A 138,859-nucleotide genomic window follows, 5' to 3' on the forward strand; every position below is an offset into this window, starting at 1 on the left:
TTCCAGTCTGCTGGGACAAGTTTAATGATGTTTAATAAAGGCTGGTGGTGCCTGATCTTCACAGTGGAGTTCTTTTGCAGATTCCCTGGTGAAGGGAGTGTGGAAGAGCTTGTCCCCACTATGTCTTCTTCACTTGACTTGTCAGCAAGAAGAACATGCTGTTGTGAGCCACGTGGCCTTTGTGCTTACACGGCAGCAGAGAAAACATCATGCACTTGTATTTTGTGTAAAGGAGTCAGCATGATCAAAATATACTTTCTAGGTATTAAAACTGAATACCATTTGCCTTCATTCTGAACCAAGGTAGTCTGGGTTCGACAGTTCAGCCAGGAAAATGCTCTTACTCAGAGAAAACATCCTGAGGTAGCTGGTCTGAGCAGATGTGGGTAAGGCCAACGTAACTGGCCAGGACATGACCCAGCACAATCTTGCAACAGCCTCTGTCAGTGCGTGCCTGAAAGACCAAACGATTGAACCGCTCCTACAGATTTGTTCAGCACCCTTGGGACTGCCTGGGTAGAGCTTCCAGCACAGCCATGGCAGGACCCCCGTCTGAGCCTTGCCTGCAGTTCTGTGCTGTAAGCCCACCTAGCCCAGCCTGGAGCCAAACGCATCAACAAACCACCTAAGTCTTTAAGAGGGGCTTACACCATTAAGAGAGCCAGCTCACATCAACTCCGTGTCAAGTACTATCCATATGTAAATGCTCCATAAGGACCCAAAGGTTGTTCCTAGCAGATCCATAGTGCTTCTGGAGACTACCCCAGAACATTAGTCTGAAGGGCTGGACTGCTTTTTTGACTAACGCATGGAAGACTCCCAGTTTGACAGGATCTAAGGAGACAAGCCTTTCTGGCACCACAAGTTTGAGATCTGAGAGGCACCAGTCTGAGATCTAAGAGCCAAATGGGATCTCAGACCTTGCATGCTCAGGAGACTGGAAGCCACTGGGATAACAAATCTCACCCAGGGCTCTCTTATGACACCAAGCTTGTTATTTTCGAATTCAGATGGATCAAGCCAGATAGCAGGATGTTGAGGAAGGGTCAAGGCAATAATTTCCCTTCCATGGCTGGAATCACAGCCCAAGCTGGGGGACAAACCCAGGACCACTGCATCACTTGTCAGTACCCACCAGGACACAAATGAACAGGAGTCAGCTTTGTGCACTGTCAAGGGAGCAAAGAGACCAGCAGTTAATCACGGGCACACATTCTAGTGGGCTTATCTCCTTAGAGGAAAGGTGGAAGGATGCCTGTCACTCCTCACTGTAATATAGTAAGCGAATAAATGAAATATCCTAATGGAGTTATAAATCCTGAATCCAGAGTTCTTGGCTTTGAAAAACATAAATGGTGAATGCCTCTGGGCCGCAGTACCAAAAGGCATCCTTGAGAAACACACAAGGCAATGAACCAGAGAGACACCTCTTTGTCAAGGGCAGTCATGCCGGGGACTTTTCCATTATCTCCCAGACAGACTCTTCTCAAAGGGCGTCTCTTCCAGTCTCAGCTAGAGACATGCATAGGAGGTCCCTGCTGAAGAATGATCAACCACTGCTTCACTTGGTACCACTCAGAGGCCCCGGCCCACGATGGGGATACACACACTGTGTGTGCAGAGCCGGTGCTTTTGTTACAGCAAACCCGACGTGCGTGTGCAGGAAGGTCGCTGCCCAGAGGTGCGCATTGCCGTCAGCGCATGCAGGCTGCTCCCCCAGCAGCCGCAGGGCTGGAGCGACTTCCCCACCTCCCCGAGCTCTAGGATGTGCAGGGCACCGCACAAGAGTCTGCTGCACTGGCAGCTCTGTCCCTCAGAAATCAGATGGGAAATAATCTCAGCCCAGACAGCAAAACCATTGTCTGCTGTGACACTGTGACACGAGTAGTTCCTGGAGTCCAGGGGGCCAAGCTCGCCCTGGCAGCAGCACCAGCACGCCTCCAGCACAGCACCCACAGGCAGGACTGTGGACCCACATGGCTCTTGTGGTCCTTTGCATCCTCTCCTGGGGCAGGAGCTGGCAGCATCAGTTCGAGCCTGGCACTTCTACTCCAGAGACCTGAAAGGAGCCTTCAGACACTAGTCAAGACCACTGGGAGCCACAGGTCCACCCTGTCCTACATTCAGAGGCCCAGCACCACCTGGTTATTTGGGGTTGACCACCTGCCTCTTCCCTTCGGTAAACTGCATCTTTGCCAAGAGATTGCAATGGAAGGGCTGCAGGTAGGAGGCACCCAGCCAGCACCTCAGCGGAGCAGTGTGCTCAGCGCCCAGGCCAGCGCTGCCCTTGGCCTCCTGTCCCTCCACCTCTGGCTCTGCCCCACCTGCACACTGTGGCACCCCTGAGAGTAGGATGGTGCCCAGGCCTGGGGCAGCAGCTTGTCCTCTGCTGGGGACACCAGGAACTCCAGCCAGAGAGCTAGATCCTGGCAGCACACAGCAGCACAAAGAAACAGAACAGTCATCAGCAGCTTGGACAGCCCTGGGCACTGCACAGACACAGTGCTGGCTAGGACATCAGGATTATCTTTCTCCATTAACTAAAAGCACAATGGGAGTGCTGGCACCCACCTGGAAAGCCATCAGGGACAGGCACAGGGAAACTTCTCATCAAGGGCTGCTGCTGCTCAGCATTTGCTGCTGGGAGGCTCTGCCATAGACCCCTGTTTCCCCTTGAAGTAACAAACCTGTTTATATTCGGTACCTTTATGCCTGGAAGGAGGGCAGAGGACTTTCAGGCTTGGATTGCTCCCAAGGAAGTTCATTTGTGCACTTTGCCTTGGCTCGGTCGGGCTGGAGTGGTGACGGTGCGGACCACGGAGGGCTTAGGCGCTCAGACGGCAGTGTCTAGCAGCAACAAAAGGAAGAGAAAGGTGCAATAAAATGGACTCGGGCATCCTGACACGGATGACCCCTTCCAGACAGCACCCTTGGATGCCACTCTAGCACCTTGCAAGAACACTTGAGCATGCCCATCGGATGCTGGCCTGCAAGGCATCAATTCTACAGACACTCGCTGGGCTGCTGGCATGTCAGTTCCCCCACCAGCTCACACCACAGAGGAATAAAGCTGTCAGTAGTGCTGGCAGTGCCAGGAGGAGCAAGCAAGCCCAGTGGTGAGCAAGAAGAATGTTTCCCGCTTCTGTGGGAACAAAATTCCACCTGCAGTGGCTCGTGCTGGGCCAGGAGTCACTGCAAATCCAACCACCCAAGTTCCACTGCTCTGGAGACACCCAGGCAGGACTGGGCATCCCTCCTGCAAGGTGAGCAGCATGACTTTGGCAGGGCATGAAGGGACAGCTGGCACTACAGCTGAAGGAGAGGGTGTAGGAGACGTGCAATGCGAAGCAGCCTGCTACAGAGCAGCAGTGGCACAGGTGGGTGCCAGCTCCAGCCCTTTGGCCACCAGCCCAGTGCTGCCCTGCCTGGGTGCCGAGGTGGCACTAGAGCCAGGACACCAACTGGCACCCTTGCTGCTGCCCAGCCCACCCAGGGGGCACACACGGCATTGCTGGTACTGCATCCCTGTGGGGCAGCTCTCAGCACCTGCAGGCAGTATGTCTGCAAGGCTGTCACCGAGCACCACGGCACAACCGCACGGGGCTGTGATTGCTGCGTGGGGAGGGAAGGGTGACCTTGGCCTATATTTTAAAGGCCGTTTTTCATCTACAAAAAGCAGCCAAATGAGGGCAGCAGCAGGGAGGAGGAGAGATGAGCAATGCAACACAGCCACGAGGCAAAGGCAATGCCTCTGCACTCAGCAGCGCTCTCTCCCCTCCTGGCACAGCAGGTGGCTACAAAGGGGGTGCCCTGCTGACCCCATCTCTGCTCCCCATCCTGTCCTTCCCTGCTCCATGGCAGTGAGGGACATGTGGGGAATGGGAGCTGTGGGGTGCAGGGAGAAGGGCAGCAGGGCTGTGCCCAAAGGGGCAGAGCAGAGGTGCTGGAGCGCAGACCCACGGCTCTGAGACAGGTTCCCTGAGTTGCTTCAGCCAGGGATCCGTGCAGCCCCCCTGGCACCCCAGCACACCCTGCCAGGCTGCCAGCAGCCACAGCCTCCCCAGGTCCTGGGCCAGCCTGTCAGACCTGCGCTGTGTCCCTGACATCTGAACAGTTTCAACCACCACCAGAAATGTGAACCAGGACCCATGCATCCCATAAGCATCCTGCATGTGGCAATCCTTATTTTCTCAACAAACAGTAAGAATTCTCTGCCAGATCACCAGGTTGGACCATCACAGTCCAAACGTGTCCCCCATCCTGCTTCAATACTTCACAAGACAAATGGAGAAACCCAAGTATGTGGTCAGCTTTGCCAGGGAAACACAAACCTGACTGCAACACAGAGACCTCCCCATGCGCTTCCCAAGGGTCCTGTGGGGACATGTCCTGCCCCTGTGAGCAGCAGAAGCCCTGGGGGGGCTGGACTTTGGCCGAGGCTGCCCGGGCCCCAGAGGGGAGGCATCCCGGCTGCGGGTGCAGAGCTGGGGAAGTTGGGCTCCTCTAAGCATCTGGTGGGGCTCAGCCTTGCACTGCAGCTGTGAGATTTCACTCCAGGCTCTGGAAAGCACTCTGAAGACATTCTCAAGCATTTTGCTGCTTCAGAGCTTTAATGATAGTGCATTACTTGGTTGGCAGGAGCTGAGAGCTTCTCTCCTCACCAGTGACGGAGCATTAGCAGAAGGAAGGAAGGCTGCATTATGGGTTGATGCTCTCCATTCAGTCTTCCATTTTCTGGGAGGAAAGATTGCTCGAGTGCAGCCATTAAAGAAGGCAGTTCCTGCACTCCAACCCCCAAACTGGAAGGCTTACTCAGGTTTAAACAAATCAAGAGTTTCTAGAAAAAAAGGTTAAGGTATCTGCAGAGAGGAAAGGACAGGGAAGGTCAGAGCAGTAGTGCCGAGGGGACACGACTGCTTCATGTTCAATCCCGCTGACAGAGGCAAAACACACCTCTGTGCACAAGGACCTGCTGACACCCAACCTCACACACTGTAGAGCCCAGTCCGTGCCTTCCTACCAGCTTACATGCAGGTACGTAAATACACTGGAAGAGGCATCTGAGCATTAGTCTTGGCTGGCCTCCTGCCTTCTTGGTGTGAGGGCAGGCTGGAAAGAAGCTGGTGCATTATCCCTCCCTCAATCCCTCTCTCCCATCCATCTCCATCCACACTGCCAACTGCTCCTAAACTTTGATGGTGCCACAACTTGAGACATTTTCACCCAGGCTGCCCAGGAGCCCGCTAGGAACAAGGGAGCCAGAAGTAGGGGAATGTTTCCAGAACATCGGGATGCTGCTCAACAGGCATAGGCAGGGAGGTCAGCCCACGAGGCTGTGACTATTCAGTGGACCTGTCTCCCTGGAGATGCTCTTAGAGTAGTTCTCAGATGCTTTTGCTTCCAGGAGTAACCACAAGTGGAAGCAATTTCCAGAAGGGTATTGTCCCCTTGGCGGCACACGCACTGGCTCTGGGGTCAGACCTGGGCTCCGCTTTCTTGGAACCATTCCCTTTGGAATGGGCTTTCAGCAACCCATGAAAATCTGAATGGAGCTGAACACGGGAACGGAGGTTCATTACAGGAGACATCAACCTACTCTTAGTGCCACAGCACCGACTCAAACACCGTATCATGCCAGCTGAGACAATCTGAACGGTGACTCTAAAGTAACATACAACCGCTACACAGCAACAGGGTGGAAAAAGAGGCATCAGGGTAAGCTGGGCCCAAATTGAAGGGGAAAAAAACCCCAAACTTAAGTCACAGAGCCGCCACTTTGAAAATCTATCCTGTGTCTGGAAGGAAAGGTAGAGCAAGGAGTCCTGAGGCTGCCCTGAGCTCCATGGGTATAGGACAAGCTCCTGCATGGCCCTGGAGAGCACAAGGATCTGTTAAAAGCTGCCTTTTATCGCTTCACCCGGTGCTGAGGGGGGAGCTGGGAACCCAAGTGAGTGCAAGACAGAAGCAGGAAGAAAGCCCCGCTGCTGCCAGTGGAAAAATGAGACCTCTACACAGCTGCAGGAGCAGTTTTGATGCTGACTGTTTTACAAGGGGTTAGGCTAGGTTGATCATTAATATTAATGTCTTGGTGAATTATGCATATTTTGCATTTGCATAAAGATCCCCTAGTCATGCTTCCTGCTTTGTTAGCCAGCCTCCCCCAGAGCACCAGCAGCCTGCTCATAGAATCGGTGGCTGCATGTTGAAATGTTTTAAGTCTATTAAGAAAACAAAGCAAAAATGCAAACAGCCTGGCATGGGGAGCTGACCCCTTCCTGCCAACAGAGAGCAGACTTCAGTCAAGAGCGGCAAAACAACACCGTCACCCTCCTGCACCTGTGACAGCGCAGCCCAAGGGCCACCTTCTGGCCATCCATCCTCTTCCCAGGACGGATAGATCGGTAGCCCTAATCTAGAGGCAACAATCCTATTGCAGCCTAGATCTAGTCTTCCCTATCTCCTTCCCACATCTCCCTCTTCAGTTCTTTTCTCACAAGGTGCTTGGCTCCTTGAATTCTGCTCCTGTCTCTTGTTACTGCTTGTATGAGCCTAAATTGTATTATTATCAAGCCATGCACCTGATTTTCTGGTACGCTGTGTCCTCATCAGGAGGTAGCTCCTTGCAGCTCAGCGCTTCGCTCAGTACAAGCCAGACAAATCGCGTTGCAGTGAGCACGGCAGCACTAACGCTCATCTGTCATGTGCCACGTGCTTTCCAGTTCCCCACACCGCACCACGCACACGTGCGGGTGGCTGTATGGGCTGGCCACTTCGAGCCTTCACTTTGAAGTCACGAACACAGATACTGCAGTTAGCAGCTCTGGGCAAGCTGCCGAGTGCTGCTCCTCTGCTGCGTCTCCCGCACACCACTGCAAAGCCTTGTCCAGAGCTACCAGGGCCATGCTGCTGAGCTTGCCCAGCACTGGGAGCAGCAAAGGGAGCTCCACACCTTCCCCTTCCCACCACTGCTGTGACTGTGCCCCTGAGGGGCACCTGCAAGGGACCAGAACCAGGACAAGCCATACGAAGAACAAACCACTGCTGGGGCACCCCACTGGCCCCCTGACCACGTGGGGCCACCCTGCCTCACGCGGTCAGGATGCCACATGAGGGCCCTGGAGCTCCCTCCTTGCTTGACCTGCAGCAAGGATGGAGGCACAGACAGAAAGGACTTCACAGCTGAGGAGCAGCACAAGGACAAGCACCAGCCTCTCAGGGGCCGTGACAGTGCTGAGCAGGGAGGGACCATGCCAAGAGCCACAGCCTGTCCCCCACCACTCACCCGAATCTCCGAGTCAGCGCCAAACACCACACTTTGAGACAAGCCACAAGTCAGTCTCCAACCTCAGCACCATGTTTCCAGATGTTTCACGCAGGTGTCTGCAGCCAAGGATATCAAGACATGATTAAGAAGCGAAAAATGCAAAGAGGAAAGAGGAGATACTTGTGTGGGACTGAGGCATCTAAAAGAACCTACCTGCTTAGTCCATAGTGGACAGGCCGCCTTTCAGAAATGGCCCTCCTGTTCCACCAGCTCCATGAGTACATCCAGTAGGGAAGGAGAAGAACCCATCCCTGAGGGGTCTCACAGCTCTGTGGAGGCTGTCCTGGGTCCCACTTCTCCCCGTCCCCCTCTAGTTTCTCAGAGAGGGTGTTCAGCAGGGGCCGTTGTACCTGAGACACAGGCACACCCTCACCATCCCCAAACATCATCCCATCACCACCCACAGCTCTGTCACTGCAGAGTGGGTGCACGGACACTGACACCCATCAGGTCCCCTGGGATTACGAGGACGTGCTGGCTGAGGAGGCAGGAGGACTGACAGCACTGAGCAGGGGCAAACACCGGCAGGGCCACGTGGACTGCATCGCCATGTGCAGTCCGAGAGCTCCTGGAGGACCACAGTCACCCAGAGCTGAAATCCTCCAAGCACTGGGGTCCCTTGAAGGCCCCATGGAGGACAGCCATCCCAGCTGCCCAGCCCGCAGCCCAGCACAAGGGTAAGAGGGGAAGGGGGAAAGGCCAGGGGAGCACCCCCAGCAGCGGGCTCTGAGAGCCCTGCCCACCCTGCCTGGGGAGGAAGGGATGAGTCAGTGCATGAGGGCCACTCATGCATGGCGTGGGTGGAGCAGAGCAGCAATTTCTTCCCCAGGAGATTATATTCTTTGCAGAAGTCCTTTTTATTTATTTCTTCTTACAGAGCACAGCAATTAGCTGCTCCTCAACTCCTCCGCACCCGGGGCTGCTACTCGTGGGAAGGGGACGCTTGCCGCTCCTGCTGCCGTGCCAGGCAGGCACAAACACCATGCAGCCAGGGCTGGCAGCTCCTCCCCGGCTCTGACGTGACACTGAGGGGTCAGGGCTTGACCACCCAGCCTCACCCCTTGGCCACGAGCTGCTCCCATCTGTGCCCCCAATGCCACCACAGTGCCGAGCACGCATGGGTGCTCTCGCCCTGCCTGTGCATTGTATCTCGGCGCTGTCACCCATCGTACTGGCTGTGGCAGACAGCCGGGCACCAGTGTTGCCCCAACAGCCAGACGAAGCCTTGGCTGGGCTGTACGGTGGCAGAGAAGCTGGAGGAGCCAAGAAGGATGTTTGAAGAAGCCTTGGGTCTCCTCCCAGCTCTGCCACACTCTCACTGGGCAAGCTGGGATCATGCCACCCAGCTTCCCCGGGTGAAACACCAGCACAACTCTGCCAGCTGCAGACAGACAGTACTTTTTAGTGCTTGGGCCACTTCAATGCCCCAGTGAGCATCTTCAGGCCCTGCCTCTGCTGCAAGCAAACAGAAAATCTGACAGACGTTGCCCAGGCAGGATCAGAAGGAAAGCAGAACCACTCCAGGAAAGGTGACCTTAAAGAAAAGCTCCTTCTGTTGTCCTCTACAGTAGGTTCCCTTGTTTGGAAGGACACAGAGAGAAGGATTATTTCCTGAAGCCTTCACAGCACATCAGCTGCATGGGTTACTGACAGGCAGAGCACTGCCTGGGGGGACTTTGCTACCCAGCAAAAGGGTGATTCAACTGAAAGAAGGGCATAGGGAAGCATCGATGCCCCCCCTGTGCTAACAGGAGGTGCTCACCCCATGGAAGACCGCAACCCTCGGATGGATCCAGCACAGCCGTTAGCCTGCAGGACTGATGCTTTTGCATCCATCTCCTCCACAGTATATAGCAGCATTCAGGTAACACCGAGGTGCCCGGTGCTAGCCTTGGGCAGGTCGCTCCTCACACACGTGTTGCTCCAGCCAGGCAGCTCAGGGGCGCACCAAGATGCAGGCACTGCCCGAGCAATCTCCCTGCAGCTCTGCCCCAGCTCTGGGCAGGGCTGCACATGCAGCAGCACAGCTTCCCAACCAGCCTGCACCCTGCTGTCCTTCGGAGGTGATCCTGCTATCCACTCATCTTCCCACTAGCACATTTCCAATGCATGTCAAGCAGGGACTGTCTCAGGCTGGCTGCGCCACTCGCTGTGGCACCTCCCATGGGCACCCATGCTCTTCATCCCTGCCATGATCTTCTCCTGGGCCTGACCCCGCTGAGGACCCCCAGGGAAGCCCCGCTGGTGGGGCCCTGCCAGAGACCTGCCTGCACGGCCATGCGGCCAGGGAGCACTCGCAGCCCTGGGGGCTGAGCTCCTCACCACCTGGGCCCCATTTCCCCAACCCTCCAGCTCTGTCAGATTTTGCTCTCCTTCCTCATCACACCAGACACAACCTGTCTCACTTCCCCCCCATCAGCTATCCATCTTACCTGCAGCACCCCTCACCTTATTCTATTGTCTCCCAAAACTGTGTTCCTAGCATTTTCCTGCCAAATCTAAGGAAGCATTCAAATTTCCACCTCCCAAAACCTGCTATTGACTCATGTCCCGGGGACACAGGTCACCATCCACAAAGGGGAAGGGCTGCAAAGCAAAACACTTCTCTCCTCCCTGTACCTGCAGGAGTTCAGCCAACACAGTGCTCTCATGCAGATCCCACTACATCTTTTCTCAGACCCAGCAAGGCTGCTGGTACCACACAGGGACTCCAAAGACGGGAGGGAGTGGGATACTTCCAGAACCTTCTCATCCCAGCCCATGGTCCCTCCGGTCTTCAGCCCCACACGCCTCGCCTGACCAGCAGCCTGCTCAGCATCTCCACATCGTCACACCTCCAACGAGCCACGTCTCACCAGATTGCATTGATGCCCTCATCACCAGCAAAACAGCTCAGGCACATTCTCCATTCCTGCCTTTGATTCTGCTGGTTTTCCAGGGCAAAGAGCTCTTCCACTGCATGCTGTGTCACTGTAGGACCAGCCCCACCACCCCAGGCACTTCACTTACCCATCTGATGTCCAGTCAGTCGAGGGCAGGTGCCTCACTCAGCCACACTTCCTTCGGGAAGCAACCAGGTCAGGGAGGCAGGAAAGGCATGCCGAGCTCTCCTCCACTGCATTTTCCCATCAATTCACAACAGAATCAGGAGAGACCAGGATAAACAGTAAAGAGGAAAATCAGTGGGGTGGAGAGGAGGAGAAACAGCTTTGAAACCCGGGGCACAGACACAGGACTACTGATGAACAGCAGTTGTCAGGCAGCAGCTGAGCAGGTTCCTGCTCCTGGGCTCTGCCCTCACCTCCACTGACTGCAGAACGAGCATAGATGCTGCTGGCTTAATTTCGCAGTAACAAGCCTCCAACATGGGCACCACAGCCAAGGCTGTGCAGGTCCTGCCCCAGCAGCAGGCTGGATGCCTCTGCTCACATGCCCAACAAACTGATTTCATTGCCTTGCAACAGTGCTTTGATTACCAAGACATCTTCAGGACATCCCAGGCCTCAGTCTTTGCTGACTTACTTGTTCCTTACTCCATGGAGCACTTTACACCTGATTTGCGCTGGTGCACACTCAGCACGTTCGGTGTGGGTTCAGGGGACTGAGGGCTGGCTGCAGACCCTGAGCCCTCTCCCAGGCATGCCTCTCTTCAGCATCTCCTGTCCTGCCCTGCAAGAGCAGAAAGAACACAGGCTTGAGTCCTCCCATCACCCACCAGGTGACAAGAGAGAGAGAGAAGGTTTTTAGAGGCACTGGCAGTAACCAGAGGAAGGAGCAGAGCTGTTACTCAAGTGCCCAAACCCACCCAAGTGCTCAGTGACTGGTACTGTGTGCATCCACACACCTATGGCTCTGTGTACACAGGCTGGTCCAGCAGCTCTGAGAGACCTGGCCTGGTGGCACTGGTAAAGCCAACCAGAAGATGCTTTTACTGAGTGGGGACGTGAGAAGAAAAGGGGTGGGGGCGGTAGACAAAACCTGCCATCTCCTTTCAGTACTGAAGCTTGAGAAGACTGGGGGAGTTAAGTCACATTGGAATTGGACGAAGACCCCTGACACAATAAGAGAAGTTGTGTGGTTTTTTGAAGTAGCAATAAATGTTTTGTCACGGAAGAAGCAAAGGGAGAGAGAGAAAAAATGCAAATCAAAGCTAACATTTTCTTTGGGAGCTTAAAAGAATCTTTGCAGGGAATGGTGGATAATAAGGAAGGTGGAACATCATCTTGCTGATGCAGGAGAGCTCTTGACCTGCCTGCTTCTGCTGAGGAATAAAGTGAATGAGAGCCCCAGAAGGCATGTTAGCTCACACTGGTTATTGGTCTAGTTAAGAAAATAAGTCCATTAAATGAACACGTTTGGGCAGCGTGAACTTCCAGCAACAACAAACATGCACAGCCCTCCCCAGTGAACTCCTGCTAATGAAGTAAACCCTGGGTGACCACACACCACAGCTGGGTGATGTGTTTAACAGGTTCCTGCTGGATTGCACATGGAAGGTCTCTCAGAAGTCTGTAAAGCTCACAGCAATGATCAGCAGACTCTCAAGTGATGCTTTTTAAATCCTGAAGTGGCTGTTTGAAAAACAAAACAAAAATACCACCAGACAAGAGGCTGTGCTTAGCACAAATGGAAGAATTGAGCCCAAGGGGCCACCCAGCACTTCTGCCTGAATCGCCTCCTCTCCCCAGTTGCTGCAAGGTCTGCCAGCTCATCCTTGCTCCATCATCTCCTGCCCAGATGCCAGGAATTCACTTCAGCAAGATTCTGAGTCTCATGGATGCAGTCAGGTGTGCATGGTGCAAACAGGCAGTCCCGCGGCAGGAGCTGGGCTGTACCCCACATCCCCACTCGGGACCCACTCACCATCAGTCTCCCTGGAGATAGCCATCCCCATTGGCAAAGCAGCTGACTGTGGCCTGGCACAGGGTCCCCTTGGTGCACACGTGGGTTTGGTCACCTGCCATTTAACCTGTTTGAGCAGCTCACAGCAGTCTGAAGGGCACAAGAACTTACACAGAGAAGGAATAGCAGCATTGCATGAACACTTACTGATGTAGTACATAAAATCCTCCAGCAAACCTTATTGGAACAACAGTTCACCTTCCTGTTACTGGAAACAGTCAACCTCTGCTTGGAGGGGACAACCATCCCTGAAATGCAGGTTATTGCAGAACTACATGGTGCAGACTGCCTTGTTGCTCCATGGAGTAGGCAATACTGGGTGCTGGAGCAGCCTGTCACTTTCCAGACCAATACATGACTGCAGGGTCTCAGCATGTGTGTGAAGCTCCCAGCTTCCCAGATGGGATGTCCAGCACAGACTCAGGATACATCACCAGTGCTCAGTGATGAGGCAGTGCTCCCAGGGATAACTGTCTGCTATAAACGGTCTCTTGGACTGACTGGAGTAAGACTGTCTCCAGCTAGCTGCATTCACCAGGCGTGAACATTCACTGCTGCTGAGTAGTTAAAACATAAGGATGGATCAGGAAAATAAAGTCGTTCACGTAGTACGCATGCAGAAATTACAACATCCGATGCCAAACCTGTGAAGATGGAGCCACCCAGAGGTCCTTCTCCTCCACTGAAAATCCCTTCTCTGCAAAGGAGCAGCTTTCTCAATCCAAACAAATTTTAATGGAGAAGTTTGTTTTAAAACACGTGATGAAGCCTGTGCTCCTGCCAGTAACGCTCTCCTCACGGAACCTTTGCAGAAAAGGTAGGGCAAGTGGCCCCTCCCTCCCAGGCCACAAGGTATTTGGGGGGGAAGCTGTAGAAACTCATCATTAACAGGACTGCACTTGTAACATAAACACACTTCTTACCAGTTCAGTAAAGAACTGTCACAGCAAGGGAAGAGTCCCACCGGTAACTTGCGCCACTGCTAACCTTCCAGCTACAGAATTACTTGGGGTACCCAACACAGGCTCCTGAAAAAGAATTCACAGGGACTTCCATTGTTTAAATAAAGATAGCTTCATTAAAAAGAACCAGGCCGCAGCTCCAACTAAGCATCCCATTTGATCCCAGGCAGGACGGGAGTTACCACCTGCCAGCCAGGCCACTGGCACAGCCCTCTCGATGGCTGCATGAGACGAGAACTTCACCCTCTTGTTTCCTTCTCCCTCTTGCTTCGTGCCTGCTCAAAGCCGAGTGCTGGCAAGGGCTGCTTGGCGCACAGCCATGCCACCAGGAGCACGAGCACAGCCTTTTTGTTTCAAACCTGCGGAGCCCCTCAGGCTGAGGTGCCAAGTGCCACTGCAGCACGAGCCCCTGAGCAAGGGGCAGACCTGGCACCTCAGAGGTTGGGCTGCAGCTGTGCAACCCCCTTCTGCTGCTGCCCCTGACAGCGGCCCCTTCCTCGGGACAACACGAAGCCCTCTGAGCAAGTGAAGCCAGGCCCACCGAGGCAGGCAGGGCAGCAAGTTCGACCAACACACCCAAAGCAGCAGCTCTGACAGTCTGTGTATATGGATTTTTCCTCCTATTGATTAACCCATTTGGAGTTTATTTGTATTAAGGCTGCCTTGCAGCTCATTTACACTCTCTTAATGAGGCCCCTGCAGAATGGATGCCTCCTGTGCATTAATTACAGGCTCCAGCACAGCCCATGCTTTATAGAGCATCCTCCCACCCATGCTCCAGCTCCACTCTGCTGTTTGTACAGCACTTGCCTCCCGGGGAAGTGCTCCTGCACTGCCAGATCTCACACTGCTCTGCCCGGCAGCCCCAGCAGGACAGGAGGGGCACGTTCTCAGACGGGGAGCAGAAATAGCTCTGAAATATCTGCGCGCATTGGGAAGGAATGACCATTCTCCAGCACAGCCCTTTTATAGTAACAGGGCTGCAGAGTAAGCCACTGTCGTAGCTTCGTTCGACAATGAACAGCGCTACCAGGAGAAGATTATTTCCTTTTTCAGAGTAAGGAATCGAGATGTCCCTTTTCATCTTTTTTCATACCCCAGGAGCTCAGTGCCAGCCATTCCATCTGCAGCAGCTGGCATGGTCTATGTCCAGCTATCAAAGCAGGAGTAAACATTGCTCCAAACAAACGTGGTGTAAGTTTAAGAGACCCTGAAAAATCTCTTGCTCCTGTGAGTTGTTAGAGGCCCAAATGCCAAATGGATATCTATTGTTTGTTTTTTCTGGATTAGAAGAATAACAGTAGAATACTAACATTAGAAAAGCCTAATAAGAATTAAAAAAGACTTTAACTGAAACAAGATGCACACAGAATGACTAGGGTTACCGTAAGAAAACATTGAGCAAATAACCAAAAATTCAACTTACCCTTAAGCAGTAAAAGTGAAACCACCAAGGGAGCTGCTGGTTCACATAATAAACCCTGGGCTCACTTCAGATTTAAAACCACAGCACTAACAAGCTGCAGAGTCACTGACAGCTTTCTACAGCTTCCCTCACCTGCTTCCTTTCACCTTTAGTTTGCATTTAGAGTACCAGAGCTGCGGAACAGGACCACCACCTCTGCATGTCTGGGTAACATCCAACACTGTGTGAACTTGGTGATGTTCAAGGTCTGCAAGCCTTGCTGCCACAGGAGTTAAAGCATTGCTGAGACAGCTGCCACACAAAACCACAATCTGAACTGCAAAACTACACTGCGGATGTTCATCAGTGACATGTTGAAATCATCGGCAGCAATCCACCTGAAAAAAGACAGAAGTGGTCTGTCTGCTTTTTTGGCAGCTGGATGGTGGAAACTGCAAAGGAAGCTGCGTGACCTGACAGAGCAAGATGTGCCATTTCTCTTCCCAATAAAAAAAACCAGGTGTGCTACAATAGTGGGACAGGAAGGTGGCTTCCTACAGCCTCAGGCAACATATCCCGCATCTTTGAATTTGCAAGGTCGATGAAACAAGAAGCAATGTGGTGCAGGACAACACAGAGGCCCCGCACAGAGCACGTATCACCCAATCTCAAAACTCTGGTTTGGCTAACCTTACTGAACCTATGGGGAAAGCGGGGGTGGGGGGATAAGAAAAAAAAAAAAAAAAAAGAATAGCAGCTCTCAGGGTTGAATACACTCCCACTGGGCTTTACATTGCAAATGCCGTGTGCAGTGCATCTTTGGGGGTATCCACTGGTGAGCTCATGCCACTGCTGATTCACAAGTGATTAGCCTCACCTAGGGCTAAGCAGGGCCCATGCTCCAGCAGAATTTGCAGTGAAAGCACATGTTACAGGAGAGGAATGATGCCAATTTGCCTCACTTGCACAATTCTGGCAGCTGGACAACTCTCCACATAAGCAGGAGGCCAATGTACCTCATGCTTCAGTGCCACTTCACAACGCACCAAAAGCCGCTTGTCCTGACCCTAATTCATTGCTGAATCAGTGTTGCAAACACATCACATATTACACTTCATTAGCTGGCAGTAATGCGTATTTACACACACACAATCTTGCTTTTGCTTTCAGATCATTATATTCATCTTAGCTGCAAGAAGGGGTAGTGTTATCATAGTGATAGCTGGCCTAAGGCTACGTAAGGGCAAGAAAATATTCCTTCTGTTACATGTTACCACTTTCCTTTTATAGCCTCCTTCCTGCTGACTTCAACAGGAACAGCAGCACTCTTTTCCCTCCCAAATTTGTAACTCCACCCTTGCAAGCATCCAACATACATTGATTCTTATGCACCAGCTTCCCTTTTCCCTCAAAGGGTGTAATTGAGTCCTATAATAGTTAAATTCTGAACACCTCACCTTGTATTTAGCTGAAAGTTTGCTGCTTCTGTTTCATACCTAACAAAGGGACTGCGTCCCCTAAGGCCTGTTTCTTCCTCATCTATTTTGTGCGTCTAATAATAGATATTACCTCTCCCTATTACAACCTTGCAAAATGAAAAAAAGCACAATGGAAGTACAATTACATTCTTTTTTCTCAGTTGCTATAAATGTCAGTCATTATGGGAACCTGACTACTACATACTTTGGAACTGAATTTTCCATTATTGTTTTTGAGATTTAACAAAGACGCACTCAAATGAACCTACCCATCAAACAACTGGGAGCATTGCCAGGACAGCCTGGAAAGCACTGACACTGCCTGGCCAGCCTGGTCTGCAGCCTCTGCAGACCCAGAGCACTGTTCCTCTCCCTTCCAGACAGGCAGGTCCCCAGGCTCTCTGCTACCTTCGCTGCTTACATCAGTGATCAGTGTTCTGCTCCAAAACAACAAAACCTGTCATCAGGTTGGTGCAAAGAGCCAACAAACCAAAAAGGTATCTTTCATCAAAGTTGGGACCATTCATTACAAATGATTTGTCCAACAGGCAACTGGAAAGACAGCACTGCCTGTGAATACAAAGGGCAAGACAACAAGAGGAGAGCACAAACCACTGTACAAAAGACCTCTAGGGTCTTCAGGACAAGAAAGCATGGTAAGAAAGACTTAAGAACAAAACACTTGCCTAAGGGCCTGTGCTCAATACGGAGTCTGTTTAAACTGGACAAACCAAGCCACTGGAGTAATGGAGCGCAGAGCCCTTGAGGAAAGGGAGGAAACAGCACTGAGCAGCAGACAGGGCTTCTGACAGCCGATTCCCGTGGCAAGTTCCAGATTATCTGGAAACACCACATCACATACCTTCTTCCCAGAACACACTGAGCTTCCTGCCGTGCCATGTACCATTTCACTTGGATGTCACAGATACCACTGTGGTGTTACTTCTGAGGACACTGAACATTCCAATAAGAAAGAGAGGGCAGTGTCACTGTACTGTAAACTTTGGCTAAATAACTAAAAACCACATTCATACAAAAGTTTTCTGTAGACAAGGTTCTCGAGATTTATTTTGAACTATAAAAGACTAAAAACCAGCATTATCTTGTTAGACATGCATACAAATTCCTGAAGGACTCTAACAGCCAAGAAAGTAACAAGCAAGTGGTAGGACTAAGTCCCTGTGCAGCTCTGAACAAGCACTACAAGTTTTCTTAGAGCTTACTCATGGGAAATGGGGAGGAAGAAGAGACTGCCACCAGTGAAAATACTATTTCCAATTATAACAAAACAGAGGATCCAGTTCATGTGGAAGTCTGACCTTTAATCTTACGCTGGCTCTCTTCTTTAAGACCTGGGTGACTGCTGCCCAATAATTCTATTTCTTGTTAGCAAACGGTTAACTTTCTTTTACGTCAGGCTAAACAGAGTGTCAGCAGTAAATACAAAAGGCTTTAACAGAATGGGAGGAATAAGATACCTCAGGATTAGGGGCATGAAATAGGAGGAGTTTTGCTGTGGCTTTGAGTCCTCCTCCACAACAGATTATTGCAATAAATTACAGTGACCAGCAGAAGCATCCAACACAGTTTTGAAACAGCTGTGCTTACACCCCTGTAATGCAGGAGGTCACAGCCTGGGTTTGGGCTGTCAAAAGCTGCAGTGACCAGTCATGTGGGCTTACACTCCTCGCTCAGGAAGCATCAAATCAGAGCAGCAAAGGCTTCAAGTGTAAACCACAGATGCTCTCCAAACAGGGGTCACCTCCAGCCCAGGAGGACAGAAGGGACCAGGGATCTAGAGGTGAGCAGAGTACAGAACGAGGAGATGCTGCAGAAGAGCTAGGGGAAAAAAACCCAGGTGTCCAAAGCAGCCATATGACAAACTCCTCCAATAATTCTGGTCTTCTCACAAAGTTAGGAATCTTCCTGGGTTTTCCACATCTGCTTCTACAGCAGAAAGCAGAGACAACTTCAGAAACAGACTTTAGGAATCTGGCATGGTTGGAAAAGATATGGAGAAAGAGTGACTTTAAAAAGCTGTTTGTTTCCAAGCAAGCATTGTGCTTAGTCCACCTGCACACCCTCAGGAAGTTCTACCACTATGGGAGCACAATCATCAGGCTCGGCCTCAAAGTCCCATTTAAATTTCTTTGTTAGGTGAGCCTTGAATTTTTCAGCCTTCTTCCTTAGGGTCCCATCAACAGCAGCACTGCACGTGAAGGAAAAAAACACCTAAAAGAAAAGAGCAGAGGTCAGTAAAAACTCAGCCATGGCACAAGCTGTGCGTCTCTTTCCTACAGAGGTGTCATCAACCAGGAAACGTTTCAGGTTAGGCCGCTGGTAAGGGATCTACCACCCTGGAAACCCTCCAGCTTTGGGGCTATGTAAACAAAGCCTACACACTTCTCCTCTCACCCCACAGCCAAGACAGACATCCTGCCTTCACTCCACTGAGTCGGCGTTAGAAATATTTGCACTAAGGTAATAACTTTGTTAATATGTACTATGGAATTCCGAAATACGTGAAGTGTAAACAGAGAAAAATGTCTAAGCAGAAGGAAAAAAAAAAACCCCAACAAAAAAAGGACTGTCAGTTTTCATTTGCCACAAAGCCGATTTTACAGCATGTGTCCAAAAGGCCAACAGGTAATTATATCCATCTTTTTCATGGTTGCATGGACCAGGAGATCCCTCAAAGTATTTTGGTAATATGGTAACACCAACACCTTAGGATACAGAGGAAACTTACTAAAATGACCTTGAAGGTAAGAGACAAATGGGAGCTCTCTGGAAAAGATCCAGTTACCCCCAGCACAGCCATTCCCTTGAACACAGGGCACTGAAATCTGGACTAACCTTTAAGGGTGGCTCCCCTCCATCACCTAAACACACAGAGATCCATTAACTTTTCACAAAATGTACAGCTTCTGTTAGCACTTTGGAGTTAAAGCACCTGTATATCAACAAACAAGGCTCAGCCACAGAGTCCATCTCTCATCAGCCTGCTTCTGCTCCTCTTCAGAACTTGTGATCCAGAATTCATTTCCACAGGAAGAAAATCAAAGGCCAAAAAAAATGACTGCACAATGGAAGTGAAGGGAAAGCACTCCAGGGGAAAAAGCAGGCGCTAACTTGGGAGAGACTTACTGACAGCTGGATAAAACACTGACAATGAGAAGCAAAGTTCATTGCTTTATAATCATTTGCCTTTTCCTTGTTCATTCTACCATGAAACTGTCTCTTTATAACAGAATTCTAACACAGCAAGGCTGCTATTAAAAAAAAAGATTATACTTCCCACTTCTCCTCAATGAATTTCACATTAAATTAGTAATTTAATCAATTTTTTTTTCTTTAAGCATTGTTAGGGCTGCATATTCAGTGGAGGTTATGCTGTACTCTTCGTGCCTTGGATCAAACTCCAAAAATAAAGTTGCTGCATTCAAAGCTGAGCAAAAGCTAACAGAGATAATACACTCCCCCCACACACACCGTTTTGTACCTGCCCACACCCAGTCAAGACAATGTTAAGTCTGATGGCTGTGTACCTAAACTGACTGGGTAAGGTAAGTCCCAGAGGTTCCCTGGCACTATTTCAGCACATCAGGGAAATCCCACAGGAACAGAGAAAAGAGCTTTTAGCAAGGAGAGGCTCAGTTCAACCGTAAGACAAATTTCTTCTTTGTTACTAGGAATGTGGTGACTCTTGCTAGGGCTTAACAGTTATCGCTGAAGACAGCACAGCCACCTAAAGGCATTGGCTTCTTAAGTCAAAAACACAGACTGATGAATTCCAAGGGCATACAAGACTCAGGTATCCAAAAAGGAAAGATAACCATCAAGGCGGGGTGCTCCCAAAATTCCCATCAGATGGAAAGAAGGGCCATTTGACACATTCATTGTACTGCTGTAAATTGGCACTTGCAAAGTGTTGCTCTGCAAGCGTGCTGCAAATAGAGGTAGGCTCTCCAGTCCTGTAATGACGAAAAAAACCCAGCAACTAAAATGAAGATTTAAAAAAATTGAGACTTTTATGAATCCAAATTCCAGAAAAGAGAAGAAAGTGATTTTGTTAAAATTTGTTAAAAGCAATGCTTCCCATAAAATTTTACCCAGCAAACTAAAAACAAACACCTCCACCCTCCCCAAATCTACAGCAAGAACTTGGGAGTTACAAGCAGAGAAATGTAACCACTCCCTGAGAATGGAGAAGATACTACCAATTTGCATCAAGCACCTGCAACATAACTTAATACTGGTTTTGCTGGGATTAAGTTTCCACTGCTGAGCATCACCAGTGTATCTGGTTTGGGCCTTTTTTTTTTTTTTTTTTAAACCAAGTTTTGCTTAGTCTGTTTGCTGAAATGTTAGCATGGTTACAATCAGTGGGAGTAACTGGTTTCACTAGTGCTGAACTACAGATTTGCCTATGCCTGTCTCAGTAGGAGCAGTGTTTTCTGCAGTATGGATTAACCATAAATTCCCTCTGCGTAACAACTTGATTATAGGAAGTCTTCAGCTTTGCTTAAGGCTAACAGGAATGGAAAAGCTTCTTAAATACTACCAATGCCCTAAGCTCAATAAGGTTTCACTGCAACTTCCCGGCACACTAAGCGTACTATTCAAGCTGACCAAAAATCAGCATCATCAGTCTCTTATGCCAAAGTTTTGGGGTTTTTATTTACAGGATGAATGGTGATTGGGAGAAAATAAACAAATATTATCTTGCACTTTCTCAGCCTCTTTTACAGCTGTACAGCTTTATGTAGTCAAAGGCCTCAAAAAATTTTAGAAAAAGTATGCCAGTACAGTTCAGTCACATTAGAGGTACTACTCCAGAACTCTAGGACTCATGCCAGTGTAGCAGGCTACTTTCAGCACTACTTGCAAGGAAAACATAACAAAAAAGACATAGTCCTCATTCTCTGTTGCAGCCATCTTCAATAGCCTTTCTTCTTGTTGCCTCACTTTTCTGGCCTCTTTGCATGCAGACTAACTCAATTTTATACTGCATTAGACTCTTCTAGGCATAGCTGGAACAGGTCACACTCTGAGATAACAAGCAAATGGCATTTCTTTGTAACTAACACAGGGAAAAAGTAAAAGAAAAAAACAAGCTTAGATACGTGCTTAGTCTCGCTATCTCCCATGCAGCTCAACAGTAACTTAATTCCTTTTGCAGCTTCTCCTAAAATATTGCTCAAATACGGCCTCTCCTCCCACTCCCATTTTTCAAGAGATAGTTGCAAACATACCTGTAAGGTGCTGGTTAAAAAGTTGTCCTGGGAGACAATATCCACAAAAAAGTCAGCTGGGATTTCATTGAGCTGGTGATACAGCACAGAAATTAGGTTGATGTAAAGGTCTTGATACTTCCCTATGGCATCTTCAGATCGGCACAGGATGTTTAACAGCCTTTTCCAGTGCTCAAATGCATCATATACATTCCCAATCAGGAAACAGATGAAAGCAAACTGCAACTCAGCTGTGCATATTCAGCAAAGGAAAACAAAACAAAACACACATAAGACTGAAAACATATCCAAGGTATGTGTCCTCTCAAAAATGCTGCAAATGACTGCATAGAATTCCAGGTTTGCCTTTTGCACACGCATTCTGCCCTTCCAGTGATTCTGCTAACAGCAAGCAATACTCCGAACACTATTTCCTAATGCTCTGCTCTCCAGCTGGATAAAATGCAAAGGATCATCAGGTAGGTCCACCTGTAACTGTAATTAGTCTGCCTGTAAAATCACTCCCCAAAGATGATAAACAGCCACCTGAGGCCTTCCACCGTCATCCATGTTCTCAAAATGATACCCAAATAAGAAATCAGACATTGCTGTTATTCTGCAAGCATTCAGTCCACCTGTGCCTGGATTTCCAGAGCCACACAGGAGTGCAAATGCTACCGCCCTTGAACGCAAGGGCTGTGGGAACACTGGGAGAGGTGAGCAGTACATTAATAGATGTTTTTATCTTGTTGAATTAAGAGCCAGGGTTCACCTCACTGGACGCTTAGCATCAGGTACTTTGCCAGAATGATGGCATCGTCATTTCCTATGATAATTCATTCCTTGTATATCCTAGAACTGTCTTTGTTAATTTCAATAAAGAATAAATTTTACAACATTAATGCAGGGAAAATGGAAGAAAGGAAAACCAAAGGCAATACAATTTCAAACCTCAGCAGCCTCAAGGCTCTAGCTCAGCTGGGTTCCCAAGTCCTCCCTCCAACCTGCCACAAACACAACCACACTCCAGGACCTCCATAGATTTCATATTTATCCATACCACAAGTTGTCAGAAAAGGCTAGTGGGTAACTCAGACCTGCGACTGGGAGCCACAGCCCTCGGGCTGGCAAAGCCCAAATTCTGCCACAGAGTCACCAGCAGCACATAGCTGAGCTCCAGCCAGGGAAAGGACCAGCTACTGCCGTGGGAGCTGCCTGCTGGGAGGCCCAATACCACCTCACTACCCGAAAGGGAACGAGAATCTGAAAATCGTGATGTTCAGCCCACTCAATGCTCCCAGGGCTCCATAAGTGAGAACTCTGGATGACAGAGCTTAACAGGCTGGTGCCAGATGACAGGCCCCCTCTACACAACCTGCGGCCACTTGTAATTGCTACTTTTGACTGAATTTGAGGCGACCTGGGCTGCAAGAGCAGCACCCTGGAGCGAGAGAGGCAGATGTGACAGGCTGGTGTTCGGTGTCCGGAGCCAAAGGGCCCTGCAGCTGCTAAAACCCCACAGACATCCGAGCGGCAGCCCAGAGAGCTGCCGAGGGCGCAGGGCACACGGAGCAGGGGCGGGTTTCGTCCCGGGGCTCTCCCTTCGCAGAGAAATGACTTCATTCTCCACGGGGGCGGTGCGGGGCGACGGCGGTACTCACCGAGCAGCTCCAGAGCCTGGCCGGCGTACCGCTGGCGGATCACCCTCTCTAGGGCGTAGCTGAGGTCCATGCTGTGCCTGGTTATCTCCTCCGGAGTAGCTCCGTCGGGGTACGTCTGCTTCGGCAGCTCCGTGAACCTGATCTCGGTGCCGGCCCTGGGCTCCATGCGGGGCAGCCGCGCCAGCCCCTCGGCGTAGCTGCGGCACTCGGCGTCAAAGCGGGGCCGGCGCTGCTCCGCCCGCTCGCTGGCGTGCCGCCCCGCCGCCACCGGCAGCACCTCCGAGAAGGCGCAGATCCGCCCGCTCTCCGGTTGCAGCCGCTCCACCGCCGCCTCGCTGATGTAGCTGGTGAGGGAGACCCACTTCCTCAGGGTCTCGTACGGGTAGGGCCCGAGGAACCGGTCCATCTCCTGCAGGTTCTCCGCCAAGGCCTCGGCCTCGCCCGCGGCCGGCGCCGCCAGCCCCACTGCCTCGCTGCAGGTGTCCCAGCGCAGCACCCGCCGCTCCCGCCGCTGCAGGCTGAGGAAGCAGCCGGTACGCGGGCCCGTCTCCCGGCTGCCGCCCGCCCGCCCCGCGCTGCAGTGCAGGAAGTGGATGCCCGGCGGGATCATCTTGACGCCGCGGAACCGGGGCCCCACGGTCCAGGCGCTGTAGTCGATGCCGAACTCGGCTCCCTCGGGCAAGCCCAACACCACGACCGCGGCGCCCTCGAAGAAGAGCTGCCGGGCCAGCTCGGGCTCCAGCCGCGGGCCCGCCATGGGCAGCGCAGGCCGCTCCCACCGGCCCGGAAACCGCCGCGCCGCCGCCGCCGAGCCCGCACGGTCCGCTCTGGAAAGCGCCCGGGCGCACGGCCGCTCCGGGCACATTCGTTCCGGGGGCACAGCCCTTCCGGGCCGTTCCGAGCGGTGCCGGGCCCCGCACTGCAGGAGGTCCCGCCCGCGGCCCGCAGTTCCCGCTCAGCCCCGGATCCCGAGGCCCAGCCCCGGCTGTCCTTCCCCTGGGCCCCCCGCGGCCGGCGGCTGCTCCCCTTAGCCTCAGTGTCCCCCCGAGGCGGCCGCGCTGCCCCCGGCACCCCGCTGGCAGCCACTCCCCGAGGCCCTATCCTCCCAGCCGGGGATGAGAGCCCTGCCATGGGACAGGGGGACCAAAAGCCCTGCCATGGGACAAAGGGACCGAGAGCCCCGCAGCAGGACGGACGCATGGAGACCCTCTCAGCAGGAAAGACACAGCAGGCCCTGCAGCAGGACAGATGCTCTCACAGCACCGCGTCCTCCCTTCTGGAACAGCCAGGTTCAGGGACAGCTGCCACCTCCTCTGTGTTTTGAGCATCCTGACAACCACCTCCAACTACCACACACTTGCATATGAGGGTCGCAGCCACCACATGAAGCCACTGCCAGCTCCACCAGCTGCAATACTTAGCCTGGCAGCATCTTCACTTTAGGCAGAGCAGAGTCCAGTATATCCGTGTGCAGAGACCCTGGCTGCAAGATTCCCCCTTCACTTGTCTGTCCCCTTGGTAGGAAAGAGTCCACTGAAGCCCCAAGCTGATTTAGCATCAAACACATTTATTTCACTTTCATTGAATACAAGAACAGTGAGCACACACGCATACACCACCAAGCACTTAAAAGGAGTATGACTGAAGGGGGGAGAGGGAGAACAAAGGAAGAGAAAAGGAAAGTTAGTGAAGGAACAACAGAGGCATTGCAGTTGGTTGGTAAGGTGCTTCTCAAATAAAAATAAATATTATTGTTACTGTTATTATTACTCAGGCAATCGCAGGCCAGGTTTGGAATGAATTTGTGGGATCAGGTAAAAACAGGCACTCGGGTCTCCCACCCCTTTCAACAGAAAGGCCCCTGGAAGAAAACAAGCAGTGATCAGCTGTCTGAAACGGAGGCAAGGTGATGAGCAGGCTGGGGGAGCTGAGCCCACAGGGGCCTCAGTTGTTGCTGAGCAGCAGAAACCCACACCTCCCCAGGCAAACAAGCAGTGAGCTTTTTTCTTTCCTTTTTTTTCTTTTTTTTTTCTTTTTTTTTTTTTTTTTTTTAAGTTTTTTAAACACCACCACCCATCAAACACACTGCGGAAGCCAGGGACTGGATCTGCTCACTCCAAACGGAACTCATTTCAGTCCAAGCGCACATCAAGTCTAACTCTGTAAGGCCACTGATTTTAACAGTAACCATCAAATTTATAACTGTACACAATGTCAAAAGCAAGTATCTAGTTTCATAGTAGCTTCTGGTAGGTTGTAAAGGCATCAAAGCCAGGTGGGCTCCTCCAAGTATGAAACACACAGTGTGCTGATGAACACCAGCACCATGTGCAGACCACAACTCCTCCACCACCACCTCTCTCTGAAAGTGCCACTGCTGATTACAGCTGGTTTGGGTGAATTGAAAAAAGGAAAGAGAGAAAATTAGCCTCTTTGCAACTGCCTTAACTCTTTTTTGGTTGGGGGCCTAGTCTTTAAAAGTAGCTGAAGGCGCTTGGATGTAAGCTGGGGAGATGCTCACGACCTGGCAGCACTGGCGCCAGCCAGCAGCTCTGTCTGCTTCCCGAGCAGCCTGTGCTCATGCCTTTTATGCTTGCAGAAGAAACCTCTCTGCCAGAAGAACAGACTTTACGGAGCCGTACTAGCAAGCAACTGGTGCACCCTGGCTGCCAGGGAGCAGGCTTTCTCCTGGGACATCAAAGGCAGTGAGCGGGGTCTGCCCACAACATCCTCACGGTACAGGCTCTCCTGCTCGCTGTCATCCTCCGAGCCGTTGCAGGACCTGACAAAACACACCTATTTCTGGGCACAGTCTGTGTGAGGGGTGGGAGACTAAAGGCAAAATGGTGCAGAATTGTGGGCCCTTCTGTTTCCACAGGAGCCAGAGATGATTCCAAGAAGGAAACCCATTTATTTCCTTTCCTTTCTGATTTTGGTTCCAGGTCTACCCTAACCGCCTGGTTCACAGTGTACGAGGCCCTGGGCTTGGCCCAAGATCCCCTTCCAAAGGCAGCTGTAGAGGAAGCCTGTGGCTAAATGCTGAGCTGGGATGAGCCGGGGGAAAGCAGCTCCACTGACACCTCCTCAACATGCACCTTCTTATGCAGAGGGCCTGGGCTCTCTGGTCCAGCCTGGCATGCTGGGGATGCTCTGCAGTGATGGAGACAGCACAGTCTCTCCACTGCCCACCCCTAGGCAGGCTGGTGGAAGGACTGCCATCGCTGTCACCAGCCCACAGTGCCTCAGGCAGCCCTTACCATCACAACCCAGGCAGTGGGGCAGGCAGGGCTGAAACAACCCCTCTGCCTTCAACCCTGCTACAAAGCTCAAGTAACTTCATTACTGGGATCCAGAAACAAAGCAAACCCACTCCAACCACCAGCACAGTTCAGTGGGCTGGAAAGGAGCAATGGGTGCAACCTTGCAGCTGCCACCTTGCTCCCAGCTGACTCACATGGCTCTGGCTAGGGGCTGGGGAGATGATTCTGCCTGCAGCTGCCAGAGCTGCAGCCTCAACCTCCTTCCCTGCCCCTCCAAGTCCACCACTGACCCTCCAAATCCAACCACCATACACTGCAGATCAGCTGGTGGGACATCTCCCATCTCTTGCCCTCTCCCCTTTCCCTCGCAAACAGCAGTGGCTGAAACCTTCCCCATTCTCTTCTTGCGGGAGTGAGAGTCCCATGTGTGATCTAAGAGTCTCAAAATACACCAACCATAGTCAAAGAGTTAATAATTTAAAAATGTTGTCAAATTTACCAGTACTGTTGAATTATTTCAGTATTGTTCCCTCCCTCCCCCCTTGTTATATATATATAATAATATACATAACTTAAATGCACATCCATATGAAACCCCTACAGGCTGCTTTTTTATAAATGAGAAACCATATACGTATCATTTGTTTTGTTTGAAATGAAATCCATTCTTAAATAACCTTCAGAGAACAAGAGGCTGGACAAGTGCACAGAGAAGAAGATAAGAAAGGGAAGGGAAGAGTTAACAGAACCCCAAAAGATGCAAAAGAACCAGCATGGAATGAGGAGAAGGGCAAAACGACACTTGTGAATCGGAAAATAACTCTAAGGTAATAAATCCAATGTTTTTCTCTCTTCTTTCAGAGTGGGGAATGGTTTTGCTTCTGCTTGTGGGTTTTTATTTCAGTTTGCTTATTTCTTGCTTTGTTGCAAAGCAGTTTTCCTTTCCATTCAGTGTGCAACAAATGATCTCATGATTGTGTATCCTTTAATGTAACATGCAAGATGGTGGCTTATTGTATTATTAACAATATTACTGTTATTATTAGGATTTTTTAAATCTTATTTTATCACCAATCCAGTAAATTCTTCAATTTATCTGCAAAGGGTTGGCTTTGTTTGTTGGTGTTGTTGTTTGCTATTCATTTCCAGCATATAGCAGCAGTGCAAGGATGCATTTTGTTTCCTGTTTTTATATATATATATATATATATGTATGTATGTATGTATATATATATATAATATATTTGCTATTCCTTTTTTAAAAATTTTTGTCTCTCGCCATGAACATTGCAGCCAGGATGTCTATGTCTTGCTGACAAATCCAGCATGAAGGCTCCTTCTCCGCTGTTCTACGGGTTTGAATACAGATGCCGACTTCTGTGAACTTGTTGGTCAGGATTCCTGTACAAGGCAGATGGAAATGACCAGTCACGGGGTGCTGATTTCTTTGGCTATAAAAGGGTTCCTCTTCATAGGAGGGCACCGGACAGTAAATCTGCAAACACTTGGGGCCACAGTTTGCACTTAATTATCAGTACCTCTGGTAATTAGCAGGCACTCTTAATTCACTGGGCTGGTGTTGGAGCGTGGGGGAGATAACAGCGAGTCACCACTCCCTTACTGTAAGCCATTCAGTTAAAACTGGGTGGCTCCCTAAGTGATGCAGAAGTGTCTGGGCTTGCTTGTTTGTACTGTTCGATAGGAGGTAAGATTAGGCAGATGCAAGAGCCTCTTCTGACCTTTCAAGGAGCTGGTCACTTTTCCAGGCTTAAAAGCTGCCAGTCAAAATCTTCATATGATAAAGAAACATGAAATCCCATTTCCAAAGAGGCCTCTCGAAACACACCTGCAGCCTGGCTGGTGACAGAGCTCCTCAAACATTTTTCAGCAGTGAAGCTGCCTTTCAGAAGTTCCCCCTCTCCTTTCCACTGTGCTCCTCTGTCCCTCAGCTGCTCTGACACAGAGGTCTGTCAGGCTGTGCCACCACCGAGGAGCTGCAGCAACGCAGCTGATGGGTGACCATCAGAGTCAGAGCAGGGGGCTAAAAGTGGAGTAGGACTCCTCAAGCCAGCTTTGCCTTTAGGAAAAATGTCTGGGGCTGGGACTGCTTTGGGGCATCTGCAGGGAGGTGCAAACCTTGTGTGCTGCTGCCTCCACCTGCATGTGTATAAAAAGACAGCCTGGGGACCTGAATGGGACTAAAGAACACCACCACCACTCTTTTTTTTTTTTTTTTTTTCCCCACAAACGCTTGTCTGATACTTTGGACCGGCTTTGCAGAACCTGTAGCCAAGTTTCTTGGCCCGTCCACAAAACTGGTATGATCTCTTTCCCTCCCCACCCCAGGGGGACAAGCAGGTCCTTTCTTCTTTACATGCAAATGACTCTGACCCCTCTGCTGAGCAGGACAGCAAGGTGACATCTGCAGAACTGCTTCTGGTGGCATGGCACCGGCTTTCTAAGCACAACCAGGTAGCCATGCCAGGAGCCACCATAGCGCTGGAAGTGCTGGCGGGAGCTGCCACTCTTAGTGCTGAGGAGCAGCAACGCCAACCAGCATGTGCAGCTGGTGGGGGTCCAAGACACTTGCCCAGTTACATCCAGCCCTTACACAGCAGGTATAAATCACACCTGGTGACTTCTCCACCTACCTGAGGCTTCTTGTCCCTTTCCTCTGGAGAAGGTTCTGTTTCTCTGTATACCACAGCTTTGGTTACCAGCATGTCAGGATGCTGTAGTTTTGCCTCTTTGATTGCTAAAGCCAGTGCCTAGAAACCAGAAGGATGAAGGCATTTATCATCACTTCCCTGACATGTAGTGCATTGCTGTCAACCAGTGAGAACCTGCAGACAGAAAGCAGCTGGAGCCATGTGGGATTCCAGGAGGACACGGATGCAGAGGTTCAAAGCTGAACCTACAGTAGCCTGGCAGAAGAGGCTGGAGTCCACCGCTGATCAGGGATTTGTACACCACTGGGATGCCTCATGCACTGCCTTTCTTTTGCTGTTTTTTTTCTGAAGGGATGTGCTATGTCCCAGGTTCCCTACTGAAACCCAAGCAAAGTAACAGCAGCACTTTTCCTTGCAGCAAAACCCTAGAAGAATCTACAATAGTAATCTAATTAGATTTATTATTATGGTCTTAAAAGATCTAAATTTTTTTTGAGCCTTTTAAATATTTTAGCACTTTGACTTTTCTTCTTAAGCAACAAATCTCAAAGGGTTAGGCACAGGAAAATGACCCTATAGTCTTAGAGATTTGTGTCAGTCTGTTACTTCACCAAAAGAGTTTGTCATTTTTTGTTCCTCCATCATGGAGGCAGGTGCAAAACACCATCACTTGGAGTGAGTCAACCTGTAGTGAGACTGTGCTGGAAAGAGAGGAAGAACCTGGGTCACTTTGGAGTATTCCAACAGAGAAAGGGCAACTAGAAATGCGTTTTAAGGAAATAAAAAGCTGACCCCATCACTGGGCTCTGTGCTGAGATGTAACCTTCACCGCTGCTTCACTGCTGCAGTGGGCGCTGATGGGAGCTGGGCAGAGCTGATAGATTGGGGGCCTCAAGGGTCAGTTTTTGGAGAGAAGGAGTAAACAGGTAAAAGCCAGAACTAGAAGCATGCAGTGCTGCAGCCAAGGGCAGCCAGAGCTGGGCAAAGCCAGGGCATCCTGCTCCTACCTGGTCCTGGTCCACATCTTCATCTCCTGTGATAATGATGCGCTTCTCTATTCGGGTCTCGGAAAACCCTCCTTTCACAGTCTGCACAACAAGAAGGAAAAGCACTCACCCACAGCTGTCTGACAGGCCAGCTCCTGGGGAACGTAGCTCAGCCCACAGGAGGAGGGACAATGCCAGCATCACCTTAGGAACTCCCCCCATAATTTAGTGTATCTCCCAACACCCTTGACTTGGTGCACGGTTAGAACCGGCAAGGCACAGCTGCTCGCAGGTGGGGAGGAAAGGAAAAGGGCCAGGTGGCAAGTACTGAGCAGCCCTCCTTCCTGCTCAAGTCCCTCACTGAGCTTCTGCTTTCATTTATGTGCACTTAATTTGGGAATGAAACGGCCGTGGGTAAGGTCCTCTGATGCAGTCTCATCTCCTTTGTTTTCTACCATCACTCCCCCTTGCCTGCACCACTCCGGCTCTAATGAACCCGATACAGCCCATGCTACCAAGGTTCCTGTAGGTGACACAAGGCAAGGTGCTCCAGCACCAGTGCTGTGGGTTCTTGGGCCAGGGGGACCTGTCATCTGGCTCTAGGTACATCTGGGAACACTCACCCAGTTGCACGGGCAGGGGCTTGCATGCATGCTGCTGGCAGCCCAAACTGGGGTCCCTTCCACCCCTGCAGTGGGCTTCAAGAGGTCAGCGACACTGCGTGCTGCTCTCCCCTCACCCCAACGACTCCCTGCCCTCCTGCTCTACCAGTGAGCAGAGGTGGGCACAGTACGTATTCACTGTCCCCGTGGGTGGCACGCAGGTGACGAACAGCCGGTGCCTGGCTGTCCACGCCTGCAGCCCCTGCAGTCAGGCCTGGCTGGATGGGACAGGCAGCGCCGTGGGGCTGAATGGAGCATGGGGTGCTCAGAGCTGGCCATGGGGCGCTGCGCTGGCTTGCCGTCCCCCACAGGACAGCATGCACTTTTTCCATCTGTAAGGAGGAGAGGGGCATTTTCTGCTGTATGAAACACAATATAAATCCACCCATCCTCAAATGCCTTACATCAGGACCCCCCTGGCTGCCCTCTTTGGAGCTGCTCTTACCTTGGTAACATGGGTAGTGGTAGAAGTGGAGAGGGTTTCCGCAGTGGCACTGAATATGCTGGTGAGCACCTCCTTCCCAGTGGAGCCACTGGTGATCTGCAGGACAGACAGCATCAGCATCAGCGGGGCAGCCACGGGGGAGCCCTCAGTGCCAGCTCCCAAAGAGCTGGGACCTTCCCACCGGGATGTACCCACTCAGCCAAGCACAGGAGGTCAGACAGTGGCAAAGGGGGAAAAAACCCAAAAAGATACTGCACTGTGCTTCCAACTGGATGTAGCTGGGGGGCGGGGGGGCAGAGAGAGGTTTCCACAGAGCTGCAAGAAAGGGCCTCTGCAGCAGGGAGATGATTTCATGGCTGCATTTTGCTCATCCCCATCCATCCTCAGGGCCACCCTAAGTGCAGAGCTCTCAGGCTGCCTCTAGCTCTGTCTGTCCTGCTCTGCGTGGCGAGGGCTGGGAAGGCTACGCTGGTGCCCCAGCCACGCAGCACCAGGTACGTTCTCCCTGCTGCACAAAGTGATGAGCCTGGGGCAGCGCATGGTGTTTGGCCAGGCTTGACTCCATCGAAATGAGGCAGCTGAGTAGGTAAACACTTTACACAGTAAGGCCTGCTGCTGGGCAGGGCTGCTGATCGCCATCACCTCCACTGGGAGTCAGAAGACTGTGTGGCCTTGGGTGTCCTGCCTGGCTAAAGATATCTCAGCCCACTGTGAGACTTCACCAGGGACTGGGCTATTTTTTAGGGATCATCCTCCTCCAGCAGCTGCTCAAGATGTGTATCTGGCACAGGAGAAAGGCCACGGGCAGGGCGTCCCCTGCCATCTCACTCTCCAACCTTCTGAGCATCCTTCTGCTCTTCCTAGTACCAACACACCAGCTGAGGGTACCAGCACTGGGAACATGGGAGGGGGGCCCTGTGGGACCAACCCCAGGCTGCCCCAGTCCCACAGGGATGCCTTCCTCCCTCCCCACCACTCTGCCTGGTTGGTGGTGCCACATCCCCCACTCACCGGTGAGAGGGAGCGAAGGTCTGTCGTGGGAACAGCCCCCTTCCCAGCCCTGGTGCTGTGATCCTGAAAGAAGAGCAGATGGGCATGTTGGCTTGGACGTAACGCGGGGGCAAACACGGCAGGTCACCCTCCGCAGACATCCACGGTGGGGCAGGGTCCCCCCCCAGCACAGCTGGCCCCAGTTGCCCTCACTGGAGCAGAGGGACTGCAAGGGACAGCAGCTCCCCCACCTCTTGTGGGGCCAGCCCCGCTTACTGAGGTCGCCAGTGCTGTCTCTGCCGTGCCAGTGTGAGCAGTGGCTGTGGTGTCCCTGTTGCCCGGGGTGCCTTCTTCCACCTGCCAGGGCAAAGGAAACCTGGTGAGCCAGGAGGTGCCAGGGAGGGGGTGACACTTGCAGGGATGGTGCGGCTGTTCTGGCTGCCAGAGGAAGCCAGTGAGGGCCACGACGCTGCATGTATGGTGGATGTCACCCTCTGCAGACATCTCCATGTGCCAGTGCTGCCCAGCGGCATGGTGGATGGGGCCAGGGACACACACAGAATCTCTCTGGGTGGCCTTTGGTTTGATGTTTTGGGGACTCCAGCGTGACAAGGGCGAGCAGAGACCCCCGTCTCCCCCACTCAGCCACCTGCCTTCCCAGTGCTACTGCCCAAGGACAGGTTTTGCTGGACTGAGGCATGGCAGAGCCATTGGGGAGCAGGGCCACAGGAGGACAGAGCCACCAGGTCACCTGGGCTGTGTCTGTGGTGCTGACCTGCTGGGGAGCAGAGTCATCTGCTTCGGGCTTCTTCATGCCCAGCCCCAGGCTGACGGTCACAGCATCTGTTTTCGGGGCTGATGACTGCAGAAGAAACACAGCAAGTCAGGCACTGGGGCACGATGCCAACAGCCTCGAGTGCTCCTTGTGCGCCGACCCCCACAAGCAGAGCATCCCTGCCCCACTCTGCAAGTGCCACACATGTATGATGTCATGTCAAGCCCTGCCTGGGCAAAGAGCAGAGGCCAGGCTGCTGCCCTGGGCAGACGGCCACCACGCAAAGTGCCCCGTGTGACTGACATGCCCCACATCAGACCTGATGCTCTGTCCCTGGGGTGAAAACCCAGGGAAATCCCAGGGATTTTTTGGATAGACTTCTTACAGACACCATGGGTTAGGTCAAATTGGTCTTCAAAAGGCAAGTGAGACGCACCAAATCCATTTCACTCATGCCCCACAGCAGGTTTGTGACCTGCACCAGCTGCCGGTGGCTGTGGTTACACCCAGGGCATCAGAACCTCAGGGGAATGGAGACAGGCTTCCAGCGCTCCCCCACTACAGGAAACCAGAGCTGCCGATGGCTCTGGCACAGGGACGTGGGATGTGGGATGCTTAGCCAGTGTTCAGCGCTCCCGAGCCAACGGCCTCCCCTGCCCAGCACAGCCACGGGGCACTGCAGAGCTGATCACCCCTGCCCATGGCCACACTGGGACCCAGGAGCCCACGGCATCAGATACTCCGCACAAGGGTTTCCAGGCTGGCTCAGAAAAAGCTCCCTCTCCTTCTGCAGCTTTTTCCTGGCTCCAGGTCTGGACTTACCCTGGCAGCTCCAGGCAGCACTGGGGACTTACCTGCCAGGGCTGGAGGGCTGCCCCGATGCTGAGCGGGCAGGAGATGGCCCTGGCCTGATGCAGAGGCAAGGCTACGTTTCGGCTGTGCTGGAGCTGGCTCTAGCCTCCTCTCCCTGTAGCGTTCACTCAACTTCCACGCATGCCGCATGCATTTTTCTTAGCCCCGTTATAAGCACTCCTGGCAGAGGAGTGACCCTCCACAAGCTTTGGAGCAGCTCCCAAAGCTACTCTGTAAATCCCTCCCAGCCCTGGCATGACTGGAGATGTTAGTTGGCAGCACATTTCACTACACAAACTGGTCACTGACTTCATGCAAAACACAAGGACAGAGCCGCTGGTTAGTGACATGTGCCCTGCTCAGCTGCTGACATGCTGGAGCCATATGAGGGACGGGGTAGGCAGCCAAACGCAAGGGCTTATGAGAAGACGAGGACTTCTCCTGGTTGGCAGATGCACAAAACACACAGCAGAGCCATGCGACACAGGCGACAGCGTGCATCAGGGGAAAATAGGTACACCAGACATGCTCTTCCAAACCAACATGGGAGCGCACACCAGTGAGGAAATACCAGGCAGCAGGACAAGGAACATGGATGCATGATGGCACTGAGACAGTCCTGGGAGGGATTGCATCCCTGTGTACCTCTAGCTGGGAGACATCTGGGCTGGGCTGGGAGACCTTCTCCCCGCCTTTGACATCCTCTTCCAGCCTGGGAACTACTTTGTCAGTGTGCTGGAAGGAAACCAGGCCTTCGTCTTCTGTTTCACTCTTGTCCTTGTCCAGCTCGGGCAGGCTGCGGGAGATGTCCTCAAAGGCTGTGCCGTGGAAGTCACCGATCACTGTGAAGTCCACCTCTGCTTCCAGGCTGGAGGTTGAACTGACCGTGATGCTGGAGCACTTGCGCTCGATGGCCAGGTGGTTGTCCTTCAGAAAGACCGAGTCCTTCTCCTGGTCCTGCTCCTCATCACCGGTGTCACTCTCGGGAGCCCGGTGCCGAGGTGGCTTAGCTTTCTCCTCGGTGCCCTCCCTCAAGCCCGCTCTCTGAATGAGACACAATGGCGGAGAGAGATGGAGACAGTGAGCACCACACGGCGCCGCAGTGCCGACAGGGGAGAAGGGAGGAGGAGGAGAAAGAAGGCTGCAGCAAACATCACAGAGTAGAATCAAACACAGCTCAAGCATGGAGACTGAAACCTTTCTGACAGCAGCAACTTTGTAGGGGTTGGGTGGGGGAGAAGGGTTATTCAATCTGATTTTGCCAAAAGCCTATTGGTAATTAATCATCTCAAAAAAGGATCAGTCACACAGAAAAGCTTGGCGAGCTTGGAGGCATGTCAGCACACCCGGTGGAAGCGGATGTACGCAAAACAACAGGTCTGTTAAGAGACATTCAGAAACAGCTCAGACACCAGTGGTATCTATGCCAGTAAGGTTGGGCACTCAAAAAAACAAACAAACAAAACAAACCACAAACAAAGGGAAAGAAAGAGCAAAGAGTTTGAAAGAAAAGGGCCCCATCAGCCACGCACGGTGAAGGAGAAGCGAAGGAGTGTGCCAATTCCACTGAGCAGCCATGTGGGCCCTGCAGAGCATCACCCCGGGGGAGGAGGACCATCCCCACGGGGCTGCCCCCAGCCCTGCACCAGGGGCTAAGCCTGCCCCACCAGCACAGCACTCCCCTCCCGCAGCCCCACACAGCCGGCGGTGAGCTAAGGAATGACCTGGTTGAGTGTGTGGTCAGTGTAATTGACAGCATGATCAGAGCCAAGGGGCGACCCCCCTCCATCAGCTCTTCTCCCGATATGGACATACCTCTCAACTCCGCCGTCAGAGGGTACACTTCCCCTCACCATGCTTTGCCATGAAGCCATGGGAAGTCTACACCCATGCTGGACTTTGGGACATCTAGACCCATTGCTGAACTTTGCACCTTGCTCTCAGCAGATCTCCCTTAGGAATGGTTCGAAGCCCAAGTGATGCCAGAGGAAACCCACCACCTGGACTCTGGTCCAAGCGTTCACAGCCAGAGCCATCCACCCCACCGGCCAGGCTGTGCCAGCACCACCCTCCCCTGGCGCTGCTGGGAGGTTGAGAGGTATGAGAAACAGAGTGTCAAACAAACTCCAGAGGAACACGCCTGCATACGTGTTCTCGTGTGTGTGTGTGTGTATGTATAAATACATACATAACAGCTCTGCAACGGGGAGAGGAGCTGGAAGCACACAGCCCTCAGCTGCTTAAGGTGAGCTTTCATACTACAGTAAGAAGCAGTTAGTAAAACAGCACTGAGACCTGGAAGACCACTGGAACAGCAGTCTTTAGATTCTCTTCTTTCAGGCTGGATATTACTGATGGGTCAGATAAATCCTTTTCTTCCCCGTTTGGTTCCTGAGATTTGCTCTGGATTAGAGAAAATGGTTAGTTGTAAGGAAACGAACTCTACAGGAGCTCATCTAGCACTTAGGAGAACGAAGAAAGCTATTTCATCACCAGCCACCAGCTTGCCGAAGACAGGGGAGGGTGGGTGAGGCTGGCGAGCTAAGCAAGAAGGGGTATCAACGTAAGAAATGCAAGGGTGAAGCTGGAAGCGTGGGCACACTGCTGCGAGGTGTGTGTGCGTGTCCGTGACAGAGTCACAGCTCCTTCAGCCACCCCCCATCTCCCTTTCTTGCTCCTGGACATGAAGCTTGGGTGCCCGCTCTTGGGTTCAGCGAGTGGCATTCTCCAGGGAGCCGAAATGTCGGAGGGGGTCACAAAACAAAAGCTGATGAACCAACTGGCCAGCGGGTCTGCATTCAGCAAATAAGCCCGACCACACACACATACAGAAAAGGACAGGGGATGCAAAGCCACTGCTGTCAGTCAATGGATGTGTGAGGAGCCACTGAACATGATAATAAAGAGCCACACAACATGCGCATGAACTTTCCATCCGGACAGTTCATTGGAAGAGTTACCACCGCTTCTGCCAGTGTGAGCTCGCAGCCAGAGTCAGGGGAGGCCAGGTCAGCACTGTCTTCTCCTTCATGCTCCAGGTCAACAGAAACATCTTCCTTCAGAGAGAGGGGCTGGGAGGTGTCTCCTGAACCAGCCCCTTGCTCAAGGGCCAAGGAGACCACACTGGACATGGATGCCGCTGAAGTAACTGGCACTGCCAGCGGGGAGGTGAGGCCCGTGTTCAAAAGCATCTCCTGTGCCAGACCTGTCCTTCCCTTTGCTTTTGCTGACGTCTCAGCTTCAGTCACACACTCTTGTCCCTCCTGGGCTGCCCTTCGCTCCGTTTCGCTTTGCTCAAACATCTTAATCTTAGAGGCCACCGAGGTTTTCCTGTAGGTCTCGCTGCCCTGCAAGCTACCTGTGGCCACAGTGACATCTCCATGCTCCTGGGACACAGCTCCTGTCCTCCCAGCCACACACATCGATGACCCAGACTGTGTTTGATGTGCCCCATTGTTTGCTTGCAGCTCTTCCTTGCCTTCATAGATCAAGTTAGAAAACCAGAATGGCTCGCTTCCTTGACACAATCCTGCTACAGGGGTGTGGGAGTGCGGGACATCAGCAGCTTCTCTGGGAGGAGACTTATCCTGTGGTGGCTGCCCTGGAGCAAGGTCCCTGTCCCTGGTGGTTTCTCTTGTGGTAGAACTCCTGCCCTGCAAATCTTGTCCCACATTAAACTCCAAGTCCCAGGGTGGCTCTTTTGCGTTGGGATCTGCACTGTGGGGCAGCCCTCCAGCCCTGGGACCCTCTTGGGGCAGGTCTCCTTTCATGGCCTCAGTCTGTTGTTCTGCTGGTTCTGCCTGGAGAGGCAGTTCTTCCATGCAAGGACTTTTGTCTTCAACTCTGGTCAGCTTCCCTGATGTGGGCCCCAAGTCCTGGGAGAGCTCTTCTGTCGTGCGCTTCTCCTCCCTGAGCAGCTCTTCTGGGGCAGGAACTTTGCTTGGGGCTGCCCTCGCTGCAACAGGGTCCATCTCCCCTGTGGCTGGGTCTCTGACTGTAGCATCTGTGTTTTGGAGTGGTCCTCCTGCAACCTCCTGCAACCTCCTGCAACCTCCTGCAACAGGACTTGCACCTTGCTGTGGTTTCCATGTGGCAAAGCCCACATCTTGGGGTTGTTCTTCAGATTCAGGACCAGTGCCCCTAAGTACTGCCACCTCTGCTGCAGGGCTCATGTCCTTGGGTGCTCCTTTGCTCACTGCAGGGCTTGTCTCCTCGTGTGCCACCTCCGCTGAGGGGTTCACGTCCTTGGGTGTGCCCACAGCTCTTACAGGACCACTGCCCTGGGACAGGTTTCTGCCCTCAGGCTCAGTGCCTGGGGCTGGCTCTGCAGGGACAGGGCTGGATGGCTGGGGAAAGGGCGAAGGGGCAGGAGCGCTGGGCTTATCCCCCTCTGACCCCACGGTGGTGTGAGGGTGGCCCTGACAAGGCACAGCTGACAGAGATGACTTGGTCTCTATCTCTTCCATCTGAAGAACCACTCTGGCACTTTCCTCCTCATTGCTGTCTGCCCCAATCCTTCCTGAGAGCTCCCCCACTGCGGTGCAGATGTCCGGGCTCTGTACTGGGCTGCCTCTGTGCTCCTCAGCCCTGCGGCCATCCCCTGCCAGGTCACACAACTTCAAGCCTCCCACTGAGCTTTGCCGATGTGTCTCCTCTGGTCCCGCCCCTCGGGACCACAGTAGGGCTTCACCTCCCTCGGGTGCTTCGCAGCCTGCCAGCCCAGCAGATGCTTCCTCTCGCTGCAGGGGCAGCCCTTCCTCCTGCCTCATGGTGGGACGTCCCGCCAGGCTGGTCCCATCACAGCCTGTCCCAGGCATCTCCGGTGCTTCAGCAGGTTCTCCAAACACTGCCCTGTGTTGCTGACTGGCTGAGGAAGAGGGAGGGAACCCTTCTGCTTCAGGTGCTACGTGCTCGGATCCCTCCCCAGACATGTTCACAGTGGCTTCTGGTCTCTCCTCCAAGCCAAGCCGTCCACCAGCCCCTGTGAGCAGGTGTGCATTACTGTCCTCCTCTCCCTCTGGATCTCCTAAGTAGATGATCCTCTGGCTCGCAGAAGTCTCTGAGCTGTCGTCGCCAGCCTTCACTTTAATTTTAACAAGCTCTGTGGTTGTGGACGGCACTCTGGCCTCCTGCTTCCTGGAGGCTGCAGAAGCACGCTCCTTGGAGAACACCTCACTCTCTCCCTGAGGAGGCTCTGGCCCCAAAATCTTGGCCCTTTGCCTCTCTTCAGGCTGCTGACGTGACTTGGGCAGACCTGGCTCACTGGTGGTTGCTTCCTCGCCCTGCCCTTGGGGCTCCTCCTCTGCGCTTGCAGCTGGCAGGCACTCTGCCTCCTGGCTGGGCTCCCCCCTGCTTTCCTTCTCATAGATCTCATCCTCCCAGACGGACTCAAAATCCTCTGGACTAGCAATCATTTTTGCTCTTGTCCGGGTATCCAGGGCTGCATCTGCTGGCTCTTCCTGGCCTGCCAGTTCCTTGGCTTTGCCTCCTGCCATCTCCACTCTCAATATGCTCACACTCGTTTTCACCTTTGAGGTACCTGCATGTGCTTCTTCTTTCTTGACTCCCAGAGCTTTCTTTAGAGCTACCGCTTCCAGCCTAGGAGTTTCTCTCTCTATAAATACCCAATGCTCCGAGCCCTGCATTGCAATTGGAGCAAGAAGAGTTAGCATTCAAACATACTATACCTAACTGCTGATGATTGCTGTCATGAGTAACAGAAAGCTGATCTGCATCAGACAGGGCTGACTACATCATTTATTATTATTATTATTATTATTATTATTTTATTCATGCAACAGTTGAGGCAGAGTCTATACAAAGAGCCTGGCAACACGCTGATGGAGAGAAGGGACTGAAAATAAGGGGCTGATGCAGTGACGGAGCCCCTCTGTTCTCTGCAGGGACCATGTTCTGCTCAGGACAGTGGCTGACTCACACACCTGCAATAGCTGCAGCTTTGCTGGAAGTACAGAGGTGGGAGCAATGCTCCCAGCAGACACATTAACAGCCATTGGGGCATCTCTCATGAGGCAGGGGAATGCAGCTGGTTAAACCCACTGGGGCTCCCCATCTGACTCCTGTTTTCAGCTGGCTCTAGCAATCTCCATGAACAAAGGGTGAGATTTCATTGTAGGCAACAGTCTGTGTTTTGAGTAGTTTCACTCTCAGCTTCATGAACGTGCCCTAAGACTACGTCAAGATTTCCAGGAGCATGAGCAAGTAAAGAAAACATCTTTAGGCATCAGATAGGCCCTTTCCCCTTCCTACCAGATGCTGCATCTCAGGGTCACTCCAAAGTCCATCCTTCCTTTTCAGATCTCCAGGGAAATTTCATCAGAAGCAATTACTTCAGAGAGGTTTCTAGATATGCTGAAACCAAGCGGTTCAGGAAATGCAACGCATGAAAGGTTAGCTGTGAAATGTAAAAGACCAGCACGGGCTTGGCAGCTGAGACAGCTACGGGTACTGCAGCAAGGACCAAGTAAAGGTTGCGGAGCATCCCACAGCAAGGACACGGTGGTATGTGATCCACCAGCTGGTGAATCTTTGCTGCTGTGCAGGGGAGGATGCTAGATTCCTGTTACTACAGACACTTTGTACACTCACATATTTGTCCTTCAAGACAGCTAAAGACTTCACAAGTGCCAAGAACAAAGCACTGCTAAAATTTAACCACTTCTGGAACAGAAGGTAGAAAATAACCCACAAGAAGACAGCAGCAGGAAGACACTTGCACCGATGAGGAAGCCCAGCAGCCTCCATAGCCACCCCAGGCAATGCAGGCGTAAAGGGCAATGCTGCGGGCACGGTCCTGCGGAGCTCACCACGGGGCTGGCTGTGCCCGTGGCACGGGCTGCCCAACACCAGCCCGCGGGCAGAGCCAGCAGCACTCCTGCAGGCTGCGCAAGGCTGACCTGCGGCACCAGGATGTGCTCCACCCACGTGCGGGGGCTGGCTGTCCGCTCCCCACAAACTATGAAAAACAATCCATGAAAACGTGAGCCATGCCCCACGCGGGGAGGTCGGGGTGAATGTTTGGAGCCCTTGCACCCGAAATGGAAACTTAATATTGGGTAAGGGGAAACAGGGGGGTAGAGGGAAGCAGAGCGAGAAGGAAGGGAAAAGAAGATGAGATTAGAGGAGAGAAAGAAGGAAGAATAATTACTAGCGGAAGGGCTTCCACAAGGAGGGGAATCAGAAACTGATGAATGTCCCTGGCAGAAAAATGCCGCTTCCTGCCTTCTTTGCCAGATGCCAAAGAAAGCGGAGCTCCCTGGGCATGCTGCCCCAGGCCCTGCCCTGGTAGCACCCGGGCAAGCGGCAGCCCTCACGCCTGCCCCCCCGCCATGGGCTCTGGCACAAGTGCAGCTGCCCCCCTGAGAATCCCACCTGAGTGCCAGCAGGGCTGTGCCTGGGCAGGCGGCACCGTGGAGGCTGCAGGCACAGCCCGCTGCCGGCCCCTGCCGCAACGCCGAGCCACCCGAGGCAGGGGCACCCGAGGCAGGGGTGCCCGGCACAGGCTCTTCGCACTGCCAGGGCAGCTGCTGGGGCGGCACACGCGCATCGCAAGCCGTACTGCACACAGGGTGGTAGGGGCACCCTCCGCTGATGGAAGACGGATCCTTGCCAGGGACTGTGCCATAGCACCTGCACCCTGCCACAGCCAGGCAGCCCTGTGCACTCGTGGTGGAGGAGCTAGGTCTTCAGCAGACCTGTGCCATGGCAGCTCCCTACAGCATTGCTCACACAAGCCTCTCCGACATCCTTTCACCCTGCGCTCCCATGCACCACCTGCTCTCGTCCACACCTGCCTCCAGTGCAGGTTCTACTTCTCAGACCATGGAAACAGCAACAGAGGCAGTCAGTGACTGCCAGGGGCACCAGGTTGCACCCAGATCTTTCAGAGTTGGGTTTGAACCATGAAAGCAACATTATCACTAACTCGGCAGCTGTGCCGGGCCTGCTGGGAAGCCCAGGTTGGTCCCTGGCATTCCCTCAGCACCAGTCTTCCTGTTCAGTACTGATGCTCCGGTGCAATTCAACCAGAACGCTGCTTCCCTGAGGGTACAGAGCTTCTCTTCTGTTCCTGCACTGTGGTCTCATTGCTGAACCTTTTCTGCAGCCAAGGCAAGGATGGACAGGTTGCGAACACATGTACAAACCTCTTCAGTGAGGTCCTCTCAATTCCCTTCTCTGGCTGCAAACCAGAGTCCTTCAGAGACCTTCCCTGGACAAAGATGATGAGTTTCTTCAGGCTCCTTCTCTGAGTTAAGGCTTGAGATATATGTTGTAGATCAAAAAGCCTTGAGACAAGTCTTCTGAAGCCTGGAACAACGTGTTCATCCATGACAGCACCTCTTAACCAGTAAGGAAAATCCAAAAGCTCCAGATTTATTTCCAAGTTTTCTCAAATTTTGTTGGGATGAGCACAGCCCACTCCAAGGGAACAGCCAACTACTCTGTGGTGTGATCTGAGCTCTGCTCCAGAGTGCTCAGTGCCAGGTCCAGCCACAGCTCTGGTTCCACTGCTCACAGCAGCCCTTGTGTCTCCAGAGCCTGAGGACTCTCAGGGATGTTTGGAGCAAATATCTGGATACTTGGGTATGTCCTCCAGGAAAGATAAATTCTGGAGCTTTAGAGGTCAGTAGGCTGGCAGGACAGAGCATGTCCCAAGGCAGGAGCTGAGTCTAAGAAGTGATGATGCTGGGAAGGGTCTGTCCGTAGAGCAACCCTGATTTCCCAAGGGATAATTTACTTTCACACTTCCCCCCCTGACACGTACTGCATCTGCTCTAGGAACAGGAGCATTTGGGAAGTCCATTCTCACCGTGGCTTGCACATCACAAGAGACAGCAAGTTGGTAGAAACAAAGGAAATGACAGCATGGAGCAGACACCGCATTCTGCCCCTGCCAACAAGGTCCATGACCTCAGCAAAGCCCAGGACAGGCAGGAGGCTTCTCCCTTTGGCATCTCTCAGTGTCCCTGCCACCTTTCCTTTCTGCTCAGGCAGACCCAGCTCACCCAAGGGGAAAGCAGGAGCCTCACAACAAGCAGAGGAGAATGAGTGAGCCTGAGACACAGAGATGACACACTGGGTTGCTTTGTCACACAAAGCTGAAGAGACTGCTGGAACCCCCCAGCCCATTCCGGTCCTCCAGCAGAAGCAAGGACTGAGGGATGGATGGAGAGGAGGGTGGAGACGCGGGTAGCTGCGGGTAACAGACAACCCAGTCTCAGTGGATCTAGAGCCCACAGGCACCAAAAAACTTTCTAGCTGAGTATGATGAGAGCTCCAAGAGCTGCAGATGTGCCGTCCTCATGTCATCACCCTCTCGGGGTCACAGATTCCTCATGGTGACCACAGGCTGGTAGAGGACACGTTCTCACATATCAGTTCCTGATCTCAGCCACTAATGCCTGGAGAGAAATCATCAGTGAGCAACCTTGGCACCTGCACCCCCGCCCAGCCCCAGCACCCCGAGGGTCTCTGGAGGGTGGAGGAGAAGACTCTTTGAATCAAAAGATGTGAGCACACCTCCCTTCTGCGGTTTCTGCCCACCGGCTCCTAAATACTGGCACCTAGAGGGTCCCAGCGTGGACCAGGGGGTGCTGCTGCAGAGCGCAAGCCTCACTGAAGGTGCCGGTGCCCATGCTCCAGCCTGAGGCTGTGCCCGGGCCCTCGCTCGCACCCACACCGCCTGCTCCAGCCAGCCCAGGCTCGGGCTCAGGCTCCAGCTCTGCTGCTGGGGCACAGCCTGCTGACACTGGCAACTCCTGCGCTACGGGAGATGCCAGGGAGCGAGAGTGGGACCAGCTCGCTCCTGCCCCACCTGCCCCCTGCCTGGTGCTGCTCCTGCTCTGCTGCCTTCCCCAGGGCCCTCGGCAGGATGTGCAGCCCAGCACTGCTGGCGGGACCCAACCACACCACAACCAAGTCTCAAAGACCAATTTTCTTCTGCTCAGTGGCATCTTCTCTTGGCTGTCCTGGGAAACAACCACCATCACGCGAGATAAATCCTGCAGGCAAGCAGTGCCAAGAGACCACAATCCTCACCCGTGGGCACTGTGCGAGGACATCAGTCATGCTGCCTAGCAGAGGCTTAAGTCTGACACTTCTGATGCCTCCAGAGATGCCCTGTTTCAGAGTGCCTGGGCCCCAGGAACTGTAACTAGCCAAAATGAAAGGAAAGCACAAGGGATTGCTAAAGACAGCTTGTAGCTGCCTGCCTGCTTGCACCTGGGGCAGGCCCCTGTGGAGCGCCTGTGCCATGGGGTCAGCACTGCCTTGGGACCCCCAGCACTGGCCTCCAGCATGGCCCCCTCACCCAGGGCGCAGCCAGACCCGGGGGTGCGCAGCAGGGCTCCACTGGAAGGTCTCTCCCAGGATCCTGTCTCACAGCCCAGAAGAAACAGTCAGGGGGGCAGATTTCACCGACAGCCCTGTCCTGGCAAGGGATCCTGCCCGTCACTGGAGGGGGGACCCACCCGGGGGGGCAGCGAACAGCTCAAGCTCTGCTCAGAGGGCAGAAACCCCCTTGGCAGGCTGGAGGGCCCCACGGTGGGGGGTCACACTGTGAGAGCGAGGGGTGGGGAGAGAAGGAAGATGGTGACAACCTCAGGAGAGGAGACAAGGCTTTTCTGCGTGAAAGACTCCATGCTTAGGGAAGCTCCGTGCTCAGATGCAAAACCGTCTAGGGTGTCCTCTTCAATCGTCTGTGCCAGCACGGGAACCCCAGCACCCACGGGGAAAGAGAGAGAGACAGAGACAGAGAGAGAGAGGGAGAGGGAGAGGGGGAGAGAGAGAGAGAAAGCACATGAGAAGGAATGAAAGAAACAAATGGTGGGTAGGTGGGTGGATGGAAGGGTAGATGGATGGATGAGTGGATAGATAGAACAGAGGCCACAGCTATGCCAGCTCTAGATGCTCCATTTACATCTCTGCACTTTATATATTTGCTTGTAAAAGAGATGTGGGCTGAAGTCCCTATTCCTCTTCCAAGCTTGGTGCTTTGATGAGGGGCTGTGACCTCACTCTGCCCGGGTTACCCTGCAGCCCCTACTCTCTGGTCAGCACTGGGGACTAGCAGGCATGCATGCACATCACGAATCCCCTGCAAAGAGCCCCTGGCCCAGCCGCCCCACAGCGTCCCGCATGCTCCGCACAGCCCAGCCCCACCTCACTTGCTCTGCACGACTGTCCTGGGAGGGAGCCGGGGCAAAGCAGGTCCCATGTGTGGCATCCACCCTGCCTGGAGCCACGGCCACTGGCACGGGCACAGCACTGGCTCCAGAGCCCCCACGGGGGACAGAACATGACAGAAGGGAGAGCAAGCAGGGAGGGTCCCTGACAGAGAGAGGGCATCCAGGCTGGCAGCGGGCATGTCCTTGCCACGTATTGCCTGTACCGAGCCAACCAAGAGCCCAGCGCCACAGAGCACCCAGCCGCACCACATCTGCGCCCCTCACACAGCACTGGGGGTTCTGCACGTCCTAGCACCCCCAGTTCCAGTTCCCCAGGTGTTTTCCTTTCACACTCACAGGTCCCACCACAAAGCCAACAGGCAAAACACCCGGAGGGGAGGACATGCGTGCAGTCTGCATGAGAGCAGTGGCACCGTTCATGCCTGCACCTGCTCCCACCACCTGGGTCCCAGCTGGTGAGAGCATCGTGGGGCACCTCGCCGCCGGTGCCTGGTCCTGCTCTGCTGAGGACACCCCTCAGGCAAGAGCTGCACTGGGTGCTGCCACGCAGCAGCCCTGACAGTACGAGGGCTGAGGCCAGCCCCATCTTGTGGGCCAACAAAAGCCACAGCCCAACCCTCAGGCACCCCCAAAACACAGCCCTCCAGAGAAGGGTGCAAAGTTCAGCCCCACGCAGTGCCCAGGCACAAGGGCAGATCACCACCAGCAGTGTGATAACGGTTAGCTCATCCAAAACTTCAGAGCCAGCAGCCTGGCCAGAGGCCCCCTCCCTCCACCCTGTGTCCCCACAAGGTCATTTCCACCCTGTTCCCGCAGGGTAGCACTGGAGGCAGAGACTCAGAGCCCAACAGCTGAGGAACACCTCCCCGCAAACAGCGTGTTCCCCTCCATAAGAGAAGCAGCAGAACAAACCTCGCTGGCCTTTTCTGGGGTTCCCTTTGGTGTTTCATCCTCATGCTTGGGTGAGGAAGAGGCTGGTGAGGAAGGCAGCCTCCTGTCCCGGTCCCTGTGAACTAGCTTGCTGTTGGGCTCCTTCAGGGTCCGTTTCAGCTCATTGATGCTGGCCTGATGCTTCAGCAAAACATCTTCTGGCTTGTCTAAAAACTTGGGGAAGGAAAGAAGAAGATAACTGTGATAAAGCACCAGCCAAGGCAGAAGAGATGAGCAGGGGCACTGGGATGGTTTGCTTCACACCAGGCTTGAATTCAGGGTCTCGAGAGCCAAACGAGCAGCGTGGCAGAGCACCCTGGTCTGCAGCTCCCACTAAGACCGTTGCAAGGAGCAGCAAAAAGGCAGCACGAGGGCGAATACGTGTGGCCAGCTGCCCCCTGCGAAGGGCACAGCGCGCCCCTCGGCATCGCTGGCACGGCCTGCTGAGGACAAGCTGAGCCAGCTGGAAGAAGAGCGGGCTCTCCATTGGGACCAGCAAGGGATTGGGCCCCGCTGGCAATACCAGTGGCCGCCTCTGCTGCTCTCTTGTGCCAGGCACGAAGGGAGCCCGTGCCTCTGCCCCAGCAAGGCAGGAAACCGGCATTCCCAATGGAGCTCCTTCAAAGTGGGCTTCTGCCAAAGGGCAGGAGGTCAAGGGCTGGTCAGAGATGTCCAGCACAGATCCAAGCCTGGATCACCATGGACCAGCCTGGGCCCAATGGCAGCCTGCGGTGGGCTGGGGTCTCACCTGATGCAGAGAGGACGGCTCAGTGCACTCAAGTGCAAGGTGGGGTTTAGGCATTAGAGCATCATTTTGCGACCGTACAGGCACCGGGTGGCTCCCCTCGTCCTGCCGCAGAGGTGGGCAAACTGGCTCAGAGCAAGAACCAGCAAGAGCAAGAACCCAGGCTTCTGCTTCAAACTCAAACCTCTTTTGAGGTTCAAAAGGCGTCACCTAAAATACCTCCCTGGTTTTCCTCCTCTGCAACAGCCCAGAGACCCAAGGAAGTCCCATGAAAAACTCTTAACAAATTTTCCAGATCCTGAAGGTTCAGCGCAACTCGTGAAAAAGCTGCCCCCAGGGACCCGCATGCCTGAGCTGTGAAGTGCTTTGTGTTTGCCCACCTCTGGGCTCGGGGTACACCGGGGGAGCAGCACATGCACATGCAGCGGGGTAAGCAATGAGGCGGGCAGGGGAGGGACCAGGACTGGTGCCCACCGCCCCAGCGGGGTCTGCCCTGCGGTGCCAAGCAGGATGGTGAGGGCTGTGTGGTACCAGCGTGGCAAACCCCACCGCTTGGCTGCGTTCGCCCCCCTCGACACTTCCAGCAAGGGTCTGCTTCCCACTGCCAGCTGAGGGAAAATCCCGGGGGAGCAGCTTTGGATTTTTGGCTGGGATGAACCGCTCCTGATGGGGACCACCACGCACACGGGAGTTTGTGCAGGGGAGGGCACAGCCTCCCTTTTCCCTGCGACAGCCCGCTTGCTGGCCGGGCAGAGGCAGGCAGCTGCCCTGGGCACAGGGGGTGGGTGCCAGTGCCTGCTGCGGCCGGCACCGAAGGCAGCTCAGAGACCCATTTGCCCCTGGCGCAGCGGGACAGCAGCTGCAGTGCTGCGGGGAGCTCCAGCCTGGCTCTCTGTGGGGGCACCGCGCTGCAGGAGTGGGGGCTGTGGGAGCAGGGCCACCAGGCAGGGCAGGGGATGAAGGCAGCTGAGGTCAGGCAAAAGCGGAGCGCAGGTCAGGGCGCCAGCGGGAGTGATGGGACTAGCCTCCATGGGAGAGCTGGGGCTGCGGGGCTGGACGGAGAAGAGACACGAGGCAAGGACATGGCGGAGTCAGTAACATGAGCAGAAGCCAGGTCTTCGCAACAGGCCAGGGACTCAGCACGGGGGCCTGGCCCTTGCGCCTTGGGAGGGCTCCTGCTCACACAGACAATTAGATGATTAGGACTACCTTACTTAGTGGGATAGAAGATGCCATGTGTGCGCTGGGGCAGGTCCCCAGCTATCTGCTCATCGGGCTTCTCTAGCATCCAACCCCCCGCCCCAGTGCATCTTGTATTCCAGTAAATAGGGTGACACAGAGTGTTGCTTTGGAAAGGATGGACAATATGATGCACCGATGAGGACTAAGATACTCCAGAGACAGAATACCTCCTGCTTGTGCCTGGGGGTTGTTTCGTGCTCCGGCTGGCAGCAAAGAGAGGGTTAAAAGTAACCAGCAGGGTCAGTCGAGGGAACTTGTCACAAATATCACAGTTAAGTTGATGGGCTTGTAGGGTGCAGAAGGACCAGACCCCCCCTCCCCTTGCACTGTGGGGCTGAAATGGGCTGGAGTGTTCCTGGGCCAGCCTGGGGGCCAGGACAGGGAGTGGGTGGGCTGTGCCCAGGCAGTGGTGGGTACTGGTGTGCCTGGTCTGTCCTCATCCCCATCCCTGTCCCAGAGCAGGGCTGCTCTTGGGTCCAGCCCTGTCTGGGGACAAGCTTTGAGACCACCTGGAGGGTGCTGGGGAATCAGAGTCAAGCCAAGCCCCTGCGACAGCCCCATTTCCACCGGTGAGGCCATGAGCTGTGTCCTAGGGGTCCCACCAGCCTGAGGCACTGTTGGCAGAGAAGGGGCTGCGGGGAACCATGCCCTGGGGCGATCCTACCTGCAGCCCAGCCCTGCTGCCTGTGCCAGGTCCCCTGTCTGCCCTCTCCAGATGTGATCCAGCCTACCCCTCCACGGCCACCCTCCTCTCTCCGCCTTGTCTGTACCTTCAGCTCCTTGATTTTCGTTGGGGTGGTCACCTCCTCGTCCTCCATCTCAGACCTTCTCCTGCTGCCAAACTCACCGTCCTCGTCCTGCTTCTCACCCTCCGCCCTGGCGTCGTGGTTCTCGCTGACAGAGGCTGGGCGCGAGAACTCTGCCCGTGGGGGAGAGCCTGGGTCACCACAGCCCTGCCACCCCCAACCTCCCCCATCCCCTGCCCCCCGCCCTGCCTGCTCAGACCCGGGGACCGAGGAGCCCTGCACGCCCTGCAGCAGGGATGGCTCATCCCAGGGGTCCCCAGGGATGGGGAGCCAGGCGCAGCCCCTTCCCCAAGCTGCCTGACCCCAGCCCTGCCACGGCCCCCGGCTCATGTGCAGCCTGAGCCATCACTTGGGGTGGGGACAGACCCTCTGCCACAGGGATGTGGTTGGGGACAGCCTCCAGAAGGAAGCCTGATGGTTGCTGTGACCCTGCCAAATGAGCCAAACAGCTCGCAGAGATGAGCTGAACAGCATCCCCCTCGCTCCCGCCAGCGGACCAATCTCCCTCCCCCTCCCCAATTTGGGGCATACCTCCGTCAAGGCTGCGAGACATGGTGTACCGTTTGCTGGAGGAGCGCTCGAAGAAGGGAGCCGGGCGGTCAATGAGGGCGCTGGCCTGCCGTGTCTGCGCCTGCGTCCGCCCGCTGTAGCGGAACTTGGAGCCCATCACCAGGAAGCCCTTGGGGGGTGGCTCCGGGGACACCAGCCTAGGGGTGAGAGAGGCGCAGTGCCGTCAGCGAGCCCCAGCCATGCCCCCCCAGAGCTGCCCCCAACATGTACCCACTGTGGCAGGGGCAGAGCCTGTCTGCCTCCAAGAAGGGAAGTCTGGCAAAGGTCTCCTCACCTGAAGAAGGTGTGATGCTCTATGCAGACCTTCCAGAGACGCTTGGCGGAGCGGTGGTTGGGCAGCTTGAAGCCAATGGTGCTCTCAAACTGTTCGTACTTGGGGAAGACAGAGGCACACCATTACAGGCAGATCCTGCTCTAGAGGACATGATGGGATGGGACCTTGCAGAGGCACTCAGGTTGCCTTGGCAGAAGCCATGACCATACAAAAAACCAGTTGTCTTCAAAGCAGTGCTGGAAAGGTCCATGCCCAGCCCCACTAGGTGGTGGGATCACGCCCCCACACTTTTGGCCTAAGCACTTTCCTCAACTGTAGATGGCTTTTCAGTGCAAGATAAATTCCCTCAAGAAACAAAAACCTTTTACAGCTCGGTTTGGTGAGAGGGCATCTCTGTTTCAGATTTACTGTCCTTTCCCTCCTGCCTGCTGGAAAATGTGGGTGGAAATGCATTCTCCTAACCGTTCACTTTGAGTGAAAATAAAATTGGAAAGCAAACGAAACAGCCTCCTGATGGTTTTCTGTGAAGCACGGAAGACACCAAAAATGGCCCTCAACCCCCCTTCCTGGGTGACTTCCCCATGCTAGCCGAATCATGGCATCTGGCTGGTGGGGAAAGGAGCCTAGGGTGCCCTCAGCCTGATGAAGTCACTTTGCCCATGAGAATGAACAGGAAAGCACCTTTGGAAAGCCTCCATATGCCACAGGAGATGTGCTCTCATGGTCAGCATGGTCATTAACTTGGGACCCCGGAGCAGAGGCTGGAGCCAGGCGAGGACCTCCCCACCAGGCAGCCCCAGTTCAGCAGAGCAGGCAGCCTGCCGTGCCCTGGGGCTGCACTGGTGCATGGCACCCACCTCACCCGGGCGGATCTTGATGTAGAAGTTGCTCCTCTTGTAGGAAATTTTGAGGATCTTGGGCCAGGCAAAGCGGTTGATCCTCAGCCGGTCCCTGTAGATGAGGAGGCCATTGGCGCAGACACCCAGCATGATGTCAATACCCTCTGAGTCCTGGAGGAGGCAAGAGGGACAGGAGGGGACTGCTCAGCTGCCCAGTAACAACCAGTCCAGCCAGCAGTGCCACGCTCCTTCCTGCTCTGTGCTCTGCCACAGGGGACCTGCTGACAGTGAGGTCACGGAATCACAGACTGGATGAGGTTGGATCTCTGGAGGTCCTCTGGTCCAGCGCAGGGCCACCCCGAGCCAGCTGCCCAGGACCATGTCCTTGTTGCACCTTCACTGTGGAAGGCAGGGGCTGGGTGGGGAGGGGTGCGCAGTCAGGGCTGGGTGGTGGCACTGGCCATTCTTCTGGCAGCCCCATGGCCCCGTACCTTGGCATGGTGCAGGTCCACCCCGTACATGGAGAGCTTCTTGGCATTCTCCAGAAAGTGGATCTCCGCTTCCCCGGGGGTCATTCCCCTGCAGGAAGACAGAGAGGGAGACACATGGCTGGGCGCCCCACCACGCATGGACCAGCTGTCTAGTGCCTTCCTCCTTCCTGGCCACCAGCCTGTCCTCTTCTGGGGCTCACCGGTAGGTCTTGTGCAACTCCATGATGCGCTCCTCCAGCTCCCGCGTCTGGTTGGGGGCAAAGCGCAGCTCGCTGACATAGTTACCCACATGCTCCTCAGCATCATAGTCACCCAGCTCAGCCTGCACAGCATAGGAGCCCAGCAGGGCATGTGTGACGAAGGAGCAGGGCAGGCGCCCTGTGATGATGTCCGCACGGAGCTGCAGGCACAGGTAGTATCTGCAGGAGGGGGCAAAGGGTGAGAGCAGGGCACAGTCACATGCCCTCCGGAGCAGGCTGGGGCTCCCTGGGAAGCGGCGATACACACCCCACCTTGTAATGCTCCCTGTGGGGACTGCCACCTCCCACAGCCACCTTCCCAGCCCGCTCTGCATGATTTCGGCAGGGCAGCAAGCTCCCAGACATCCCCCAGCCACCCACATCCTGCCTGAGCTCTGTCCCTCCACACGCTCCCAGATGGTCCCCTGGGAGCTGCCGCCAGCTGTGCCCATGCAGGGATGGTTCTCACCTTGTGATGTCCTCCGTGAGCTGGGCAGGGTCTGGAGGGTAAAACTTCACGGTGAAGGCGAAGTTCCAGGGCCCGCCTAGGGAGGGGAGAGAGCAGTAAGGGCAGCATCCATGCTGGCTGCACACAGGTGTGCAGGAGCATCCCGACATCCACTAAGGGTCCCAACTACTCCCCCCAGGCCTGGCACAGGGCAGGGACAAGGGGGCTCCAGAACAGCCCTCAAGACACCAGCACAACTTGGTTAATCCTCCCCAAACAGCTAGGGAGAGAAAAGCATCACAACTTCAGGAGCCATCAGCTCAGTGGGACTACCAGTGTCACAGCAAAAGCCTCATATGCCCCAGAAGGTGAGACCTTGGGCAACAGCCCTTCTGCCACCGCAGCAAGGCAACATCATGGGCAAAGGAACCCCAGGACCTGTCCCAGCAAGCCCCCCACTCTTCTCCCCCATTCCCATCCTCCCTGTGCAGGGCAGGTGGGGATGGCACCCAGAAAGAGACCAGGTCTCAGCCAGCTCTCCAGTGGCATAGACGGGGTCCTTTGCTCCCCAACACCTGTCACAGCTAAGAGAGGTGGGTAACAGGCAGCCAAACGAGCAACAGCATCTGGGTCCTCAGGGCAGCTGCCAAAGGTCCCCTCCAGGGCAGGTGGGGAGGGTCCTGCCAGAGGACAGTCACAACTGAGCCACCCAGGGGCCCCGGGACACCCCAGGGCTGGGGAGGATGGACCCTTCCCAGGCACTTACTGCGGATCTGCTTCTTGATCTCCTTGGAGGGGTCCAGCCAGTTCTGCAATGAGGGGACAGCAGGTCAGGGGGGCCCCCCCCACCATGGCGGCAGCAGCGGCCACAGAGGGACCCCCCATGCTCACCTTCTGGCTGTCTGAGTCACAGAAGGTGAGTCCAAAGTAGTCCTTCTCCAGGAGGTTGAGGTGCTCGCACACCATATCAAAGAGGACCTGCCCTCGGGCATGCTTCTGTTGGAGACACGGAGAGGCTGATGGTGAGCTGACTCCCTTGTGCTCCTGCAGACCCAGCAGGCACAGGCAGCACCCACTGGGTGCAGGCAGGCAGCACTGGGGAGAGTCAGGGCAGCTCTAGCTCTGCAGGTGACCACTGACACATGCTGGGCTGCCTTTAAAAGCAGCCCTCTCACCCGGCAGCACCATTCTGGGGACACCCAGGTGGTCCTGGGGCTGCGGGGATGGGACACAGTCAAGCTGAGCTGGTGCAGTGCAGACAGCAGGTCCCATGGACCAGGGAGACCCAGTGCCCACCCAGCACATCCCTCATCACACCAGGAGACAGTGATGCTGAACCAGCAAGGAGTCCAGCCAGCCCAGGCGCCTCTGCTTCAGAGCAGGAAGCTGGGACAAATATGCCCCAGAGTTTGTGGCAGCCGGTGCTGCCTGTGGGACAAGCTCCTTCCCAACACCCTCCTCGTGGTGGCAGCTGGGTCCCAAAGCATGGTGTGACAAAAAAGAGCCACGAAGAGCCCATGCCATGGGCAGGGATGGAGGGCACCCTGCCCATTATCTGGTCCTTTGAGTACCCTTGCATTTCCCTTCATTACTGGTGGCAGTGAGGCTCAGACTGGCTCATGCAGATGGAAGAACAACCCCTCCCACGTGTGTTTCTCCCCTGCTTACAGCCTCCCAGCCCAGCAGCTCCCATCTCCCCTCTCCAAGGCATCCATTTACCACAGCACCCTCATCATGCGCCCCAGGGACGGCAGCCCAGGGCACCAAGTGGCACAGCCCCCGCAGCTCACTGCCCCCAGCTGCAACCAGGGGCTCCTGCTGACAGGCTCTGACACACCTCGCCGTGCGGTCCCTGGCCTGCTGGCTTTATGGGGAAGGACAGCAAGGGTTGGGAATATGAACACAGAGAGGATGGACACAAACCTGCCTAGGACAGCCGTAAGGTTCCATGTGTGTCAGCCTCTTTCCGCCAACACATGCACACACATGTCTGTCCAGATTTTTTCCTTATTTTGCAATTTCAACTTAAACAGCTATTTATGTGGATCCTTTCCCCTAGGAGAGAGGTGCTACAAAGCTGTCCTTGGAAGAGCCCTGACATCGGGGACTCGCTGGGCTGGGCAGGGTCCCTGGGCTGAGACATGTCCCCCTCCTTGGTGCCCATGCAGCCCCCTGAAGCTGGGACTCACCTCCACCTCACATTCATACTCGGAGGCATCGAGCAGAGTCACTCTGCAGAGGGCACTCTTCACTTTCTTGGTGGTTTTCTGGGGTGACTTCTGGGTCTTGCTGGGGGTTGTTTTGTCAGAGAGCCCATCAGTCTCACTGTAGTCCTTCTCCTCCATCTCTGTTCCCTGGAGAAGGGAGACGCGCAGGGTTACTGGCACCACTGCCAGGATGGACAGGCAGACAGATAGGGAAAGCCCTCCAAGAGCAGGCAGAAGAGGGCAGCTGACGGGGGCTGACGACCCCCTGCCCTGGCCAGCAGCCACAGCAGTGCCATTTCCAGCACAGTCAGTGCTTGCGGCTGCCATGCTGCTCCTTCTGCCCGTCCTGCCTGCAGGGACCTGTGCAGGAAGCTGGGAGGCAGCCGGCAGAGCCCACCCTCATCCCCTCCGGGATGTTCCCCCAGGGCTGACAGCACAGGGGAGGTGCCCACCTCACTGGGCTCCCTGCAGCCCCCACGCTGCAGCAAGGACATGGCGATGGGCAGTAGAGAGTGGTGGCACGTTCCCTTCCTCCGCTGCGCCCTCCTCTCTGCCACATTTCACAGCACCCAGCTGTCACCCACTCACCGGCTCCATGTTTCGGGCATCGGACTGTGCCCCGGGCTTCTCATTGCCCTCGGCGGGGCTGGCTGCGGCGGTGGGGCCCTGCGCGGCTGCCTCCAGCTGCTGCTGCGGAGCCTCCTCCTGCACGTTCTTCACCTCCAAACCGGGGCCCGTCTCCGTGGTCATGGCCGCTGGTCACCTTGCTCTGCCCCCGCCAACCACAAGGAGAGACAGGAGGTGTCACCCAGGCATGCAGGGATGGAGGATGCTGGCAAGGCAGCCCGGGATGCCCTGGCCACAGGGGCAGGGGACCTGCCCAGCCCTGCCCTGCTGCCAGGCGCCCGCTCCCCCTCCGTGCCCAGAGCTGGCTTTGCAAACGGCCGGTGGCAGCAGCACAGGACATCAGGATTTCGTACTTAGTTGAGCCAGAGAAGAAGAGCCAGTGGTGTGGGGAAGGACACCAGTGGCAGGGACCCCCCATCGTCACGCCCCAACTCTGCACTCACAGCAGGGAGTGGAGCTGGCCATAACCCCCTGCTCCCCCCAGCCCTGGGGTCTTCAGTACCTTCACTAGTATTTTTCACGAATGGGAGGGCTGATCCTGGGAGGAAAAAACGGGCTGTGAGTCAAGGTAAAGGCTGCACTGAGACAGGAAATTGCAGACACGAACGACTCCACATATTGCATCCGGGATGGCTGGGGTTTTTTCCCCTCTGGACTTCCCAGCAGCAGCAGCACACTGGGTTCCCACGGCTGGCGTGGCCGGACCCTGTGTGGTGGTGGGACAAAACCTGCCTCTGGCTCCAGCTGCTTGTCCCATGCAAGATGCAAAAATAAACTTGGGGCCAGGCACAGGGGAGGTGAAGGCACTTTCCGTGCTGGGGTGCTCAGAAACATGTTTCCTGCAACCTTTAAGTTTTTGAAACTTTTATGCAAATACAGCGTGGGGCTGGTGACGGCTCCTGGGATGGTCCATGTGCATGCAGGTCATCAAGCGCCCTTTGTGACCATCACCCATCTGCCACTCGGGCTGCTCAGGCCCCACCAGCTCCCCAGACCATGTCCAGCTGTGCAGGACCAGCTGGGATCACCGCCATCAGCGTGCCTGGGGGTTGTGACTGGATGAGCTGGCTCAACCAGCAACATCTGTCCAAGGTCACATCACCCACCTTGCCCACACAGCAGCCACAGGAGCAGCCCTGAGTAGTGCCTGCAACACCAGAAAAACTGCACTTTTTTGGAGTGTGGAAGCCCATATGGGATATTTCTGGTCCCTGTTTCTGGAATGACAGCCCACATGGCACAGGCAGGGAGCCAGCTCCTCCCTGAGCTGCCAAACCCCAGGCTTTGCCCCAGGCCCAGCAGCATTAATACAGGGATGAGGTCTCAGAACAGCTCCAGGTCACAAACTCTGCCACCCTGGGGCTCGAGGAGTTACTTGGTGACATGACATCCCACCACCATCACCTCCTGTAAGTCCCAACTACCTAAATGCTGTTCTAGCAAGTATGGGAGAGCAAGACTCCAGCCAAGACCATGACCTAAGTCAGGCAGGGAAAGGCAACTTTTGCTGCCACCCACAAACTTACTGACTACAAAGAGAACATCTCACACTGTAGCTCTTGTCCCACTTCTGCCTTTCAGGTGCCCTCAGCCCAATGGGGAGATGTGAAACCTTACCCAGAATAACTGCTAAAACGGGCTCCCAGGGCAGAAAGGGACAGACAGGAGGCAAGGGGGTGGCACTGGTCAGCCTGCACTCCCACAGCCGGGCTCAGCCTGCCCCAGAGCTGCTGCGGCCGTGCTGGCTGTGCTGGCCATGCAGCCGCCACGGAGGGACTTGGCTCACACCAGAAGAGCCAGGACTTCACCCCCTGCCCCAGGGCCGTGCTCTCCTGGCCAGAACAGGCAGGACAACCTGCCACCAGCCCCTGAGAAACATCAGCTCAGCTTCTCCTAACAGACACCAGTGCCTGGCCAAGAGCATGAGAAGATTTCAAAGGTCACCAGCAGTTTATTTTTTCAGCAGAGGAAACGGGGCTGCTGTTTTTCCACTGCAAATTCAAGCAGTTGCCAGCTCCCAGCTCCAGTCCCTGCGTGGATCATTCTCAACCGCTTCCATTTGGTTCTCAGCGTGTGAATTTTTTAATCGATGTGAAACCTCTGAAATGACAACCATCACTTTGGGCCAAAACTGCTGCATTTTTTACTTGAGGTTTCTAAGCATTCTTCCAAACTATTTTTTCCCTGCACCAGCAAACACTGATCCCTGAGGAAATTATGGGGGCTGTTTAAGGGTAGCAAGCTGGGAATTCATCCTGCCCTTCCCAGACAGCCCTAGTTTTGCATATTAAGCTCCAGCTCAAACCTTCTGACAGTGGGCAAGGAGTCCAATGCAGGGACCCTAAACATCCAGCTGAAGCTGATGGCAGCATGATGCAGAGGTGGCAGAGCCCTGGCAAAGGGGCCTGGCAAGCCCCCAGGGACCATCTCCCTGCTCCCATTGTGGCCTGGCTTCTCTGCCACCCTGCTTTGGGATCCTGGCCACTGCCCCTTTTCCCTGGACCCAGCACAACTTGGCCCCACCGCACACCAGGGATTGACTTTCCTGTAGCACTCAAGAGCTTCAAAAGCAGAAGATGCTTATGTGGGAGCATCTCTGCCTTAAGCAGGAACCACCCCGATTTAAAGGCAGAAAGCACGCTTTCAGACAGCATGAAGCTGGTCACGCGGCACTTTCTGGATGCAAAATGCAGCTTCTGCTGCCCCACCTCACAGGACAGCCCCTACAGAGACCCCGAGGTGGGGGGCCATGGGTTGAAAAAGGACATGGGTGCCAGCATGCTGCCAAAGGGACAGTTTAACTGACATATTTCCCATCACAAATCTTTAGCAGAGGTTGAGACCACAGCTGCAGCAAACTTGACCAAGACCAGTGGAAATGCTGTCCCAAATAATCTGATTTGTTTCTGTTATTAACCACAGCAGGGGCAGGACTCAATCCTGCAGGGCAGGCAGCCTACCCGGGCCACCCCAGCCCTTCCCCAGCACCTGGCCTTGCTCACACACGTTCCCTGCGAGCTCCTGCGCCGAGGCCGGCAGCTGCCCGGGCAGTGGTGGCAGAGGTGCCCGAGGTGCCCGGAGCCTTCCCCAGCAGGGCGCTGGCCAGGGGGGCTCCTCTGCACCTGCAGCCCCTGGTGCCCAGAGCGAAGCACAAGCCTGGTTTATAGCAAGGGCTGGCTCGCTTCTGCTGCAGCCAGACCCAAACCGGGCTGGGGGCACCTCCTCAGGGCAAACACCAGGAGAAACGGCTGGAGCCAGCCGGAGCTCCGGGCTACCAAAACAGGCGCGTGGGAACGGTGACTGCAAAAAAAGCCTTAGCAGGATCACAAGTAGACCTGCTTGTCATGCCAACAATCTCCACCCATCATCTCCCTGCCTGCTCCTCCCTCCCTTGGTGTTTTCCTCTTCTCCCCTTTCAAGTTGGAGTGTGGATTCACGGCTTTCCCAGACGCTCTGCCCCCGCACTTCCCCAGCATATCCTGGCTCCAGCCTCCACAGCGCTCCCCCCAGAGCCTTTCCCTTCCCTGCCACCTGCAAACAGGGTTTCGCCCAAGCTTGCTTTCCCCTTCCCCCTGCCCATTCACTCCCTATTGCTGGGCTGTTTTCAAGGCTGAGCATCCCCCCTTCTCGCCTGGGCTCTGCTTTCCCCCGTTGCTCCCTGCGCTTCTGAAGCATCACGGACACGGGCAGGCACGTCTCTGTCCACAGCCCCATGCTGAGTGCCCAAACAGGTCTCCACGAGCTCCAGCGCAACTGGGGTGCACAGAGCTGGGTAGCAACGAAGCACCCTCCTCCCTTGCCACTGCGTTCGGCAGCTGCTGAGGGTCCGAGGGTGGCTGATCCTGGCAGCAAAGCCCACCACCACAGTGCAGGACAGGCAGCTGCCGTGGAGAGAGCCAGAGATGGGGAGCAAGCGGGGCACAGGCAGGTGACAGTGGCTGCGTGACACTGGGCAGGGGGTCCAGGTACTTGCCAGCCCCCAAGAACAATGGAGGAGCTCACCAGGGCCGCAGCACCCAGCACCCCTGCCATGGAGCAGAGGCTGAGCTGGCAAGGGATGGGCAGGATGAGTGCACAGGCACCACAAGCAGTGCCTTCCAGCCATCCTTGAAACACAGAGGAGTCCCAGCAGGGAGTCCTGGGTATCCTCCAGGGACACATACAAAGTGAACAGGGAGAGCGGTCCCCAAAGCCCCAGCAACATGCGGCACCCCTAAGCCCCGCTGCCACCCAGTCCTCACCCCCTGGCACTGGGGGACATGCAAATCCCCAAACCGCTCCGCAGTGCAGCAGGCAGCCCGGAGAGCAACCCTGCGCTGTTCTGCAGCAAGGCCAAAAAACCATATGAGCTGCCCTGTTTATGGTGAGGGGGGTGGGGGGAGGGAGGCATCAAAAACACAGGGTGTCCCCAGCTCCTGGAGACTGCACACTGCTCCTCACATTGCACTGGCAGGGGCAGAGATATGCACTGCCTCGAAACGTTCCCCAGCTGGAAAAGTGCCCTGTTCCCCTCACCCGAGCTCCAGAACCCACATCCCACCCAGGATGGTGCTCCCCATGCTGGGCACCCGCTGCTGGCTAAAGTCCAGAGCATTCCATGGGCAGTCAGCCGCACGGCAGAGCATCCCGCGTAACTGCCTTTCCTGTGGCGGTGCCAGCCCTACCTTGGTGCCAGCTTCCCATGCCTCCAGCGCAGCTCACTGCTGCCAGGCTGCTGCCGCGTCCGAGGCAGCGCTTTCTGCAGAGCTGTCTCTTCCCCAGCCCCAACACCCCCGCACAGTGATTGATGTGTACCGCAGCCGCAGCCGAGCTGGGAACTGGGCTGCCTTCCCATCCCACTGCTGGGCTCCCCCCTCGCCAGGAGCTCTGTGCCTGCACTGCAGCCCCTTGGCATGGTGGGAGGGTCCCACGTGGATGCTGGTGCCAGTCCCATCCGCCCCCCTGGCTTGCAAACACCTGACTCATCCCAGGCCAGGCACCAGAGAGCTGGCACAGGCTGTAGTCCTGCCAGGATCCTTCCCCATGCACACACCGGCAGGGAAGGAGAGCTTAGCTCCTGCACTGGCTGCTTGGCAGGGAGCTGGACCCGCTACATGTCTTCATCCCAAGTTAATCCGGCACTTCCCTGCATCACCCTCCCCCCCCCATCCCTTACATGGGTCCTGGGGCAGCAAACACTGCACTGCCTCCAAAACACGTACCCAAGCACCCCACTTGCACGAGTCAGCTTGGAGATGTACCAGCAGCGAGAGCTGAACAGAAGCTCTTTCATCGCGCCCGTACACACTGAAGTGCAGAGCGTGACACCCGGCACATCCCTGCCTGCAGGGCACGTGGCTCCTTGCCCCGCCCCCAGGAGGGACATCACCACAGAGCAAGCACTGGGGCCTGGAACCACTCCATAGAGGTGCCTCGCACCCCTGCAACGCAACAGCACGAAGCGCCGCCAAGTGCAGTGCTGACACCGCTGCAGCAGAGGCCGGATCCTGCCTTCAGTGGGCGAGGGAAGCCCCAGTGCACAGGCAGGGGGACAGGCAGAGCAGCCACCATGGCACATCCCCGAGCACCCACAACTGCAAAACCTCCATGTCCAGAGCCACTGCATGAACAAGGAGGAGGAGACAGAGCAGGGGAAAGAGCCAGCCCAGAGCCGAGAGAGGAGGCGAAAAACAGACAGGAAAAGGAGGGGGAAAGGGAGAGAGAGCGGCAGACAAAGACCAGAGACCCAAGCCATGCCTCAGGTTGGACCTGACACGTGATGGGAAAAAAACTCATTTATCATGTTGTGCACAGCCCCCAGCTCAGCCAGACCCCCCGGCCCTGGGGAGCGCTGCCCGGCAGGAGGGAGGCACGGCATGCCTGACAGCCTTTCCAACACTCCACTTGAACCACTCGTCCCTGCCACGTCTGCCCAGCTTGGTACTCACAAGCAAAAAGGAGTTCAGCACCTACCTTGGAGGTTCACACAGGCCGAAGCAAGTGCTGGAGGGGCTGTTATTAGAGTATTTGTGGGTTTTAACCCAATCCTCTGCTTACAGGATGCCTGTTTCATGTCTTTTGAATGCCTAAAGGCACCTGTGTCTCTCCCCATCTGACCCTCTCCCAACCACGAGGAACTTATGTCCAGGAGAAGGGAACAACAGCATCCCTGTGGCTGTACAGCCACAAACCACATCCCCACCAGTGATGAGACTGAAGCGGGATCAGGGCCCTAAGAAACCCCAGAGCATCACCAAATAACACTGAATAACAAGAGCACGGGCAGCACGGCCCCCTGTCCATCTCTGGGATCAACATCCCACTAAGAAGCTGGGCTGGGGGCACTGACCCACTGGACAAGGCCAGCTCTGCTGGGCAGCGCCTGCAGCCAGGGCAGGAGCAACCCTGGAGCAGCCCATCTGCTGGTGAAGACCTGCAGCTCCAACGAGGAGCAGGAGGGCAGAGGAGGAGGAACCCTCCCCTGTGCAGGGAGATATCCGCCCCCCCCGCTGCTGCCCAGAGGGATGTACACCTTCTGCGGGTGCCCAGGCACAGGAGAAAGAGCTTTTTAGCTTTTTCCAAGGCAAGGATAGTTCTGAGCCCTTGGAGATGTTCAAGCCTTGCAGGCAATTATCAAAGATAAGAGACAAACGTTTTAAAGGCCAGAAGGGACGGAAGAGGGATAACAGAGGGTGGGGAGAAGAAAAAGCAAGTCTGCTCAGAGGCGCGGCAGGGTGGGGAGCAGCACACAGGCTTCCTTCATCAGCTCTGACCTTCCACACAGAGGACACCATGGGACAGTGGGACACAGCAGGGACTCAGGTCACATGGGCAGATCTGGGGCTACTGCAGAGAAAAAAAAAATGGTGCCAAGGAGAAGGTACTTGGTCCTGCCCCAGGACTGCAACTGCACTGTGTGGTGCACCCCAACCCAAGCCAGACCCCCGCTAGTGCTGCCCACAGCGGGGTCCTGCCACCTCCCACCACCCCCGAGGGCAGGACACGCTGCACCATGCCCCTGGTCCTGCGGGGCTGTGCAGTGCCCTGCTTGCCAGGCAAGCCTCCAGAGGCTCGCTCCCGCCTGTCCTCACATTTTCCAGTTTACCTGGGAAAGTGCTCCAGCATCCAGGGTCCCCAGAGATGCCCCTAGGCACACCCGGACCTGATGCAAAGCTTGCCAGGAGATGTGCTGGCCGGATCTGGGGCTCTGGCAGGCAGACACTGGGGGGAGCACCCCACTTCACTGGACTGGGGCTTGGCTGTGCAGGGTAAGCCTCAAGGGCAAGGAGGAAAGAGGCCCCCAGCCGTCCCCACCTGCCACAGAGACGACAGGGAGGGGACAGGCCACGCCATGCCACCAAGCCTGGTGGAGCAGAAGCATAGCTGCCCCAGCCCCTGGCACTGCCCCACACCCACCTTCACAAGTCCCACATGCTCCCGGCCCCGCTCTCCTCTCCCATCGGCTCCCCCACCAGGTCACATCCTCCAGGCACTGGGATGCCACCTCCCCCCAGCACTGCTCTGGCTTCATGGCAGCATGACATGAGAAGTGCCTGCACACCAGCCAGCCAGTTCTTGGGAACAGATTCCCTCCTGCTTAATATCCTTTTTCCATCCCCTGTCTGTCTTTCAGCAGCAATTAGCTCTGCCCAGGCTGCTTTCCCTGCCTGTTTTATATTCAGAACATATACATAACATATATATAATATACATTAATGCAGTGTTATCACCACACAGTCAAATGCACCATGCACAATCACTTCAGAAGGTCTGCGTCCCAGAGCCACCATGACACTGGTTGCCAGCTGTGCCCACAGCGACCAGCACTGCAGTGTCCGCCCTACATCCGAGTCCTAAAATATATGTGCGGCATAGCTGGATTCCAGCTGCTGTGGGGAAAACGGTAACTTGGAAATTTCCATGCTCTGAAGCATTTCAGATACGTGAAAGGACCAACAAGGTGTCAAAGGAGCTTGAAGGAGTCACAGGGCTGAGCAGGAGCCAGAAATAGCAACCAGGAGCCTGGGTTCGGCTGCGCTGGGAAGGTCCATGGCGTGGGCAGCCAGACACCCCCCCCCCCATCAGAAAACAACCTTCAAATAGGTGCCTCAGTGGAGATGGATGGCAAGAGGTTCACAGCCTTGCACAACCTTCCTTTCCCAGCTCTGACTCTGCTTTGCTAAGAAAATACTTCACTAGTCTCACTTCAATACATATTTGCAAGCAACAGCATTTGCGTCCCCGCAGAGCTGGGGAGAATCCGTCCTTTGGCATTGGAGCGCTCAGACACTACAGACACCCAAACCAGGGACAAATGGAAAAATCCTCAATGACTTGCAAAATACAACCAAAAAAACCACTGACATCAGGCTCCAGCTTGCTGCAGGGCACCTGGTCTGCAAAAATCCTTCAGAAGGAAATGAGAGGCTGGAAAGCACCGGCCTGGACACGTGCGCACTGAGGATGCAGTACTTCAGCCTCCAACCCAGCTGTGAGCTACAGCATCCAGGATGGGGCCGAGCCTCCTGCGAGGATTACACCCATGGGCAGTTCTGACAATTTACATCTCAGGCTGCGGGTATCCGAGCCCAGAAAGGACCTGGAAAGATACCCAAATATTTTTGAAGCATAACAACAGTACTTGTCCATTATCCTTGAGTTGGTTCAGAATAGCCCAACGGACTTAGAGTTATGCCAGATGTCCCTTTTCCTGGTGGGAGGCACGTGACCCCAACTTTTAACCTGAATTACAGAAACACCTGCTCAGCAAGGAGCCCCGCAGTGCGGTTTGCAGGGACCAGAGATGCGTCCCCATGCAGGCACAGGGAGGAGAGAGGTCATCTCATCCTCCCCACTAGCTCGCAGGAGGGCAGGAGCTGCCTGTGACCAAAGCAGCACGCCAGGAGGTCCAGCCAACAGGGGACTGTGCTCTCAGGTTAGGACAATGATGGCTGGATGCAGCCACCAGCTTGCCAAGGTGCCAGGGCACCAATCTCTGTGCCCCAGCTGCTGCCAGGGAGGGGACTGAACGGTGGAGCTCCCTTTGCAGGCAGAGCACAATCTCTCTCCATCTCGGTGCTGGTGTACCTCGCAGCGAGGCTTGGGAAACGCTGATAAGATGAGAGAAAACATCTTCTCTCCCTACTCTTGCACTGCTCTCCTTCCAGACAATTAATTTTAGCCCTGCGCCAGCCCGTGGCTGTCTTGCAGTGCTGCTGTGAATCATCGGCAGCGAAACGCTGACTCACAGAGGTGACGCTCTGGATGCGACTGACGTGGGAGCCCTGGTCCCCGCAGCCCCCCACGAGCCCGCTCCTGGCAGCCCTCTTCCAGGTCCCCACACCGCCTCCACAAGCCCCAGGGGGCCGCACCAGCCCTCCACCCCAGCAGGAGATGATGCTTCAAGAGGTCATTTAATCCCATCTGGCTCAAGGCAGGGAGCAGCTCTATCCACATCGGCCCCACAAGCCTTTCATAGTCTCCTGTGGTGGAAACTCCTGCACTACCGCCTGGGCCAGGGCTTTACCCTCATCACATCAGAAAGGTATTCTCCAGCATCTCATCAAACCTCCCTCCCTGTAGTTTTGGGCTGTGGTTGTCCTTGTCCCGAGGAGCCAGGGCAGAGCTCCTTCTGCCTTTCCACTACATCAAGCTCTGCAGCTCCCCACTGTCCCCAGGCTACAGCAACCCCTCCATGGGAGCAGCCCCACAGAGAGCCACTGGCAGCAGCTCAGCCCTGCATGGAGGAGAAGGCAACGCCGGTGGTAGCTCGCTCAGCCCAGGGACAGCAACGACCTGTAGCCACCATTCAACCAGCAGGACCTGCGTCCACCCCGTTCTCAGGTCCATCAGATTCCAGCCTTGGCCCTTCCCAGAGGCCATCTGGAGACCCTCAGAGAGCAACAGGTCTACAGTGCCACTGAGCCAAGGCAGAGATCGCTGCCCAGGGAGGTCCCTGCAGGACCAGCCCCAGGAGCTCCTCTCTGTTCAACCCCGGAAGAGCAGAAAACAGCTGGCAGAGGCACGGGCAGCTGGGCACCGAGTGCTGCTGGGTCCAAACCAAAAGGACTTGAGTCCTGCTGTTGCCACCAGGGTCTTGGATGTGCCACGAAGGTCTAGTCCACATGCAGCTGGATGGACTTGGGGTTCACTTCTCATCTCTGGCTGGCTCCTGCAGATCCTTGTTAGCTGGGAGAGCAAGGCTTTGTGATCACAGCACTGAGGCTTGCCGTCTGGTGCGTAACCACAGCTTTCTAACCCCCTCATGCCCGCACAGTTGTCTTAAGCCCTCCCTCTACATTCCCTCCTCATGTCCCAATATTTTCTCTCTGTTCAGATCAGTCACACAGATGGATGTTTTAGCATCCAAGTCTTTTTCCAGACAATCACAATCTTCTGATGTTTTCCATCAATAGTAAAGCAGTTCCCCCCTTGCCTCACACCAAAGGCATCCTCCAGTTCCCAATGACTTGGCTCCTCCACCCAGCAAGCACTTAGACGTGCACACAACAGGCAGGACTAAAGCACGAGAGCACAGGCACTGCTCCCCACAGGCACCCTGTGCAGCAGGGCTCTATTACTGCAGAAGCAGCTGGGCACTGGGGTGCTGGGAGACACTTCTACTGCTCACCCATCCACCTCAACCAGTTCTCCCTGCAACCATGAGGTGCTTGCAGACATCACCCCTCCATCCATCCATGAGCCTTGCATCACATGTGCAATCATGGCATTGCATACAGGCATGGTCTCACAGCCACGCTGCCCGTAACTCACCCCTTTGCCATCACACCCCCTCCAGGCCTGCTCCCTCCCACCCGCGTGCCAAGAGCATTTGGAAAGGAAACATCAGACCAACACAGCACGACGTTCTCCTGCCCAGCAGGATGGTGTGAGCTCAAGTAGGTCACTCTAGGAACACGAAGGATAGTGTGAGCATTCCCTCTTCGCCCCAGCCTGTGAGCAGACCTCACACTGGCCCAGCCGAGCTCTTCTGCACTGTCCTGCTCACTGGACCAAGGCTGGCCCACCACACAACCACACAGCACCAGGACCCAGCCCTGCCACAGCTCCTGCCTTCAGGCAGGGAAGACCAATGAGGTTTGAACCAGCTGGCTGCAGAGATCACCACCAACTGACCACAACAGACTGCTCCCAGCAGCTCCCGCCGCTCCAGCAGAGGTGACTGGTCCAGCCCAGAGCCTGCTCGGTGATGGAGGGCAGAAGATCTCACTGAGGCTGGCTGGACCTGTCCCTTCCTGAAGACAGGACCAAGCCTGTCTTCTCAGCAGGCTTTAAATCAATGCAGGGCTTTGATGGCTACTGCAGGCACCTTTGTCAGGAGAGGTGGTTGCCTTCCAGCCCCAGGCAAGCCTGGCAAGCTTGGGCTGTTGAGCTGGTGTGCCCTGCAACCACTGACCTGATCTGCAGTTCCAGAGGGATGCTGAGCTGGGGAAAAGGAGTCAAACCCAGGGCTGAAGCAGCTGCTGAGCACCATGATGAGACACGGATGGTGGCTCTTCATCGACAGGGTACACGACAGCCAGGCTGGAGCTGCCAAGCAATGAACTGGGTCAAGCATGGAAAAATATGAGAGTAAACAACACCTGTGGCAACACACTCATGTGAGGGCAGTGATGCTGTATAGCACCTCCACAGGCCTTGGGATCCACCAGGGGGGAGGAGCTCATGGCATGGGGCTCTCACCTCTCCGAATGGGGCTGGCAAAGCTGCTCTCCTGCAGCAAGCTCAGACTTAATTGACACGTGTTGAATCTGTGTTTGAGCAATTATAGATTTATATTATGTCAGCAGTTGTCAAGGCCTGGACATCTGCTCACTCATCATGCAGGAGCCAGGCAGCGTGGTGACATCTGACCCCAGAGCAGGATGCTGGGCTTTTGCTAATACAGCTGACAGGCAGAAAAGTGCCTCCCCCACCACAAATCACACTGTCCTCCACTGGCATGGCCCCGGGGAGGTGGGCAGTAACCTGCTTTAGGGTTAAAGCAGGAGCCTGAGCTTACTTCACCAAACTACACGCTGGGGGCTGGGCTCAGCTCCCCTGCAGCTCCAAAGGCATTGTGCTATGGGTCAAAAATGAATCATGAGAAAGCTGGGGGGGGAGTTAAAAAGCCACCGAGTTCACAGGGAGAAGGCAGGGCTGTCCCCCAAGTCAGCCAAGTTAGGCACCGATGGCAACTCACTGCCTCCCCAGCTCCGCTGCCAGTGTCGAGAGCAGCCAGGGCAGAGTCCACTCCAAGAGACCAAACCTTCCCCCCAGCACGCTACCTCTGTGCTTTGGCCCCAACCATTTTGACACCAGGAAAAACCAGGGAAGAGGAGCATGACCTCTGCTGCATCCCTGGCAGGGGCACAGGACAGGCCTGAAGCACCACCTCCTCCAAGCCTGCCAGGATGCAAAGGCAGCATGTCCTCTCCCTGCTGCCCTGCTCCTGCCACACACGGCACCACGTGGTTGTTTTCCAAGACCTGGGCAATTTCAGGCCATTTTAAACAAGGTTTCACTCCTACCCTTTTGAGTGACACCTCCCAGCTGAATAAATAAGTTCAGGAATAAATTGCTGTGACCCCTTGCAGCAGACAGCTCAGCTCAGAAAGCCAAGAAACACCTTCCACACAACTTCATTAACATGCAAATGAAGCTTTCTCAACCGGTGGGTCAGGAGAGCAGTGATTCAGCCCTTGCAAAAACACCCTGTACTTCTCCAGATGAAAGTGCAGCCCAGACACCACCCATCACTGAGATGAAAGAGCTGGCACAGACCACAACCCCCAGCCACCCCTAGTCCCCATCCCTGCTCCCAGAGTCCCCCGTGAGCACGTGGGATGGGACCAGCACCACCAGCCATGGCATGCCGTGTGCCATCGCTGAGCCCAGCTGGACACCACAGCATCATCTTCTTGGCAGACCACAACCCACCCACTTAGCAACACTGGGGACTTCTTTGCTTTCCGTGGCACCTAAGGGTCCCTCCGGTCTCACCTGTTTTCCCCTCCAAAAGCCAAGTCCAGTCGATGCCCTCAGCCACGCCAGGGCCCTGCCTGCCCCTGCCCAGTCCAGGGCAGCCCCTCAGCCTTCGGAGGTGCCAAAGGGCTGATGCTATTCCAGAGCCCTCCGATTTCAGCCTGACTCCCTCACACTTCAGCTCCCTCCCCCTGATGACAGCTACTCGGAGCACAAGCAGAAATGCCTGTGTGCCACCAACCAGCTGAAAACGAGCCCCTGCTCCCAGGCAGAGCCACTGCTGCTGCTCCCCAGGAGCCATCCCTGCCGGCCACCCACCCCAAGGCATCCGCGAAGCAGCTCAGCAGGCAGGTGCAGGCAGGCAGGCAGCACTGCCTCCTCAGGAAGGGAGCCTGGCAGCAAGGCTGCACCCTGCCAGCACCGCCGCTGGCTCTCAGGGACAGGAGCATGTCTCGGCAGGGAACAGCTTGCCAGTCCCCTCCCTGACCGCGACGGCCACATGGCCATGCAGCACCTTCATGCTGGTACAGCCACACCAGCCCACAGGCTTACAGGGACCCCAAAGCACAGGCTCCCAGCGGCAGGGTGGCAGCTCAGCCACTCCGGAGCAAAGGGTGCATCGAGGACAGACCCTCACACCAGGATCCAGCAGCAAACCAGGCAGACCCTGTGCCAGAAACCACACAGCCACCAGAACCCTGCCCCGCACCACCCTCCACTGGCTGCCCGCACCCTGCCCGCTGCTCCAGGCAAAGCCAAAGGCTGCTCGGCTTGTCCCTCTCGCACTGCAGACAGCTCTGTAAAGCCAGGAATGTGCCTCTTCCAGGCAAACGCATACCTTTTAAAAGGCATGCTTGCACTGTCAGCAGAGCTCAGAGCACACTAGCAGTGGGGAGACAGATTTATGACATGATGGTGCACCCAGGGCATTCAGCTCTTCCGGCAAAGTTCCAGCAAGAAGCACTGGCTGCGGGCAGGAATATTACTGGAGAGGGCAGGGAGAAAGCAGGTGGGTTAACATGCAGCACACATCCTCCAATGCACACGGTGGACCAGCACTGTGGGTGCGCTGAAGGGTTTAAGCCACCACCCAAAGCAACCTCCGCATCCTCCAGCCCCTGAGCAGTCATTGGCACAGCTCCATCCCACGCTGCAGGATGTCATTTGACGCAAAGACTTTCCAACACCAGGCTTCAGGAAGGTCATAAAGAAAAGGGACCCAGGCAGAGTTACAGTCGCCTCAAGGAACACCCCTGAGTAGGGACACCTGAACAGTACAGCCACCGACATGTCCCCTAAGCCTTTCTGTACCACCCAGCCTTCCCGTACCGCCCTGACTGCCCCTGTCTCCCTGCAGCCACCACCTAAGGAGGACCGAAGGCACCCAGGCTCCACTGGGACAACTGTCTCAGAGGCAAAACATACTCCCCCAGCATTTCGCAGCCAGCCCACCCTGCATCCACAGTCCCCAGCCCAGCCAAGGAGCTGCATGTGAGCCAGGGGGTGCAGGAGTCCTGGGCTCCCCACTTTTTGCCTTGCTTCAGTGCCAAATGGCAGAACCAGGCAGGGAAGCAGCACTGAGGTAGAAGCCCCAAACAAGAGGGTCAACAGAGTTTCAAGACAACCTCCTTCCCCAGGGTGCTGGTGTTGGTCATCTTGGGCAGAGGAACCCCAAACCAGGGTTCAGCAATTCCCAGAGACGCGCTGGGGTGCCCCAGGACAGGGTGGTGCAGGCAGGGCTGCGCTGCCTGGGGATGGAGGGGCAATGCCAGAGCAGACAGGCAGCAACACAGGCAGAGGTGCTGGGGATGGTACACAGAAAGCTCCACCTCTGCCAGTTGCTTAGCGACCAGCATCCCTCAGGAGCTACCTCACCTGCGTGTCCCTGGCAGCGCCAGCTCTGCTGGAATGGCTCTGGCAGCAGCGGTGAGACCAGAAACCTCCACCTGGTACCCACCAGCGTCCCCCCTTCCAGCTGAAGCACAAGGGTCTGGCCATGCCAGGCACATGCACTGCAGCAGTCTGTCTGTGCACCCCACCAGCCCCCCCATCTCAGCCGGAAGCCCTGCCTCAGAGCCACGGCCTACAGGAAAGGGAGCAGCACTTTTACATGAGACAGACCCACCTCAAGTCCAGCTGCTGCCTCTGGAAGCTGACAAATCCTAGATAGGGAAAGGAAAAGGATAAATGGAAACCATTTCGTGCCGTCTGAGGCCATCTCAAGCAGTTAGCCTGGCTGACCAGGAACGAGCATCTCCCACAGCACCACACAACCTGCCTTCCCAGGGACACCGGTGTGCCTGAGCCCACCCTGCCCCTGGCCCAGCATCAGCCCTCACAGCTTGGCTCTCCCCTAGCTAGTCCCCAAGCTGCAAAGGGTAAGTCACAAGCCTCAGCGTCACTGTTGCTTCCCAACCGATGAGGCAAATGTACTTGGGAAAAATCCCTCCAAACACCTCAAAACTCCTTTGCAGGGAAGAAAAAGCTTCAGGTTCACAGGAAGAAAAGCAGCAGATCAGTAAGTGAAACAGGCAGGAGCTGGAGCTCACAGAAGAAAATTGTTCTTGCAGCACCTTTTTGAACACTGCCTGCAGTTTATGCTGCTGTTCATCTCACTTCTGAGTGAAGACAGATTAGCTGGCTGGAAAGAGGAGGAAATTGCTATCCTAACCATGGAAAATCAAAACCGGAAAATAGACTTTCTGGGGCTTCCTTAAACTATCCCTGGCACTGGTGCTCTAGCGGAGGTCCAACCTCAAGAGCAAACCAAGCTTCTCCTTTGACTCGGCACCTGAAAAGCTGATTAATCATCAGCGCTGCAAGAAATTGACGTGACAACAAGCACACTGCCCCAAAGTCTCGTTAAAAAAGCTGGGGGGCTTCCACGAGCTTTCAACCCTGCAGTAACAGCCTCCTTGCAGCTGGGTAATGGTTGCCAGCCTGCAGCAGCCAAAGGCCTCGGGCATTAAAGTTGCCCAAAATACTGGCAGTTGGGTCTCCACAGGTTGCTCTCCCAAAGGCCCCCACCTTCCCTTGCACCCCCACCCAGGGCCATGCCAGGGGGCAGGGGAGATGCTACTGGCTGACGTGGCCCAGCATCCCATGCCCAGCTTGCTCACCAGCATCATCAAAACCAAAGGTGTTTCAGTGAACAGAGTAGCTTAGCTGGGTTGCTCTTTGGGGTTTTAAGATATGGCAAGGCGATGCAACAAAATGACTACTATAGGTTTTCTTGAAACAAATTAAAAAAAAACATTCTTCTTCAAAGGAAGGTTTAATAAGGCACAGAGGACTGGTCAAAGGCATCAGCAAGGCCAGGGTAGCAACCAGGAGCCGCAGGAGGCTGGTCGGCTGAGCTCCACACCGTGTTCCCCCCATGCTCCCCCGTGCACGACGGCAGCTGGCTGCTACCGGAGACCCAGCCACTGACACCTCTCCAAGCGCTGCCTTGATCTGCTCCCCAGAATACAAACAACGCCACCACTTGGGATTTATTCCATTTGATTTGTATTATTTTCAAATACGAAGTTTAAAATTCCCTTCTCCCTCCCCCCCACTCAACTGTGAGTGGAAGCCTGCCTCAGCCCCCTCAGGTGCGGGCAGGTCTCTGCCAGCCGCAGGCAGCTGGGTGGGTGCAGGTCTGCTCCTGCTGCCTGGGCTCACTGCCCACGCTGCGCCTGCTGTGCCTGCAGACCCCGCAGGTATCCAGCCCAGGTATAACACCAAGTTTGCCACTTCGTTTTAACCCTTTTCATCCCTGGCACTGCTCCTCCACTTCCACACAACCAGATGCCAACCCTGTCAGAGGGGTGGCAGGAACCAGAGTCATTTAGATGACGCACAGATATAACCCTGACAAACAGCTGTGCAAACCCATGTCAGGGTCAAAATTGAGAGAGATGCACAGAGACCCCCAGCTCCCACTGCGGAACTCCTCCAGCCTGGTGTTCCTCCATCCAGCATCCTCCAGACCTCACCCCAGGAGGGACCCACTACGCCAGCTGGCCTCCCAGGCAGGAGGCAGACATTTTCTGGTAAGCAAATAATGCCGGGTTTTGCTTTCTTTCCCCCAGTCCTTCCATTTTACCTCTTGGACAATCGTGAGCAGTTGTTTTTCTCGGCTGTTTAACCTCTCTCCAGCTCCCAGAGGATGTATGCTTAGCACCTGCAGAAGCTCATCTGGCTTTGATGTGTCTCAAATTCTACCCCCAGGCAGGTGACGGGTATTCAGGGAACTTGGACAATTAAGCAACAACAGAAGGAAAGGCTGGAGAGGAAGTTTAAAAATAAATAAATAAATAAATAAATAAATAAATAAAGGGGGGTGGTAAGCAAACCTGAAGGAAGCCTCTCTTCCCCACCACACCCAAGGCAGAGCCCCAAGGTGGGCAGAGCCCATAATAACCACCAATGCCTCCTGCTCTAGTGCTTGGAGAGGAAGGTCCCAATCCAGGCACCCTGGACACAAACTCTGCTCCTGGCACAGGAGGGTGCTGCAGCCAGCCTGAACACAGGGAGCAGGGATCCCATCTCCGCAGCCAAGCTGGCACCCCCCCAGCACAACCCAAGAGAGAAATTTGTCTCCAGGAGGTCCTGGACACAAGCGGCTGGCAGAGGCAGCAGCACTCCCCAGCATACGGGTTGTGCCAAGCAGTCCTGGGCACAGGCTGCCACGGCTCCTGCCCTCCCAGCTACACTGGGACAGCCTCAGCCCGGACCAGGGATGCAAAGCCAGTGGCAGCTCCCAGGCACCTCTAGCAGCCCAGTCCTTCCCAGCCTGACCCCTCTGTCCTGCAGAGCCCAGCCTGGTAGCAGGGTGGCCGGGCATGGAGCAGTGACACCACGACTGCCACAAGCACGAGGCTCCAGTGCTCGCACTGCAGCATCAGGGGAACAAGACAGAGAGGCTTCTCATACCTGGCAGCCATCCCTGACGGGTTTGCTGCTTCCCAGCATGGCCTCTGGACAGTAGGCAGGACCTTCCTTCTGGAAGAGAAGTCTAGACTTTCCAAGAGAAGGGGCTGCCAGTCTCAGTCACCACACGGATGAGACAAGCAATAGCAAAGACACCTGCCACCCCAGCCAGCCTCGCACCCCACACCAGCATCACCCCACAGGGGCCAGCACAAGGGACCCACTTAGAGATGGCCCTGGCGCATGGGTCCCTGATCCGTATCGGGCACACTCACATTTGGCCAGCCCTTCCCAGCCTGCCCCAACTTGGGGCATCCATCCAGGGCACTGGTACAGCCACAGCCACCAGTAGCCACTGGTGTGGGGGCTCCATCGCCAGTGCCTCCCGGGACAAGGCAGCACACACTGACCGCTCAGCACTGCATCCCCTGCAACAGCATCAGGGACAGCCACTGGGGCTGTCACTGGTGGCAGCGAAGGGGTGAGACGGCAATCCGCCTGGCACGGTCGCAGCATCTGCCACGTCTGAACATCTCCGTCTCCCCGGCAACCTGGGTACCAGTGCCTTCTTACTTGCAGCTTAGCAGTCTTGTACAGCAAAAGCCATGCTGAATCCGTAGCAGGATGACAGCAGCCCTCTCCTTTCCTTGCCCTCCTGCCTTTTCCATCCAAAATTTATCATTAAAACATAACCTTGTGGTGAGAACAAGCAGTAGCATGCCAGGGTCACAGGGAGTGCCAGCACTCCTGCTCATCCCACCAGCCACCACCACCATGGGGTTTACTGGGCACTGCTGGGCTTTTGGCTGGAGGGAAGTGGGACCTGTGCAGCAGCCACATGTGGAGTGACAGATGCGGTCTTAACGCTGGCTACCTTGAACGGCCTGGGCCATTACGTGCATGTGGGAGCAGGATGAGCATCCTCCAGGTGACACCAGTGGCAGGGAGACCCAGCCTCACCTTCCATCCAGCACATTTGGTGGCCTCAGAGGCTCCGAAAACTCCTCACCGCAGCACAAAGCTCCCACTGGTGCCCTGCCAGCTTCCCCATCACCAAGTGTTCTGCCTTCTTTTCAGGTGGGGAAGGACACAAGCCAAGATCTGAGTCGCAGGGCAGCACACAGCTCCATGAAGAACTGGCCCTTTCCCAGAGGTCCCTGAGCAATGTCACAGTAGAGGAAATATCAGCTGTGCTGAGGAGCCTATCAGCAGGCTGAGATGCCGTAAGCAGAGGCACGACAAGCCCCCAGTCCCCATGGAAGGGCCATTCCCTGAGGAGGCACCAAGAAGGCAGGCAAGCCCTGGCACCCCAGACCTGCACCCTGGATGGGGCTGAGCCTGGCAAGCTGCAACGAGGGGAGCAGACTGTGCCCCACAGAACCTGTTAGCCTCCCACTCAGCAGCTCTGAGCACCTGCTCTTGTAGCTGCTGAAGATGGGAAGTGGCCCAAACACTGTTTAACCCCTTCAGCAACAGGGAAGAAAGCCAAGAAAGGAAAATTGAAAGCTTCCATCCCAGACTAAAGGAGAGAGCACAAGGGCCGTGGGGGAGCCAGGCTGGAAGAAGCCCAAAGAGGTGCCACTACCTGCACCCATCTGTTGGAAGATGACGCCCTGGAACATACACATGCCAGGGTTGGGTGCTCTCCTGGACATGGTCCAACCTCTGCATTCACCCTTAGGAGCAAGTCCTGCAGATCCCTGCCCTGCGCCTGCTCAGGCGCTGCCTACAGCTTCCCATCCCTTGGTTCCTGCTGTGTCGACAAAGCTGCTGAAACACCAGTCCCAAGGGGCAAGTCCTCCTCCACAGGGATCTGAGAACAGACAGCTCTTCCTTTCCACCCAGGCCTGATGGTATCACCAGCTTAGAAAGGCAGGAGCCCATCCTAGCCTTTCACACCCTCATCCAGAATCAGTGGTGAGGGTAGTACATCGTGTGGGAACGGAGCGCACTCTGCCACGCTGAGTCCTGCTGAGGACTTGGGCGAGCACACGGCCATCGGAGCGGCAAAGCTGCATCTTCCAAGGAAAGCCCCATCTCCTCTGCCCGAGCAGACAGTGCCACATGTCAAAGGTGGGGCAAGACCACAGCCCCAGCACAGCTTTCGGGCAGAGGGCTTGGAGATGGGTGGGTGTCCCAGCCCACCCCAGCTGTAACACAACACGGGGGAAGCCCAGCTCTTAACTGATATGATGCAGAAGAGGTTAAAAGCATCAGCCACAGTGAGCAGGGTGTCTGGCCAGAAGCCAGCCTTTCCCAAGCTGAGTTTAAGGGAACTGGCAACACTCACCAGCCTTCAGGGTGCGCATTGCCACATACCACAAACCTGTTTGCACAGCCCAGGCCAAAGCAGCTGGGATGGCACAGCACGGAGTAAGCTTCATTGACCAAGGCATGTCTTGCAGTGAGGATGGGCCCCAAATCAAGAGGAAAGTGCACCAGCAGCCCTAAGCCAGGGCGGGGGGAGCAGGCACAGCACTGCCACTGAGCCAGCACCTGCCCTGCAGCAGCGCTGTGCCAGGGGCTGGCAGCGCTGCCTGCCCAGCCAGAGTCCCACTGCTGAGCAGGGTGAAGGGCAGGGGGGAAAGAACAGCTTCACCTTCCTAACTACTCCATAAAACTGTCAGCGTTTCTCAGGCAGAAGGTGATCTGTGCAGCATCCTGGACCAATTCTTATAATGAGCTAATCCTGCCCAGGGGTGCTGGGGAGGCACCTCAGCAGCTGCTCTGTGCTCATCTGTGCCTTGCAGCCATTGGAAACCACCTGCAAGCAGAGTTATGGGGCTAAACCATCTCAGTGCTGCATCCAGACAGTGCAGAGGGCTCTACCTGGGGGACGGGGCTGCCCTGCTGCAAAGCTGGCTGTGCCCTGCTGGCCCCTGCACGTGTTTTTGGATGGGAAAGAGCTGCCCAGGAGGTGCTGTGGCCAAACAGAGCAGTCTGTCTGGTAGGGACCAGGCTCTCCAGGGAGACACCGGCACCACCAGCACTGCAGCCATCTCTCCCCTCCTACGCCAAGCTTCAAGCAGCCATGGCACCAGAGTGGAGCCTGGGGCTGGGCTGGTGGAGCAGATGGAGGGAGACTGAACCAAAGGCTGTTATGGCAACAGCCATAACTTTTGAACCCTCTTTGAACCCAGCTCAGGTAGCTGCAGATATGCCCTGTGGCTGACCACTGCAGAGCACCAGCAAGGCACCTCAGACACACACCAGAAGCAGGCAGGGGTGTTGCAAACCATGTGGACCACCCATCACCAAGGAACGCTCTTCCTCCACCGGTGACAATGAAGAGCAGCTCCTGTCCCTACTCCAGGTCACCCGCTGTCTCTGCAACAATCTCTGCTTGCAGACAAGAAGGTAGAGACCATGGGTTCAGCCGTCTTGCACTGGGATGTAGCAGCCAGGGGGGATCAGTTACCTTACATGCAAGAAGAACACAGGACCAAATGCCGTGGTAACCACAAGGCCAGGCTGTAAGCAGCGTGTTGGAAGAGGAGAGGAGCTTGAGTAGGTGAAGAGCACCTAGAGTAAGAGCAGCCACTGCTAGCAGCCCAGCACAGGCACCTCCCATCTTCTTCTTCCAAAGGAAGGCCCAGGCTGTCTGCCTACAGTCATCATCCTCTGGATCCACAGCCCCAGAGCCCTGTTTGGGGTGTAAAGCAGTGGCTACGACATGCCATTTTCCCCAAGGTAATGGTCACATCTGGTGCGCCACTAACAAGGAAGATGGAGTAGTTCAGTTGGAAGGGACCTACAACCACAATTTAACTGATGACCGTCTCTTTCGAGCAAGCTCCCAAGGAGACAGTCCTTCCCCTTCACCCCTGCCTACCAAACCCAGCAGCAAGCCCGTCATGGCATCCAGGAGGTAGGGTATTATACCAGCTGTGAGGGAGCTGTAGAAATACAAAGAAATTAAAAACTCAGCACCAGCACAACCACTGTACCATGACCGGAATGTCAACAACCCTTCCAGAAGCCAGGGGACACCTCCCTCGGCACAAAGCAGCAGCTGGCCCAGCTCTGCTGGCAAGGCTTTGCTTGCCGGGACTTGCCAGGGAGCTGGGACCCACGGGAGACTGGCACACTGCTGGGAGAGTCTGCCCCGCATGCACAGCCACGGAGCAGTTCTGCTGTGCAAGTGCTTCCCCAAGTCCCCAGCACTTGCTCACAAGACACAACTGAAAGAGGGAAACATGAAACCAAAGACCCCCAGACCTGGACCACCGTCCCCCAGCAGAAGTGAAGGGTTGGCTGGGTACCAGGAGTGGTGGAGGTGGTGTTGTGTGTTGCATTCCCCATGTCACCCCAGCATGGGGAACCCCGACAGGGACTTATACCCCCATGCAGGGGCTGAGCTTCCTGCCCAGGAGCCAAACGCTCCCACGCTGGCGGTGGCTGGTGCCCACTCTCCCAAGCAGCCCCCCTCGCGCGGAGCCCCACTGCAGAAGCCCACAGGCAACCCGCCCCATGCTGGAGGCAAACTGAGGCGTGTGGCGATGCAGGATCACATGCACTCCACCACTGAAGCTGAGCCTGCACCTCTGCCTCCACCAGTTCCAAAACTGGCCTTCACCACCCAAACTCTTCAGCATAGAGAGGTGGGACAAGAAGCCCTGACATCCTCCTTGCTTTCCCTACAGGCACACCCCCCCCAAACACAGGCAGAGCTGGAATCGTGCCAGACCCACAAAGAGCTTTCCTGGAGGGATGGTCTTGTAGCACTGCTGGTGAGAAAGCACTCATAAAAAGCAACAAGCTGCCCCATTCAGGGCCAGAGACACCTCTAGCCCTGAGGAGCACATCACGGCAGCCCATCGCAGCCCTCGGCAAGGACACGGATCCCCTGCCCGCACCCAGGGTGCTGCCTGCCTCTGCACCCTTTGCCTCGCGTGCGCAGGAGCCAAGCCCCAGCAGGCAGCGGGGTTCCATGGATGCAGCGAGCCTTGCCGTGCATGAGCCGCATGTTTCTGTCACCCAGGCAAGAGCCAGGACAGCAGCCATGAAGCTCCTTGTCCCCAGTTTTCAGATGACAACACCTTCCTCCCACCTTGGGGCCAGAGCGAGGGTAGAGCCCCTGCGCGGCTCCCCGCCCAGGCTCACCTTGCAGGTCAGGGAGCAAAAGCAGAAGTGAGACCTTGTCCTCCCATCTATCCCCAGCCCCACACTGTCCGCAGGATGCATGGAAGCAGCTCACATCTGGTTTCACATGGATGACACTGTGCAAACGTACCATGCACTGGGGTCCTGGGGTGAAGCAGCCCACCCAGATGGAGGGGCCCCAGGGGTCTCCAAGAAAGTCTGGACCACATGCTCTTTCAGGCATCCCAGCAATTTAATTCTGCAGTTCGGACCTATCGCTCTCCTCTCCCACCCCTCGCCCCCAGCTGCCCGGCGGTGGCAGCCTCCCCAGGATGCACCTCAGGCCAGCCGTGCCCAGCCCCCGTGAGCTGGGGACCTGCACCCGGCGGAACACAGCGGCTGGTCTGCAAACATGCCATCTGCCTCCGATGCTCCACACAAAAGAGAGCCTGGAAACTCAGCACTAGAGAGTGACATCCTAAAGTCGGTCTGTCAGCAGGCAAAGACCAGGAAAAAAGATGCCAACATGTGAAGAAAGCCAGAACAAGCCCAAGCCCAGCAGTTTTGTGCTTTGGTGGTAGCAGGCCAGATTTTCAGTTCTGCCGGGGGTTTCTGGCAGACGAACCTCCCTGCAGCACTGGCTCCGTGCTGAGCCACCCCTTCTACGCTACAAAAGCCACTCAGCCTCATGTGGGATCTGGAAAGGAGAAAAAAAGCTTTCAGGATAAACTCACGCTGCTTCCGGGGTCTGCTCTCAGCGCTCTGCTCAGGCACGACTCAGAACCTGCAAAGGAGAAATCAGATTTGGTTAAAAAGAAAATAAACCCTTCCCAGAGATGATGGCAAGTGCATGGAAGGATGTTAGCCAGACACTTCATCACAAGATGGTGCCTGCGCGGCTCGAGCGCTGCGTTTAGACTCCGTACAAATCTGCTTGCTGGAGAATGTAAGCTCCAGCTTACGTTAGATGCCACTTTACTCTCAAAAAGACTGATGTGAAAACAGCACCTTCTCATGCAGTCAGTCTACCCGCTGTGTGCGTTGTGAGCCAGCTCTGCTCATTTGAGTGATAAAAGCAAATATTTACTAGAGGCAGTGCCGCAGAACCAACACACCTCCGAGAAGTGAAATAGAGATACCCTCCTGGCACTGCCCAAGTTCTCCTTTCAGGGCCATCTGTGCCACCCCATTGTCACCTGTCCTTCTGGCTCACCGGCACGGCCCCTGCGGTAACGCCAAGGGCGGCATCTGGTCAGCAGGGCTTTTACCCCAGGTAACGATGCAGATCAGTGATGCAGGACCCACGGGAGCCAGCCCCACTCCCTCATCCATGGAGCTGCCAGCAGCTCTGCCACACCAGCAGTAAAATCAGCACTTTTAACAGGAGCAGCCTCAATCCTGCCACAGCATTTTCAGAGACACTTTTTAGATTACGAAAATCTAATGGAGGGGGGAAACTGCCCGGCAGACACTACTACAGTTACATGAAGGAGCCAGCACAACCTCACGGCACAGCAAGGCTACCTTCTGCTTGTCCAAGGGTCAGTTTTCAGACATACCTTCAACAGGCAAGGGCCATCCTCCCATAAGCACAGCAGCAGAGCAGGTGGGATGACCCACCTATGCAAAGCACCCACCCCTCCCATGGATTCAGCAAAAAACCTTTCACTCTGCAGGCAAACATCAGCTGTGTGCAGCCCGACACAGCTTACCCTGAGTGACACTGACCCACAGCACTCTCCCAAGAGCTCACCCAGGACACAAAAGCTGCTCCACTTTCCGTTTGGACAGAGTCCCCAAGCAGCACAGCAACACGCAGCAATGGACCCGTGGCTGGGCAGCTACCATGTGGGGCTCCAGCCGTTCCCTCCTGGACAAGGACAGGACCCACTGCCGCCCCCCTGGCAGAAAACCTGATGCAATAAGGCCGGGAACGTCACCTCCAAGGAAACAAAATCACCTTTGAGCAGGGAGAAACTGCACCCCAAACGATTTGCATGAGAGGTATGGGAAAGAGGAGGGAATTACAGCCACCACCTGTGCAGGGTCCTGTCCTCGCTCTCTGCTGCTGTCACACAAGGAGAAGCACAAGCAGGGTGTCACCAAAGGCTGCTTCTGGGCACGCTCTCATACACCCCTGCCCATCAGGGACAGGTTTCTTTGCAGCGACCATGTACGCTGGTTTTACTCACTCAGCTGTCTGTCTCATGGTGTGGGGAGCAGGGCCGTGATGCAACACGGGGCACCCCTGTGCCTGGCCAGCCAGCACCAGCACTGGCTGCACCCACAACCCCATGTCCCCCCACCCACACACACCACGGGGCCACTGTCACGGGGCCTGAACACCCCACACCAGTGCCCAGCACAGGAGCCGAACATGCGCCCTGGTGCACAGCTCACTGCTCTCCCAGACCTGGAAATGGCATTTCCCCAACCTGCTTGCAATTACGCAAAAGCCTGCACTGCCCACGGACCAAGGGATGCCGCTGGCATGTGGAAGCTACTGTCCCATGCCACTATCTACGTGCCCACACCCACAAGAGACCTCTGTCCTTCACTTGCCTCCTCTCCTCATGCAGATGCCACTGCCCAGAGGCTAATGAGCCAAAGGAGAGAAAAGCCCACCAGGAGAACTCTGCCCTCTCCCAGTGGCAGAACATGCGGGTGCCCCAACAGGCCAAGCTGATCTGGGGAACAGACACCAGTATCAGCAGCCCCTGCTCCCACCTGCAGACCATCACACAAAGCTGTGGGGATCTGTGGGGCACTCTCCCCTCTTTGGCATAGCCTCTGTGGCCTTGCTCCTATTCTACCAAGCCCAGCGATTTCTGCCTTGTGCTGTTCCTGGGTTCATACACTCTGCTTTCTCCCATCCCAGCTCAAGGATGCGTCAAGAGATGCTCAGCAGAGATGGTCAGGCAGACACACAACCAGGGACAAGAGCAACCGGCTTTCAACAGACCCAGAAGAAGGGGTGCTGTGGCCACACTGTGTTCCTCCTGCAAGGGAGGACGGAGGATGCAGTCACCAAAGGCAGGGCAACAGAGCGCTCCCCGACCTGCCTGTGTTAACACTGCCAAACAAAGCCCCTGTGCTCTCCATCAGACACCAGCTCTGCCTCCTTCCCATCTTCTGCTGCATGAAGCAGCATTCGCTGGGGCTGGCTGCATCACAGCAGGCTCTGAGCTATAGACATTTTGAGATCTGAGCTACTGCATCAATTATTTTCATATTAATTAAGTGTTCTGAGAATACAGGCAGAGGGAGCAAGACCCTCCCCCAACCCTGCTCACTTCTGCCTACAAACAAGCAGCTCCCCGTAACACTCCTGCAAGCAAAAATCCATGCTAGATTGCATCGTGATCACCTGCTGTGCAGCTCTCCCCGGCACCAGGCCAGTGTATCTCAGCCACAGACACTGCCCCAGGCTTGAAAGCATCCCCCAGTGACCCACATTGTCACAACGTCATCATCACAGCCATCCAGCCTGACCCTGATGGGGTGAGTGCAAATGCTGGCTGTGGAAGCAGGCGCTGGGACACCAACAGCATCCAGATGAAGACTGTGGTCCGTGCAAGGGGCAAATCCTGCTCAGCACCACTGGCAGGCTCAACCGCTGGCTGGGGTTAGGAGGGAGGCCAAATCTGAGCCAGCACGTTGCAAAAATGCTCATGGGTACACCAAAGGGCAAGGAAGGGGACAAGGATTCATGCTGCCCTCTTCACACATCTGCCGGGAGCAGGCACGTAAGCAGGGCAGGGCAGCACGGCAGCCCCAGGGCAGCTCTGCCAAGCACGACTGGAGTGAGGTCCCGCTGTGCTGGGATCACATCAGCGTTGGAGAGCTGGGAAGGCTGGGCCCAGCCAGGCTCTGCAGGAGGTGACCATGGACCACAACCTGCGGGCCTTTGGGCTGCCCTGCCCACCCACGCCGGGCTGCCGCTGCGCCAGGGTGGGGCTGGGCTCCAAGGCTCTTGCAGCAGCACAGAGGCAGCCAGGTGGGCTCACAGCAACGGTGGAAGTTGCATGGACAGCTGCGTTTCCTCTACGTCTTGCAGTAGTTCCAACGGTCACCCTAAAGCCAGCTGCATTTCTTAGAGATGTACCTACCACACATGAGGCCAAGGTGACAACATGGATTTACTCATGCCATACTACCAGAAAGCATTTTTTGGTTCCCTGAAGAAGAGCCTCAGTGAATTTGCAGAAGTAATGGCCCCTGCCTCACGTAGGCATGCACACACCCAGAGCGAGATCAGAGCTCAGAGGAGGTTTCTGTTGCTCTCGCCAGGTCACTCTGCAGGACCTTCACCTGTCAGGACTTGCAGTACATCTCCTAAAAGGCAACACTGCTGAAAATTCAGGCTGGAAGCTTTCCACCCCGACATCCACCATCAACGTCGGGTTTATACTCTTGCAACAAATTGCACCTTCCCACTGAGAGCAGCAGACCCAGCTGTACAACCACCCCTTAGCCTTCAGCTGCTCTCCCACTTGGAGACCTCTGCCACATCCCTCTCATCACCAGCAAAACAAGAGACCCAAAGCTTTGTCAGGTGCCACACCATCCCATGCTCAACGGGAGCTCCTGCCAGCAGAAACACTGCCAGATCAATAGTGCACCTAATTAGGGCATGTAATTGCTTCTCTTATACACGGGGGTACTGCTTCCCCAATAGGATCATTAAGAAAAACCTGCAGGATCCCTCCCGGCACCGAAGCCCCTCACGCGTGGCCGGTCCCATGTGGATGGGCAGGTGGAGGATGCGAAGGGCTGGTCCGCACCCCCTCCCGCCCTGCAGCCCACCAGGGTCTGCACCTGCCTGCCTCTGGCCTGGCCAGGGTGGCTTTTGGCTGGCACTCACCCCAGCAAGTACAATTAGCTGATTACAAAGGGGAATGTGTCATTTAAAACGCACAATCAAATTTCCGGGCCCTTCTGCCCATAGCAAAATGTCTCGTGAAATGGCTCATTCTGTTCTCCCATAGAAACACGTTTCCTTTCAAAAGCCTGATATGAAAAGAGGGGGGGGGCAAAGAAAAGGCAAAGCTAAAAATATCTTCTGAAAGATACCACGACAACAACAGATTTGCAGGAAAATGAGGTGGGAAGGGGGCTGTGAATGCGTTAAGATCCTGTTTAATTTCTCCCCAGCCACCTAAAAAATCCACCGAAGGCAGAAACGATACCTCAACATTTCCTTTGTGCAGGAGATGACTCCACCCTGTGTTTTCCTCTCCATCTGATACTGGGGGAAGGATACCAGCACACATCTCGGCTCCGCTGCGTGGCAGCGAGCAGGGCCGGCAGTGGGTTAGTAGAAGCAGAGGGAGGAAGGAGCCGGTGGGTGGAACCTGGCAGCAGGGCTGGGCTGTGAATCCTCATTCAGCATCACCTCAAACACAGGATGGTTTTACGTTCACGCAGCACCTAGCCCTGGTTTCCACCCCATCATCAGGACCTTGCAGAGGAGCGTCAGTCTTTGTGACTGAGAAGGGGTCAGGGACAGCAAAGCCCAGTGAGATGCCTGCAGGGTCCACTAATAGCTGGTGGGCAGCGGGCTGGTTTCTGAAAGGGGGGTGGCGCAGATACTGAACTGCCACAACGTTTCATCACCGCAAAGAGGCCAAGTGCCTGAGTAAAACTGCTGACGGGCTGGCAACTGCAGATCTGCAGCTTCAGCCTCATTTGCCTCGTGTTTTCAGCACAATAGGGTCAGCCCGGTCTCCCCTCTCTGGGCTGTGATCACACCGAACCCGCGATGCTGCTCACCCTGACCCGGCTGCTGCCCGACACACCACTCCTGTGCCGGGCATCCCCGGCCTGGGCACCCTGGGCATTGCTAAGCCCCCGGGGAGCCCGTATTGCCCTCTGGAGGGCAAAAGACAGACCAGCAGGAGAAGATTGAAAGAAATTCCTCTTCCAGCACTACCATCCAGGTTTTAAGGCTCTGTCTGCTACTCCCATCCTCCCAGACAGCAAACCTGTGAGTGTGCGTGAGCATGCACGTGGGCATGCACACACTATAGGCAGGGCGCTGACTAATTCTCAGCATCAGTTCAGAGCACCCTCAGCTGTGTACTAAGACAAGCAGACATGAAGTATTTGTACCAAATCACCCATCTAGGGCTCTAGGATGACTGCACCTTTCCACACAGTCCCACAGCTCCCTGTCTGGCACAAGGAAAGCAAACCTTGGCTTCTGTCCCAGTTGTACAAAAGCTCAGCCCAGCAGCTCTTGGTACAGCTGCCTCCGCGCACCCCCGGACAGTTCACCCCCTTGGAGCAAGGCAGGGCGGAGGGAGCAACTATCATCCAAGACAACGGGGGGGGGGGGGGGGGGACGACGACGACGACATCCGTGGGGCCTGGGCGCAACACCCCGCTCTGCACCAGGGTACGCTGTGCCAACGGGAGAGCTGCTGCAGAAAGCAGCCAGGGCTTCCATGGTGGAAGATGTGGTTCCCAGATCTCCTTCTCTCCCCTTTAAGGCACACTTAGGTCCTGGACAACATACAAGCTTCTGCCCCAGGACTGGGAGGAGAGGAAAGATGGAACTGCAACTACAAGGCAATACTGCAACATGTCCTCACCAAAGGCAGTCTCCTCCCACCATGCTTCCCATCTCCTGTAATCCAGACAAGGTGATGTGCATGAAAAAGACTGGTCCACTCAGCAAGCTACCTCACTGGCAGTGGTGAGGCTCAACTTTATAGACCCAAATGGCACAGGGCAAGTGCCGGAAAGGAGCTGCCAAAGGAGACTGTCCTACAACTCCCACAAACACATATGAACCCTTCCAGGCTCAAGCCAACAATGAGCACGGGTCGAGGCTCAAACCCCAGCATCCCCATGCAGGAGGAGACAGCCAGGGCCAGCCCCTCCGCTCAGCACCACAGAACCGCACAGGTCTCCCCGTGCCATTGCCCCAGTGGTGACAAATCCAAACCTGCTGACTCAGAGCCACCCGACTGCTCAAATGAGAACAATAAGCCACGCAGTCATCACTGTCACAGCCTCAGTGCAAGCACATTTTTCAGTGCCATAGGAGTCCTGTATTTGTAGCTGTACAAGTCTTTCTGCACAGGAGCTTCCAGCAACCAGGGACTCAGGAACCTCTGCCGTTTTGTGTTTCTTCTTTTGTATCTATGCTTAAAACAGAGCTTCATACTCGGCTCAGACCTCCAAGTGACAGGCACCACATGAAAGTCTACTATATAGCTAAACACAGGCCTTACAGACGCCCACGCTGATCTGCTGCAAAGCTTAAGCCCATACTCAGCCCATCTCCTCGCACACACTTGCTTCCCCATCAGTATCCCAGCTGTCACTCAGGCACCATAGTGCTGTGCCCAAGGCAGCAGGGAAATATCCCCGATCCATGGCCAAATAAAATTAAGGCAAAGGACACTCAAGTGATGTCTGTGAGACCAGGCAGGAAACTCGGAGCAAGCCCAGGAACAGCCAAGCCCACCCCCTGCCCTTTAACCAACAAGCCATTCTCTGCAACTTCCTAATTTAGAAACATCATTAGCTATGGGCAAGATTTCTTTTTTCAGAGACAAAATTAATCAGGCTCCTGACCGGTCTGTCTGTCTGTCTCTGCAAACCCCCTCTAGTAATGCAGAAGTCATCAGCAGTGCTAAAGCAAGGAGGAACGCAGGCAACACAGAGTGACGCTGAAGTTATACATGGAACGAGGGCTTGGTGCTGCCAGCAGAAAGCATGAAAGGCTGTTGTGTAAATCAGTGAGAGATCCAGCTCCTCACCAGGACCAAGGTCATCACCCAGAGTTTAACAGGGAGCTCAACTACCTGGGGGAAGAAAACTGATTTTTAATATTTTCCCCATTCTACACTGCAGTGACTTCTTCAGCTGACCCAGCCACTCCTCCTGGCCACCCATAAATGACATACCAGAAGACACTTACCCTGGAAGGTTGTTGTGGTGGTGGCAACCACGGCAGCAGCCCAGGCAAGGGGGCGCAGCAAGCTCTGAGCCTGCACTGGACAGGAAAAGTACCGAAACCTTCACCCCCCCATGCCAGGAACACAGGCTCTCTTCTGCCCTCATGCTTTTTGACCAGAAATACAACACTGGACTTCAAAACCCTTTTTTAGAAGCATCCTCCAAAACAAAACATGTCCTCTGAGGGTTTTGGAAAATGCTGATTTCTCAAAATATTGGTAAAAATAAAAATTCTGGACAACTACAACATCAACAAGCAACCAAAACAGCAAGGGAAGAACACATCACCTGCAGCCAAAGCCAGACCACTGTCAACACAAACGCCCAGGCTCTGCAGCTGACCCAGAGCTGCATCACACCCTCCAAGACAGCCCACACCCCTGTGACCCAGCCCAGGGCTCTGCTCCTTGCAGGGATGTCTGGTTTAATGACTGCATTGCCATCTGAAGTTGCGGCTAAAGCAATCAACATGGCACAAGGACGGTGCAGAGGAGGCACCTCACACCCTGTGAGGGACGCGTACACCAAGGGTCTTTGACACCAATCGTGGAGGTTACCCCTGCACGAGGAGGGAACGCTCTGGGAGGAAGAGGGTGGTTGAGGACCTGCCACACACAACAACAGCCAGGGTCCACTACAGCTTCCAGAACATGCCCAGCATCTCTGCACCCAGCAGAAACCAGGGTCCTCATCAAGAGCACCCCAGGGAGACTCAGCTCTGAGCACCCTGGGGAGGCCTCCATGGGCAGGCTCCATGCCTACCAAACCAGATTCTTAAAATAATGTAATTAAAGAGTAATTCCCTTCTTGCCAGGATCATCACCCAAATCCAGCCTTCCCTCAGCTTAAAACTTGCTTGACAGCAACAAGGGCACGCAGTTGAAGGCCACTAGAGCAGCTCTCCAGCCCGCAGCCACAGCCAGAGGGGTTGGACACATGCAGAGCCCTCCAGCAGGGTGCAAAGGACGCAGAGATCCACAAGGCAGCCCCAAGGAGCAGACCTTGGAAACAATGTGCTTCCCACATCTCCACTTGTTTGGAAGCAAAAATCACTTTGGACAAGTCTAGCATGAGAAAGCTGGAGGGAAAGTGACAGTCCAGTGCGGAAGGAGACTGATGCATGGGCTGGTCTCTCTAAGGATGCTGGAGAAGCCACACCTCATCCACAGCAGTGGAGAGGGGGCTGATCAGGAGTCACCTCACACCATCTACAGCTGAAGCAAATACAGCTTCTCCATCGTCTGCTCCTGCAACACATCGTGAATACTCGACCGCACATACCTCGACCATTGTTTGTCCACTGAAGGGTCCCCCACCATAAAGCGCTGAAGGCTGGGCATGCCGGAGGGAAACAATACCGCCGCGGGAACAGCAGGAGAAACCGTGTTTTATATGGAAACCACCGAGAGGGAAAAGGGCCGGGCAGGTCCTCTAGTACAATCTCCCGGGTAACCAGCCTATGGAGAAAATGCTGAGCTCAAGGATACCTCCGGAGCCCACCTCCTGCCATATGACGATACTCCAAAAATAATCACAGAAATATGCGCGGACCCATTCCAAGTTGCTCCTGGCTCTCCGCTCATTCCCCTCTAATGTAAACCGTCTCCCTGCAATCACAGCCCGGCAGCCAAATGCCATTACGGCAACCCGCAGCTCGGGGCTAGGGGTCCCCGCGGCCGGCTCGCCCCGCGGCAGGGACCCGGCTCGCGCTAACGCCCCCCCGCGCTCCGCGCTGCGGGTGGGAGGCGCCGTGCCCTGCCCCCCCGCGCCGGCCGGACCCCCGTGGGGAGCCGCGCCCCGAGCCAGCATCCCGCCCCCCCGGCGGGCAGGACGCGATGCGGCTGGCGCCCCCCCTCCTGCCAGCGGCCGAGGAGAGGAGGCCCGACCGGGAAAAAGCTTTCCCAGCGGCAGGGCTGCGCCTGCCTGGACCCCTGCCTGCGAGCCCTGCCTGCGAGCCCTGCCTGGCGCCCTGCCCGCCTCCCCCCGCGGGCAGCGGCCACGGGGCTGCCGGCGCTGCCCACCCTCGCGCCCCCCATCCCCGGCCCGCCCGGGCGCTCACCTTGGCTCAGCCCGCTCCGCCGCCGCGGCCGCCTCCCGGGCGCGGCCCCACGCCGCAGCAGCGGCCGCCGCCCGCCCTGCCGCCCCTGCCGCCTGCCCGCCGTGCGGCGGGAGCACAGCGCAGCGCGGGGCGGGGCGGAGCGGCCGCGGCTCTGCGGAGGGGGCGCCGCCCCCCCCCGGCTCCGCAGCGCCCCGCCCAGCTCCGCCCCGCCCCCCGGCCCGGCCCGCCCCGGCCCCGCCCCGCCCCGCCCCGCCCCGCCCCGCCCCGTGGGAGCTGCCCCCGGCCGCGCGGTGGGGTGCGGGACCCCCGCGCCGTTGGGCGCTGCGGGGCGGGGGGCGGCGGGGCGGCTCTGGCGGCGGAGGAGTTGCTGCTGCTGCTTCCACGCGCGTCCGGCTGCCCCACCCCCCACCCCACGGGCAGTGTCCCGCGGGGGCACCCGTGATCCCCCTTTTACGCTACCCGGCTCAGCTCGGACGGCTGCGCCAGCCGCTCCCCCCTCCTTCCGCAGGGAAGGAGCTTTGCCTCAGTGGGACTCACCAGCATCGTTTTGCAGCCCCCCAGGGGGTGGTCGCCCCTTTCCTGGAGCGTCCGGGGTGGGCTGCCCACCCAGTGCCTACCCAGCGTCCACGGCCACAGTGCTGTGTGCGGTGCTTGCATGGGGCACCCCCAAGCCAGTTCCCCAAGACCCCCACAGCACCAAGAGACCCCACTTGTGTATTGTGGGTGTCTCAAGGCAATCCACCCCTCCCAGGGGGTGCAGGTGAAAAGGGGGGCAGCTGGCATGCACCCACAGGGCGCATGGGTACTGGGTGCGCAGCACAGGTGCCCTGGGTGCGTGGATGCATAGGATGGATGCACTGGCCTCTACGGCCCTAGGTGAAACCTTCAGTGAAGTCAGATTGATGCTCATAAACGGGCAATGGGGCTGGAGGAGCGCTGCACACTCATCCCCCTTCGCCTCACGGATGCTGAGGGGCAAAGGACAGCGGGGATGGCACGCACGGGTTAGCGCTGGGGCTGGTTCCCTTGTTCCCACAGCCCCCCGGCTGGTACCGAAGCCCACTGGTACGTGCTGCACCATATGGAGGGCTCTGAGCAGAGCAGTGTGTCACGGCCCTGCACCTCCCCATAGGGCCCTGGCTTTGCTCCGTTCTCTCGTAGTGCATCTGCCCTCAGTTCCTGCGTTGGTCCTCTGAAGTTTGGAGGGTGCAGCCCTGCGCAGGACCCCAGGAAAGGAGGGTATCCAGCAGTGAAGGGCAGGCTTAGGGACTCTTCCCAGCAGGAAGGTCCTGGCTGCTTCTGCTTGTCCTCTGCAAGCCGGGGCTGGCCTGGGGAGGCTCATCATGGTGTGTCAGCACATGGTCGCCTGCCTGGCAGCAGTGGGTGCAGGGCTCTGTGCTGGCTGCCTCTGGTTGCTGCCCCTTAGCTTCCTTCTCGCCAGCCTTTGGGAAACCTGTCCTTCCCGCTCACACAGGGAACCTGACCCCTATGCCACCACGACTGGGATGAAGCACTGGAATGAGGCAGGCTTTTTTTTTTTTTTTTTTTACTGCTTTATAAAGTGCCTGCTTTATTAGCCACACTGAGCCTTTTTTCCTGACAAACCACATACCAGCAGAGAGTACCAGGAACAAAATGAGGCTGCATGGTCCAGTGGTTCGAGCCAAGGCAGCGATGCCAGCAGGATTGTGGGCTCTAATCCCCTGCTGAGCTGTTGACTCACTGTACAAACTCAGGCAGGTCCTGCTGCTTTGTGCCTCGGAGAAGCCCAGCTGGAAAGTTGGGTAAATAGCAGGAACCTCTTGGAATAAAAACTCCACCCTTGAGGGAGGGCATTCATTTACAAATAAAAGACAGTTCATCTGGCTGCTCAGATTCCCCTTGCAGGCATGATTTTCACCTCCGGCCCTCCACCACTGCGCATCATTCAGGCACGACGCTGAATAGGTGCCTCACCTCGCTGTGGGGGTGGCTGTGCTTCGAGTGACATCATTCACGTGTCATGCTGGGCTGAATTTGTAGGGAACTGGTACAGGAGAAAAGTAGTACCGTATTGTTGCAAAAAATAATTGCAACTGTAGCTCTGCGCAGTGCCTTGAGGACTGTTACTGCCTGTTTTCATCTTTCAGGTCATTCAAAGGAAATATAGCAACTTCTACTCAATGGGTCAGGTTCTGTCATACTCCAAAGGAAAATCCAGGAAATTTAAATGTGGAATTCACTTTTAAGTGAATTTGTGTCAGATAAGTCAGTGGGTGACCACGTTGGCAGAGTTATGAGCACAGACATCCTTGGTATAGTTCCCCAGTACCTAATGCAGGGAGCATTCCCCTCACAAAGCCAAGGAGCCAGAAGAACATGTAGAACAAATTCCTCCAGTGAATCCTTCACTCTCCTTCTCGCAAACAGCCCGGCAGGAACTGTCTCCAGTTCCCACCACGTTAAAACCTGAAACTCTTGAACAGTCCTGAAGACACAGAAAACAGGCTATGCATGTACCTGACTGTTTAGCCCTCTGCCTGCTGAAATGAGGAAAAGAGCCTGATCCGCAAAATAATCACCTGTGAGCTATAGGTCACCCCACCATGTGCTGGACCCTCCCCTGGCTATTCAATAACAGACAAATGAGCTTTCCTGCATCTCTGTCAGATTCCTGCTGCAGCGATGGGAGCGATGGAGATACTTGCTCCAGCCACACATTGCAGATGGGGTGACAGGGATGGGACAGTAAGACTCCCCCCCAAAAAAATAATGTTGAGGAAGCATAAACTTTACAAGGTTTTGGGGAGCTTAACTGAAAACTTAAAGAATTAAAGAAGTCAAAGAATTTAAAGGACCTGACATTTGCTCAGTTATATTTTCAGATAAATCAAACAGATTTCCAGAAAAGTTAGTTGTTTTAAACACCAAAGGCAGCCACCACACAGCTGGTGGGACTGCTTCTGTCTGCCCGTTGGGCACTGGAGACCTTTGCTGCCCAGCAGTACACAAGGAAAACCTGTGAGCTTCCCGCAGTGGCGATGTGAACGGAGGAGCCTGCACGCCCTGCTCACCACTGGCCAGCAGCTCCACGGGAAACCCTCCCAGGAGTCAGGTCATTTTTGCAACCCAAGTGAGGATCTCCTGGCCAGTTTCCCATTGTCTGGCAAAATCAACTTGAAACAACAGCATAAGAAAACACAAATGCCCATAGAAATAAACAAGGACTAGCATAAATCGCAAGGGCTTGCAGCTGTTTCATGGTTCAATGTTAGCATAGGTTTGGTCACCAAGCTCTTGCCATATCTCCTTGGGAGCCTCCAGGCTCTTTTATTCCAGCAAGTTTTCCCCTTACAATTTAAGTTTGCCATGACTCTGGCCTGGCTTTATGGGATAGAAAGCAAAGAGGATCAGAGCATCTTCCAGTAGTGACCCCTGAGTGTATTTCTATGTGGAAACCTGCTCTTCCTTGGAGAAGAAAAATGGGACGGGTGGAGCTAGGGGTCCAGCTTCAAAGGTGGAGCTATGAAAAGGAAACCTCCTCTGAGGAAGAGCACCTTGGAGTTCTTGGAGCTCCACCTTCCAGGCACAGAGCAAACTGCTAATGAGAACTTGCAATACAAGTGTCAGGGAAGCACACCGCCAGCTATTAATAACCACTGCAAAATACTCTTAATCAGATTTAGAAACACAAGGGATGCAGCAAAAGCTGAAGTCACTTCCAGCACAGGGTACACATGCCCACGTGTGCATACCCCCACCACACACGTACTGGTGCACCACTGGCTCTGCCTTCCCTGGCGGGAGGTGCTGGCCGCACAGGGGTCCAGCCCTGCCTGTGAGCCAGCACACAGGCCACAGCGTTCAGCAGAACAGCTGGCTGCACCCAAACCCTTTATTCCATAAAGCCCAGCAGCACGGAAAAAGGGGTGTGCATGTCTGTGTGTTTTTTGGGAGTAGGTTATTTTGGGAATCCCCGCCTGAGCTGCTGCTAGTGCTGATGCTCTGCGATAACAACCTTTCATGCCTCTCGCTTGTTTATGCAGGGCATGAAAAGGCCCTTTGTGCAGCTCGGGGAGCTGGCTGCCAGCTGGGATTAGTGAGACGCTCCCTGTGTGCTCCTCAGCTCCATCTCCCTCAGCAAAGTCCCTCGCAGGGAGGCATAGGGGTGCCCACGGGCTGAGGAGGGCTTGCAGTGATAGCCACCCTGCAGGAGAGTGACCTTGGCTCCTCGTGTTGAGGTCCTGGGCACTTTCTGCCCTTCACACATTGTGGATGATGGGAATACAGCGGTGAACTTGGGTTGCTTCACCTCCAGGAGCTCAAAGCAAATGTTGCCATCCAAAGAAAACATTTCCCGCTCTTGATGCCATCTTCCTCCAGGCTGTTTGAGCAGGATCCAAAACTCAAAGAAGTCCCTGGGGCTGAAGTGTCATCAGAGACATCAGATCAAGCCCTTATCCCTGCATGTCTGGAGCCCTGAAGTCTTGGGGACGAGCAGGCCTCCCACTGCCTTCACCCTCTGCTTCCTAAGGAATGGGACCCAGTACCCGAATGCTGTTGGTGCATGCTGACCTCAAGACAGCTGGGCATACTTCCCATCGTTGCGCCCATGGTGAAGAACTAGGAATGAAAGGGGTAGGAAACACATTTTTAAAATTTAACTCAAGGAGATTAATGACCCGTGTAACAGTTATGACACATCCCACCTTGACGCCTTGCAGGGCTAAGAGGATTGCAGCAGAAAGAACAGCAGCGCTCAGGGAGTCAAGGAGGAAGGAACATTTGCCCGTGTTACAAGCAGGGAACCTGAGAGCCAGGGCAGGACATGGGTTGCCTGATGCCACCCAACAGAGCTGTAACGAGGTGCAAAAGTAACCCCAGAAAGCACTGGAGCTACAGCCATCTCCGCAGATCTGTGGGGCAGATGGAGTCAGCGATAGGGTTAGGAGCCACCAGCAAAGAGACTGATGATATTGGCAAGGGATTACTCCTGTCCCAGGAGCTGTGGGGGCAAGCAGGAAGGACCAGGCAGGTCCAGCTCCCAGCCCCAGCCCTCTGTGCTCGTCCTGCCCCACACAGGAGACAGCCCTGTGGGAGCCGCTCCATCCTCAGCTGGGCTTTCTGCATGGACCAGCTGGATGCAATCCTGGGCTGCGAGTCCCTGGAGAGCATCAGTCCCATCCTGTTTGGGAAGGTAGCAAGGCCGAGGCAATGCCCCAGACTGCGTGACAGGCAGAGCGATGGGATGTCCTGTGTCTTTCCACCCTGATGCTGCCAGGAAAGTACAGTTCTCCTGAGGGGAGCCCCTGGCACGGGTCTGACATGCTCTGATTAAAGGGAAGGCTCTGACAGCTTAATTAACTGCCAGCTTGAAGACGGCAGGGATTGAACGAAGATGAGTCTGATACCAGCCTGCCCCACGGAGAACAGCTGAGAGCCCCAGCAGAAACCCATGGCACCAAAGAGAGAGACCAGAGAAAGATGGAGAACAAGGTGCAAAGCAGGGAGTGGACATGGTCATGATTGCTACTTTAACCCATTCTAGTAACCACTCTGATAACACCACTCTGAGGGAGGAAAGATTAGGTTGATGTCACAGCCCCCGCAACAAAGCATCTCATCCTCTCCCATGGCTCCCGTATCCCTCAGCTGCCTTGGTTAGAAGGATGCTCCTTAACACTGACCATCCCAAACTGCTCTGCTTTGGGGAGCCACAGAGGAGAGTGCAGTATTTATTAGTGTTGCAGCAGGAGCGCTGACCTGGGGGATTGCACCAGCAGAAAAGGGTATTTCTGCCCAAGAACGTGACTTTGTACCACATAATCTCTCATGCTGCCCAGGCTATTACCTCTCAGTGCAAATATTTTGAGACTATGGGTTTTTCTATTAAGAATCACAGGCATGGAGGGAACACCAAAAAAAAAAAAAAAAAAAAAGCCACCTGTTTGGATTTCAGATTACCAGTTTACAAGCCCCGGTGTCCCAGTTGTGGAGCTAGGTGACTGTGAAAATCCCAGCTTCTAACACTTCTGGGTACAGCAAGGACAGGAAAATGTGAAACCTAAAGACTGGAACGGCAGAAAACAAATCAAGAAAGGGTCAAGAATGATCTAAGGATCTGTTTAGGTGGAAAAGGCACCCAGCCATGGGGGATTACAACAGTCATCTGGCCTGGTGCCTTGCACAGCAAAGCCTGGAGAACTGGCCTCAGCCTCCCTCGAGGCCCAGGATGGTGGCTGAACAGGCGCCTGTCCATGGCAGGGACAACCTGCTGCTGAGTGATGGTGAGCTGACCACAGGCCTAAGGAAAATTAATGACCTCCGCTGTATGAGCAGTATCTCAGCCATAATTTAAGTATCTCCAGTTACCAGGCACCAGGTCTTGCTGTGCGTATCTGGTTACCGAGTGCTCTGTTATGCACCAGCCTCTCCCCGTGCTGGTGCCTACAGCTCCCACGTGCACCTCTGGGCATTCTCCTGGAGAAACCCGATGAGCTGAAGTTCTTTGGTCTGCTGCTGCCAAGCAGGTTCTTCTGACCCCGGCTGGGCTTGCAGCCTTCTGCTCTTGGCCTTTCTGTTTACTTGACCCCTACAGAGAAGTCCTGAGTCTCATCTTTTCCAGGAGAGGCACTAAACTGCTTACAGCTCCCATGCTGCAGGGGCTGGCATAGCATGGCAAGAGTCTGTAGGTGGCATTTGGGCAGCTAGACCCCAGGTTTCTTTTGGGAAGAAGGAGGGGATTTATTTCACATAGATCTACCCCTGCCCTGACTGCTCCAGCAGTATCTCACAATTCTTAATCCTGAACCTGGGGCACAGAGTGGGCAGGGTAGACTCTGCCAGCTCCTGGCCATGGCCAGTGGGAAGCTGGGCAGGAGCAGATGTGCTTGGGGAACAGGGAAGAACCAGCATCTCTGGACCTCGGTGAGGAGAGACCCTGTGTGACCCCCCCTGGGGACCACCGTCATGAGAGCAGGGTCACTGGTCCACAGCCTATCTTGCAGGCAGGGAGAGACTAGAATGGGCTCAGTTGCCCAGCCCTAGGCAGCATTGTTTGCAAAATGAGTGCTTGGGGCGGTTTCCATCAGGCAGGAGAGGTGGTCCCGATCAGCACCAGGGCCTGCTCTCCCATCTGCTTGTGACAACGAGATGGCTGCTGCAGCTGCAGCTCCTTCGCTTGTCATCTACCAGCCTGTGCTGCTTACTGGTCTGGCACGGGATCTGCTGAAGGCCAGAAAAGAGCTTAGTTTGCTCTGCAGGCAAGAGTTTGGCTTGAGACTGGCTTTGCCCAGTCTTGTGCATGGGACCTCTTGTCAGGGCAGGGGTTGGTGGCAGGCAGGCAGGCAGGCTGCCTCCTTCACAGGCACCTAAGCCACTTCCCACTGGATCCCAGGCAGTCTCCAAGATGCTGAGTTCCTACTGCCTTGTCCCAAGCCTCAGGACAAAAGGCTGATGCCTTTGGTCCATCTCTGACAGAAACTGGAGCTCTGCAGCTCCTGGGACAGGAGAGCTTCTCCCTGACAACTAACCAGCAGGAGAGAGAGTCAGGGACCTGCGAGCAGCCAGAGCCAAACCTGGCTGGATCCCAGGTTTTACTGGCACTGCCAGGTGGGAAACTGCTGGTGCTGGAAGCAGGAGCTGGGGCAGGCTGGTGGCTGGCTGCACCCACATGGGTGGCTGCACCGAAGGTGACGGGGGGCTCCTGCCCCACAGACCTGCCTGCCCTGGCAGCACTCCCCATGCCTGCTCTCCTGCCCGTTCTGGCTGCCAGCGGTGCCCACAGGCAGTGCCGCAGCCCTGGCCCGCTGCGGTGTCGGTGTCCTGCCCAGCTGCCAGGGTCCCCCACTAGATGGCAAATTTCCAGGGGGACCCAGGGCAAAAGCTGGGCCAGCGTTGCTGTTCTCGGCCCTCCCCAGCCTCCCAAGGCAGGGAAGTACCTGCCTCCTTGCCTCCCTCTCCAGGGGGCTCTGCCTCGCGCTCGTTTAGCCCTGGAGCACAGGGCTAAACCCCTGCTGAGGGGCTTCTATGAACTGAGCCCCAGCATCACCCAACTAGCCTGACACCTAATGCAGCACCCGGAGTGCAGCACAGCTCACCCCACTTTCCCACTCCCAGTGCCTGGGGAGGGCAGTCCCTCCCCACTGGATATGCTGGCAGAAGCATCTGGCAGCCTGGGAGAAGTAAATAAGAAAAACCTGAGCCAATATTGCTAGATTACAGCTGGCTCTTCCAGAGGGGACTAGTGGCCAAATCCCCAGTGACAGGCTTGTGCTGTACCACCCAGTCTGGCTGTACCCATGGGTGGGAGGGCAGTGCAGGGGCCAGCCCAGAGCCCAGCCCCAGCTGGGCCAAAACTGCTGACAGAACATGGGGAGCAGCTCCCCTCCCCTCCTCTCCCCTCCTTCTCCTCTCCTCTCCTCTCCTCTCCTTCTCCTCTCCTCTCCCCTCCTTCTCCTCTCCTCTCCATGGTGCCAGGGAGACTGTCTGCACCTCACTCCCTCCACACAGCCTCCATTCTCTAGCCCCCAGACAGGACACTGGATCTCCTGCCCATGTCCCAGGGTCAGGATGATGCAGGGAGCTCTGAGCCACAGCATCCCAGACATGTGGGGCTGGGACAGCGCTGTGCCATCACCTCCCCACTGTTGTACCCATCCCGGGCACCCCTGAGCCTGGCCTGGAGGTGGCCCCGCAGCAGTGCCAGCCGCAGAAGGGCACTGGCTCACCCTCTCCCTGCATCTGTCCATCTCAGCCCCTTGCAGGATGTGATGGGAGTGCTGGGGTCTTGCTGAGCTCTCCTCCTCTGCAGCCCTGGCCAGTGGTAGCTCTCCCCATGGGGCCCACGCCCATAAGCTGCACAAGAAGGGGGTCATCACTTCCTGATGGAGGCTCCAGTGAGGACATGGGACCTTTGGTCTCCACCCCACAAATGCCATGGGATGAGAAGAGCATCCTCCTGGGGGATGCCACCCCACTGAGACATGGGAACAGAACCCCGCAGCTGAGCTGATGACACAAGTCACGGCTGAGGAAACAAACCCTGTTTTGTCCCAGATTCCTGCGTCCCTGGACTCCAAGCAACCTCCACTGCAGCTTCTGGCACGAGCTGCCCCCGACCCCACAGCCAGGGGCACAGAGAGCAGCGAGCAGCCCCCCCGCTGTGGCTGTGGGGCTGCCAGGGCTGAGCCCCACACACACACTGTGAAAACACTTCAAACACCTCCACAGCCAATTTCCCTGGCTCAGGCACCCTGGCAGCAAGCAGCACTGTGAGATCCCAGCCTTGTTATTGCTCATCACATACAGAGTCACAAATAATATTTGGAAAATAAAGATATGTGCACAGCCAGACCCTGCCAGAGGTGTCCAGCACCTGGCCAAAGTCTACTCCAGCAGCACAGGATCAAGCTTGAACATGGGGTCCTGTTTTCCAGGTATTTATTGCATTTCTGAGATGTCCAGCCCTTAGCTTCAGCTGATGCTAGTTAATGGGACCAGAAGCAAGGAAGGAGGGAAGGGGACTGCAGGTGCAACTTGCCCTGCTGCCAGTTCTGCTCCCTGGCCAGGGCTCCCAGAGTTGCTGTGGTCTTGCTTGATTCCTTGCAGATGGTGCAGGTCTTGCCCGAGGCTCCCCCAACCCCAGCCCGATGGGATGGGAGCCGAGCACAGGCTCAGGGTGGAAAGCAGGGGGCTTTTGGGGACACATTCTTGTCTTTCACGATGAGAAGTGCTGGGTCCTAGCAGGGTCCTGGCTTAGGACTTTACCATCCTCAACACATGTGCTCTCCCTGTCCTGGAGACAGGGATGACAGACTGTCCTGGAGACAGAGTGCGGATACCAGCTTCCTTTCAGCAGGACTGGGTAGGGGAAGGTGATGGCTAATGGCCTTTGTCAGTGAGCAGCGCTGGCAGGCTTTGCACTGAAGGTGTTCATGTGGAGCCAGTCAAAGAGTCAAATTTCCGAAAGTCCTGATGTGCTAAAATTAAGGATATTCTATATGAGACCTGGACCAGCCATAAGCACATAGGCACAGAAATGCCAGTGATTTCCTCTTTGCATAAACGACTTGGACTGACTTGTGGGAGCCCTGGGGAATTCATCCTGTGCCCTCAGCTTTGGTGCTTTGCACGTAAGACACATTTTCAGTCCCTGCCTTTCTGTCCACCTGCGTGGCAGAAGCACCAGTACCAGCCCTGTCCGTGCACCGGGGCTGGTGTCCGGGCTGCTCCGCAGGCAGCCACAGCAGCCTGGCAGCACGCTCTGATCCTTCTGGCTGACACATCACCCAGCAGCCAGATGAGACCCTGAAAAACCAGGCTGCCACACTCCTCCGCAGCACCACCTGGCTCCTCACGCTCCCGGTCCACCAGCCAGCGCTGCCTGGCATCGCTCCCCTGCTCCAAGGGCCCTGCAGACACATTGATTTATTTGGGCAGAGGAGGAAGGTTAATGGCTGGTGCTATGGAAAGGAGGCAGTGAGCTGTGTTGAGTCAAGGACGATGCTTTGCAGTGCTGCAAGGGCTGCAGCAGGCTGGAAAACTCTTCTCACTGCTGCAAAACAGGAGAATATGCCCTGCAAAGGCCCTGCAGGTCTGCGTGTGCCCCTGAACCTCAAGCTCCCTGGCAGCAGTTCCAGCATCCCCACTGTGGAGCCATACGTGCTCTGCCTTGTGTCCTGCTGAGCTTTCAGGCCACACATGCTAAATGAGAAACGTGGGCTGCCAGTATCTGCAAGCAGTGTTCATCCCCTGGTACATGTATGGTGCCACCTCAGCAGGTCACACTGTACATAGCTGCGCTGCAGAAGGATTCAGGGAACAAGCGTAGGCTGGGATGCATGTGCCCACCAAGACCCGACACCCTGGAAGGGACATTTACTGGCAAAACCCCCTTGCAGGCATCCTCAAAATACCACTCGCAGTGTCAGACCTTGAGCACGAGCCCACACTGGGCACTGGAGCAGGGCCAGGTCCTGCTTCCCAGCTCCTGCAAGGACAAGAGCCAGATGCATCGAAGGGACTGGCAAGACACCCGTGCAACAGGCAGATGCCGGACAGCCTGTCCCATGGGAGAACAGGGCCTGATTTCTAGTAGCTAGGTGCTGATTCATCCTCCAAAGGGAGAATTTCCTTCAAAAGCCATGTTAGCATTAGTTCTCATGATCCATGTAAACCTCTCCCCTCTCTCTCAGCTGCAGAAGAAGAATATTCTTCAACTGCGTGAGCTCTTTGCAGCTGTAATTGCTGGGATAAATATGAGCTGATCATTTCTATTAAGGCAAGATTTGGGACCAAAATTAGCATTATCATCTCTTACCAAATACTGATAACAACATTTCCCAGCTCAGCTTTTTTCCATGACAAGACTCTGAGTGGCAAACGAGCAGCTCCCTGCTGTCACATTTGCAGCCCAGGCCCTGCAGCCCAGCAGCAGCGCAAAGGAACTGAAATTAGCTGGAAAATGACTCTCAACCAGCCCTGCTAAATTGCCATGAAAATTTAACAACCCGAGCGCAAAGCCTCTTTGCCTGTTTGCTTTTTCCATCGTGGCAGAGAGAATCAAAATCAAGCGATATTTTAACACACCAGCCAAAAGGAAGGGACGAGGCACTGTGCCACGCTGCTGCCCCCGCGGCACAGCTCCAGCCACCCCGTGCCGGTGGTCCCAGGGTCACGGCCATTCATGCTTTGCTGATGGCCACCAGTGGAACGCAAAACAGACTGCAGAGCATTCCACCCCTTGGCACTGTTACTCGTAGAATCTGACCCTCTTTCAAATATGTGAATTTTGGGGCAACAGCTCTGCTTTTGGAGACAGTAAGTGAAAACCTGTGGACCCGTTTCCCTTCCATGATGAGGGAGCCGATGGCTGCAGCTGCCAGGGAGCTCCCAGCACCCGGTGCCTCAGCGCCAACTGCTGCATGCTGGGGGTGTCTTGTGCATTTACGGGTGAAGGGCTTGAGGCTCCCCTGAATATATCAGCATGCCAACCCCCTTCCCACCCACTCTGTCCCTGGAGAAGGAGATGGGTGGAATTTTGATTTACGGTCCGATGGGGACCATAACCCTTTCCCCTATGGCAAACAGCCACATCGTTGCAGTGCCCCCACATCCTTAGCTGCATCCGTAGCTCTCCATCAGACTGAGCTTCTACATCCTCTAAGGGAAACTGTCCCCCCAGCCCCCCTCCTGTAGCACCCCGCTGGTGGCTGTGGCTGGCTGCCCTGCCCTTCTGCCGCTGCGCCCACACGGAGCGACCTGCAAAGTGGGCACCGGTTCCACCTGGCATGGAGAGAAGTTCACCAGATACCAACCGGCTTTAGGTTTTTCTTTAACCAAGAGGTTAAAGAGAATGTTGAAGGGCTCCCTGTCTGCCAGGAGGAAAAGTCCTGAAAGTTAACCATTAACCGGCACCTGATAGAGGAGGAAAGAAATGCCCTGTGAGGCTGGAAGCTATTTGCCTGTGTGTCCACCTGCTGCTGGGGAGATAATAAATCTTATTTAGCCTGGGCAGACTGCAAGATTACAAGGGAGAGAGGTAGAGTTCTGCAAGGTTGAGCACCTAAATTGACCCTCAAGTGAAGAGGAGGTGGGGAGGATGCACAGCCATGTCCCCCACCGCTTCCACCTCAGCCCTGCCCTCCAGACCGAGAGACCTCAGGGACATGCACCTGGGGACAGAACCATGTCCTGGTCTTGGGGACTTTCACAACAGGGCCTCTCACATCCATGGAGGGGTAGCCCACAGGATGGGACTTCCTCACTCTCCATCCTTCGGGTGCAGGAGCTGGGGACCCTCAGCCAGCAGCCCCAGGGGAGGCAGAGGGGCTGCCACAGTGGCTCCTGCACAAGGGGGTCTGGTCCCTGATGGATGTTCACATGCGCTGATGTGCAAGAAGTGAATTCACACGGGTGTGAGTGGGCATTTGGGGGTACATGGGCACAGACAGCTGAGAGCCAAGGGGACACCTCTCAGCCTGGGAGCCTGGCTCTGGGAAGGCTGAGGGAGGCAGAGGCAGGGCACAGTTTGCTTCTGCTTTGGCAGGGTCCTGGTGAGGCTGAGCACACAGCTGAGCAAAGTGGAGCAGCCCCAACACACGTGGCTGTCGTATCCTGTGTGTGCCATGGGGACAGTCGGGCAGGTGCTTTAGCAGGGGTGGCTCCACCAAAGCCCTGGGGCTGAACTGCTGCCTCTGGTAGAAAAACAGCCGCCCGTGATGGTGACAGGAGGGCCGAGGGTGGCTCTGGGAGCATGGAGCTCAGTGGCATGCTCCTCAGGGAACACGCACACACGGTCTGCCTCAGCCTGCACAAGGCAACGGCTGTTAAAAACAGGAGAAATTCAGGCACTTTGCACAGGTCGTAGCATGGAGCTTATAGAGCTCAAAACGTGGAAAAGAGGCAATTTGCCCCAAAACACTCCCTCAGCACCCAGATGAGCAGGAACGTGTGGAGATGGTCCTTGGGAAGGAACAGACTTTGCCAGACCCTAGTGGCTAATCCGAGGTTCTGCATAGAGCCGGGGGGGTCCTACACCGAGAGTGCCTCGGCAAGGCTGGGCTGAGCCCAGCACCCCCACCCCAGCAAACACCCAAGCTTGCACCATCCTGGTGGGGGAGACCTTCGCTCCGAGCAAACCTAGCAGCTGCTGGGGACTGTCCGATGGTTACCCCAGCCAGCAGATCTCGCAGACATCCACCCTCCAGCAGCTGGTCTTCCTCACCGCACACAGCTCTTGCCTTTGCCGAGTGGTGCCTGACCTGGCAGAGGGGCTCCCAGGTTTCCCACAAGGACTGGTGGGCAGAGGTGGCACAGGTGTGCACGCCTTATACGCTTGGAAAAACAGACTGCACACCCAGCAGATCCGCTGGGAATGGGTGGCTGCAGAGCACCCTTTTACTCCCCTGGGGATGCCAATGGGGGGCACTCAGTGTGCCTCCAGGTGAGACTGACCACGGCTCCCTCTCTGCACCCGGACCGGAGCACCGAGCACCATGTACGGCAATCCTGGCTCAGCTCGAAGGACCTGCTGCCACGCATACAGAGTGGCTGGCTGGTGACAGCCAGCACCTCCACGTGACACTAATGAATGTGGGCCTAGGGCAGGATGCAGCACCCTGGCTCGGCTCCTGTCCTGGATGGAGTCAGAAGAGTGATTCAAATGGAAATATCATGCTGCTGAATTAAAAAGCTGCTGTGAGAAGGAATGAGAATAAAGAGGGAGAGACTAGAAAGGAGGAGGAGTGCAGCTGGAGGGATGGGGAAGGTGGAGAGCAGGAGGGGTACAGCAGAAGAAGGATGACAGATGAGATGCAAAACAGGCATGGAGGGGAGATGGGAGAGGAAGGGATGGTGTGGCAGAGGGACAGGTCAAAAGTGGAAGAACTGGAGATACTGTTTTTCCTATTCAGTGGCGCAGCTCACCAGAACAGTTTCCACCCTCTGCCACTGGCAAAGATCTCCCCCCACAGCAAGGAGGCAGGAAGCTTCTCGGGAGCAGGAGCAAGAGCCCCAGCTGCCTCCCCTCTCTCCTGCTGCCTCAGCCCCCAGGGCTGGGTGCCCAGAGGTGGTTCTGCCCCAGCCTTTCCCTGCCTGGCCCTGATTTACTCGGGAAGTGTCCCCTGCCTGGCACAGTGGGGTCCCTCCAGCCCCAGAGGGCAAGCAGGGCTGCAAGGAGCTGCTCCTCCGCATGCTGTTTTGGAGCAGCCAGGTCCCAGCCAGCCTGCGATACATCATGGTGTGGCCCAAGGAAAATATCCTTGCAATCCTAATACCTACCCTAAATCTCTCTAGATGCAAATTAAGCCAATTAGTGCACAAAATATCCTTGGTAGACCAAGAATAAATGATCACTAATCTCTTTCTAGTGATTTTTAGCATTTTAGAAGGCTGTTCTCATATCCCTCCTCAGGCTTCGCCCTGTCAGACCTAGACAGATTTGGTTTGCTTTTCCTCTTCCTGCAGCTCATGTTTTTCAGACTCTTAACCAATCTCATAAGCATCTCCTCTGGGCTTTCTCCTTTTCTCTATCTCTTCCTTACGATGAGCAGTCCAAATCTCTGGCTGAAGTTCCCCCAGGCCAAGCCGAGCAGCTTGGCTGCCCCGGCCTTCTGAGGGCCACCTTGCCAGCCATGCACAGCATGTGCTTGCCCTGCTTGCAGCAGCAGAAGGGTGCTGAACCTGCTGGGCACCCACCCACTGAGACTCCCCAGAAACAGCACTCCTCTCCAGACAGAAAGTTTCTGCATGGTGCTTGTGCATTGCAGGTTGCCTGCTCTGCATTTGTCTTTACTGAACTGCATTTTATCAATTTCAAGCAATTTCTGAGTGATTGAGTCTTATTTTAAATTCTGATCATGTCCTTCAAAACAGTTGCCGCCCTTTGCTCTCTTATTATTTCAGCATTTTATAAGCATAATCACTATGTCATCAATCTAGTGGCTAATGAAAATATCGACCAGGACCTGACTCAGGACAGACCTCACAGGACCTCACTTAAGACATCTTCCCAGTCTGATAGCACCTGAGCAGCCCCAGCTTTCAGTGTTTTTTGACGGCTGGACATCCACCTCAGCAATATTTGCATTGTGCTCCATCGCCTATGTTTCCTGAAGAGCATGTCCCGTGGGGCAGCACCAAAGCCCATGAAAGTCAAGACATACCATATCTACTGCTTCCTGTTATCAGCTGAGCTACTTCACCATCAGCAATCAGATTAGTTCAACATGTCGTATTATTGGCAAATCCTTGTTGGCTGTTCCTTATCACATATTAGCCTTGAGACACTTAACATGTCATTGTGTAATAATTTCATTCTGTATCTTTTCAGGCATCAAAGTTAGTCTGACAAGTGTATTCCCCTTTCTCCCTTTTTAATGCTACACGCTACGTTTTGTCCTGCTCCAGTCCACAAGGACCTTGCCCACACTCCATAGTTTTTTGAGATAATTGCTAATGGGGTCAGAGATTACTGTGGCTAGTTCTTTATGTAGTCCAAGGCAAATTTTATCAGATATTGACAATTTGAATAGCCCCATGCTATATTTTTCAACCTTGTTATTCTGTTCTTGTTCCTAGCCTCTTGCTGCCACAGTTAACCCTTCTGTAAATATTTAAAGCATAGAAGATATTGAACAATTCAGCCGTGTCACATATAATCTGGTATTTGCTTATCTGTCCCATTTAGTTAATCTAGACTTTCCTGGACATACAGGTTGTTTTCTTCCTAGGCTAATTTTCTTCTTTAGCCTGCTTGATTTTGTCTCTCCATATTTGTGCTTTCCTCTATATTCATCTTTATACATACATCCTTGATGTATAGCGATGCTGCACTACTCCCTTTTCCCAGGTTCTGCCTTCTGTACCAACGTACCCAGCCTGTGTTGTCCCACCAAGTCCCTGTGATGATCACCTCCCAGGGGATGTTCTCAGCTCTTCCGTTTTGTCCCGGTTGCTGCTGGTGTTTGTGTCTGCCCTGCTCACATCTCAGGAGCCTGCTCCATGCTCCCTCCTTCAGCCTTGTTCAGGCTCCGCTGCACCTTCCCACTCTTCCTGGAGGCTTTTATCCAGCTTTCTTGTTTCTTCCCATTGGATTTTGTTGTTTGTCCTTTCAAACAGGAGATAAATCTCTCCTCACTGGCCAGGTACATTGGGGTCCTTGGATGGTCTTTCATTCTTCATCAAGCAGGGTCCACCCCTGGCCAGCCACGCTGTGAAGGGAGCCAAGCCCTCCGTTCCACACCGCTTGCACAAGCTGCTGCATTTACCCCTGCAGGGATGTGCCTTGAGCTCGGAGGATAGCCAGACACTGGTGCACAAAACCTTTCGGAGCACTGCACACACAGCATTGCATGGAGCAGGGGAGAGAGGGCAGCTGCAAGTGTCCAGAAGCTGGTAAAGGCTTGAGCTGAGCAGCAGTCACGTTATCCTTCCTGCACAAAACTTCTTATACTCAGATTATCCAGATTTCAAAAAGGGAAATCTCAGATTTTTTCATTAAGTGGAACACTGCAAGGAACAAAAAAAAAGTGTCACTTCTAGAAAAGGAAACCACGAGGGGGGGTTTTGATGTATAGTCAGCAAATATTGCCAAGGTGGAAAGAACCATTGTGGTTTAACGAGCTGACCCAAAACATTTAGCACGAGTCAGTTCAGTGGCACCCTTCTGTTTCCCTCTGGTGCTGTGTCACCTCACTGCTGCTGGGTCGCCTCACCGGTGCTGGGGTTCAGAAGCCTGGCACCCTCAGCTCACTCCTGCAGTCATCTTCTGGACTGCATCTCCTGGGTGCACTGGGGACATGCCAGGGATGCCAGGCAGAGAGCTTAGCGTGCCCATCAGGAGGGTGGCGAGCAGAGAGCTGTGCACACAGGTGCTGTAGGCAGCTCACCGGCCCTCTGTAGGTAACACGGAGGTCAGGGATGCCAGAAAGTACCAGTAAAAACCCTCTCTGGGGAGATAAGCAATTTGGCAGGAATTACTCCTGCAGGCCATACCAGCTGTCATCAGGGGTTTGCTCATCCTTATGGATTGTTATCCCTTTGGATTTCTGCATGGAGCACATTTTGCTCCTGTTGCTGTCAGGCCAGGTTTGAAGCGATGCTGTGTGACTGCTTTGAAATCTAGCTGGCAGAGAGGAAGGTAGGCACCCCGCTGCACTCCCTGGGTGCCCCAGGACCCTCAGGCTGCTGGTGGTGTTGGGGCACCCACCGTGCTGAGGGCATGGGTGGCTGGGCAGTGACTCAGATTGGTAGGCGGTGTTTTGACAGCAGGATAAGGAAGGAGCACTGATTATTGCTCAAGGATCTGATCCTGGAGCCCCAATATGCCAACAGGCTGCCTGCAGCCTGCTTGGGTCACTGGACTGGGCTGGGGGAAAAGGCAGTGTCAGGGAGCAAGCCTGCCTTCCCCAAAACCATCCAGGGCTCAGGCAAGACCTTCCCTTGGCACGGGATGGGACTGCTCAGGATGGCCCTTCACTTCCCAAGGCACAGGCAGGAACTTGTCCGGATAGGCAGGGAGGGCAGCGAGCAGGCGGCATCGAGCAGCGATGTTCCTCAGATGCAGCTGGCACATCCAGAAATGCTGCCGCTGGGCTGCCGCGCTCTTCTCTGCCTGGTTTGAAGCTACAGTGAAGGACCTGAGCCTGAGTCAGTGCCTAGTGCCATTGTGGCTCAGCCGATGGAGCAGGAGGCACATCTTCTCCCTGGCGGTGTCCCTGGCAGTGCCGGGAGGGGATTCATGCTGAGGCCAGGGGGCTGACACCCCCAGGCTGCACTGGTGGCTCTGGGCTGCTGGGGTCCTGGGGAGCTGGTGCGGTGCTACAGGGGGGGTGAGCAGATGAGACCCCAAGCTGCTCTGTGTGCTGAGGGGGGGTCCAGCTGGCCCCAGGGCTTGAGACTGGGTCACGTGGAATGCAGGGAGCTGGGGAACAAGCTGTGCCCGTCTCTGGGAGGGCTGGCGATGTGGGCGGGCGCGCCAAGGCTGTCGGAGTTAGCGCCTGCTCTTTTGCAGGTGGCGATGCCGTTTTGTTTTTTTGACATGATTGCACCGGCATAACAACACTGAAGAGGCTTTTTTGACAGTGCTTCCTGCTTGAGCTTAAGGCTCTCCACCCCCTCATTGCAGATGGGTTTAGGCTGCACAGAGATGAGTGTAATGCTGGGGAGGAATCCCTGGAAGCGCTGCATTCTGTCTGCCAGCCCTAATCCCGCAGCGCCCCAACCCTGGGGTGACTGCCCTTGCTGGGCCATGTGGTCTCGCTGCTCCCAGCACAAGGGCACAGCAAAGGTTTCTACAGGTCCATTTGTCCTCAACGCCCAAAGGAGCAACTGTATTGTTACTCCAACTCTTTCAGCTCCTGGCACTTCTCTCTTCTTCTTGCTGCTCCCCAGCAGTGTTGCAGAGCCCAGGTCCTGGTGCTGGCACTGCCACATCTGCATGCTTCAGGTCCTAGTCCATGTGCCTGGCTGAGCTGGAATAGCCCAGCAGAGAGGAGCTTTCCCAGTGGTGCTAAACTTCTCGGGATACCCAGAGGCTGCCTGTTCCATCGAGGCACCCCGATGCACCACAGTGTACGTGAAGCCCAGCAGCTGGGGAAAAGGGGCTGCTAGACCCCAGGGCAGCATCACTGTTTGTCAGGAGGTGAGCAAAGGCTGCTCTGCTCATGGCACCAGCCCAGCAGCACAGCACTGAGGATGATCTCCCACGGCCAAACCTTCTGGCACCTGGGCACAGCCGGGGATGCTGCCCAAATGGAGTGGGACACATTTCCTGCTCCCCAGTGAACGAATGGGGGGGATATGGGGCAGTAGCAAACCCATTCCCATTGCATCACTCATCAGCTGGGCTCCTTCCCACTGCAAAATGTGGGTCACATCCCTTGCTGCTCTCTGGAGGGCTAAGCCTCACAACGTACCATGAATGGCCGATAGCTGTGGAGCCACTGACAGAGGGGGAAAGGGAAGGTCTCCCTGGGAAGTGGGGAAGGGCATTGACTCCATCAGGCCCTTGAGAAGGCTGTGCCAGGCTATTGATGTCAGAAAGCTGCTCACTGGTCCAGCCTGGGCTATGCATCCTCAGGTCCTGGCTCTGGAGTTTTGGGGATGCTCAAGGCTGGGTGTGCACCTGAGCTGTGCAGCTCCAGCCTGCTTCCCGGCTGAGTGAGTCAGGAGGGGAAGCAATTAGCTCTGCGGTTGGATGTCTGATGAGTCATTCCTTCTGCAGGCTCCTCTCCAGATCCACCGCAGGCAGCTGTGACATGCAGGGCACAGGGAGCAGGGACAGGCATCTGGGCAGCTGAGACATCCGGAGGGAAGTGGCAATGCAGGTATGGCCAGAATGTCAGACATTAGGAGGCACATCAGACCTCCCCAGCTTGCCCCTTCATGTCATCTCTGACCCTTCACCTCCCCACTTTGCTGCTGGATCCTGGGATGCAGAGGCTGCGTCCCCACACTGACACTGCAGCCCCCTCCTAGCCCGGAGAGCCCCCATGGGTAGACGTGACTGCCTGGTCAGGCTGGTGATCCATCATCTGCTAGGCGTCACATCTGGCTCAGCGGGATCTGGAACAGGAGACGTGCCTCAGCAGAGCCTTACCAAGGAGCTGTGACAGCTACTGGGCTGAGAAGTGTTATGAAAATGGGTAAAGATGGCAGAATCTGGCCAAATGATTCTCTGCTGCAAAGTTCACATGCTCAAGTTGAGACATCTTGGGTCAAACTTTCTAAGACGTCATGGCCAAGGGCTCGGTGCCTGTAAGAGAGACCAGATTTTCCAGGAGACACCGCTCCCCCCAGGCTGAGATGACAAAGCCTAGGGCAGCTTACAGCCCCTGCAGAGCCCAGCCCAGTGCCTGCCAGACAGGTTTCCAGCCTTCAGGATGACGGTTGCCCAGATACCTTTCAAACAGCAATGTTCCCCCACTTGGCAAAACAAATCCATGGTACAAAACCAGATTTTGCATTTGTCTAAATGCGGTTCATGAGGAAATGCAGAGCTTGCAGTGGAGTAAAGCAGTAAAAACTGGGGGTTCCACTTAGCACACAACAAATGACAAAACAACACTGAACTTTTAAGGCTATAAAAAGCAGAAAGCTATTCCTAGACTGAAATTAAATCTGTAAATGGGATGCAGAGACAGAATTCAGGTTATGTGCTGGCAAGTCCGCGTTTCTCTGGTGACGTAGGATTCTGCTTATAGGAACCTGAATCTGCTTCTCTCATGAATGCTGTACCCACGCGGTGCTCTCCTTCCTGGCTTCCTCCCAGGTTTACCGGGTTCTTCTTGAGTTCTGCTGGTTCCTCTCCCACTGCTACCTCCAATCATCACCGGAGCTCCCGGGGTTGATACAGAAATAACGAATGCCGCATTTGCTTGTGATTTCTGTGGGTTTAATGTTTAAGAATTTGTTCTTATGTAGCAGTCTTGGCGATAAGATAAAATTCTTTACGTGGGAATTTTCTAGGTTTAGAGAAACCCAAACACTACAACACATGAAAGACTGGCTGAGAGGAATGCGGGGTGGCTTGGCTGGAAGCTTCCATGCTCAGTTCCTATTCTGCTTTCCTTCCTTACCATCGTCCAGCATCTCTCACATCATTGCCTGTTCTCTTGTTCATGCCTCGGCCTCCTGCCCATCACTTTCCTCCCTGGTTTTCTGGTTTTCCTGCCACCAGCTCTGACCTCAGTTGATAGCTGATAGCTGAGGTCAAACAAAATAGGGTAAATATCAGCGTGTTCTTGAATCAAAGCATGTTTTTCTAAAACTCTGAGAGCAAACAAAGGCAATTTCCTTAGAAATCTGGATCCTTCCTCCTCACTGCAATGCCCCCAGGAAATGCTGAGTCCTGGTGTCCTTCCAGAGCCACAGCCACCGAGGTCCCTGGCTCCTCCTCCCGTTGCTGCAATCAGAAACCCCCCAGGCCCTGGGAATCATGGCTGCAGGGGCTGAGTTCAGCACCCGTGGGCACTGCCAGACCGAGGACCCGCAGCCACAAGCCCTTTCTGGGCCACAGTGACTGGGACCTGCAGGTATCCAGAAGGGCTCCCTCCTTCTCATGCTGCTTGTCCTACCCCTCCCCAGACCCAGGTGCGGGAGCTTCTCTCCATGGTTCCTCCTGTGTAAGAAGGAACCTCCTCCTGCTTCTCACCGTCACCTTCTCTTCCCACCCTGGTCCCTGCAGCAGCACTAGTGGAGCCTGCTTTGGGGACGTTAAAGCTTTCCTGAGTCACACAGGTCACAGTGTGCAGGGGTACAAACATGCAGGAGCCTTTTGTGAAGTCCAGCAAAGGCTGGGCTACATACCTATGGCATCTGAGGAGTGAGGCAGGTTCTGCAAGGTGTTATTGCTCTGGCAATCTGTTTGAGATACCCTGACCAGCAAGAAAGGGCAAGAAAAGTATTGAGATGGTGACACAGGAGGAACACCCAAAACCATCTCATCTTGACATCCCCTGTCAGATTTCATGGGAAAAAACAGTTCTCTCTCATTTTGGGTTGGACGTCATGCTGGTGTGCCTTGGATGGACCTTCCACCCTCAGCACCAGGCGGAGACAGGGGAAAGGCAGCAGCTAAGGCAGCGGGACATCTCCGTGGGCTAAGGAAAACCACATCTCATATAGAAACCCCAGAGCTCTGCCACCATGATGCTCTATTACTCACTGGTGCTGGGGGCAGGGGTGGAAGGAGGACTGGAGAGGGACCATCCGAAGCCCCAGGCAGTGTCCCATGGTCCCTCACCATGCTGTGGGAGCTGGAGGCTGTGGGCACCCCCAGTTTCAGCAGTGATTCAGTGGTGCCCAGTCTGGGTCACCAGCCCCACATGCAAAGCAGGTGCCACTCCAGCACTGCAAAGCACCTCGTTAGCACCCCTTGAGCAGCATCCATCTCCTGTGAGCTGGGGAGATGCTGCTGGCAGGCAGGGAGCAAGGCAAGGCTGCGCACAGTGAGGCAGGCAGCTCACAGGAGCCTGGGCTTGGGGGCTGCCCCATCTGCAGGGTTGATGGCACATCGCTGAAAGACTCTGATCTGTGGTCCCTAGTGTGCTGCAGCTGCACAGCACTGGTAGATGAATCATCTTGAAAACACCCTTGTCCTTGGAGGATGCTCATTAATAGGGACAAGGTTGCCACAGTCCCTCAGTTTACAGCTGGTGACCTTTGTTGGGAGGGATAGCCCCACGTGCAGCTCCCAGGAACCCAGGCTGGCCTCAGCATGGCTCACTCCCTCCCTGCCTTCAGCCTGGTTCCAGTTTTCTCCTTCACAGCCCACGGCAGAAGGAGGTTCTGCTTTCAGGGCTGAGTTTCTCACCATATGCTGTCAGCTCAATGCAAGAAACTTCCCATGGCCTGGAGTGCCCAGTGCCCCCGGCTAACGGCGAGGATGGAGAGGGGCCGCAGCCCCACCGACTGCCCTGCTCTCGCCATCTGCTCCTCACACTAGCAGCAGGATGACAACTTGTAACAACCTGCAGTAAACAGCAGCCTGTAATGGTTATTCCTCATAGGTAACCCAGCAGATCTTGCAAGTCTGAGCAGTGCATTGTCATGGCATCACAACTGGGATCTGACAGGGATCCCGAAGAGGAAGCCTGGGATCACCATACACAGCAGCACAGACAGGGATAGGTCCTGGCTACTGAGCTCTGGACCAAGCATCTAGACAGTGCCTCGTGTATTCCATATGCCTGCTGCTCTGCAGAGCATTTCAAAGGTGTGACTTAGTCTAGGACCTTTAAATAGCTCCTACATCACATTCATCATATTAGGAACATGGCTGCTACCTTCCAACCCTTCCCAAAGCCCAGGTGAGAAGCCCCAGCTCATACAGCCACTTGGAGCAACAGAGGTGGGCATCACTCCCTGCTTCACCATGGTTGGTAATTTTATAAATGCCCACAGGACTCAGAGCCCTTGGCAAGTAAAGATGTGTGCATTTCCCAGAACCCACGTTCTTACAGCACGCCGGCAAGATTGGGCAGCTCCTGTGTCCCAGATGCAGCAGGGACACCTGCCTGGGTGGCTTTCTAAACTCCACTGTGCAGCCCAAGGTACCTTGGCATGATTTCTTCTCACCTTCCTTTACTGTCAAGAGGTGTGCCACCCCTCTGGACCCATAGGGCTGCATTTCTGCCCTCACTGTAGGGAACTATGTGCAGGGTAGCCAGGGCCCCTGTGTACCTCCCTGTGCCTCCCTCCTTGTTTGAAAATCCAGGAGCCTGCCCTGCGCCTGCCCAGCCACCACTCATTCACCATGGGGTGTGCCACAATTAGAGCAAGGGAAGAGAGAGCAGCGCAGATGGCATGAGGAAAACAGCAAAACACACAATCTGGCTGTGGAAAGCTGATACGAAGCAGAATCCTTGGGAGAGCGGAGCGGAGCGGGAGGTGCAGGTCCCTGCGCCAGCTGTGGATGGGTGGGTGAGAGAGGAGCAGTCTCCAGTTGGAGCAGCTGTCCCCATACCACATGTCTTGTATTTGTTCTTAGATCCCCAGCCTCTCTGAAGAGCCTGGCAGAGTGAAGATCGTTGTATTACAGCCAAGAGCCTTAATGCTGTAGCATCTACGGATTGGGAACACGAGGCTGCGAGGGGTCTGCTCGGGGCTGGAAGGCACCGACACGGTGGGAGGCTTGGCCAAACCGCTTCCCCAGTCTGGCACTCCTCTCCCCACCAATAGAACAAAACAGGAGGCACAGCTCTGCCTTCCTTTTAAAATACCAATGGAAACCACCTTGCCTGAGCTATGTAAGTGCTGTGCCTTCACTGAGGGGGAAAAACATGCACTGCCTTGCTGCCTGGGGCAGGTCCCCGGGGCAGGTGCTGTGTATGCAGGGGAAGGGCAGCCAGGGCATCCCCAGGCAGACACTGGCAGCCCCCCCCTCCGCTGTGCCACAGCATGGCACCCTGCGTAAGGCTGCACCCTGCTTTGAGAAGGCAAAATCTGGCAGGAAAAAACAGGCATTACACCAGCAGACATGACATTTGGAACATGGCCATATTGGAGCAGCTATCAAAGCTGTCAGAAAACAAGGGAAGAGTTAAATATAAGACATGAGCAAGAGTCCAGAGAAAGATAGAAAACAGAGGGAGATGCGAAAGAAACCAAGAGCCAGACATCAGCTGTCAGAGCTGATGCCTTTGTGGTGTGAAACGTGACCGCGTGCCCGACCAGGACGGCTGGTGAGGCAGCGAGTCCTGCGCTGGAGCCAGGCGGTGCCGGGCAGAGGTACCTGGGGCCGCCTGTTCCCTTGGCACTTTGCTACATTTCTTGTGATACTGGTGAATGTTTTTTCCCCACAAACCCCTGCCTAATTCCATGGTTGGGGAGGACTCCCCCAGCGTTTTCTCACCTAGAAGAAACCAGGGAAAGGGAGTTGCCCTTTGTGTGAGGGAGCAGCAGGAATGCGTGGAGCCCTGCCCTGGGGATAATGAGCCAGTCAGGAGTATCTGGGCTGGAAGACAAACTGGTGTGGGTGATGTAGTTGTGGTGTCTGCTATGGACTGCCTGATGAAGACCTTCTTCAGACAACGGGAAGAAGCATCATGTTTGCAAGCCATGGTCCTCACGGTAGACTTTAACCCCTGTGACATCTGCTGAGGGACAGCACAGCAGGTGCAAGCAATCCAGGAGGTTTCTGGAGTGCTTTGGCAACAGCTTCCTAACACAGGGAATGATGGAGCCAAGAAGGGAAGACACTCTGAAGGATCTGAGAGCTGCAAATGTGGAAGAACTGGTCAGGGATGTGAAGAATGAGAGGCAGCCAGGGCTGCAAAGGGCATGACACGGTGGAGTTCGGAGTCCTGAGAGAAGGGAACAGAGCAAAAAGCAAGATCACAAACCTGGACTCAGGAGAGCAGATGTTGGCTTCTTGGGGGATCTCATGGGATGCAGTCTTGGAGAGAAAAGGTGACCAGGAAACAGGATTCATTTTCAAGGATCAGCTCCCCCAGTCCACCCTGACAAGCAGGGAATCAAGCAATGGCAACAGGGGGCTTGAACAAAGCACTCCCGACAAAACCCGGGCATAAAGAGCAAGAGGTGAAAGCAGGGAGGAAAATGCAGGGGAATGTAAAAATACCATCTGGGTGTGCTGGGATGGGAGCAGAAAAGCCAAATCCACCCAGGGTTGAGTCTGGCAAGGGACATGAAGGGCAGCAAGAAAGGCTGCTACAGGGATACCAGCAGCCACCAAGGTGATAAAGGGACTGGAGCATCTCTACTATGAGGAAAGGCTGAAAGAGCTGGGGCTGTTCAGCCTGGATAAAAGAAGGCTCCTGAGGGATCTTCTTAATGTATTTTAATAACTGAAGCTGGGTGCAAAGACCAGGCTCTTTCCAGTGGTGCCCAGTGCCAAGAGAAAAGACAAGAGACACAAACTGAAATACATGACATTCTACTTAAACATAAGAAGAAGCTGTTGTACTGTGAGGGTGGCTGGACACCGGAGTAGGTTGCCCAGAGAGGTTGTAGGATCTCCATCACCACAGCTACTCAAAGCCTATCTGGACATGGCTCCCTTTGACCGTGCTTTGAGCAGGGGGTTGAAAGAGGCACCTCCAGCACTGCCTTCCAACCTCAGCAGTTCTGTGGGTCTTTGTTAAGTAACTTGTTTAACATCACCAGAAACTTAAAGAAAGGGCTGTCAGGTCCTTGGCAACATGGGAAAGAACCGTACTCCTCTGGTGGTGTTTTCAGCTGCAGACTCCATTCCTTCAGCTCTGCTGATATGTGGCTGTGGTGTGCAGGACCCCAACTTCAGCCTGCCCTGGGAGGATGCACATGCGTGCGGCCAGCGCAGCCCACAGACCAGCCATGCTGTGAACACATGCAGAAGATCGTGTCTTTCCAGCCAGGCAACTCCTCCTGCTGCAGAGGAACCTCCCTGCCACACGCCTTTCTGACTGCCTCTCTGCAGCAGCACCATTTCCAAGGGCTCGCTGCAAGGCTTTGGGCTGCTGTCAGCTGAGCAGCTCTGGAGGTGTTTTCTTTTTCTCCTCCTGCTCCAGGGCCCATTTGTCTGGATTGACAATACCCACAGAACACCCCAGTAAGGTTTCAAGGGGTGTGGAGGGAACCCAGCTCAGAGATGTCATATAAACACTTGTGTAAATTAAAACAGCAGAAGTGTTGAACTGAATGACGAGGACAGCTGGGTGTGGGGAAGGGAGAGGGCGGTTTTCTCAGAAGGGCAGGTCAGCTGAGAAATTGGGGCAATTGCTAGCAAGGAGGGAAAGGGGCTCAGGTGCCCCCCTGTGCACTGAAGCCAGGGGCTGCCAGGCTGAAGCTGTCAGCCCCAGGAACTGCTCTGCACATCAGGGAAAGCCTCGGGGAGCAGCCCTGGCCCTGGGCACGGAGCTGGGCTGGCCAGTGCTCTGGCTGACACAGCAAAGACAAGGCAGATGGAAGCAAAGAAAAGCAACGGAGAGTCAAGCCTGCTCAGATGTGCCAGACCACCAGACTGGGAGAAGAGGAAATGTATAGGTAATTAAGGCCTATAAAAGAACATCCAAAAAGCCAGATCCATCTTAAGTGAGGGTAAAGGGGGTTAACTGCAGTCATTAACGGTAATACTGATGAGAAAACCAGGGAACTTTGGCCTGTTTTGATCTCACTTCTGCTAATACAGAAGTTTTAATCGCTATGTGTAAAAGATTGGTTCACCCATCATCTCTGAGCGCAATGGCAACGTACCCCAACAGGGCAGCGATACTGCAATCTGGTTTACATGCAGGGAAACTGAGGCACAGCAAGAGGATCACTTTGCAATAGCACTGGTATAGACCTGGCTTGTTCTCCATCCCCTGTGAGCAAGCCTGCCCATGAGGTCGTGGTGCTCAGGGGTTGGGGTAGAAGCAGCTCCTTTACACTTGATTTCTTCCTCTCTCACTGAGGCCAGATAATAAAGAGGATGCCCCAGCTCCATCAAGGAAGAAGGGCAGGGGGTGCCTGTCTCCTCCCACCTCTTTGGGATGATTTCGAATGGTCCTTCTCTGCAGAGCCCTGCACCCTGCCAAGGTCCCTCCTGCGTGGACAAGGGCCATCATGCCATAGCTTCTCCCAGCTTAGGACTGAGGATATCCCACACTCCTGTTGTCCTGGACACAACAATTTAGAGACACAAATAAGACCAGCATGCAGCTGTGACACCAGAGAGCATGGAAGTAGAACATGCATTCATGTTTTTAACATCCTTACAGAGTTTACTGGGCTTTGGCTCTTCCAGCAGCCTCTCTGGAGGCACGCTGCACGGCTTTGGGTTGCACAGCCCCAGGTACACACATGGCAGGGACCTTAGCCCCACTCTCATGCCAGGAGGCTCACACCCCTCTTCCACCCAGGTGCCCTCACTTGAGTTGGCTTTCAGGGCTGGGGAAATTTTCACAGCAGCACCCAGGTCCAGCAGCCTTCCCCGTGCCGTGCCATCCCATCCCAGTGACAGCCCAGCCAGCCCAGGCTGCTGCTGGAGCTTCCCCAGCACTGGGGAGCAGCACTCCACCCACAGCAGCCTGGGGGTTGGTGCTGTGACCCTGGGTGATGTTTCAGAAGTTATGGCATGTCCCAGTGCCACCCTGAGCAAAGCACCCCAGCAGCTGCCACCCAGCATGCCAAGAGGAGCATGTTCTTCTCACCTGAGCCCAGGCTGAGCCTTCGGTCAGTTCTGGCAAAACCGCCCACTTTTACAGCCAGCTGAGGCTGCTCGCAGTGTTTCCAGCTTGCAAGGGTTCCCACATCAGGGTCCAGGCCCTCAAAAACATGAGTTATTTTGAACTGAGCTTTGTTTGGGGACTTTTTAATTCCTCTCCTCATTTCTAAGCCTACAATTTTCTATCACCTTGAAAGTTCAAGACCGCAGACACTGGACTGGCTTTTTCTAAGGGAAAACCCTCAAGGTGAAGCTGTGTTCACTATTCCAGCAGCACAATCCTGGGGAAAAACAACAGGCATCATCAGCTGGAAACACCCTCTTGCTTCTCGCTTGCCTAGAGTTTCACCTGTGTTCACAACCAAGCCCACTTCGCCCAGCCCCGGTTTCGAGAGGCAGCGCGGTGATAAACCACCTCTCCTGCTCGAGGTCACCAGGAGCTGAGCTGATGCCACCAAGAGCCCTGTGCAGCTGCACCCCAGGAGAGGACAGCTGATTAAAGCAGCCAAACAGGTCAAGCTGGAAGACTAACTCCTTTTGACAGTATCCCATCAATCTAAATAACAGATCACAGTTTGCTTGCTAATTGCCTCCATTAGGGACGATTGGGAATCATTCAGCCAGTCCAAGAGTAGGGTTCGATGTGGAAGAGGAGCATGTATTGTGGACAGAAACAGTTCCAATGTCAAAATCAACAACCTGGGATCAATGGGTCTGGCATCCCCGGGGCTCAGGAGGAAACAGGCACCTCTCTCCACATCAAAGGGACACACACCCCCAGCCCCCATATTCATGGTGCACTAAGAATCCGTGTGCAGGGAAGATTTTGTCCTAACACCAAGTCAGCAAATGGCCCCCGGGGGCTGCCCATGCTGTAGGGCGAGGCTGGGGGTCCCACACCATGGGCACAGGGTGGCCCTGCTCTGCAAAGCACACCTCCTGCGCTCAGTGCTGGGTGCTGCTAACACCATCTGCCCTCTGCTCTAAGCAGGATGATGAAGAGGAAGGAAGGACCAAATTGGTTTTGCCTTTTTTAGTTGAGTTCTATCCTAACTCGGAAACAGAGTAAAGCAGTAGAAAATTGGGATGCTTGGTTTACAGTGAAATGGGGTAAATTTTGCAATGTTGAAGGCAGCACACAAAATCACAGTGAATGTAACTGCTGGTTGAGAGGATTAGATTAATGAGATAGCGTCGGAAAAGTATTAAAGCATTCAAAAGTATTAATTGCTCTTAAAAGCTAAGCATTGCTCTTACTCCCTCTGCTTTCCCTGGCATTTGCAATTGTGTTTGTGCTTGTCCTCTAGTAACTGGTGGCTATGATGCCCACGGCTCAGAGGCGACGAAGGCTGGATGCGGGCTGCCCCACCAGCTAACCTGGGGTGCCCACAGCTCCCTCTGGAGCACCGATGGTGGCCAGTGCCAGCATCATGTCACCGGGCTCTCCAGAGCCAGAAACCAAAATTTATTGTCAGGCACTGGGGAGCTTCATTATTGCTCTTCCTCACCACAAAACCCACGGCAGTCTGGCCCTGGCGGTGGGGAGAGCCGGGGGGCGGCGTGCAGTGCTGCTGGGTCTGCAGCTCCTGCCTCCCCAGGGACAAGGGTGGCTTCCTGCACCCCAGGCTGAGATGGGTGGACCCAGCGCAGAAGGGCTGGCGTTCCCATCTGAAAGGGGCCTTCTGCAAAAGGCAGCAGGGTTAAAACAACGTTCCATTTTCAAGTCCCCAGGCTGCTCTCCAGTACACTTCTGTGCCCCCTGCCTGGGCGTCTGGCAGGCAATTTTCACCACAGATGCATTAACAGGCAGATAGCTGCTAGCACCACGCAGCCTCCCGGCACCACGAAGGGAAAAATTGCCTCAGGAAAAGCAAGGGGCATCCACCAGCCTTCCTTCCAACCCAGGAGAGGCATGATGGGTGTAGGGCCGCAGGGTTTACTCCATGCTCCAGACTCGCCCCCTCCATCCTGGTGCAGCCCCGCAACTGCTGCAGTGCCCAGCCCTGCACCGGGCACTGCCACACCGGGCAGGGCTGCCAGCACCCGCAGGCTCCCGGCTCTCCAGCCCCCAGCCCCAGCCAGCCAGTGTATAGCGCCTGGTGTGAACCCACTCCAGGGGGGAAACTGAGGCAGAAGTGACTTGACCAACATGAGACGGGCAGTAGGAGATGCCTTGAGGCTCACATCTGGGTTTGTCCACTTTAATTTTTTTCTTCCTTTCTGGCACAGCTCCCATGAAATGTGATGTCTGACTCTAAGCATCAGCCACGCTCACTCTGCAGTGAAGCAGGCAGCGCAGGCAAGCACTGCTCTGCCCACCTCAGCGCCGCATCAGCGCTATCCTTCCTGGCAGGTGAGGGGGGAAGAAATCAGTGGGAGCCTTGGAAGAAAAGGAAACATGATAAGCAAATCCTGGTTATTAAGATGTGAGGTTTGCTTCGTTTTCCTTCTCTTTCAAGCCAGAGGGATTAGCGCCAGCCAGATAAGAGACCTGCCAAGGCACTTCCAGCAGCCTGCTCAGCCTAGCCTCCAGTTAACTTCCAGCCAAGACGATTTCTGGAAGCATGGGCATCTTTCTTCAGCACCCTCCAAAAAAACAGGAGGGTCAGAGATGAAGCTGCTCTGGAAGCTTTTCTTGCACAAAGAATGGCTTTCCATCAGCAGTGCTGCCAGGCCCTGACAACTGTGTCCCCATCTTACCTGGGAGCGCTGCCAGCGGGTTGATATTTGCACAGCTCTTCAAAACCTGCCAGACTTCCACCAAGCCCAGAGAAGGGCCCAGCGTGGTCCCTTCCCCAGGCACCTTGGCTTGCAGCGTGCTGCAGCCCGGCACCCGCAGGACGGGGTGGCTCAGGGCAGCTGTGCTCTCCTGGGGCTGCAGACATGGAGATGGAGCAAAACACAACCCTGAGCACAGAGAATGTGCTGCCTGGGCTCTCAGAACCTGCACATTTTGTTCTCTTCTAATAAAGGGGGCTCTTTTCCCAGGGACACTGCCCTTCTCTCTCTGAGCCCTCATCAGCCTGTCTAGCCTGCCTCTGCCATGGCGAAGGGGGGGAAATGTTTTGCTTTTGAGTGAAAGCCAAGCTCTTCACCAGCGTCTGGGATGTGGAGCTCCAACAGGGACCCAGAGCACTGCAGGGACCGGTGCAAGACAGTAGTGCCATCGCCCCGTTGGCCCACAGCCACTTGCACAGCAGCCCAGGCTCCGGGCAGGGCTGTGGCTTTCACACCGCCCAGGGTGACCAGCTGCGGGGAAAGCGGTGAGACCATTGCTTGCATGAGTCCCAGGTGCACAGGAGCAGACAGGGGTGCCACAGATCACTCCCGCTCCTCAGCAACTCCTCCCCTGCTGCTGCATCCTCACTCAGGACCTGGTGCTATAGGCGACATGCTCCCAGCATTTCAAATACCTCTTTGGGCTGGTGGGTGGATGGTGACCTCTCTCCAAGGAGCAGCACAGATCCCCTTCCCTTCCTTGGCCTGGGCTCTTGTCAAGGTGAGCAGGGAGTGCAATACTGAAACATGGTACTTCATGTCCAAGTTCATATGTCTCCTGTTGAAGGAGAAACATGTTTTGTCCCAGAGGATGGAAAGCAGCTAATGAAAGATTTAATTGCCATCCCTAGTGGGAGAGGGAGAGCAGGAGTTACTCACCTCTCTCTCACCCAGAGTCAGAAGGCAGCACCTGGAGTGTGGAGGGAGCTTGAGCTCCCTTTGATATGATAATCTCACCACTTACAAAAGATGCAAACACAGAGTCAAAGTCGCTGAGGAAAACCAGACAGGCACAGGAAGATCTGGAAAGCCGGTATCATACCTCCAGGTTTCTTCTTCAGCGTGAGGGAGGCAGCAGTGACTAATGGGCAAAGCCCCGGGGGTGCTTGGATGCTTTCCCCGGCACCCAGGGCACGGTCCCTCAGCTTCACTGCCCCTGTCCCCACACCTGCCACCTTTGGCAAGGAGAGGCATCGGACAGGACACCTGATGTATATCTGCCTGTGAGGACAGTCAGCTGCAGAGAGCACCTACCAGGAGTCTTGTCAAAACACCCAGAGGAGGCAGATCGTCACCTGTGGTGGTGATGTCACCCCCAAAGACTAAACAGTGACACGTGACCTGGGCACAGGTATCTTGTCATCACCCTCTGAAGTAAGGCAGCTGCTTTCAGTGCCTGAAACACCCATGCAAGGAGCAGCTCCGAGATTTCCCACTTGATGCCAGAGAAGAGAGGGAAGTAGGATCACCATTTTTCAGGAAATTCTGACATTTTGAAATTCCTCCTCAGGCAGACAGGTAAAAGAAAAAAAAAAAAAAAAAAGACACATTCATATTTCCATGACAAAAATAATTTTGGAAGTGTTATAGTTCAACAGACCTGGTACATTTCCTTCCAAAACTTTAAAATGTTGCATTATAATATAATCCACAGCATAAAATGTTCTCTTGGAATAAAAAGGTGCTTTAAAGCAAGGATTTTGTGAGAACTTTTTCAAAAGCAGAAGTCACCGACATCAGCAATTCATACAGAAATTCAGATCTCAGTGAAAAAGCTTCCAGAGAAATGTCCTGGAGGAAGATATCCACCCAGCCCTCGAGTGAGCTGGGCTGTCTCAGACCGTGCAGTGGCCTGGTGGGGCTCTCCTGGCCCCTGCAGGAGAGGTGAGGTGGGAGGGGGTCTGCACCTTGCGTTGTGCAGCTGTGGCGTGCAAAGGGGGTTACAGCCAGGGAGGGCTGTGGCGTGGAGGTGCTCCCTGGCACCTGCCAGACCACCCATCCCTCGGTGCAGCGGTCCACAACCAGCAGCTGATGACGACACATCGTTTCTCTGACCATTCATCAATTTTTCCTAATATCCATGTTCTTCCAGAAACAACCATGTCTCTCTCTGCACAGCGCACAAGGGACCTTTCAGTCATATTGCAATACGATAAACACTAGTGAAAAGGGTCCCTGTTCCAAAGGGGGAGCAAAGAGGTGCTCGGGGCAGAGGCGCAGCAGAGCTCGTGGGCTGGGCAGCAGCAGCAGGGCAGCGCAGCTGCAGCAGGCGACGCGCTAGGCACAGCGGCAGGGCATGAATGAGCGGACAAATATTTGGAGGCTATCAGCATGCACATATAATAAAAGCCAATTAGATGCATATGACAGATTGTAAACCTCTTGTGTGTTGTTTAAAAAAAACATGTTTTCAGCTTGTCTGCCTTTAGAGAGCTTCTCAATAACAGTTTTACTCTGGCTGAGAAATTACAGGCATCCCGCCCACGCTGCACGAAGCCTGACATTTCCAATCACATCTTCTTCCTTTTCATTTTTAACAGGAAAAAAAAAAACAAAACCAAAAAACACAAAACACCTCAACATGACTTATCATTTGCAAGTTGAGCCAGATATGGTTTCATCAATAACTGATGGAACCGATCAAATGGCATTATGTCTTATAAATAGCATACCTGTACTGCTAGTGCAGCATGCATGGGTCAAGAGACTGCCCTACACGAGCTTCCAAAGCTGGTAGTACATTCAGCAAACCGGCTCTGGAAAAGACAGTGACATTATAATTTCTGCCATGACTTCATGCAAATAAAGAAGCAGGCTTCATCTTGCGTGAGCTCCAGCCTGTGGCCATGGCTGTGCGCTGCCTCGTCCATCAGGGCTAGTGGGGCTGGATTGCTGTAGGGGTGAGGGCAGAGGCTCGGGGAGCTCCGGTCCGAGGGTGAGCAGCCTCGGGGAGCAGGCAGGCAGCCAGATGTTTCCCTGAGAAGATGCTGGGCACGAGAAGCCAGCTCCCCTGGCAGCCCCAGGGCCGGGTGGTTGCAGCGGTCCTGGCTGTGGGCACAAGGGAGGCAGGACCTCTCTGCCACATCCCCACCATGGCCAGCACCACGGGCACCTGCTGCTCCAGCACCCCGAGGGGCGAGAGGGCAACAAGCCACCTGCTGGTGTGGGGAGAAGCCCCGGGAAGGGAAACTGCCCCCCACACAAATAGCGGGTGCTGCTCTTGCCAGCGTCCGGCAACGGGCAGGTTTGTTTCCCTGCATTGTACATGCAGCTGCCAGTCGCCACGCCGAGGGCTCGCAGCTCTCACAGGCTGTTACGGAAAGGCAGTAAGGACTGGGGAGCGCCGGGCTCTGCCGGCCAGGCGATGATGGTAGGCACCGAAGCAAGTGAGCTCTGGCCTTTGAGAACATAAAGGAACAGGAAATTTCTATAGTTCCTGGCAAACCCACACACAAAACCACGGCACCAGAGTGTCTTAAAGGCTTAGAAACAGCAGAAAGGAGAAAAAGCCTGACACTGCAAGCCTTTCCTAAATTTCATGATATTTGAGCCAATTACATTTTTACTCTTGTTCCTGACGTCTGACTGAAAATTTGAGAAAATTTAATGCTGGCTTTACTGGGGAAGAAATACGATGTGAAGATAATTTTAGTTTCCAAAGAGCCTGCTTCAAATGGCTGTGATTTTGCTTTCAGCTGGTGCAAAAAGCTGGACTGACACCTTTTGTTGAATAATGCATCTGGGATAACGTTCTCCGCTGCAGGGAGAGGTCTGGCACACAGCCCTGCCCCGATTACACCCTGCTTAAGTGCTATTTAGTTGCTTTCAGGGGATTACAACAGGGAGTGGGCTTTGTCCTGGCTCTGTGCACAGCAAAAGATGTCATTATTCTCCAGGAGAACTGGTCTACAGATGGATCTTTGTGTTATTACATGCAAATAACCTTCATCTGAAAGTACCTGCCGCTCATAACATTGAATCTAGCATTCAACTAACAATCGCAGCCATTATCCAACAAACGTTAAAAAGAAGAGGGGGGGTGGAAAAAGCAGCCAGAGGGCAGGAGGATGGTTTGTCGTAGCAGCATCACTGCCTGGCCTCGGCTGTTACCCTCCCTGCCTCTGCAGGAGGTGCCACGTATGCATCAGCCGAGACCCCCGGAGCCCAGCCGCGAGTGACCGTCAGCACCTCATCCCCCTGCCATGTCAGCGCCCCTCAGGGAAGCCGGGCACGTGTGGCTGCCTCCCCTGCCCACTGGGACACCTGCCTCATGCCAAGCTCCCCCAGCAGGGTTTTTAAACACAAAATCATCTTGCATCTTCCAACAGAACTATCCCCCAGACTGCCTGACTTAGCATTCAGCGTGCAGTAAACACATCAATATAGGCATGACATCCCATATATTTTGGCCTGCCTGACAGTGCTGACAGCGCTCCTCAAGGCGAAACACTCAGTTAATCCCAGCAGCCACCCAGGGCGGGCAGGTTTAGCAGGAGGGTCAGTGCTGATGCTGGCAGGTGAAGGAGATCCCACCATCCAGCTGCCTTGTGAGACACTGGCCCTTGCCACCGGCCACCCCAGTGACACAGGGAGGACGGCCACGAACCAAGCTGGGCACGTGTGCCAGTGCACCGGGTAGCCTCTACAGTGCTGGGGACACACTACTCGTGCCCACTGTGGTTCCTATGGAGGGTGGTGCTGGGCACCCTTTTTTTTTTTTTTTTTTCACCAACCACTTTGAGACACAGCTGCAAAACACTGTACAGGCGGCTGCAAACCCCCCTTACTGCTGCCAGGTTGACTCTGCCTGGGTGCGGACTGGGCACTGGTGCCCTGGGGACTGACCATCAGGCAGGACAGCCTGCTGCCACCCTCCTCCTGGATATACCCCACTTGCTCTGGTCTCTGGGCACAGGCAGCCCAGCTGTCCAAGGGAGGAGTCAGCTGGCATCCCCACAAAGTGGTCCCCAGGTGCTGGGAACACTGGGATGCAGAGTAAGCTGAGCCCCCTGCTCTCCACTGCAGCCACCCATGGGGCCACCACTTTTGTAACCACTGCACAGGGCTGCCACCAGCCATTGAAGCCTGTCCCCACAGTGTCCTGCTGCGTGAGCCCACTGTGCTTGATGCCAGCCCACCCAGGCAACACCACCCCCTCCACCAGCTCTCTGTGGGACAGTGGTACAGGGCTCCTCTCTGGTGCACCCTGTACACAGGAACAAAACCCCACAGAGCTGGCAGAAAGGTGCTGGAGGGGCAGGGTAGGAATGCCATGGCCGTCCCAGGGGCTGCATGGATCCACAGCATTGATCAAGCTGTCATAATTGTCACCTCAGGGTCTGTTGGAACACTTGGAGCACAGGGCTGTCTGGCCCTACAGTGATAGATGGGGCACATGGGCATGGGGCCATACCTAAATGCCATTAGGAAAGCAGAGTTTAAAAAAGTGAAAGGTGCAATAAAGAAAAGGCCAAAAGCAGCAGGATTAACCTCATTAATTGTGTGGTATCATAGTAAAAATCTGTTTGCTGATGAGGGATCTGTCCATATGAATATTTGCTGTGGTTTACATGCAATCCCAAATGATGTGGGGAGATGAGATGCAGCGTCTTTGCCTCACACTCTTCTAGCAGCCTTCTGAGTACTGACAAGTGAGGATATTGCCCATTCTGCAGAACCAAAGGCAGGACTGGGGAACACTCCAGTTTTCTTTTTTGAAGCAACCTGCAAGCTAAGAAAAGATGCTGGGCTATTGAAACCTTGCCCAGCTGGAAGGGCTCACCCAAACCCAGGGCAGACATCCTGTCTCCAGGATGACACATGCCTGAAGAAACCAGAATTAAACCAATTACAGAGGATAAAGGACAGAAACTATGGGCAGGAGATGCAGGTCCCAGGGTAGAAACAAGAGCTGTAGGGGTAGAGGTGGGGATATCTCCTCTGTGTAGGTCAAGAATGACCTGAACCTGCATGCAAAAACCTGTGATTTTTACCGGCAGGGAGCAGTAGTCCAGCCCTCAGACACACCAAGGCCAGATCCAGGAGCTGCTCAGCAGCAAACAGAGAAACACAGGTCAACATGCCAGCAGGACACAGAAGCTTTTAACCTGGAAAAAGCTCTTGACCTCTACTGGGGAAAGTTTCTGCTCAGCAACTTCCAGAGAGAGATAGCTGGGAGACCCCAGGCAGGTAAGGGGAAGGAGGTGCAAGTAGAGCAGCACATGCAGAATATCACTGTTCCCACCACACATACGTTATCCTAACAAACGGCCATGAGCAGTATGAGCAAGAGCAATCTAAGCCTACAACCCGCAGGCATATGCCATGCCATGCCCTGCCCTGCCCTGCCCTGCCCCACTACTCACCCAGTTCACCCTCTGCTCCAAGTCAGGCTCCTTGTCAAGGGGGCCCTGGTGTGCTTAATAAAAAGGCTCATCAAAGCCAAATCAAGGACTTAAAGACAGCCTGCTGTGCTTTCCAGAGAGGTGATTCTCAGAGCAGCTGCTTAGAGACATGCTGCACTTCTTGGTATCCATCTCTTTCTGGAAACTCAGCAGAGGAGAGGAGACTGGCTGGTGCTCGGCATGGCTCTGCCACAGTGCCTTGCTGCCTGAGCCTGCTGTGTGATGTGGGTACTCTCCTGCCCAGTGCATCAGCCTGGCCGCATTATCCCAGCCACAAGCGGGAACCCTTTTACTATTCTGCATTTGAAGTCAATCCTTTGCTTGAAGCTGCTTCCTTGCAGGGTGCTGGGGACTTGGCTTTCCCTGAACTGCAAAGGACAGAGAAGCTCCATGCGCCCTGCTCTGGGGGATTTAAGTGCCAGGCCTGGACTAATTTCCTTCACAGCCCCATGTGGATGTTGCTATCACAGAATAGCAAGTGGCTTTGGAAGCAATTGGATTTCACAGCATACCTGCCCAGTCCTAGGGAGCTGCCTGATACCAGTGCTCCTGCACAGGTCTCCATCCCCAGCTGTGTGATGCAGCCTGTGCCCAAGCACCTTGGGACGGGAGCTTGACCACTGGCACGTGTCTGGGAATAGGGACAGAGCTTGCTGGTGACAGTCCAGGTGCCTTGGCCCCGTAGGAAAACATCAGGGAATACTCACAGTTAAATACTGGCAACTTAAAGAAGGAAAAGTGGTCAAAACCTTCCCTGTGTAAAATTTTTGCAAGTTACTTTATCACAAGGGCAGGTGAAAGGCCCCTGGTTACAGTGGGCAGAGGATAGGGGAACATCTCCAGACCACCTTCAGGGACCCCCACCAGGCAGGGCAGCCCCTCTCACCCTGGGCAGCAGCTGCAGCCCATAAACGCCTCAGCCTTTATTTTCCGCTGAGGACAAAAGCCATCAACAAAGTCCTAATTAAAAAACAACCATGAAGCAAAAAGCACAGCTAATTGCTTTTTGACTGCAGAACAAAAGCCGCTCCTTTGCCTAATTACACAGTGAAAATGAGAATTCAAACCCGAATTATAAGTAATCACACAAGCAAAGAAATGGGAGTGAATGCCTATAGGAACCTGAACACACGCCTGAGCACAAAGACAAGGCAACAGCTATAAAAGGGGGATGACAACGAAAGTATTTAAGAGTCATTATATTGAGTTAATCTGCTGCTCCTCAAGTACCTTCCTCCACCGAAGGTGCATCCTGGGGCACTGAAGCTCCACAATACTCCCGAGAAGTCCTACGGGTGAAATCATGGGCTGCCTCTGGCAAGGGGACCGCATTGCCCAGCAGCGTTCACTCACCCACCGAGCCAGAAGAACCGGAGTGCAGCCTCCCACCCAGGGCACACCATGCTTCTCCCACCTTCTCCCACCTCCTCCGTGGGTCTAAGCCAAGCTGGCATGTTCTGCAGGGCCAGAGAACACGCACGTCCCCTGAGGGCAGAGCTTCCCCACAGACAGGTGCCCCAGGCTCCCTGTGGGGTGGCAAAGGGTCTGCAGGGACAGACACCCCGGGTGGGAACCCGAGCCCCGCAGCTCGTCATGTCCCAAGGCCACATGGTGGCCCACGTGAAGTGAGCCGAGTGGCCCGTCTCTGAGATGGCAGTGGGCCTGCAGCACTGCGGGGAAAAGGGAAAAAATCCTTTTGTTCCTAGAATAATCAGTGTGGGAGAAAGGAGGTGGGGAAACAGGAGGAGAAAAGTAGGTTACACTGAAAATCTCACGGTCCGCATTGGAAAAGCAAGTCCCGTGCTCCTGAGGGCTGCGTGGAGATGATGGTCAGGAAAGATGGAAACAGTCAAATTAATGTGTCCTTACCCAGAGGACAGTTAACCTGCAGAGCTCCCTGTGCCAGGAGGTCCTCGCATCAAGTACGAGGTGTCAGGCCATGGAAAGGGGATGGCACTGGACAGTATAGGGTGCCTCCTTGCTGAGATGTGGTCCGACACCTGACCTGGCCCCACTGAAGACAAGACTTGCTGTTGTCCTGAGGCCCTAGACACCACCTGGGCAGCCGGGTACCAGGAGGGCAGCAGCACAGAGGAGGCACCTGGCCAAGAAGCAGCGTTTCCCAGTGGCCAGAGCATGGGACCGTGACTTGGCCCATGGCACAGGCAGGCAGGAGCCTTTGCACCAGCCACCCTGGCTCAGTCACCGCTTCCACTGCACCCGTGCGTGTGGCTCCCACCTTACGGCAGGCAGGCAGAGCCTGTTCAGGGAGCTGGGTACAGGAGGGCTCATGGTGCTGGGTAGCCATGAGTTGTGCTACTGGGAACCTGCCCTCCAGGCTAAACCCCCTGCCCAGGTCCAAACCAGCCCCAGATGCAGCAGCATCCACGACATTTAAACCCAATTATTCCCACTTGCAGTAAGGACCAGAGCGTGCTCTCCCTGAAATGCCGAGTGCTGCATATGAATCAATAGCTCATTTCTTTCTCTTATCAGAGGGGATCGGGGAGGGAGAGACCATCAACATGAGGAAATCAAAGAAAATGGAAATGGCATAGCAACAAGCTGATGTCTGAGTGAGCCTCGCGATATCAGCTGGAGGTCGTTCTTCTCTTCATGCTTCACGAAGAGTGCCAAGGGACTGCCACATCACTAGCAAATTCAGAGGTGCTGGGAGATGCAAAAGCCTTTTGTCACCAAGTTTTGTAAGCACAGCACCAAGTTGCAGCTCGCCCAGGGGGTGGGAGCTCTGGTTTGGCCCCATGCTGAAGAAACAGCCTGAGGCCACCAGCCCAGTAGGGACAGACTCTGGCCAGGAGCCACAGCACAGCTGGGCACCCAGCAGAGGAATGGCTGGAGCTTGTGCCCAGCACCACATGTGTGGTTCCTGGGCATGGCCAGTGGTTATGGGGGACGAGATCCTGCCTCAAGTCATATCCCCTCCCTCCAGAGCTGGCTGCACTGGGAGGGTCAAACTCAGGCAACGTGGTGCAAGGCTGGGGACTGAACTGCCTAGATACTGACCTCCTGGGGCCATGGTGCTGCTCTCGGTGCCCAGCAGAGATGTATGCTGGTGCAATACATACCCACATCCATATCACCCCCTGCCATACCATCCCCTACCCATAGCTCCAGCACTAAAGCCCCACAGAGCCCAGACGTGGCTGCAGCGCTGCTAAAGCGCACTTTCCTCCAGGGCAGCCTTGTTCTCAGCAGTAATGATCTCACCCTTCATAGACAAATCCCCACAGGTTTCTGAAAGAAAGTAACTGCTTGAATGTGTCCCAGTCCCCAGAAATGGCGAGGGGGAAATTGCTAGCCTGCGATTAAACATTTTTCAGTGATAAAAGCAGCATCCCAAGGATGATGGCATTGCCCAACCTTGAAGTCTCTGTTTAGCAGACACAGCCAGCATGCACCAGTGGGTGCTCTTCCCAGGTGGCCGTGGCCGTCAGGCAGCTGGGGAGGCTCACGTGCACGCTGCTGCACCCCAACCCTGTACTGCTCAGTCACTCCGTGGCAGGGATAAAGGGCCATCCAGTGCCACTGCTGGAGGGCCCAGCCATCGAGCCTGTCCCCCCTCAGCCAGCACTCTAGGAAAGTCCATCAGGTTTTTAACTTCAGTAAATTCTGACCACTAATTGCACCCAGTTAGCCATTCCAATAAGCTATAAACTCCCTTGTGAATGTTACAGCCATCACCAGCAGTCCACTGGGCCATAATGATCACCGGTATCATTTGTAAACACAAAATTACCCTGATGTTCTGTAGGAGGATGCTGCTCCCCTTGATCCAAAAAGAACCAACTCCCTTTCAGGGCAGTGATGCCCTGCGGAGGGGACAGGGAGCATGGCATCCCCAGCTGAGGGACCCTGGGTCAGAGCCTGGCAGCACCCACTGACTCTCACAGGCACCATCTCGTAAGAGATGATTTCAATGTTCATCTACCTTGCATCAGAGGCTGCTTTTGAAAATCCTTGCCTGCCTTGCTGTGCCCAGATACCTCTGAGGTGGCCAAAGGTAAGTAAGATTTGAGAGGAATCATGTCTGAACCACCTGTCTCCCCCAGGATCACACGCTATGCTGTATTTGCCCTCAGTCCTCAGCAGAAGGCAGAAGCTCTGCACAACAGCCTGGAGAAGGACGACCAAGATAAGCACATGAAGTAATTAAGCTCCAGCTCACATCTCCCCCATGTCCCCCAGGCTTGATGTGTGCTCTGGACACAGGAGAATCACACACTGGAGTTGTATCAAATGCTGGAGGGTAGGAGAGATGCTCACAAGAAACAGTACATATTTTTCTGTTGAAGAGAATTTTTCAAGGGGAAAGCAATATACCCAGTTAAAAAAAAGAAGCGAGACTAACAGCAGCCAGCCAGCCTGGCTGTGGTCATCACCCTCTGAGTGCCTCTAACACTCCGGATACAGCTCAGCACCTTGCCTGGTGGATCACTGTTAGCTGCAGCACTCTGACATGGGAGACGGCTGGCAGAAAGGCATCATCTTCCTTGCTGCTTGGTGTGGCATCTCTGCAGAGATGCTCTTCAACAAGAGCTGCCAGCCAGGGTGCTTCGCAGCTCCTGTGAGACCGTGTACCCACAAAGAGCCCACCCCGGCAAGAGCTCAGCCAGCCTGGCACCAGCTCCTCCTGCACGAGCCCCAGCACAGCCGGCAGGTGGGCAGCAGGGTGCTGAGGGGCACCAGCCTGACCCAGCTGTGGGCAGCTGCAGCCCTTCCTCCCAGGAAGAAGAGGCTGGGACCCAGGAGACCCAGACTTGCTGTGGCCACCAAGGGAAGTCAGGAGCAGGGCTGACTGTGGGGAGAGTTTGGGGGCCAGGGGAGCGGGCAGGTATGGGCTGGATGAGGGAGGATGGGGCAGCTCTAGGCTGGGGCTCTGGCAGCGGGGCTCGTCATTAAGACTCGCCAGTCCTAATCCGCCCCTCCTTCCTCCTGCCCGAATAGCTGGGGTCTGGGTTTACCTCGGGAAGGAGAAATGCTATTTATCATATTTCTTGCAAATGTTCTTCTGCCTCAGCAAACCAGCACTGGCTTACGTAAGAGACCTCTGGGATATTTGCAACAGGCGAAGGCATTTGAGCATGCAGGAGGTGTGTTTTGTAACACAGTGTACGCTCATGCAAGCAGGCTGGGGACGCAGGCAGGAAGCTGCTGCAAAGAAAGAGCCAGCACTACAGTCCCAGAGCTGTGATGGCGCTTTTAGGTCCTCTTCCCCAGAGAAAAGACCAAAGAGCAAGGGATGGCATTCTCCCTGCCAGCTTGTACTTAAGCAGACTGCCTCTGAAAGGCAAGAGTCTGTGAACAAGAGCACTGAGGCCTGTCACGGCCCTGAAACCTCAGGGTCTGTCTGATACCTGACAGGATCTTTTGTCCACAGCTCACGGTGCTTAGGGTCCAGAGCCAGAAGAAAATCATCAGCATCAGCTCTCCTTGTTCACTCATTTGGATTCAGCACAGCATCTCCTTTCCCATCCCATCCCTAAGCCAACCCTGCCACCAAATCTCCCACACGTTCCAGGCAGCACCATGGCTGCTGGGTTAGAGACACCTTCCCAGCAAGAAGAATCCTGTAGCATCTGTGCTAACCATGAACATGTCTGCAGCTACAGCTGCGGGACTTCAGGGAAGCAGCAATCCTGTCTGGTTTATTCAACAACTAGTATAAAATCTTTGCCATGATTCAGTTGACTCTGGTGCAGAAAGAGTCGAAGAAGCTCTAGGTACACCCTTGGGCTTCAGATCTGGGGGTGGTGCAGCAGGGGTATCTAGTGGTTATAGGACTGGTTATATTGGTTATAGGATGTTTATAGGTTCCAGCATTTAGGTCACCTGGGATCAGTCTCAGTTTCATGTGCATTGGCCTCTTGTCTGACCTTATTTCAGTCAAAGCAGCAGGAATCCCGGACACTTTGGCATCAGGCTGTCCCAGGGCTCTCACCGGGGAGATGCAGAGGGATGCCAGGAGCTTTGGAAACTCGACGGGCAATCCTTCCATGCCTGGTTCTGCATTTGTACCATGGGGTTGCAAGACAGCTGCCTGGCTCTCATTTGCTTTGTCTCCTTCTGTGGTGATGCTCTGGTGCTGGGACCAAGTCATGACAGCAAACCAGGCAGCTGCTGGGCTGAGACCTTGTGCTTGTGCATTTCAAGCAAAAGCTGACAGCTAAATAAGACCTTGTGCTGGACTGCTGCACAGGTAAACCCTCTTCCATGGTCAGATTCACTGTGCTCCGCCTGCAAAGATAAAGACAGAAATTTAGTGCAGAAAACAAGAAGGACTTCTTGAGTGGTGGCTGCACTCAAGTGCTGAGTGGTAACAACAATAGGTTGTTACAGGAGTGTGGGCACCTTCGAGGTCAGAGCATTCCTCACTCTGCACTGGCAAAGGATAAATACATCTAGTCCAGCCTTCGTGGTGGCTGCTCGTTCAACCTGTTAGTCAGACGCCTGCACTTAATGGACTCCTCAAGGCCCTTTGGCAGGCTGGGGTATAAAAGTTGTCTTGAACCTGCAGCAATGCCCAAGGGTTATGAGCTGGGTGCTGCAGGCTGGAGCCAGGCTGCTCGGTCGGCACATCCCTCTGCAGTCCCTATAATTTAGTAAACAACAAGGAGAGTGGTGCTGGCAGGCGGAGGTGGCTTGCCCTTACACATGAGATTACTGAATTTCAGGGCTATAAAAACAGGACTCGCAGCCGGAATAAGGCAAAAGACTGGTGGATCACTCACCTGGAATAAGTCAGGTATGATCCCACAGCAGAGGTGAAGGGAAGATTTAATTCCTGCTTATCTTCCAAATGCTCTGCTGGGCTAGCTTTAAAATCACCGTGCTTTTAAGGGAAGCTATGGCAGTTGCTGAGCAGGAAATCCTGCAGTGACAACCACCTGAACTCACTGGAAGAGATTGTGGCCCTTGCACCCAGCCACACAGTCCCTTGCCCTGCCCAGTCTCCCCCAGCTCCTCTGCTGGTGGAATTCCCCTTATGCCATCCCATACCGTGTCAGAGGCAGCACACACTTAAGCCATCACAATGCACTGCACTGGTTTATACTGTTTGCATACACCTCTTAGCATTATAGATTTGGCCTTTGTCTTTGTTATTTGTGTCTCCAGTTCTTCCCCTACTAAGTACATTAGTTGCCATGGAAACAATTATTTCATTGGTATAAGTAATCTTCACAACAACCACAAAAGCACCAAAAAGTCAGTTCATATGCTGTACCTTCCACTTAATTCAGTTAGTTGCTAATTAGCTCTTCCCTTTAAAGTGATCAAAATCTCTGCCACCAATAATCTGTAGGGAAAAGTAAAGAGTTTTGACTGGGTGCTTTGATTGTTTGTGCAACCACCATCCAGCCGCTCAGGCTCAGCGTGGGAGGACCAGAGGACATCAGCTGGATGTAGGAAGCACCCGGCAACTCGCAGCATCAGTGCCCAAACCGCTGAGCAAAGCAGAAGGACCCAGCACAGTCCCAGTGCCATGGAGCTGACACAGTCATTGCACCGGGGCAGAGGGTGCAGCATCCCCGCGCAGTGACGTGGGGATGCCGTGGGGACACCTCGCTTGGGAACCCACCAGAGCTAGTGCACTCCAGACTGAGCAACCCTCACTCAGCAAGCTCCTCTTTTGCGCTGTGCAGGCAGTGAAAACGCTGTTTCCTGCTGCATGCCAAAATAATGGGTCCTCAGGTGACGAGGGAGAAAGAAGCGGGTAGCAGGGGCCCTGCGGGCATCTCGCTGCTGGGCATCGCAGCTGGCGGTTACTGCCTGCAGCAGCGACAGCAACAGCTTTGCTGGGCCAGCCTCTGCTGCACCCCGCATCACACAGGTCCTGCGCCTCAGCATCCCTGGGCAGGTCTTCAGAAAATGAACCCTGCTTTGCAATATACCAAAGTTTATCCAAGGCTTTACATTAATGAGAGATGATTAAAGTCCCAAATCAGGCTCTCACAAGGTGTCTGATGGCACACCTGGAGCTGGCCTCTCAGCACAGGACACCAGCTGAGCCACCCAGTGCACGAGTGCCAGCTGGGCACTGCTGGTTGTGGGGCTGCAGGGCCAACATGCGGGGTGGTTGATTGGTGGAGAGGGCACTTTGCATCAAGCCCTAGCTAGATTTGTGGAAGCAGGTTTAGGTGGATCCAGGGGTGAGAGGGAATATGAGCTGGGCACATCGTGCCACCTCTGCCCGATGAGAGAGAAGTGGCTCACCTGAGGATGCTCCAGGCTGATAGCCTCGTCATCCTCTCAAGTGCTGCTGAGTGTGAGATGTCAGATGAGCACTTCTGGGTGTCTGGTGAGAGCTGATTATGCAGAGCCAGGCTAATATTAGCAGTCAGACAAGCTCTTTGGTCTGGAAAGGAATAGGCAAAAAGCAGACTGGAAAAACTAACCTGATCATAAATCACTCCCAAAGAAGCTGATGTCTCCAGTGATCCATCCACAAGAATAAACCCAGGGACACCCCCTGGACCGTGATCAGCCAGGCTGGATCTGCAGGTTACAACAGCAAGGGCTGAATGTGTCAACGGGATGGGACAGACTGAGCCACTGGCTTATTTCTCTTCTTTGTCTCTGCACAGGGAAAATTTACTGCAGCTCAAATAACAACACGGCAATTAATTCTTCCTGCCTTCTCTATTTGGCAGTCACTGCAGCAGGGAACTGATAGCAACATTTCTGAAGGTTAGGAGCAGTGCTCAGGAGGTCACAAGCCTGGCAATCCATGAATCCTGAACAGAACTACACCATCACCTCTTCTGGATGTTATCATGTCTTGTTTTCTTTTTACTCATGAGAAACTTGTTCCTCTAACATGTGCTGCTAACTCCTCAAAGACTTTGAGATGTTCTGGGATCAGCACCAGCTGGCTGGTGGCTGGAGGGACCACAGAATCCTCCAACGGCTCCTACCTGCTTGGTGCTGAGGGTGTGAGTGCTGGAGCTACTCTGGTCTCACCACATTTTTTGGTCAGCTGGGGAAATCAGTACTGTTCACTGTCAGCAAATGGCGCCCCTGGGGAGATGCTCCTGGAGGACCTGAGACGAGCAAATCGCTTCAGAGATAACTGAAGCAGCTGTGACTGCTGCTCCAAGCCCATTGCAAGAGACAGCGGTGGGGACAGAAAGACAAAAAAACATCAGTTTTTTAAGTCAGTCAGCTGGTTAAATCAGAGGCCAATTCAGCAGCCAACAATTATTTGGACAGAAGAAGTCCAAAGAGATCTCCAGAGTTTGGGGAGACCCCAAACACTCTAATACAAAGGGCCCAGTCCCAGATGGAGAAAAGCCTTTGGTGGCAAAGGGATGTGAAGAAAACCCTTAATTATCCCTGGGAGGAGAGAGCTCATGTTTGCCAGCTGACTGTCACATTTCTCTTAGCTTGCACAGCCAACACCTCTCTTTTCTGTGGTTGTATGGCACTGTGGACCATGAAGTTGCAGCCCATGCCTGGTCTTCCAGCATGCTGCCACATCCAGGGAACCCAGAGGGAGCACAGGCAAGGTGTGCAACTGCGAATTCTTTTGCACTAGTGCCCATCTCTAAAGTGGCCCAGTCCTGCAATGTGGGCTGCGGTGGAACGGAGCCCAGTGGGATGGGGCAGCACGGAGTCTGGTTGCTGCTGGCCCAGTTCCCTTGTGCCTCCAGGAGGACTCAGGGAGGGAGGCGAACTGCTTGCAAATGGGGCACTGTCAGGTCAGACAATCTATTTTCTGTCCCCTCCCAGCAACTCTGGCATTATTAGAAGGTGCTGATGTCTCCAGATTGATAAACAGGAGCAGAGGAGCTGCAAGGGAAGGTCACTGGTAATCACACGCCAGACAGCCTGATTGCTTTTTCATATTGCCAAGTGAGGCATTCTGCCTGTGAAGTGTCACCCTCTGGGCTGAACTTCGCACACACAGGGACACCTCATCCCAGAGAGGGCACACGATATGTGGGGTCCAGGCCACTTTCTGACTTGCCTTCCCACAGCTCTCCCTGCCCTGGTGTGGGAGCGCCAGGCTGAAATGCAGCCACTCCACTCCAGCGCCTGTGTTGCCTAAACAAAATCAGCTTTTCTTTCCCACAGTCCCTGCGCAATCCCACAGCTTAGAGTGTCTTCACTTCTAATGCCACCACTTCTCATCCTGCACGCTCTTTCTCTCCTTACGTTCCTGTATCTGCCTGCCTGTTCCCACCCGCGCAGTGTGTTTCACACAGGGACTATAAGCCAGGGCTGCACCAAGGTCTGGCCTTTTTTAAGTGCGTTCTGGGAGACTGGACTTGCTGTAAGGACTTGAAGGCTCAGATTCAGCTGGCCGAGTTGCCCCTAGATCGCTTATTAGCTGCTCAAGGCTTCATTCCCCAGGACCACTCCGCAGAGGTGGAGAACAAGCCATTCAAGCAGCTTCCAGAAGTGGTTCGCAGGTCAGCTCCCTGATGAAGATACCAGCGTCATTAACAGTGCTCTGTCTCTGCCCTGGTAACCAGGCCTTTCTTGGGGCTCTCGCGGTGACCACCGATGCGAAGCCCTGATTGAGGGGACTGTGGGTATCTGGCTCCAAGGCTCAGCCTGCTTATGTCAGCTCCCTGCTGGAGCAGGACAAGATGCTGGAGGCAGTGGGACAGTCCCTGCACAGCACCCACCCCACCACAGATACAACATGTGGTGAGGTCACCGTAGCCCCACCAAGAGCCTTTCAAGGTCCTCTGTGCTGTCTCATGGCAGATCTCAGCTCTACACCCAGCTTCAGCCAAAACCCACCGATCTGCCGCCCGCAGCCCCAAGGAGCCTGGGCAAGCTCTGTGCTGCTGTACATGGGTACCACCAAGGTGCCAGGAGTGTCCTCAGCTCCGATGTCTTCATAGCACATGGGAAATGCTACAGGCATGGCTGATAACCCAGTTTTTATTTTTCTGGAACAATGGATGCATTTTAGATCTTACGGGGGGGGGGAATAATTAGCTTATTAAATGACTCCCAAACAAACTTTTACCTAGGTTTGTACAGTGTACACTAAACCATTCTTATAAACAGGCTTGTCAGCAAGGCAGCAAGTCATTAGAAAAGGGTAAAATTAAGCCATGAATGACAATATTCTTATAAGAAAATCTGTAATGCCTTCAAAGTGAAAGCAAACTAAAAAACCATCAAATCAGTAAAATCTGGGGAGAGGAAAACTAATGAACTATTCTTACAGAGGTTACCCATCCTTGAAAAATCCACAAACACACCAATTTCCTATTCTGTGCCACCTAAAAGGTACAAAAATGTTCTTGTTTCAGTAGCACCTTCCATCCCAGGCTCTGTAAGCACAACACAAGACTGTCCAATTGTGCAAGCAGTTACCTGCACCACAGTCATTCTTCTGTTTAGTTGTGTGTGGCATTAAGTACCTCTCTCTCGCACACATGGCATAAGCCAGAGATGTTTCACTGGATTTACCAGGTTAATTCTGAAGTCTGGTCACATAAAGCTGTGGCAGAGAAAAATAAACTCCAGACATCTTAATTCAAAGCCCAGAGATATAACCTTCATGGAAAGTACTTTGCACTGCTGAGAATAAATCTATATCTCTGCTCATGTATAAATATCCAAGAATAAATTATTTGATAATGTTTATCCTTGCAACATGTGTGAAAGTCTTATATCATTCATTAGATGTTTGGCTTTCAGGATCAGCAGATGAGCACTGGCTGCTGCTCTCTTGACTTGATAGAAATTCAGAGCAAAATAATTATTTTCCCCTCCTAGGATAGTAAAGGGCCATTGCCTAAAAGCCATGGCCAAGCTCAGCCCTGCTCCCGTGTGGCAGGATGCCCCCGTTTGCCCACCAGCCCTGTCCTGGAGGGGTGGCACCACCCCATCCACCACCATCGCATCTCCTGCCTGCTCTTCCCCAACACCTCTGCTCTGTTCACTGGATCTCCTGGGGCTCCTCCATCCGTCTCCAGAGCCTCTGACAGCTGGGTCCAACCCTCCTGCTTGGCTTCATCATAGTGCTCCGGCTGCAAACCTTGCCAGCATCCCAAGGACAGCCTCTCCCTCAGCAAGCCAGCGCAGCCTGGCAGACTGAAGGGCATGTGCCCAACCCCACATGCCACCAGTTCCATGACAGCTGCACTAGCAGGTCGGGCATTTTGCTGTCAAGCCTTAGCTCTCCACTTCCTTCCAGAAGCATTTTGTTCATGATCTCCCTGTTGCAAACCCTGCTCCTTCACTGTGGTTTGGAAGGAGCTCTGACAGGTTGCTTCTCATAGAGAGATCATCTCATTGAATTTCCAGCCCATAAGGGTTTAGGTTTTATTAACACTGTTGGGAGTGGGATTTTTAATGCTAAATAAGTTTCAGCCTGAGCCAAGGAGGCCAAGTATCAAGGGAAGCATAGAGAAGGAATCATTGATGTTAAAGAGGGTTGTTTTTTTTAAAAAAAATGAAAAAAAAGAGCTGTGATTAATCTGCTTAATGCAAAGAGCATTTTCTGTGACATCGGTTTAATGAGTCAACACTTTTGCCACCGCGCTGCAAAGTCCCTCCACTCATTCAGCTCCTGGAGTCCATAGAATTTCTGCTTTCTATTCAGAACAAAAATTGTTGAACGCCAGGGGGAGGGAGAATAGCTGGAGAAGGGGATAAAAGCCCCCTAGGATGGCGTGCAAAGAGACTTGGCAAATCACCACCCTCACACCAGACTTGAGGTTTCGGAGCCCCATCCCCACCCACCTCCCAGCCACTGCCTACAGCAGGCTCTTCCCACCCCCTACCCCAAGACCCCCCATGCCAGCAGCCACCCTTGTCCCTGCAGTGTGGTCGGAGGGCTGGGAGGGCAGGACACGAGCCTCCATGGGACGGGGACACAGGCACTGCCTGCGGGGACAGCCAGGGCTGGCCGCGGGCAGACCCTGCCTCTGTGGCAGTGGCCAGGCTGTGGTAGCCACCCTGGCCACGGCCCCCCAGGCGGCACCAGCAGCGCTGGGGACGAGCGAGCGGGTGCTGAGCAGGGCGTCCCGGCGGGCTCCATGCGCTGTGCTCCACAGAGCCATCCCGCAGCCACACACTTCTGCAAGGCCTGACACGAACCCAGAGCAGATCGACAGAGGCTGGAAAGCAGATGGAGAGAAGGAAATTTGGATGCAATTTGAAGGCCCCAAAGTGTCTTGTTAGAAAAACACATGCCACAGGCAGCTGCTGAGCAGCAGAGCAGCCTGCAGCCAGCCACGAAGGCAAAGGTGGAAAGGGGAGGATGCGAGAGGAGGCAAAGCACCGCCACCACTCATGAGCAAGTCACGACCTGCTCCAGCCACCAGCAGGCTCGAAGGACAGCCAGGGCTCAGAGCAGTACCACGCACCTCACCTCAAGCTTGCTGGCTGGACCCGGCAGGGACACAGGCAGCAGCTTTTCCCAGCCCTTGCAGGCGTCCAGCCCACACGCTCCAAGCAAACCAAGCCAGGAAAGGCTGCGACCTCTGCCAGCCCCTGAAACAGGCTGCTTCGCCCCCGGCAGCAGCAGAGCACCCCTGGGGGTTTCCTTTAGCTCATCATGCCCCGTGGTCAGGCCTTGGAGCAGGCTGCCCAGGGAGGCGGTGTGATTGCCGTCCCTGCAGGTGTTTGAAAAAAACAGATGCGGTGCTTAGGGGCAGGGTTTAGTGATGGACTTGGCAGTGCCGGGTTCGCAGTCGGACTTGATGATCTGAAAAGCCTTTTCCAACCTAAATGATTCTATGAATCTGTGCTCTTGGCCAGAAACCCCCGTGCTGGCCAGCGCCAGGCCAGCGCCTGGTCCATGCTGCCTGCGGCATGGAGTGATGGGCACAGTGCTGTGCCCGCAGCGGGGCAGGGGTCTGGGCCACTGCACCGCCAGCTCCTGGGTAGCTTGGTGGGCTTCTTCTCACCTCCTCCATCACCCCCACCCCTGCCGCCCCTCTCCGCAGGGTCGGGGCGGCAGCCGGGCCCCTCTTAGCTTGGTTTCTACACCCCTCTGCTGGGCACGTCATTTATCGCTAAATAACGTGGCAGAGAATCGCAGCGGTGGGCAGGAGTGAGGGCTGGCAGGGAAGGAAAGAACACCCGACAGAAGACATGTTTTCAAAATGGAAATGTCCCTGAAAGAAAAGTAACCTCAGCAAAACTTCCCAGGATGGAAGGTCTCCACCGGCCCTACGGGCAGACGAAGTTGGGGTCCGCACTGACAGCCCCCAGCCCAGGTCTGCCTGGGGCCGGGACAGGATCAGATGGGAAATTTTCATCAGAATCACTGAAATAAAAATAAGCTGGAAATCCTTGCCCTGCTCCTCTAGATACCTGCATGTAAGAGCTGGATAGCAGGCAT

At 54.8% G+C, this 138,859-nt stretch overlaps 2 protein-coding genes and 2 long non-coding RNA genes across 11 annotated transcripts; all 4 read right to left on the reverse strand.

Annotated features, from left to right (window-relative positions):
* Nucleotides 1-292: 292 nt before the first annotated feature.
* Nucleotides 293-11,120, reverse strand: LOC130156576 (uncharacterized). Its single transcript, XR_008824476.1, has 5 exons — nucleotides 10,847-11,120; nucleotides 10,334-10,439; nucleotides 7,478-7,674; nucleotides 7,283-7,380; nucleotides 293-2,847 (listed from the first exon to the last, which is right to left on the reverse strand). It is a non-coding gene; the product is annotated as an uncharacterized LOC130156576 (long non-coding RNA).
* A 5,990-nt stretch (nucleotides 11,121-17,110) lies between these two features.
* Nucleotides 17,111-23,787, reverse strand: AAR2 (AAR2 splicing factor). Of its 2 annotated transcripts, none has more exons than XM_056354006.1 (3): nucleotides 22,967-23,785; nucleotides 21,327-21,556; nucleotides 17,111-18,303 (listed from the first exon to the last, which is right to left on the reverse strand). In XM_056354006.1, exons 1-3 carry the CDS (start codon nucleotides 23,721-23,723, stop codon nucleotides 18,136-18,138), a joined length of 1,155 nt encoding a protein of 384 aa, XP_056209981.1. In that variant the 5' UTR covers nucleotides 23,724-23,785; the 3' UTR covers nucleotides 17,111-18,135. The 2 variants fall into 2 exon arrangements, with proteins under 2 accessions (XP_056209981.1, XP_056209982.1); XM_056354007.1 differs by lacking the exon at nucleotides 17,111-18,303 and adding an exon at nucleotides 19,251-20,045 and having other exon boundaries at nucleotides 22,967-23,787.
* Nucleotides 23,788-24,512: 725 nt separating this feature from the next.
* On the reverse strand, nucleotides 24,513-87,351 carry EPB41L1 (erythrocyte membrane protein band 4.1 like 1). 7 transcript variants are annotated; one of them, XM_056353999.1, is made up of 24 exons: nucleotides 87,217-87,351; nucleotides 77,924-77,973; nucleotides 54,192-54,372; nucleotides 53,586-53,750; nucleotides 52,288-52,392; nucleotides 52,163-52,205; nucleotides 51,418-51,493; nucleotides 50,910-51,128; nucleotides 50,710-50,797; nucleotides 50,237-50,389; nucleotides 49,380-49,477; nucleotides 49,067-49,242; nucleotides 48,500-48,648; nucleotides 47,897-47,932; nucleotides 45,725-45,916; nucleotides 44,225-44,323; nucleotides 34,251-34,649; nucleotides 32,754-32,840; nucleotides 32,255-32,335; nucleotides 32,000-32,062; nucleotides 30,989-31,084; nucleotides 29,903-29,983; nucleotides 28,878-28,994; nucleotides 24,513-27,627 (listed from the first exon to the last, which is right to left on the reverse strand). In XM_056353999.1, exons 3-24 carry the CDS (start codon nucleotides 54,351-54,353, stop codon nucleotides 27,619-27,621), a joined length of 2,694 nt encoding a protein of 897 aa, XP_056209974.1. In that variant the 5' UTR covers nucleotides 54,354-54,372; nucleotides 77,924-77,973; nucleotides 87,217-87,351; the 3' UTR covers nucleotides 24,513-27,618. The 7 variants fall into 7 exon arrangements, with proteins under 7 accessions (XP_056209974.1, XP_056209976.1, XP_056209975.1 ...); XM_056354001.1 differs by lacking the exon at nucleotides 44,225-44,323; XM_056354000.1 differs by lacking the exon at nucleotides 32,255-32,335.
* Nucleotides 87,352-130,174: 42,823 nt separating this feature from the next.
* On the reverse strand, nucleotides 130,175-133,996 carry LOC130156291 (uncharacterized). Its single transcript, XR_008824368.1, has 2 exons — nucleotides 132,942-133,996; nucleotides 130,175-130,782 (listed from the first exon to the last, which is right to left on the reverse strand). It is a non-coding gene; the product is annotated as an uncharacterized LOC130156291 (long non-coding RNA).
* Between the last annotated feature and the right edge of the window lie 4,863 nt (nucleotides 133,997-138,859).

The sequence above is a fragment of the Falco biarmicus genome, chromosome 10 (genome assembly GCF_023638135.1).
Source record: "Falco biarmicus isolate bFalBia1 chromosome 10, bFalBia1.pri, whole genome shotgun sequence".
NCBI lineage: Eukaryota > Metazoa > Chordata > Aves > Falconiformes > Falconidae > Falco > Falco biarmicus.

Bases quoted from the DNA above. Each gene is read 5' to 3' on its own strand.
- AAR2 (XM_056354006.1), bottom strand. From the start codon at position 23,723: ATGGCGGGCCCGCGGCTGGAGCCCGAGCTGGCCCGGCAGCTCTTCTTC. The intron at 21,557-22,966 runs GTGAGTACCGCC...GAATATGCACAG, and splicing joins CCAGGCTCTGGAGCTGCTCG to CTGAGTTGCAGTTTGCTTTC. The intron at 18,304-21,326 runs GTATGTTTGCAA...CTTTTCTTTTAG, and splicing joins TTTTAACCAGCACCTTACAG to GTGTTTTTTTCCTTCACGTG.
- EPB41L1 (XM_056353999.1), bottom strand. From the start codon at position 54,353: ATGACCACGGAGACGGGCCCCGGTTTGGAGGTGAAGAACGTGCAGGAG. The intron at 52,393-53,585 runs GTGAGTCCCAGC...TGTCTCCAACAG, and splicing joins AGTATGAATGTGAGGTGGAG to AAGCATGCCCGAGGGCAGGT. The intron at 34,650-44,224 runs GTTGTCACCATC...TGTCTCATTCAG, and splicing joins GCCTTGTCTCCTCTCCTGAG to AGAGCGGGCTTGAGGGAGGG.